The sequence below is a fragment of the Pecten maximus genome, chromosome 1 (genome assembly GCF_902652985.1).
Source record: "Pecten maximus chromosome 1, xPecMax1.1, whole genome shotgun sequence".
Lineage (NCBI taxonomy): Eukaryota > Metazoa > Mollusca > Bivalvia > Pectinida > Pectinidae > Pecten > Pecten maximus.
Genome location: NC_047015.1, coordinates 57,648,100 through 57,758,637, shown reverse-complemented (window position 1 = coordinate 57,758,637; position 110,538 = coordinate 57,648,100). Strand labels below are relative to the sequence as shown.

At 37.4% G+C, this 110,538-nt stretch overlaps 5 protein-coding genes and 2 non-coding genes across 12 annotated transcripts; 3 read left to right on the top strand and 4 right to left on the bottom strand.

Annotated features, from left to right (window-relative positions):
- Nucleotides 1–3,002: 3,002 nt before the first annotated feature.
- On the top strand, nt 3,003–18,753 carry LOC117339187 (splicing factor U2AF 50 kDa subunit-like). Of its 4 annotated transcripts, none has more exons than XM_033900637.1 (12): nt 3,045–3,134; nt 3,864–3,875; nt 5,861–5,996; nt 7,481–7,599; nt 8,377–8,630; nt 10,100–10,238; nt 10,677–10,756; nt 12,390–12,512; nt 14,537–14,623; nt 16,264–16,384; nt 17,042–17,145; nt 18,239–18,753. In XM_033900637.1, the coding sequence occupies exons 1-12, from the start codon at nt 3,083–3,085 to the stop codon at nt 18,368–18,370; spliced, it is 1,359 nt and encodes a 452-aa protein (XP_033756528.1). In that variant the 5' UTR covers nt 3,045–3,082; the 3' UTR covers nt 18,371–18,753. The 4 variants fall into 4 exon arrangements, with proteins under 4 accessions (XP_033756556.1, XP_033756547.1, XP_033756528.1 ...); XM_033900646.1 differs by having other exon boundaries at nt 7,481–7,593; nt 18,239–18,750; XM_033900665.1 differs by lacking the exon at nt 3,864–3,875 and having other exon boundaries at nt 3,003–3,134; nt 7,481–7,593; nt 18,239–18,750.
- A 10,229-nt stretch (nt 18,754–28,982) lies between these two features.
- LOC117339171 (peroxiredoxin-like 2A) lies at nt 28,983–54,039 on the top strand. Of its 3 annotated transcripts, XR_004535129.1 has the most exons (7): nt 34,065–34,568; nt 37,916–38,104; nt 39,677–39,751; nt 45,494–45,628; nt 47,357–47,492; nt 51,529–53,274; nt 53,416–54,039. XR_004535129.1 is itself a non-coding variant. In XM_033900628.1 (6 exons), exons 2-6 carry the CDS (start codon nt 37,940–37,942, stop codon nt 51,660–51,662), a joined length of 645 nt encoding a protein of 214 aa, XP_033756519.1. In that variant the 5' UTR covers nt 28,983–29,056; nt 37,916–37,939; the 3' UTR covers nt 51,663–51,800. The 3 variants fall into 3 exon arrangements, 2 of the variants coding, with proteins under 2 accessions (XP_033756519.1, XP_033756505.1); XM_033900628.1 differs by lacking the exons at nt 34,065–34,568; nt 53,416–54,039 and adding an exon at nt 28,983–29,056 and having other exon boundaries at nt 51,529–51,800; XM_033900614.1 differs by having other exon boundaries at nt 51,529–54,039.
- An 8,381-nt stretch (nt 54,040–62,420) lies between these two features.
- On the bottom strand, nt 62,421–76,487 carry LOC117339164 (sodium/hydrogen exchanger 9B2-like). Its single transcript, XM_033900603.1, is given in 11 exon segments — nt 62,421–63,331; nt 65,316–65,452; nt 66,679–66,787; nt 67,886–68,050; nt 68,475–68,581; nt 70,200–70,375; nt 71,300–71,482; nt 72,269–72,359; nt 73,806–73,821; nt 73,823–74,262; nt 76,401–76,487. Coding segments are annotated over 10 exon segments (1,608 nt in total). The 5' UTR covers nt 74,231–74,262; nt 76,401–76,487; the 3' UTR covers nt 62,421–63,115.
- Nucleotides 74,842–74,913, bottom strand: Trnat-agu. The gene has a single exon. It is a non-coding gene; the product is annotated as a tRNA-Thr (tRNA).
- Nucleotides 75,092–75,163, bottom strand: Trnat-ugu. The gene has a single exon. It is a non-coding gene; the product is annotated as a tRNA-Thr (tRNA).
- Nucleotides 76,488–76,578: 91 nt separating the features above from the next.
- LOC117339160 (AN1-type zinc finger protein 4-like) lies at nt 76,579–99,763 on the top strand. Its single transcript, XM_033900588.1, has 7 exons — nt 76,579–77,007; nt 85,079–85,222; nt 86,132–86,321; nt 88,690–88,831; nt 89,432–90,454; nt 95,388–95,539; nt 96,986–99,763. Exons 1-7 carry the CDS (start codon nt 76,905–76,907, stop codon nt 97,119–97,121), a joined length of 1,890 nt encoding a protein of 629 aa, XP_033756479.1. The 5' UTR covers nt 76,579–76,904; the 3' UTR covers nt 97,122–99,763.
- Nucleotides 99,764–106,222: 6,459 nt separating this feature from the next.
- LOC117321557 lies at nt 106,223–107,797 on the bottom strand. The gene has a single exon (XM_033876010.1). It carries the CDS (start codon nt 107,795–107,797, stop codon nt 106,223–106,225), a length of 1,575 nt encoding a protein of 524 aa, XP_033731901.1.
- Nucleotides 107,798–110,538: the final 2,741 nt, after the last annotated feature.

Here is a 110,538-nt window from a genome sequence, read left to right as displayed (position 1 = left end):
AGTAAACACTACACTCACTAGTAATACACAGTAAACCCTACACTCACTATCACTAGTAATACACAGTAAACCCTACACTCACTATCACTAGTAATACACAGTAAATCCTACACTCACTATCACTAGTAATACACAGTAAACCCTACACTCACTAGTAATACACAGTAACTTACACTCACTATCACTAGTAATACACAGTAAACCCTACACTCACTATCACTAGTAATACACAGTAACTTACACTCACTATCACTAGTAATACACAGTAAACCCTACACTCACTATCACTAGTAATACACAGTAAACCCTACACTCACTAGTAATACACAGTAAACCCTACACTCACTAGTAATACACAGTAAACCCTACACTCGCTAGTAATACACAGTAAACCCTACACTCACTATCACTAGTAATACACAGTAAACCCTACACTCACTATCACTAGTAATACACTGTAAACCCTACACTCACTATCACTAGTAATACACAGTAAACCCTACACTCACTATCACTAGTAATACACAGTAAACCCTACACTCACTAGTAATACACAGTAAACCCTACACTCACTAGTAATACACAGTAAACCCTACACTCACTATCACCAGTAATACACAGTAAACCCTACACTCACTATCACCAGTAATACACAGTAAACCCTACACTCACTAGTAATACACAGTAAACCTACACTCGCTATCACTAGTAATACACAGTAAACCCTACACTCACTATCACTAGTAATATACAGTAAACCCTACACTCACTAGTAATACACAGTAAACCCTACACTCACTATCACTAGTAATACACAGTAAACCCTACACTCACTATCACTAGTAATACACAGTAAACCCTACACTCACTATCACCAGTAATATACAGTAAACCCTACACTCACTATCACTAGTAATACACAGTAAACCTACACTCACTATCACTAGTAATACACAGTAAACCCTACACTCACTATCACCAGTAATACACAGTAAACCCTACACTCACTATCACTAGTAATACACAGTAAACCCTACACTCACTATCACTAGTAATACACAGTAAACCCTACACTTACTATGACACAGCAAAAATAACACTATCACCCGTTATAGACAGCAAAGACTATGAACATGTACTATCGTGATAAAAATTTACACATATCAAAGTTATATGAGTTAAAGGAACTGCGCAATCAGAATGATGAGGATGGCTTCCAAACACACCACTTCACCTATCTGCCATTCAACCGGAAACAATTTTTTTTCAATATTTCAATTCAATTAATTTATTACCTTAAACCTTACGGTTTATCAGTAAAAATGTATACAGCATGTACATGACAAATAATTACATACAATATAGAAAAAGGTAGCTTATAAACACACATAAATAAAAACATCATCATCATCATCATCATCATCATCATCATCATCGTCGTCGCCGTCGTCATCATCATCATCATCATCATCATCATCATCATCATCATCATCGTCGTCGTCGTCGTCGTCATCATCATCATCATCATCATCATTGGTGTCTAAACATTTTGCCTGCAAAAATATTTCACTTGCGATCACCGACCAATAATTGTTAGCTTGGGTAGACTGTACATAAGATTTTAAAGGATATGTGAACAAGTCTGACGATGATAGGGAGCGTGCTGGATATTTTAATGGTTCCGGCTGTGAATTAATAGTAGAAGGTATAAACCGGAGTTTGTAAGAGCAAGTCTAAGTTGAGGAAGTCTGTACTCGTAATTGTTTCACAATACGGAGGCCGCGGTGGTAGAGTGGTTAAGGTGTTCCAACACTTTATTACATGATACAAGTTTGCAATATGTATGATGGAAAACCTTTTAAAATACGACCAACTTCTCTTTGTGCCTTCTCGAATTTTCAGATTCAAATCGGTTGATTAATCAATAATTAGTTTTGTTATTGGTCCAAGCTGACGAATTTCGGACTCAATATTCGTGAGATTTTGCTCATTTTTTGGGTGCCTGAATAACACTGATATAGACCTTTTTCATCAATCTTAAAGTGATATTTTGGGTGCATAAATTACTTTGCTGCTTGAATTAAACGGATTTTTACGGTATTCTCAGAAGAGCGACTAAGAGAGAGTAGTAGTTTCCGTAAAACTTTTTGTTTGTTTGTTATAACCGAAATATTATAATAATATAAACTATAAAAACAAATAAATAAATAAATAAAAAAAGCATCAACATGAAAACCCATTTTTTTTAAGAACTTTACCCTTTGTGTTAAAATTAAGTTTTAGATATATACCCAGTTATATAATAATAATTATACAAACATAACCAACATCTGAAATAAGCTGATTATGCATATAACCAGCCCGATCCTGCAAACCATGTCTCAGTTCTACGTTAACCAGTTAAATATGTTGTTTTTTTATTTATCACTTTTTTTTTTAAATTTAAAGCATCATATTGTTTGAATATGTTACATTTAATACAGAAACAACATTACTTTCTGTATTTATTATTTCGAGTGCTCGACATGTTTTCTCCAACACTCGACATTTTATCTCGACAACTCGACATACAATAATTTGTATATAAATGTCAATACAATGTATATCTCCTTTCACTGATTACGTCAGTGAAAACAAAACCATGTAAATTCGTTTACCCTAGAAACTGGAGATATTGAAGATCCTATATATTTAAGAGGCGATCCATTTAGTAATTCCAAATTGTTACAACAAAACAGTCACAAGTTATCTTTCTTTTAGCACAAATTCATGACAAACACATATCTGTCTTCTTCTTTTTTTTAAATGGCGAGATCAAGACGATGAAATATATATTTCAGTTATGAAAAAAATGTTTTACGGAAATAAGCAATATGCCTATTTTCAATTAAAAAAAGATACATTATCGTCCTACAGCTGCTTGATTCTACTCCTATTCGCCCTGATCGTCAGTCGATCCTGTCCGATCCTGTCAATTGTCTTACCCCAAGCCAAAAAAAGAGGCAGCAATCCTAGCGGCAAGGGGAGATAATAATTATTAGTGCAAGACGCCATTTTGAGCCGGTGCGTGTATTCTGAAAAGATGGGCGACGAATTCGACGATTTCGAGCGTCAGCTTGCTGAAAACAAAAATGGTAACGTTGATTTTTGTTACTTTATTTCATAATTTCTTTCAATTCGTGCCATAAAACTATCTAATCCATCGTGGATCGTATATTAGAATCATTTTTTTGTTTGATTGATTGTTCTTCGACTCCTGTTTGTGTGTTACGGTAGCTACTGTCTGCATGTTGGCCAAAAAATGCTGAATATCACATGGACTGCACTAAAAGCAGACTTCGGAACTCTGATAGGAATATGATTATGAAATAATGTGAAATAATGCATTTGTGACCTCAAGTGTCGTGTTTCAAATTTACGATAATGCCGATCGATTCGGACCACAGGTAGCATTTGTATGTCTTCTGGACTGCAGTGCTTTGGTAATGAGTCTAATGACCACATATCGTAGTCTAACAAAATATGCCACAAATATCCAACTTTATATAACGGTATTTCTGGCTAATTTTATCATGTAAAACTAGACTTGTGCCTACGGAAATGAACCTGTATAGGCTTAGCCTGTTGTCCAATCCATTTTGATATCTAGATTTTATCTTTGTTATGAAATATTGTATGTAAATTAATTCAAATGTTTGATTGAATAAAATATTTTGGAATGAAATGTTCCTTTGGTCGGACACCCTAGGTCTGGTACTGTATGCACTGAAAATTAATTATCTTTAATTTTCCTTTTTTTTAAACTCCTGACCTACAAACACCGACTTCCATGGATGACACACTCCCTTCGTTGCCTCATAAAGCAGTCCAAACGCGTACGTCTACACTCCAAAAGCTGCACTAACCACCATCTCACACAAAAATACAAAACCATAAAAGCAGAAGTACAGAAACAAACACGCAACACATACCTAAACTACATAGAAAAAATGATCAAAGACATACCCATAAACGAACCAGACTCCCCACACTCCAACCGAAAATACAACCCCAACAAACTATTCTCTTACATCAAAACCACAAGAAAAGAAAAACACCGACATCACATCCCTTCGCAAAGACGGACATCTCACTACAGACCCAACCATAAAACATAAACAGCTCAAAGACCCCATATCGCCCATACTCACAAAAATCTTCAACGCTTCACTCAGCACAGGAACACTACCACACGACTGGAAACACGCAAATGTAAACCCAATATACAAGAAAGGAGACAAACACAGCCCCACTAACTACCGCCCAATCTCACTCACCTGCATCGCATGCAAAATCATGGAACACATCATCACAAGCGCCACAATGAAACATCTAGAGGACAATAACATACTCTACAACCTCCAACACGGCTTCCGCTCCTTTAGATCATGCGAAACACAACTCGCCACATTCATACACGACCTAACACTAAATAACAATACAAACAAACAGACAGACATTGTCATAATGGACTTTGACAAAGTCCCACACAAACGCCTCCAGTACAAACTCAAATACTACGGGATTACAGGGAACACACTTACATGGATTACAGACTTTCTAACACAGCACCCAAACAGTATTACTTGAAGGGAAACAATCGGACAAAGTCCAAGTCACTTCAGGAGTACCTCAAGGAACCTGTTTGGGCCCCATACTCTTCCTCATATACATTAACGACCTACCAGACTACATCAAACACAGCACTCTCAGACTCTTCGCCGACGATAGCATCATCTACAAGACAATCCACAACACAGACGACGCACACAAATTACAACAAGACATAAACGCAGCAGGACAGTGGGAACAAGACTGGCTCATGAAATTTCACCCAAACAAATGCAATATCATATCCACTTCAAACAAACGCACACAAAACAACATACAATTACAAACTGCACGACCACACACTGCAACAAGTCGTCGCCAGCAAATATCTAGGACTCACATTACAGAAAAATCTCAAATGGGACACACACATCAACAACATCACTGCAAACGCCAACAGATCACTAGGCTTCCTAAAATGCAACCTGAAAATAAACTCACAACATATAAAAGAACACGCATACAAAGCCCTAGTGAGATCCAAACTAGAATACTGCTCTTCCATTGGACCCGCACAACACAAACCAAATCAACCAGATAGAAAAAATACAACGCAGAGCAGCACGATACGTACAAAACAGATACCACAACACAAGTTCAGTACAAGACATGATGGATAAACTCAACTGGCCCACACTTCAAACACGCAGACTCAAGACCAAACTTATACTAATATACAAAATCATTCACCATCATGTCGCAATAGACCCACACGGCATCATGCACCCAGCAGACCCTAGGACAAGGCAAACACACCCAGACACCTATCTGCCACCAATGACACATACAAATACTCCTTTTACAATAACAATGGAACCTCCTCCCGGTGGCAGCAGTACAATGCACTACACTAGAGATCTTCAAGGCACATATACACAATGCAGCCCTTGATGATCTCAAGCATACACCGTAAACACACCCTCATGTTTTTATCTTATAGTTTCCACTAAAAAAAACTTAATAAAAAAAACCCTCTCACTGTAACTAAATTCCCTCACTTTTTTAACATCATCCAACCTACAAACTGACCGTAATAGTCATTTTTGACGGAGGTTGCACAAAGATGAAGAAGAATGGAAAATAATATTTTCCTATCAAGAATATATATAGTCAGATTTCAAACAAAGGGATATTTCCATTAATTTAATTAAATGTATTATTTTAATAAGCGTGTGAAAAGTAGACTTTAATTGTAATTATCACATTTCAGAATTTGAAAAGGAAAAGACAACTACAACCAATAGGAGACGCTCACGATCGGGTTCAAGGCCAAGGGCTAGCTCAAACAAAAAACCCAGTGACAGAAAAAGATCCAGATCCCGTGAGAGAAAGAAGCGATCTCGCAGGTATACCAAGACAGAAAAATTTAGTGTGATTTGTTTGCAGCAGTAATTTCAGTAGGATTTAAAACTGCATAATTACTCTCCTTCAGGGCATCAAGTTAAACACTTCAGAGTATGTTTTCGATACTCCAAAATCATATTTGAATCATGGGTTTAAAAGCACATGACTAAAGTCTATTCGACATGTTTCGACCCTTCATATTTCTGAGAAATATTGATTTGACTCCTGCAATTGCTAAATCTCCAGGCTTTTCGAGGACGTTGATGGGCCCCATTACCAATTGAAATTATTTCATATTTAAGCCAAATTCCCAAAATTTGCGGTTTACTCCTGAAAAAATCTTTCCCAATTCACCAATGTTCTTCCCAAAATGAGACAAAAAGGCTCTTTCCCAAACCAGTAAGAAAAAGTCCTGAATCTCAAGGGTCAATTGCATTGAATGCTCTGTCCTTGTCTTTTTTTTTTTAAATTTGCGCACGATCAAAAGTGTCAAAAATTTACAGCGTGTACTATGCCCCTCATTCTGACAAACTAAACCACAATCCAAACTTTTTTGATATCCAACACATTAACCGATTCAGAAAAAAAATGGGACAACAAAAAATAATTCCTAGATATGGAATCATGCTAAAGAGCGAATGTTATCCAAAGGTTTATACCATTAATTCAGCTTCCATGAGTAGTTGTCGATTCTGCTACAATTTTTTTTATGACCTGCCAGGTCATAAAAAAAATTGTAGCAGAATCGACTACCCAGGTCCTGGTCATTAGAGATATGCGAGAGTATATGAGCCCCCTCATCCACGTTTAGAACAAACCTGCTGTGGCATGTCCAGTGTAGGCAAAGCGTTGCCTAATCAGCTTCTTGTTTCCTCTGACCTTGGCACCATTTCTGGTGTATGGTCAGAGCACACTTCTATATGAAATCGTGGAATTCTCCGACACATTTGTTGTCGCTCAGATTTTGATGCAAAGACAATAAAATCAGGCGTGACATATCACATACTTGACATATATATATTACCCCAAAACACCTATTTAGTTCTACATCAATGTTCTATTCCATCCATATAGACCCTCGCTTTACGCTGGTCAAAATTTCACACTTCACGCTAAGATTGAAAATAGTTAATTGGACATACATAAACTTTGTAAAAAAAAAAGCATAACCTCTAAGAAAATATATTTAAAAGGGAATATGTAGAAAATTAGTATATGGTTCCATGCTAATGAGGCTTTTGGGAAACAGTAATGTTTATACAAATTTATCCTTAACACTCCAGACAGTAGGTTCTGTAAATTGTTTATCTGAGACAGATCCCTAATCAATGTTGATAATTTGTATCTTGATAATTCTTCATGAAGTAAAATTAAAATAGTACAATTGTACATAACGAAAGTGAAAATCAAGTTTCTTACTGAGATGTCAAGTATATGATTGACATGTGGTGCCAGTTGTCAGCAGTTTCTCTTTTTCTTTATACAGTCGCTCACCGAAGGAAAGGCCCATACGTCGGAGAAAGAAACCTTACAAGTATTGGGATGTTCCCCCTGCGGGATTTGAACACATGACCCCAATGCAGTACAAAAGCATGCAAGGTAGTAGTGCGTATCATATCAGGGATTTTTCTATTAATGTATTTGAAAGAGGCTGAAAGGTATGCAGTCTCTTTCTTTGTCAAATGTATGCCTTTTTTCCAAACTTTCTGCACATTTTCTTTACTTTTATTCACGTGCTTGCAATTCAAAATCAATATCAATAAGGAATTTCTATGTGATATAATTTTGATTTAAATGAATGATTTTCAAAGATTCTTTTAATCCCACCCATAATTTTGATTTAAATGAATGATTTTCAAAGATTCTTTTAATCCCACCTTGAACATGTTGGTTGACCTCCTTTCTGGAAGTTAAAATAAATCTCAAAAATAACAATAGAAAAGTCCCTGAAGGATGAATTTGTAGATTATTGAATTTTCCTTTTGATGTTAAAGAAAGGGAAACAAAATGCAGATTTCAGTTTGAAGAGAATATTGTCTGCAATATTGAATGATAAATTTTTCAACAAAAATATGTTAAGGTAGTATCTATATTAAAATAGAGAGAATTCTTGACTTTGATTTCCTATCAAAATGGCAAAAATAAATTCTTCAGAGTAGTCATACGGTTAATTGATTTTTTTTACCCAATTATAATGCATAACAAATTAAAGGAGTGAACCAATTGAAAAAGTCCAAAAACTTCCTGAAAATTTCATGTATCAAAGAATTGTCTTTTGATTTTGAATTTTGATATAACAGCATGTGCATGGTTCTGTTAAAAGTTTTGAAGTGAAGTAGGTCTTGTCCTCAGTAAATGTAGTTGATGTCATTCTCTTTGTAGGTAACGGACAGATTCCCCAGACGATCACCGTCCCAAATGTAGCACTCACTAATACCACAGTACCCTTTGCTGGAAGTGCAATCAGCCGTCAAGCCCGGCGTCTGTATGTTGGCAATATACCATTCGGTGTGACAGAGGAAGCCATGATGGACTTCTTTAATCACCAGATGAAGATGACAGGACTTGCACAGGCAGATGGCAGTCCAGTCATTGCAGTCCAAATTAATCTAGACAAGAATTTTGCGTTTTTGGAGGTAAAGATAATATATATGTATATTTTTTGCCCCCTGCTATGAAAAGGGGGGTGGGGGGGTATAGTGTTACCCATGTCCGTCTCGTCCCGTCCCGATGTAATGTAACAAGCTGATCAATTATGAGTATGCTTCTGACATGTTGTGTTTTGGGGTGTCATGTGGCAGCGGAGGCATGTCTTACAGACATTTTCTGGTTTTTTTTTATCATATTTCAATAGTCTTTTTGATTCCATGCATCTGTTTTACTTACAGTGGCATATCTTGTGTATATCAGTCAGGAATGGTTAAAACATAATTAAGATTTCTTCTGTAATCTATCCTTGCCCCAAAGTGAATATGATACATAGTCTGGCCAGCCAACCATGATACGTACACCGGCGACAACCCTTGTTGAAAACTTCATGTCTAAAGCCATGCCAATGTGTTAGATAAATTTGTATGCAATGCCTACCACTTGAATATGAAGTACAATTTAGTTGTGTACCTGTATGATTGCTACACCATGATCAAGATGATACCATGCTTCATCAAAGCAGTATGATTTGGAAGTGGAACTAGAAAGCAAAAAGTTTCGTATCTTATTTTGGACAAGGCACACTTAATGGTGGGGCTGTTTTTGCAGTGGACAATGACTTATAAAAATCAATCAAAAAGTCAATATCGGGTGTAATTGTAAAAGACCATGTTAATTTCTGGAATCTCACCAATATCAAACGATTCAGTGTTGAAAATAATGGTATTTGCTTTGTTATTAAGACTATTGTACATTGAAATTTATATCCCTTATCGAGCCCCATAAGCAAAGAATTAGCGACAGACTCTTTTAGGTGTGTCAGTGCCAATGACAACACAGTAAACTAATAGGTGAAAAGATGCACAGCATACCATGCAATTGCAATAAATATAACTTAAGTTAAAAATAACTTTTTTTTGATTCTGCATTCCATGTATTTATTAACTTCCATAATATACAAACTGTCATCTAGTCAGCCATGTCCAGATCCTGACTGGTCAAATATTTATCACTTTTCCAAACTGAACCCTCTCTAAACCGGCCAAATATTTATCACTTCTCCAACTGAACCCTCTCTAAACCGGCCAAATATTCATGTCCTGATCGGTTTAGAGAAGTTCCTTTATAAACATACCTATTAAATCATTATCGTGGTCATTCTATTCTGTGGGAGACTGAGAACAGGAGCCCAAAGTTTTCTGTAAAGTGACTCTTATATAAACCAAATCTGAAGTGAAATGTCCGACCAGGAAGTCTTGGTGAATTATTTTGTGTGACAGAACTGATATGGACCATCTTAGCCATTTGAGTAGCAACACTAAAATCTTTCCATTCTACAGGCATAATATATCGGGGTCTGACTATCCCATAATTTCATTGTTCTGACACCGGATTTGATATCTCTCGCCATTGTATACTATGTCTGAAATGGGGAATGTATTCTTGAATTTTTCAGTTCCGTTCAGTAGACGAGACAACACAAGCTATGGCGTTTGATGGAATAAATTTCCAAGGCCAATCATTAAAGATAAGGAGACCCCGGGATTATCAGCCCCTACCTGGCATGGCAGAAACGCCCACAGTAAATGTTCCAGGTAAAACACATTTCCTCAAAGTATTTACAGTTAGTCAGTGTGGTATATTCAGGGATTTTCCTGCAGCAGAATATGGGTCCGTTAGAAGGACCCATTCCCCTTAAGAAAACCTTGTGAAAATTCCCAAAATAAAGGTAATTTTTTCAAGATTAAATTTGTCTGATGTGAAAAGACCACAGGTAATTTTGAATAAATAACACAATGATGTAAATAGCAAATGAAATAAAAATAAAGGTAATGTCTATTGAAAAGAACCTGAATTTCACTTTCCTCTGTTTTCCCAATTTCACATTTTGATGCGAAAAAGTTCCTAACTCAGTGGACTCTGGACCCGGACGAAAATTTGTAGGAAAATCCCTGATATTGTCGGTATTGTATAATTTTAGAAGAAATCCAATGTGTTCATAGCGCTTAATAATGTGTCTCTTTTGTCCACAGGAGTGGTGTCAACGGTCGTGCAGGACTCCCCTCACAAGATCTTCATTGGTGGCCTACCAAATTACCTTAATGAAGACCAGGTATACAGTGATTTTAATAGACAGCAAGTCACAGTCATCAAAAGAAAAGAGAGAAATCATTGTTAGTCGTCAGGCCAGATGCTTGTGATTACAGGGTGTCTGTGTGGTACAGTGACCAGGCAGCATTGTCATTGCAGATCGCTGTGGGTTTTATCAGGCCAGAGTCTGAGGCAGATGTGCAGGCAACAATACCAGTGGTTGTCTCCCCTTCATATTATGGGGGACAAAGCCTTTTTTTGCATTTTACAGCTGTCAGAATGTTTTCCGAGTTTTTCTTTCTTGTTTTCGCCCATTCCCCCTCATTTCTTGATATTGAAAGTCATAAATTGTCACTTATTTTTCCAATTAGGATGTGTATTAATTCAAATCGATAGGTCTTTTCCAGATAGAAACCATTGATTCTAGTTGTAAAAATTTTTAAAGTTTTTTTTTTTCTAAACAAAAATAAAATGTAATGTCAAACTATTTCGGTATGTTCTGTTTTACAGGCGATTTTCTTACAGAGCCAAGATACAAATTGTGCAATTTTTTACAGGCTTCTTTTGCAGTTGTTTCTGTTTCAGCTATTTTTTATTCTGGTTTTAAAAATTGTAATGTTTGGTAATTTTTTGATTAGATAGATATGACTAAATGCTACATTTCAAAGTAAGATGTGTTTTGTTCACAAATCATTTAAAAGAAATAAAAAAAAAAAAAAAACGAAAAAAAAATACAGTCAATATGATAAAATCTCTAAAACTTCTGACAGTAGGCAATAATCACTGATGAATGCTTTGTTACCACAGTATCAACATTACTCATCTTTTTTCTTGTTTCTTCCCCCATTTGTTCCTCAGCATAGGGGAAGAGCTTGACCCCCCACGGTAATTGTTAAACTAGCATCCAAGCATCAAAAGGCAAGTCTACGATTCATTAGGTGAGAGTATCATCTCAGATTTCAGCCTCAGCCTTCAAACTCTCGCACTGTGAGAACTGTGTCATTAAATCGCCAATGTATTGATGATACAGTGTGGGTCAGTGTTGACTGGTGTATACATTGTTAAAAGGGACACTTGCATGACTAGTATCTCTTCTCTCGTGAAAACCGATAGATGTTCTTTCTTGGCTAGGTGGACCTAGCAAGATTCAGCTGCAGGGAAATTATGAACACAGAAAACTTTGAAAAAAAAATGAAATTAAAGTAATTTGGTTATGATGGTAAATATAGGTTACAGAAAAGCTCGCTGTTTATTTGTGTCCAGCCAATCGATCAGCTCTCATTTTTAGTCGGGAATCGGGGGTTCAGAATTAAAAATGTTTTAATGATTAGAAGTCTTGTCAATACTAAATTACCTAAATGTAAGTATTACATTTCGAAAATGACTTTTTTTCAGGTTTAAAAATTCAGTTGCATTACTGGTTTTGGTTTTTATTATAAATTTTCAAATTCCTTAATGAAAATGAAATTTCAATATTTTTTTTTTTTAATTTCCCAAGATTAAAAGCAAATAAAAGAAAGAACATGAAAAAAATAATGGTATTTGAAATTTTATACACTTTGTGTATATTTCTATATATTCATAATGCAACTGATTTTTTTTCAAAGGCACATAGGAAATCATGACTGATTGGGAATTTTGTTTCTTTTATCAAGGTCAAAGAACTACTCACATCATTTGGACCTCTCAAAGCTTTCAACTTGGTGAAGGATAGTGCTACCGGATTGTCCAAGGGCTACGCATTCTGTGAATATGTGGATGTCACCATCACAGACCAGGTAAAAAGCAATTTTGAGCTATCTAGGTATGAAGTGCCTGTAGCAAGGCTCGGGATGACCAGTAAATTTTTATCTATTGGCACATGTTTTGGCCGTCCATCATGCATTAACTTTGGATATTTTAAATTTCTCAAATTCTTATACAGTGCATTCCACTTAATCGGGTAACGCTTAATCGGGTATTTCGTTTAATTGGGTAAAATTTCAAAAACCAAAACCATTTTCTCTTAAATCATATTAAAAAAATTCGTTTAATTGGGTTGGAAAAGTCGTATTTTTCGGTTATTCGAATAGAACAATCGGGACAAAAAATTGAAATGCTCCGATTTTCACGAAAGTCATCGCATATTTCTTTAAGTTTTAGACTTTTATCAACAAATAGTGTAATTTTGATGGTTAAATTGTCAAAAAACGGTTAAATATTACCTTAAAAGGTAATGTTATGTCGGGGTTTTGTCATGTTCGGAACTGTGTTGTTGTTGATTCTGCCTCGTGTGGTTTTTCCCCAACAGGAAGTCGACTAAGAATTGTGGGTAAAATTAAATGTTATTTTTAGAGTCAGCAGCAGGCAAAACGTAATGGGGTTTTAAAAGCATAATTAAGCGAATAGACAATTAAACTTTTACGTCTGGGATGTAAAATCTTCGAAGCAGAAACCAAAAAAATAGGTTTTGACCTGGGTCTGATATTGCTACAGATCGATTGATATCACCGCTTACTGTATGTGGCGAATCCAAAGTGAGGGGTTCGCCACGGGGAAATGTGACGACACCGGTACACAGGTGAGTTAAAAATCAGTAGCGAGCAGTAAAAGTACAGACGCCCGACGTTAGCTCATATTTCCTATTCAGGTAAGGATTAGAACTGGTTAATAAAAAACATCACATTGGATTTCGTGTTGTTTTATCAGTGACTGCCAGTGTCAAGTTCGTATAAATTTATACCACAGGAAACGACCTAAATAAACTCGGTTTCTCCACTATATTATATAGGTCTCTGGTTTCTCCGATCTCTGTGCTTTGGTAATTGGAAATAATATGGAATATTTTAAACTTCAAAGCGAACATAAGAATGTCTCTATGATAAACATCAATGATTTTAGCTGTAATTGTCGGCGAGTCCTTAGATCGTATGTCAAATTAGGAACACATGGATGAAATAGGGATGTATGACCCCCTGATTTGAGGTGCTACGATTGTACTGTGCCGCGAATAAGAAAATCATTAAGGTTTTGTTATTTTAATACACACATTTTTATATAGTTAGTAATAGTAATCTGACAATTTGACATCAGTAAAAGCACAACAAAAACACCGTTTATTAACAATAATAATGCAAATATTTTCATCCAAAATCGACCCAAGTCTGACAACCATTACGGACCAAATCCAAAATGGCGACGTGCATTTCGGCTTATCGGGTAAGTCGGTTAATCGGGTAAAAAGCCCCCGCAAATAGGCAACCCGATTAAGCGGAATGCACTGTATTGGAATTAGGATATTTTAAATTTCTCAAATTCTTATATTGGAATTAAGATGAAAATTTGTCCTGAAATTATTCTGACCATGTGTAGTTATTTTTTGGGTTTTTCGGAAACCGTTATTGCACCATACTATAAGATATGTATCCCTAAGCGAAGAAAGTTTAATGTAACCTCTGTAATGTTTGATAGCATTTGTGAAGATAATCTGTGTTTTCGCATCTGGGATCACTTTCAACATCTTGGATGTGTATGTGATTTATATATATATATATATAAGTTAACTTTAATATCTTTGGCTTTCTCCGGATACTCCGGCTTTCCTCCACCTCCAAAACCTGGCATGTCCTTAAATGACCATGGCTGTTAGGACGTTAAGCAAAAAGCAAACAAAAATCTTTGGCTTAGATAACATCAGGACATTTATGTGAAAAATGCAATTCTTCTGGAATGAAATTTGATTTCAAGTTGGTTAAATGTTAATAGTCTGTTACAGTATTTATTCTTGCTATTCATTAACATTTTTACGTTGATTTTTCTGCAGGCATGTGCAGGGTTGAATGGTATGCAACTTGGAGACAAGAAACTTATTGTCCAGCGAGCTAGTGTTGGTGCCAAGAATGCTCAAGCTGTAAGTAGCTACATTTAAAGGTGTCCTGAGACAAGTCTCGGTTGACCTATTTATTCAAATCAGGGGCCGCGTTGGCCGAGTGGTTAGGGTGTCCCGACACTTTAACACTAGCCCTCCACCTCTAGGTGGCAAGTTCGAAACCCAAGTGGGGCAGTTGCCAGGTACTGACCGTAGGCCAGTGGTTTTTCTCTGGGTACTTCGGCTTTCCTCAACTTCCAAAACCTGACACGTCCTTAAATGACCATGGCTGTTAATAGGACGTTAAACAAAAACAAACAAACAATTATTCAAATCTCATTTTGTCTGTTCTCATCTGTTGGCATAATAAAAAAAAACCGCAATATTTTCAACTTCTCAGATCCCATTTCAATGAAATTGGCTGAAATCTTTCATGACAAAAGAGGCACAAAATTGGTGACTGAATTGTATGGCCTCTACCCCTGGGTATCTGAGGAACTGGGGCAAAGAGGTCGAATTGACTTTAATTTCAACAATCCTGTATTTTTAGGGCCAAGATATACTTTAAAAAGATTCAGGTGAATTAAAATTATGAATTTCATTACCCCTGTTTTTTCCAGGAAAGTGGTTTATATGTGGAAATGATATTTCTGGGTACTGTTTGTTCATTTTCAATTTGAAATAAATCAGACTTCATCCCTATGTTAACCCTGTGATAAAAGTCCTGTATTGTAAAACAAAGAGGCTGAGAGAGAGTTCAGGGAATTTGGAAACCTGAGAATTTTGGTTGGGAACAAAGTGGGTTAAATTAACAAAAGAATCCATTTTTCACGGCTAGATTCCTTTGACCTTAATGAAACATTCATGATAGTTTAAAAAAAGATATTAAAGTAGGCAGATCAGAGGCCAATTTATATCGTATCAAAAGGTAATGAAATTTTATCGAATAACCCCTCTGCCAAATGACCAATTGGCAATTTTTGCAATGTTGTCATTCACCGGATCATATCTGGCTATAATTCTTTGAGAATCTAACACCGCCTGCTTTTCTTGATGGATTAGGATGAAAGTTAGTAGAAAGACATTTAGAGGTAGATCTAAATGAAGGAAGAAATTTTACAGCCTGAAATATTTCTTAAGTGACCCTTTGTAGACTCAAATTTGATGTTGGCCAAACATTTTGTGTATTGCACAACTATTTTGAATATGGCAACCTGTCATTGATCATACTTTGACCCTTTGTGGTGACCCTGGGATCGAGTATGGATCCTATTATAACTCTAGCTTGTATAATGATATGTATTATAGGTAAAGTGTGGTATTTTCGGAATATTCGAGTCCTTTGTCTACATTCATTACAAAAAAAAACATATGTTTTGTCTGTTTCCCACAAAGCGTTCTTGAATTTAGATAATTTCGATTTGAAAAAACCCAAAAGGCAGCTTTATAAGCCTCTGGAACAGCCTTGTCAGCCATGCTGTTTACTACAAGGGAGATAACTACATATTTTCAAGTATCGTGATACAAATCAAGGATAGACGATACATCGATGCACCACACTGTGATTCAATACACCGATGCATCAGTGAATCGTTACACCACTAATTATAGTGTCAATATTCCAACGATACTGATATTGTGTTCATTGTTCTGTTCTCTCATGATTGGTTTTCTCATTACAGCCAGTACAGTTACAGATCCCTGGCCTGAATATGACCCAGGGATCGGGGCCAGCTACGGAGGTTTTGTGTCTCATGAACATGGTCGCACCAGAGGAGTTGGAAGACGAAGAGGAGTATGAAGGTAAAGACAGTTATCATTTGGAAACTGAACTTAAAATGTTAGGGCTATTTCAGTTAAACATCTATCCCACCCCAGGAGTCCAGGTTTAGTTAAGGGGTACCTCTCATAGAATTTAATTAATGAATTACATAGAAGTAATAGGATGGAAATCCAACCATGGATAGAAGTGATTTATTTTGGAGTCCTGGGGTCAGGTAGATATTTTAATGGAATAGCCCTTATATGTTTAGCTCAAAATGTCAAAAAGAAGAAATTGTTATTCATTCAAATCAAGGTTATTAGAATCTTACATGGGTCTGTCCTTTGGACAGCGATATCTAGACCTGAGTATAAGAGTTTGGCTGGTCAGATTTTGATCAATTGTTATAAGATCATTATTTCTTCTCCAATATTGATGAAAAAATAATCTATTTTCATATCTCAGGAAGAGTGATAACGATGTCATTTAGGTGAATTTTGAGAATTTGAATTTGTTTTGCCACATATATGTCACATGACTTATTTACGGAGTGCTTGCATGTCATTACTTTATTAACGTGAAAGTTTTGTGGAAAAATACAAAAAATTTATTTAAAGCATATTTAATATTAAAGGAAGAACAGGCAAGACATTTCGTGTAATTCTTGTTTATTTATGTTTTTGTTCTGAATTTGTCAGATATCTTGGAAGATGTAAAGGAGGAGTGTGGAAAGTATGGCATTGTGAGAAGTATAGAAATCCCCAGGCCTATCAAGGGCGTGGAAGTTCCAGGCTGTGGAAAGGTAACAATTACATTACTGTGTTGAAATTTCGATCATGAAAACTGTGATGTTCATTTATCAAGGGTCTTATCATAAGTTGGTGTAGAAGATAGGTATACCTTCCCAACAATCTGGATTCTTTTCTACTTATTTTTCACATTCTACACAATTTTGATGGAACGCTCTATGTCTATCCTTGCACCAACATTGTGAATCATATGGTCCCAGCCCAAAGGGGTCAAAAATGGCCAAGTTGGCTTAACTTAAATTCCACAATCTTCCTCTTCAGACCCTTATACAGTGGAAACTGAAAACTCTTCATAGATGGAAGGGTCTTGAGTTTTTTTTTTTATCAAAATTGTGAATTTTATTGCCCATGGCTCCCAAGTTTGCCCCTTGCTAGGGAGGGGTTAAAGTTTACTATAGGTCATGAAAGCCAGATTATGGTTTTTAAAGTTTTGCGTTCAGATCCATTGCTAAAGCTGTATCAGTCTATAATTAAACAAAATTGTGTAAAGTTTGTTCACATAGTAGACATCTATAAATATCCATCATATATATCGAAGTTGTGGTCCCCCAGTGACTCTCGAAATGAGGGAGTTTGGACTTTAAAAGATTATGTTTGGCTCAGTTTCTCAAAAAGTATCAAATTAATTTTAATCATCCTGGAGTTTAGTTAGTGTTACATTGCATTAAGTACATCTCAACACAAGGCAAGTCATGATCACCCAAATGTAGAATTTTTTTGGGATAAAATCCTTTCTGATAATAATATACTCTCTGTATTGCTTCCCCAAATTAACTCAGAGATAGGACAATTGCTGTTCATCAGATGTTCATACTTTTCAAGAAAGAGTGTTTTTTTGGCTATAAATGTCTAAGTAGATGAATGTGGAAGTGATTTTATAAAATTTGCTAATTCTCTAGAAGTGACTCAATATTTTGTTTACACATATCTATGACACAAACACAATGTTTTCATACCATCAATTTATAAATGATCTTGTTTGTTTGGATGTTTTATAACGAAATAGATTGGTATTTGAAAATGAAGCTGATCAAGTATTTCAATTTGCTTTGAAATTTATGAATATTTTGTTTTCTTTCGTTTCAGATATTTGTGGAGTTCAATTCTATCATCGACTGCCAGAAAGCGCAACAAGCTCTTACAGGGAGGAAGTTCTCTAATCGTGTGGTGGTCACTTCGTACTTTGACCCAGACCAATATCACCGAAGGGAATTCTGAATTTCATCCATTTAACATTCAATAATTAGTTACATGAACTCTAAAATGTCTGCCCATTTGTTTGAAGACGACTGAGGCAGTTATTGATTACTTCACACGAAATGTGTCGGACCTGTTAATATTGCAATTGTGTCATATGTGGCATACTAGGTATAGATTTAATATTGCATCACATTACACATTATCAATTCCATCTTTGTCATACTTATGTCCAATTTTTTCACTACAAAATACCAATGCCGATTTTCAGTTTTGAAAGGGCAAAGCTATCCTGTATTGAAATTAAAAGAAATTTTTGGTGAATATTATTAATGATGATACAAAGAAGTTTTTCTATTTTGTTTCTTAAAATCATCATGAATAAAATATCAATTTGAAACATATTTTTTAACGGTTGTGCGTTTTCTTTACTGTTCTGTACGTATACAAGCTCCATCTATGCACACGTCGCATAATAATTTTTCACACTTACATATCTAAATTTGTTGTCATTTAGTGTTTCTTGTATGGCAGATGTCTTGTCCAAGCCTAAATTTCTTCATTGCTTAAAATACATAAGGTTTAACCTAGACATATAGGCAAGGGGGAAATTTATGCTAAATATGCAAAGATCATTTGGTTACAGAAATTTCCTAGCACTTATTATTTTGTGACGTACATGTATACATATGTATGTATCTATGAACAGGTGCGAAAGAAAAAAATGTGGAAATTACCCCAGAGCATATAGTTTAGAACTCGCAAAGTTAAAGCCCTGCGGAAATACCCATGTTTACAGTATTGTAATACAAATTATGAAAGAAGACATCTGGAGTCATGGTCATTCCAGACCTTGTTGCTAACAGCAAAGCAATGTTGTTGGAATGATGGCTGTAACCCACTGATTCACTTGTCTTTTACAACAAAGATGAGAAAAATCCCCAATATACAAGTGTTTTAGTGACAAAGATTGCAGATTTATTTGCAAGTGTTTATGTTTCCAAGATGGAAAAGAAAGTCATATTGGTTGGATAACTTCCTTTAGTACCATATCGCCTTGATACTGTATTCACATTCAAATCAAATTCGGGTAGGAAATGGAAACACAGGCCATCCAACCAGTATAAAGAATATTCAAATTTTGATAAACAACACAATAGCATAAAGTAATGACCTTTGACATAACTTCACATTGTTAAAAATATATTTAAATTATGTTGAAGTTATCAAAATGAAATGTATATTAACTGGATAAGATTTGGTTAAGACTCGCCACTTTTGTCTTTCTTTACCCTCGCAAAAATACAGCTTATATTTTAAGACACTGACCATGTATTCTATTTATCCTGCAACAATAAAAATAATCATTTTGAAGTGAAACGGTGTCGAAAATGACAGAAATATATTCGTTGTTTCACTTTGAAGTAGGTCAATCGAATTGGTGCACGTGCTAAGATTCCAAAATACAGCTGTTTTCCGTCACTGCCGTATACAGCAAAAATATATACGGTGGGTGTATAGCGCCAATGCGGTGGCAGTTGCAGGATAAAAGATTTGATGACCGATTTGACTTTTGACAAAACTAAATATTGTAATAAGTATATTTCGTTGATAATATTTGGTGACTTATTTGACCTGTGACCTTTGACCTTTAGCATAACTTCACATTGTTATAAGATATTTACATGAAATATATATTACATGAATAAGAGTTGATGACCGATTTGACCTGTAGCCTTTATGATATATACAGCTGCATACCTATTTGGTTGCAAGATTTTTATTTCTTTGTATTAGCCACTGCTGGGTGTCAGAAGATATCAAGACTTATATTTTTACCAGACAGAATAGCAAGAATTAATTGACCCACAATCTTAGATAGATTTATGGTAATAATAACTACGTAAGTAATAGAAATCAGCAAGTTTTCGTTGGGAATAGTAAATCTACTGTTAAATATATAAATGCTGGTGTTCCACAAGGATCTGTATTAGGTCCCTTACGAGCATGGATTAACTAAGGAAAAATGCTAAGTTTCAAGGTCATAGTATCAAAAATGGCGTAGATATAGCACTCTGAAAAAATGTGATTTTGATCAATTTCCCACAAAAAGTCAAGTTTCTGCGCCTTTAATATTTCACATACAGGCTTCATTTTTCACTCGAATGTAGTATGGGATGACGGGTACAAAATAGATTGGTTTGGTTGACTTTGACCGACTTTCAATGTCACTGTGGAGTATCAAAACATTGTTGATTTTCCCGCCAAAAGTTAAAGCCCCATTCCGGGAAGCAATGTTCATAAATAAAAATTTCTGTGTGCATATAATGCTTATTTACATGTTGTTTCGTCGTATTTTTAGAGTTGCATACTAATTAATTAGTTAATTAATCGCGGGAAATTCCGAGCGTACATATCTATTTATAAACTCCCAAAATAGTATGGTAATGAAGAGAAATCGAAAACGAGGCTGTATGATACCCAAAACAAACGTGTGCAGCAAAACGTTTCAGTTCCTTTCATATTTCACACAGACTTGAAATTTCCTACGAATATAGCATGGTATAATGGCTACAGAAGTTATGCCTGGTCATTGACCTTGATTTTCATTCAAGGTCACACGCTTCACATAACTATGTTAAGGCATTAAAACAGCACTTTTCTCTATAACCAGAAAGCGCGGAAATTCCTTAAAGGGTCTATGGCATGTTATAAGGTCATAAGGTCAATGTTCTAATAAGTTCTGATGATTGGTTTCAATAAAACATGATTACATCACCAAATAAGGCCTGGTCACCATTTCCCGTGCCGTGATCTCCTCTTACGATACGAGGAGTACCACCACATCCTCTCACGGCTCCCAGAAAATATCCCCAAAATATCTGTGGATCATTACTTGTCTGATATACATTCAGCCATACCAACTTTCTAGAAAATCCCTCTATGTACCGTGAATACTCATTCCAAAACGGTTTAATTTTGTTATATCCATCAATATGCAAAATGAAATTAGGTCCATGTGCAATATATGCTCGGGAAACGAGACGACGGGAAATCCTCGTAGCCACTCCTACAGGGTCTGTTTCTTTTAGAATTAGCCCATTGTCCTTCTTTCTGATGCTCAAACCTTTCTCTTTGCACTTTTCATACATTATTCGATATCCATGAAGCTGGCCTGATTTTCGGACTTCCTCTTGAACGGTTGACATGACATCGGCCAAATTAGAATACAGAAATGTGTAGCCTTCGTCGCAAATTCATTGAAACCAGCCGTCTTTTCAAGTGCCTCTTACTAATATCAACATTATGTCTCTCAACATATTGGTAACCATATCCTTGTACATTAAAACCAACGTCAAAATAAAGTTTGATAAGGAAATCTCGATCAGTTAAGTCAACCATACCTTATGAAGTAGGAACATCAGCGAATTAGTATATTCGTGCGTAGATTGGAAATTCGTGCTCACAGACTACTAAAACGCGCACACGGGTTGACAATCCGTGCGCATAGATTACTAAACGAGCGCACATATTACTAAAACGACCGGACAGATTACTAAAACGTGCTCACGGATTACTAAAACGAGCGCACAGATTACTAAAACGACCGGGCAGATTACTAAAACGTGCGCACAGATTACGAAAACGTGCGCACAGATTACTAAAACGTGCGCACAAATTACTAAAACAATCGCACAGATTACTAAAACGTGCACAAAGATTAATAAAACGTGCGCACAGATTACTAAAACAATCGCACAGATTACTAAAACGTGCACAAAGATTAATAAAACGTGCGCACAGATTACTAAAACAATCGCACAGTTTGAGAAAACGTGCGAACAGAGTGATAATCCGTGCACACAAATTACTAAAACGAGCGCACGGATTAATAAAACGTGCGCACAGATTACTAAAACGAGCGCACTGATTACTAAAACGAGCACACAGATTACGAAAACGTGTGTACAGATTGGTAAATATATTATCATGTCCCTTCGGGGCTATTTTTGAAAGATATACTGTACATATGCACAATCGAAAGAAGTTGAATTGATACAGCTGAAAAACTGGGCGTGCCTTTTATTTGTTGTGATAAATGATAATGAATCTATTCTCAGAAATGAAGCTTCCTGAAATATGAGGCATGTCTATAGTTTTAAGTACTGAGGGCAAGTCTAAAAATAAGACGTGATCACTATAAATATAGAAAATCAAATACATGTAATCATCTTCAACTGCCGAGCTGTATCTCATCATTCTTTTTATTGCATGTTGATAAAGATAAAAGTTGAACAGCAAATGTTGAGAAAGAAATGTATGAAAAGTCCGTCTATCAGGGCTATAGAAGGCCCGTTGTCAGTATAATGTGACCGGGTGGGGTGTCCTACTGGGTGTCTTCGGCAGTATGCTTCAGTGAGGTAGCACTTTAAATCGGCAAAAGTTCCGGTCTATCACAAGGAGACTTAACACGAACATACCACAGCCTCCCAAAGCACACATACACGCATGCATGTCGCACGCACGGGAGGCCGTCCTTAAATGACCTTAGCTGTTAATAGGACGTTAAACAAAATAAACCAAACCAAACTGGTGGGAGATGGTGAAAAACAATGCAAATACTTTTCCAATCTAGAAAAGAAGCATTACATTAATTAAACTAACTAGAACAAGCATTCTGTGAATATTGCTAAACCAATACATGTCCCCTACCGGTGCCCTATAGTTAAAACTTTAGCCAAATTTGAGTAAAAAACAAATGGCCAAAACTGAAACATAATCATTTTATGAAAATAAGTTCATTCCAAACAATGTGTAAACTCAACTCTATTGTTTATATGTAAACGTTAACCTCAAGAATACAGAGAAAACAGTTAAGTCCATAATATGGAAAAAAAATTAACTGTACAAAAGTAATGCCACACACCCAAAAAAACTCTGTGCAAAGAATCAGCATACTTATACAATTATTAACTGAATGGTGTGCCATTATAAACCTTAAACCAAAACTTTAACCTGAAGAATACAGGGGGAAAAGTTAAGTTTATAATATGCCAAAAAATTCAAAAAATGAAAATAATGGTGTGCCATTTTAAAAATTTAACTGGACGGACGAACGCAGCTTATTTTATAAAAAAAAATATTTTGGTTATTGAGCAGAATCTATATCGGCAAATCTAATGGACCATATGATAATTCCATAAACAATTAACAAATAAAGTGGGATGGTAGTAAACTTTTCTATAAAGTTTTGAATTAATCTATTACAACTTATCACGGTACTCAAGCTAGGGGACAGATGAGTGTTGAATTACACAAGCTTTCACATCATCAGAGGATGGGAGAGAATGGCAGGAGTTGTTGGACAAGAAATAAAATCACTAACTCCAGAACAACAAGATGGATTGTGTTTAATGTAATTCATGTTGAAACATAAATGTATTTATCATATGACTACTGTTATATACGGTGTCATAAACCCATCACATAAATTTTCTTTATGACACTAGTGTAATAACACCTTTCGCTACGCTGATTGGCTGGTTCCGTGAGAACTGTATTGATACGCGTGGGAACGACCTACTTCTTTTTACTACGACTCGTAAAAATGGCGACTAGTGCTTGTAAACTTTGAAAAAAAATCAACTGAACGACAAATTGGTCTATTAACATAACATATTGTACAATCAAAGATAAAATCCAAGATGTAAACATCCTAAGTTTTTTAATTATATTTATACTATAAGATGTTAAATTAGGCCTGGCAAACATCTATTTTATGACCCCTAGTCTAGTAACATATTTCAACTCCGATAGAAAATTGCGGTTGCGTTGTCCGATGAGACATATCTAGTCTATATTCTTTTCAAATAAACAAATAATAACATTATTTAATAAAATCCTCATGAAAAACGGCAATGTAGTTTGTTACAACTTGCCTTCAACGGTTACTCAGAATAACATGCTGACACTGTCGTCGACAAACACGTGTAATGTCAAAACAAACAACACTGCCAACAAATCGGCATCCAAAGTCGCTTTTCACGGCAGTCTGAACACAATGTTCAGTGGGAATATTCACGGTGGAACATTTCACATCTCCATAAACTCCCGCGAGGACGAGGATAAACACAAAGCAGTGAAAAGGCGCCGTACAATGGTTCTGTACGACAGCGACAGCGAATAGACATTTGTACAACGAAGCCTCCATTATCGCGCCAAGTGACGTCACGGCTTCGTCACATCAAAAACAGTCGCTCATGAACTTTCAAACTAAAATATTTTCCTCATTGTTTCAAACACCAAGGACAATTTATCTATTATAGATTAAATGAAAAAATGCTGAAATTTTGTTTTGAGACGTGTATTTAATAAAATGAATCCTTTTCAAGAGTCAGTTGTGTTAGAACTATTTCTTCTCTCGTCGGTATAATTGACCTATTTCGAAGGTTCGGGTGATTTGGTTGAGATGTGACGATTCAAGGCAAAAGAGAAAATCAGTTTTTGATGGGGAACGATGAAAGAAAACGTCATATGATAAAAAGAATCTGTCATTCGTTTCCCTTCATATTAGATTTATGATACTCGTTTAGAATTTTTTATTTTTGCTCGCCAGAGGCTCGCAAAAATAAAAAAATTCAAAACTCGTATCATAAATCTAATATGAAGGGAAACTCATGACAGATCCTCTATACATGTTCAATGTACAAGGTATGAAGTCATCATTTTACAGTATTTGACGAGTAGTTTTTGAAATATGTGGAATATCGAAGTATACTAACAAGATTAATCTTTGATGTACCAGGTATTTTATATTATTTATTGCATTCCTCTAGTACTGTACAATGATTATTTATGGATTGAACAATTATATATGGAACAATCAATTGATTAGATGTTACTCTAAATAAATACAAGAGGCCCAATGGACCTGCAGCACTCCCCAGGTATATATTTCATTTTCTAAAAAAAATCAAAAAGTCGGTATAAAATTCAGATGAGCAAAATACAACATAAACTGACCTTAATGGAAATCGGAGATTAAAGAAAGCTATGTTACTGCTGAACATCATTTGATAGAAATAATTATTGAACATACCTGCCAAATATGCTTCTAGAAAATGTTTTACCAAATTTTGACATGTGACCTTGAATATAGGTCAAGGTCATTTCTTTCCAATTTTGTCTAGCTTTATCCTTTGACAAACCATCAAAAAATATCATGCCTGTAGGCCTTCTAGTTAATGGGAGTTGTTCAAAAATTTCAAACAAATTAATCCGTCCCCGGTGACCTTGAAAATACATCAAGGTCATTTTTTTGCAAACTTTATCAAGCTTTATCCTATGAGCATATATAACAGCCAAATTTCAGAAAATTTTGTCCATTGGTTATTGAGAATTTGTTTAAAGTAAAAATTTGCCGCCAGATGTGGACGACGTGCAAAGGCATAAGCTCTGAACGCTGATAAAGGAGATGGACATGTTCTTTGGACTAAAAAAAAAAAAACTTATAATTAAATTAATTACATTGGTAGAGTTATCAATGTAATGGTAATTTAATTAAGCAAAATCTGTGTGAAATTTTAATTAATTACATCACCCTGTGATTGCAGTATAGTAAAACAACAGTTATGACTAATTTCTTGTGTATAGGTAAAAAAGAAAACAGTGAAAAAACAAATTATCTTTAGATGCATCATATACCTGTATTGATGCATATAATTCGTGACAAGTTCAATTCAAAACAGATATTAGGACATATTTCATAGCCCAAAACAGATATTAGGACATATTTCATAGCCCAAAACAGATATTATTGAAACAAGCACATTCTTCGGATTTAAATAGCTATCCCCTTAGCTTCCGTTAGTTCATACTTGTCAATCTGATCTGATGACAAGATATTCTCTTCCTTTTCCTATATCATTGTGAAATCCACCATATCAATATGTACATTCAAGTTAATATTGATTGTGTATGATATGTAAGTTTAGCAAGTAATTGAGTTATCAGTAGCAAATCTTGGGGGTTAAAACGTAAACATACCACAAAAGGCTGGCAATTAGAAAAAAACCTCTTCAAAACTCTTCAAAAATGAGAATTTATGAACAGACGTGCATGCATAGGTGCGGTTGGCCGCGGGCCGAGTGATTAAGGTGTCCCGACACTTTAACACTAGCCCTCCCTACTGGGTTGCGAGTTCGAAACCTACGTAGGGCAGTTGCCAGGTACTGACCGTAGGCCGGTGGTTTTTTCCCGGGTACTCCGGAAATTAAAAAGTGGCACTATGGCCCTTTTACGTTCTGGGGCACATCAATGCGCATTAAACCCTTTAACTATTGCTAAAATTGTAAAAATTAAAGTATACCCATCTGCACTCTACGGATGTGAACTGTGGGTACTTTCAAATACTGAATTATTAATGCTAGAAAGAGCTCAACACTTTATTGTAAAGTCAATTCAAGGTTTTGGAAAAAAAACAAGAACTGATATGTGTACTTCCTTGATTGGATGGCTCTCTATAGAAGCGTACATTGATATTAAAACACTTTTGTATTTAGGTAGAATCTGCAGAATGAATAGAAATAATTTAATCTGCAGAGTATTCATTTCGAGATTTTTTATGTACATAGTGAACAACTGTAGTCAAAAAGGTTTTATACCCGATATCGTTAGAATACTTAAGAAGTATAACTTATATGAATATATTGTACTTTTTCTTGATGATGGTAGCTTTCCAAACAAAATACACTGGAAGTAATTGATTTATAAATCTGTATCAAATTATGAAACTAATGCTTGGTTGCATAGAATGTCTAATGACGCTGACTTCACAAGATTTTTCTTGCTGCATGACGATCTTAAACCTCATTATTTATGGCAATTAGCTTTGCGTCATCCAAATTGTCTTTATAATATTGGAAACATAATGAAATTGATTGTAACTGTTCGGGTAAGTAATGTTCAGCTTTTATGTCACCACTGTGGCCTTTTCTACACAGATTGTGTAACTCATGTTATTTTGGAGTGTTCTGTAACGGATAATATCCGTGATAATCTATGGTGTATTATAGCATCCATTTCAAGTATATAACTAAGTACATATCTGCATTCACTACCTGATTATTCATTAATACATATTTTACTAGGTGGTCCAATGAACCATCAGGTGAATAAATCTGATCATGAAGAATTTAGATTAGAGTCCATATATGCCATAAAACGAATGTTTGATCTGTACACATAATTAATACATGTAGTATCATATATTTTTTTTATGTACATGGAATATAAGACATAAATACTACTGAACTTATATCTATGATACTTAACTATTTAAGCATTGAACTGCTTTCAATTGGAAGTTATGGGCTGATGACAGCCCATAACTTCCAACTAAAAGCAGTTCAATGCTTATATTTACATTTGACAACGATTTTTAAAGACTATATCCAGGAATTTTGCTCCGACGATGAATGAACAAATTGTTATCGTCAAAGACGGAACAGCCTTTTCAACAGCCATCTTTCGTTATCGCCGACGTTACAATATGACGTCACTATAATAATGACGTCATAATAAAGATTTGGAAGTTATGGACTCATAACTTCCAAGTGAGCTTGGTAAAGTTATATAGTGCGGCTGCTGTGTAAATGTAAATATTTAAGCATTGAACTGCTTTCATTTGGAAGTTATGGGCTGATGAATGCCAACTGGACAAAGGCAAATTCAACATGAAGCGCGCATATGAATGCCAACTGGACAAAGGCAAATTTAATGAAGCATGTTGAATTTGCCTTTGTCCAGTTGGAATTCATCAGCCCATAACTTCCAACTAAAAGCAGTTCAATGCTTATATTTACATTTGACAACGATTTTTTAAAGACTATATCCAGGAATTTTGCTCCGACGATGAATGAACAAATTGTTATCGTCAAAGACGGACCAGCCTTTTCAACAGCCATCTTTCGTTATCGCCGACGTGACAATTATGACGTCACTATATTAATGACGTCATAATAAAGATTTGGAAGTTATGGACTCATAACTTCCAAGTGAGCTTAGTAAAGTTATATAGTGGGGCTGCAGTGTAAATGTAAATATTTAAGCATTGAACGGCTTTCAGTTGGCAGCGCGCTTCATGTTGAATTTGCCTCTGTCCAGTTGGCATTCATATTGACTATGAATGCCAACTGAAAGCCGTTCAATTCTTATATTTACCATCTGCGATTTTTTATTTGTCATGCGATTTTTGTTTTGAAATTTTCAAATTCAAATTTCCCGCGCTTACCAATAACAGAGATCACTTCCTGTTGGCAGTTCATAGGCTGGTGAACTCGCAACTGAATTGGTAGGGTTATATAGTGGCAGTGCCATACAATGGTAAATATAATACAATAATTCACTCGTCTAGATCTACATTATGTATATCGTAACAATTTGATTAATGTCCACAAGTATCCGTGCTATCAAGCAGTAGCTACATTTGTAGGCAGCTGCATCATTATATTAGAAAATAACTTCCGACATTTAAAATACACTAAAAGATAAATCCGTTCGTATGAATAAACATTTTGCATGCGACGTCCTTCGTCAGTTATCTCAGTTCCGGATCAATGATCACCGGCCTGTTTAATTTTAGAAGTCTGTCGGCGGCGTGACTTCGACACACAGGCTGGTTAGAGTTGACAGAATTCGACAAAAAAGGTGAGCTAATCTTTGTTTTGATACATGTCATTCGGTACTATAGTAGTAAAACTAACTAACATACTATATCCATATCGAAACATTCATGAAAATGACAAGATTGTAAGAGCCATGCAATATACTCGAACAACCTTCGAGTCGGCTGCATTGGACCACTGTAGGGGACCGTTGCGACACACGTCGAATTTCTACGAGCACTGCGTACGGCTATCACTGCCAAATTGTTACAATATATTTCTAATTTTCTGTTAGAACTCTATTTTCTAATTTTTCTTTTCCTATTTTTTTTTTAATTTCTCTTCCTTTTTCTCTACATTAACTCTAGGTTCTATTTTCTTTTCCTATTTTTACCTTTTTTTTAAATAATTTTTCTTCTCTTTTCTCTACATTTTTATGTTTAGACTATAAGCTCTACACTTGATTTATTTTCCATTTTTCTTATAAATTTGTTATTTTTTTTTATGTGTTTTATTTTCCAATAACTAAGTAGTTACGTTATCCTGCATTGTATCACAGGTGCTTGTGGACATAATTATGATGTTTTTAATTAAAATGTTACGTTATAGAAACGAGTAAATCATTATTGTATTATAATCGCAAGCTTAATATTTATAAAACCAAATGGTATATTTTTTAAGAATTAAGCAAGCGATCGTAATACAATAATTTACTCGTCTATAACATGACATTTTGATTAAAAACATCATAATCATGTTCTCAAGTACCTGTGCATTGTATATTGTACAATGTATGTGTCCAGCTCAATTCTTGTCACCTCTCTATCTAATCAGTAATCACATCATCTTTAAATGGATTTTAATAAAACTTTATATATTGGATAGATAGGAACAACTCCTTGTTTGAGGGTGCAAAGATGACATTGACAGTTACTACTTGTAGAAAAAGACTTTAATCATGGAATAAAAAAACAGAACTTTTTTACATGTGGTAATTTTTACTGTTCACCGGTTTGTTTTAATAAGGTTGTTATTTGGTGGAGGTTGGGGTGGGTTTTTTAGGTCGGTGTTTAAATGGGGTTGTTCTTTTGGTTTTTTTATTTGTTTTTTGTGTTTTGGTTGAGTTTGTTTTGTTTTTTTTTGTGTTTGTGTTGTTGTTTTTGTTTATTTTTTGTTGTTGTTTTTTTGTTTTTTCTGTTGATTTTTATCTTTTGTTTTTTTTGTATTTTTTTTTTTTGTTTTTTTTATTTGTTTTTTTTGGTTTTTTTTTGGTGGGGGGGGGGGGGGCTTGATGTAATTTTTGTTCATAAATTTGCTTTTGCTTTTTCTATCGAAAGTCATGATCAGATACACCATTGCTGCTCCAATGCTTCAGGGCATTTGAGGACAGAACGTCTGTGAGCTGGCATGACTTTAGTTTCAAACGGATTTTAATCAGACTTCAATTAGTGTTTCAAAGTGCAAAGGTCAAGGTCACAATTACTTTTTATAGAAAATCTTGTCATCTGATCTGTAGCAACTTCATTTTAAAACAAATTTTGATCAAACTTAACATATTGGATATATGAAATTGTTTTGTGATGTCATGCAGGTAGATTTTTATCATTTGTAATTACTAATTAGCCTTAGATATTTCAGTTTGACATGTTAAATTTGAAAGCTAAAGTTTAATGTACATTACATGCACAACTTCCAGAAGCCGATCCTTTTCAAAACTGATTACCTCTGGATACCAAATGAAATGGCAATGTACAGATTTGTTTCTCAATCTTTATCATAGTAATAAAAAAAAAACTTCCTAATACTGATTCTTCTGAACTCTTCAACAAATTATGTGGCAGGATTCGTTAAAACGATATACTATTTATTTCTTCTGTAAACGGGCATTACCTGCTGACCATAAAAGCAGCACTTGTGACAACAATTGTCGTAAACTTCGCGTCCGGAGCAGACACTTGTCATAGGTAAATTTGTACATGGTCCGAATTATTTCTGATGCTTTTACAACTTTTATATTGGTCTGGTGTCAATTTATGTTGTGAATTGACGCCAGAACGATATAAAAAAAAATGTGATGACATTTCACTAGAAATAATAATTTACCAAAATCATAATTAAGGTAATTACAGTTGTTGAACATGAGAGCATGCCTAATACCTGCTTCAATGAAGCCGTAAAAACAGGTAAAGCAAGGAAACCCGAAACTCTCTAATCTATGTTGGATGAGGCACTGAATGGGCTAGTTTTGAAGGAGAATATATATATGATTTGGAAACCAATATCAGGTGTAAACCGTGTTATATTTTTAAAAAGTTTACATGGGTTGTACTTTTGAGAAGGAAGTATACATAGTAACAGGCCAGATGCAGGTCAGTGTCGATGATAGCATTGAAGTATGATGTTTCATCATACCAATGACCTTGACCTATTGTCAAGGTCACAGGAGTTAGATTTTCCATTCTAGTTTCAGAGATTATAATCATGCCAGAAATATTACAGCTGTTTTTAACAACTGTGTAGATTTGTTACAAGTTTATTTGAGTTTTATGTATCATCATACCAATGACCTTGACCTATTTTCTAGGTCATAGGAGTCAAATCTTCCATTCAAGTTCCAGAGATAATCATTATTATAATTATGCCAGAAATACTTCAGCTGTGTTTATACTGATGTGTAGATTAGTTACAGGTTTATTTGAGCATGATGTCTATTCAAATAGGTGTATTTAGATAGATATAGCATTTACTTGTTGTACCAGTTTTTAGTTTTTTAACCTCATTATTGCAGGACCTTTAAATATGCAGTCGTTTTTATTGTATACATTTGTATGCGTTGAATGTCTTCAGACAATTTATTGAAGTGATTTGTTGGTGCATTGAGATCAATAACGGTTGGTAATGATCCATTACAAACATCTATAAGCAGAAATATTAAAGCGATATACAGTAAATTCTTGTGCTGCAAAGAAAAGGACAGATATCTTTCAGGCATTTTCCGATCACTAGCACTTTGAATGGGTTAGTTATGATGAACAATATATTCAATATCTTAAAGTTTAGATATATAGACGTTATATTGAAGTTTGAGATCTTGTAGGACAAACAAATCATTGGAAGAGGTAATTTTGATTGAAAATAAGTTTACGAAGTCAACAAGACAATATATGTTTGATGAAATTAATTTTTTGCTTATCTGTATAAATCTTCTGACCTCACCATCATACTTTAAATTGATATTTATACCATCTTAGTTCACTCGAGCAGTTCTTCATTAATTTTGATGACAAATTTACTGTATCATGTATAATGTATAAGTGTTTGACAAATAAATGTCATGGTCATTGCTTATACAATTTCACAACCACATGCACTCACCTAGCACCTCATTACCCCCCTCCCCCTCCTCCCCCTCCTCCCCCATCCCCTGCCCTGAAATTTAGGGGAAATGAAAGGCCCACATTGTCATGAATTATTCTTTAAATTTTAACATTTTACAGCTATTCTTTGCTATAATTCTTACATATTTCATCAAAATTTTGGGGATTTTCCCTTGTTTTGGTGAATTTTCCCCTGTTTTTTAACAGATTTTTTCTTGGTGGGGAATTTGTTTTTATTCAAAGGGGAAAACTCTATCAGTGGGAAATACTACCTCATTTCGGGTAGTAAAATCAGTCTAGATTAACCTTAGATAACAAACACTATCTGTAGGTTGTCAGTCGGTGGTTAATGACAAAGTCCATGTAAGTCCTTTATACTCTCATATACGACAAAGTACTATCAATGGTCTACACACCACACAAGGTGGCCGAGTGGTTAAGGTGTCACGACACTTTGTCACTAGCCCTCCACCTCTGGGTTGCGAGTTTGAAACCTACGTGGGGCAGTTGCCAGGTACTGACTGTAGGCCGATGGTTTTTCTCTGGATACTCCGGCTTTCCTCCACCTCCAAAACCTGGCACGTCCTTAAATGACCCTGGCTGTTAATAGGATGTAAAACAAAATAAACCCAACCAAACCACACGAGATATATGTTTCATTATTCACGTGATACTTATCAAAGTTATTTTCATTAATCGTATTGTTTGAAATGCCTTATTCTGTCTTAAGATCCACATTTATAAACAACAACTAGGTTTATAATTGCCCTGTGAGCAGCCAGTGTCATTTTGAGGCAGGTTCTCCTTGTAGTAGCTGGTGACTACCTCACTGAACAACATACAAGAGGCCCGTCACATGCCATTCATAGCAATTAGGGTAAAGTACCTTGCCCAAAGACATAACCACGACAGCAGACTGACCAGCTTGTGAAGTTCTAGAATTTACAGATATAAATTACAACTCTTGTAACCTAGATACATAATGTACAGTATAGAAGTTACATTTAATACATCCAAGGACTTTTTCTCACTGGTTTAGGAAGGGGCCTTTTTGTCTCATTTTGGGAAAACAATTGGTGAATTGGGAAAGTTTTTTTTCTGGAGTAAACTGCAAGTTTTGGGAATTTGGCTTAAATATGAAATAATTTCAATTGGGAATGGGGCCCATTAACGGCCCCCAAAAAGCCCTAAAAAAAACAACCCTGCATACAGTTGAAAATACAAAGTTTTGACTGAAAATTCACATATGGTATGTTACATTTTGCTTTGTAATTTGTAACATAATCACAATTAAGACAACTTAAATTTGGACTGACCATCCTTGAACTCCTTGAACAATTTATACAGCACCAAATTGCCTAATAAGAAATATGTATAAAGTAAATACACTATTTCATCATGAAAAAAGTATTTTTTGAGGTACACTGCTCTAGGTAGACAGATATTTTTGTCTCCAGGTTGTGTACTGAATATGTAAACATTTGCCAATATGTTTGATTTCTACTGTGACCCTGGTTGAGCAATGATGTCGTGCTGACTAAAGTATTGACACACTGTCCACAATATAAAACTCTGATGATAGACTTTACGAGATAGTGTTAGATCCCTGGCCATGAGTATGAACGGGTCATTTGTGGGGGTGGCACTTTACAAGGTGGTAACAGTGATAACAGATTGGCGAATATCATTCATTGATTTAAGCTGTTGTTGATCGGCAACATTTCCTGTGTTGTACGTGAGTCACCATTAAATCATCTAATAATTGTTTGTCATTCAACTCCAGAAAGATGTGTGGCAGGAAGATGTGTGGCTGTGTGACCAAGTAGGCGGCTATGTTGTAATCGTACGGGCTTGAGTGTGACAAGTGTTGGACTGGTACAGGGTTAATAATTATCAAGTGTATGGAGTGAACTAACTGTACATATCTCTGGTGTTACGTCAATCAAAGAACGAAAACATTTTCAACAGAATTAATTGACAAAGTATTTTTGTCTTTCAAAAATTGTTTATTGTATGGAAGTGTTTAAACATTTTCTATAAAAAACCAAGATTATATATCAATCCGATTGTGAAGATCGTTGATGCCTCATTATGGGGCTTTCGAGTGCAACAGTTACTTTGCTTGTGGCGTTGTCAGCAGGGCTGTACATTTACGGGCCTGACAGGATTCTAGAAATGGTAAGGTATCCAATTTACTTCAGATGAATTTTTGATATCTAAAACCACTGAAGCTGTTTAGAAACCGAAACATAGTTCGAAAAAAACTGAATCTGGAACGAACAGCATTTTCTAGGTATATAATATAGAGATTTAAAATCTGTGTCAATTACTAGTAGAGCATTATATATTATATGCTAACCTCGCACCCTAGGGACGATTTCGTAATAACTTATTGATTTTCGAAATAAGACGTGGGGTGTGACGTTGATTATATGCGTATAACTAGTGAATCTAATATGTTAGGTTGCAGTTACATGATGTTCATATTGGACCTTTAGAATCTAGCCGTTTATTGTTTGAAATGTGCGCCAAAATAAAAACAAAAATGCTACTGCAACAAATCATACACCACAAACAGGGGCTAATACAATATGTTTGAAGCCTGTTTAAAACATGTTTATGTTGCTTGTTGCTCGTAAATTTATGTAATATTATGAGGAAGGAATATCCTGCTGTGTTATATCTTTCCGACGGTTGAGTAATATATTTCGATTTCATTCTATTTTGGCGGTGGGGCAGAATTTCGGTAACTTTAAAAAAGAAATTCCACCTATGTAGTGTTTCTTAATTATTTTCTTAATAAAGATACATAATTATTTTGCTACATGATCCCATTTTTTTTTTGACCAAAAGTGGCCTATAAGGGGACTAAGCAAGGGTTACTGCAAAAAAAAAATTGTTCTTCAGATTTTTTTTACACAAATAAATGAGCACTATTTTACCCTTCCCTTCCTCTTTCTCTCTTTCTACCTCTTCTTCAATAACTTCTCTAGCATTTGATACCATCTGTGTATCTGTATCTTAAAAATGACCCTTACAATGACAGTTCCCTGGGTGCATTTAAAATTTTGGGACAGTACCTTTTAAAATGATTTGTGAAGTCACTAACTGAATGATCTGTTTGATAGTTATAAACCTGGAAGCAGCCTATGTCCCCTTTCCACCAATACCATATTTTGATAATTTCAGGTTTCAATTGGGCTCATGATGGGGGCATAACTTGGCCGATTTAACCATCGATTATGATGTCATATGTTAATGGACAATGGCGTTATATCATTAGTTAAAAATTGCAAGAAAGAATCATGCTGGTCTGTTTAATTTTCTCCTTTAAATTTATTTTTTAAAGTTTTTTAAAGTTTTAAAAATTTTTTAAAAACTTTTCTTTGAACAAGGTTCGTAAAAATGATAATTTCCGAAAATCATTTTCTTAAAATCTTGTTTGAAATCAAAATACATATATACATATATATATAGGGTCTAGTAAGTAAAAACGATGGTATAATCCAATATAGGTACTGGATCCTAACAAACAAATGTTATACATGTATATTACTAGAAATAGATAATTGTCAAGTAGTAATAACGACAGTACAGACAAGTAAATTGTCGAATAAATTAATATATAGCCTTCATGAAACAAGCTTACTGTATTATATCATTTATTGCTTCAATTACTAAAGTAAATGGCACTTTAAAGAAAATGAATAACACTTTTTTTTAGTAGAAATTCCTCCACTTGTTACTGTTAGGGGAAAACGGGATGAAAATCTATGATATCATACATATACATATTTGCATCATAATAACCTGTTGCTGTGGCGACGGTTGATATAACGAGAGAAACGAGGTGAAAATCTTTGATAAATGCTTTAACTGGTGCTCTGACGACGATGGTTGCTATGTCGTTATCGGAGAAAATTTCTCAAACAAGTGAAAATTACCCCATTCAATGATACAACACATGAACTGAGTCTAAATTACCTCTTTTACTTGTGTGGCTTGCCTAATAGCAAATCTCTGTAATCTCCAAACAAACACGAAGGTGGTTTGAAATTCCTAGAGTCTAGTTACCATTAGATAGCTGAATTTAATACAAGTCTGTGATTCTGAATTTTATAGCCTCGCCTAGCAGCTGATGCCTGGCACTGTTTGTCTGTAGACAATTCAGATTTTCAATTTCTTTGCAGAAACATCTCAACCATTTTCAATGAAATTCTTCAGAAACCATGCAACTTTGGCCAAAAAGTCAACCATGCATAGTTGTGAAAGATATGATTGATCCTCAGCCCAAAGGTCTGAGGGATCTCCCCAAGGGTCTGAGGGATCACCCCAAAGGTCTGAGGGATCTCCCCAAGGGTCTGAGGGATCACCCCAAGGGTCTGAGGGATCACCCCAAGGGTCTGACGGATCACCCCAAGGGCCTGAGGGATCACCCCAAGGGCCTGAGGGATCACCCCAAGGGTCTGAAGGATCACCCCAAGGGCCTGAGGGATCACCCCAAGGGTCTGAGGGATCACCTCAAGGGCCTAAGGGATCACCCCAAGGGTCTGAGGGATCACCCCAAGGGTCTGAGGGATCACCCCAAGGGTCTGAGGGATCACCTCAAGGGTCTGAGGGTTCACCCCAAGGGCCTGAGGGATCACCCCAAGGGTCTGAAGGATCACCCCAAGGGCCTGAGGGATCACCCCAAGGGTCTGAGGGATCACCTCAAGGGCCTAAGGGATCACCCCAAGGGTCTGAGGGATCACCCCAAGGGTCTGAAGGATCACCCCAAGGGTCTGAGGGATCACCCCAAGGGTCTGGGGGATCTCCCCAAGGGTCTGAAGGATCACCCCAAGGGTCTGAGGGATCACCCCAAGGGTCTGAGGGATCACGCCAAGGGTCTGGGGGAGTTGGCAAAAATGGGTCAAATTAACTCAAATTCTAAAAATAATTGAATATTTTGGAAGCTAGATCTAAGATTGCGAATTTCATGACCTCAGGTGTTGGGGAAGGCTTGTGTGGACTGGGTCCTGTCATTTTGATAGCAATGGAGTCAAACGCAATCAGAGTGAATTGAAATATATATGGTTTTGGGGTAAAGAGTGAATCGATATATACATGGTTTGGGGTAAACTTAACTGAAGTGTTTATATAGAGAGTTTACATTTTTCAGCATCATTTTTTAAAAATTTACTTTGAATTAATCTAAACTTGGTTAAAATTTGATGTATAGGATGACAAGTTTTGATCCATATTGGCCCTGACTGACTCCCCAGGGGCTTATAGTTGGGGCCAAAATTTATGGGATAGAATTCTACTACCTCTCCTGTGCCCTTTTCTCTGTTTAGTTGTATCACTTCCTCTCAAATTTATGCTTTATAGCTGTTCCAGGCATTGGATTTCCGCCCCATACATTTATCTAGTTGTTATTACATATGTACATGTACATCTTTTATGGCTGTTTCAGGCAGTGGATTCCTCCCCATAAGTCTGTTTCGTTGTTACTAATTGTATACATCTCTAACTTACCGTTGTTTCAGGTAGTAAACTTTCAGCCTACGCTGATGGGGGTGACGAAGGCCCTGCTTGGAATGGCAGGGGTGACGGCAATGGCCGCCACCCTCTGTAACGTTCCTGTGTCATGGTTCATGTCATCAGAGAGAGCCACGCTGAATTACTTAGAAAATGCCAGGGTACAAACTTTGGATTCTCAGCCGAAGAACATCACAGTAAGTTCTGTCTGTCCAGTTAGTAGTGATACATAATTCAGTCTTTGATATAAAATACCAGATATTTTTACAAGAAAATATTAAAAAAGAAGGAATGAAAGGTCTTTTCAGTTTGTTTCTAAATTATCCTGGTTACTTTTGGATTCCTAACATAAATATCCTGGTTTCCTTTGGATTCCCAACATAAATATCCTGGTTACTTTTGGATTCCCAACATAAACAGCCTGGTTTCCTTTGGATTCCCAACATAAATATCCTGGTTACTTTTGGATTCCCAATATAAATATCCTGGTTACTTTTGGATTCCCAATATAAATATCCTGGTTACCTTTGGATTCCCAACATAAATATCCTGGTTACCTTTGGATTCCCAACATAAATATCCTGGTTACTTTTGGATTCCCAATATAAATATCCTGGTTACTTTTGGATTCCAATATAAATATCCTGGTTACTTTTTGGATTCCCAACATAAACAGCCTGGTTTCCTTTGGATTCCCAACATAAATATCCTGGTTACTTTTGGATTCCCAACATAAATATCCTGGTTACTTTTGGATTCCCAAAATAAATATCCTTGTTACTTTTGGATTCCCAATATAAATATCCTGGTTACTTTTTGGATTCCCAACATAAACAGCCTGGTTACCTTTGGATTCCCAACATAAACAGCCTGGTTTCCTTTTGGATTCCAATATAAATATCCTGGTTACTTTTTGGATTCCCAACATAAATATCCTGGTTACTTTTGGATTCCCAACATAAATATCCTGGTTACTTTTGGATTCCCAATATAAATATCCTGGTTACTTTTTGGATTCCCAACATAAACAGCCTGGTTACCTTTGGATTCCCAATATAAACAGCCTGGTTTCCTTTTGGATTCCCAATATAAATATCCTGGTTACTTTTTGGATTCCCAACATAAATATCCTGGTTACTTTTGGATTCCCAATATAAATATCCTGGTTACTTTTGGATTCCCAACATAAACAGCCTGGTTACTTTTGGATTCCCAATATAAATATCCTGGTTACCTTTGGATTCCCAAAATAAATATCCTGGTTACTTTTGGATTCCCAACATAAATATCCTGGTTACTTTTTGAATTCCCAACATAAATATCCTGGTTATTTTTTGATTCCTATATTTTCCTGCCCAGTGTTTCCCTATGAATTAAGGCTAGGCAGATAATTGGTATTCTGTATCTCTAAGTTATTGTAACTATAAGCTATTATAGGGGATGAGAATGCCTGTATTTATATATATATACTTTTTGTTTTAAAGTTTGTGTTGGCATTCTGTATTTTGATTATATAATGCTATCATAGTTGGTTTTACTGAATATAAAAACAAAACATAATTTTTCATCTTTTTTTTTTTTTTGTTTCACAAAAATGGATTTTAATCATTGAAATCATAATTAACCTCTGTGGGTTCTTATTTTTGACAAACTTTATTGACCTGAACAGAGACTGGAGAAGAAGTGTTAGAATTCTGGCTTCGCATGGAGTGTTTCCCTTCAAACAGTTGTTAAGATACATGTTCACAATGTTTGATTTGTGTTTGTAGGCTTCAGAGTTATGGAAAAAGAACGGAGTGGTCATGATGGCGGTCAGACGGCCTGGATGATCCATGTGCAGGGAGGTAAGTCTTTGAAGGACCAAATTAATCTCCAAGGAAACTTACAGCTTCAATTCAGTGAATCCTGATAGTAACCCTAATGTCATTGTATAGGCAAGTTAGATAATATCAATGGTACAGGGCTTGTTACTGTATCAGATGGGTTTATTGGTGGGTAAACATATATATCTGTTACAGACAATGGTACAGGGCTTGTTACTGTATCAGACGGGCTTATTGGTGGGTAAATATATATATCTGTTACAGACAATGGTACAGGGCTTGTTACTGTATCAGACGGGCTTATTGGTGGGTAAACATCTATATCTGTTACAGAAAATGGTACAGGGCTTGTTACTGTATCAGACGGGCTTATTGGTGGGTAAACATCTATATCTGTTACAGACAATGGTACAGGGCTTGTTACAGTATCAGACAGGCTTGTTGGTGGGTATACATATATATCTGTTACAGACAATGGTACAGGGCTTGTTACTGTATCAGACCGACTTATTGGTGGGTAAACATATATATCTATTACAGACAATGGTACAGGGCTTGTTACTGTATCAGACGGGCTTATTGGTGGGTAAACATATATATCTGTTACAGACAATGGTACAGGGCTTGTTACTGTATCAGATGGGCTTATTGGTGGGTAAACATATATATCTGTTACAGACAATGGTACAGGGCTTGTTACTGTATCAGACCGACTTATTGGTGGGTAAACATATATATCTGTTACAGACAATGGTACAGGGCTTGTTACTGTATCAGACAGACTTATTGGTGGGTAAACATCTATATCTGTTACACTGACAATGGTACAGGGCTTGTTACTGTATCAGACCGACTTATTGGTGGGTAAACATTTATATCTGTTACAGACAATGGTACAGGGCTTGTTACTGTATCAGACAGGCTTATTGGTGGGTAAACATATATATCTGTTACAGACAATGATACAGGGCTTGTTACTGTATCAGACAGGCTTATTGGTGGGTAAACATATATATCTGTTACAGACAATGATACAGGGCTTGTTACTGTATCAGACGGGTGTATTGGTGGGTAAACATATATATCTGTTACAGACAATGGTACAGGGCTTGTTACTGTATCAGACGGGCTTATTGGTGGGTAAACATATATATCTGTTACAGACAATGGTACAGGGCTTGTTACTGTATCAGACCGACTTATTGATGGGTAAACATATATATCTGTTACAGACAATGGTACAGGGCTTGTTACTGTATCAGACAGGCTTATTGGTGGGTAAACATATATATCTGTTACTGACAATGGTACAGGGCTTGTTACTGTATCAGATGGGCTTATTGGTGGGTAAACATTTATATCTGTTACTGACAATGGTACAGGGCTTGTTACTGTATCAGATGGGCTCATTGGTGGGTAAACATCTATATCTGTTACTGACAATGGTACAGGGCTTGTTACTGTATCAGATGGGCTTATTGGTGGGTAAACATTTATATTTGTTACTGACAATGGTACAGGGCTTGTTACTGTATCAGATGGGCTCATTGGTGGGTAAACATCTATATCTGTTACTGACAATGGTACAGGGCTTGTTACTGTATCAGATGGGCTTATTGGTGGGTAAACATTTATATTTGTTACTGACAATGGTACAGGGCTTGTTACTGTATCAGATGGGCTCATTGGTGGGTAAACATCTATATCTGTTACAGACAATGGTACAGGGCTTGTTACTGTATCAGACGAGCTTATTGGTAGGTAAACATATATATCTGTTACAGACAATGATACAGGGCTTGTTACTGTATCAGACGGGCTTATTGGTGGGTAAACATATATATCTGTTACAGACAATGGTACAGGGCTTGTTACTGTATCAGACGGGCTTATTGGTGGGTAAACATCTATATCTGTTACAGACAATGATACAGGGCTTGTTACTGTATATATATCTGTTACAGACAATGGTACAGGGCTTGTTACTGTATCAGAATGGCTTATTGGTGGGTAAACATATATACCTGCTACAGACAATGGTACAGGGCTTGTTACTGTATCAGACTGGATTATTGGTGGGTAAACATATACATCTGTCACAGACAATGGTACAGGGCTTGTTACTGTATCAGACAGGCTTATTGGTAAACATATATATCTGTCACAGACAATGATACAGGGCTTGTTACTGTATCAGACGGGTGTATTGGTGGGTAAACATATATATCTGTTACAGACAATGGTACAGGGCTTGTTACTGTATCAGACCGACTTATTGGTGGGTAAACATCTATATCTGTTACAGACAATGGTACAGGGCTTGTTACTGTATCAGACCGACTTATTGGTGGGTAAACATCTATATCTGTTACAGACAATGGTACAGGGCTTGTTACTGTATCAGATGGGCTTATTGGTGGGTAAACATTTACATGTATATCTGTTACAGACAATGATACAGGGCTTGTTACTGTATCAGACAGGCTTATTGGTGGGTAAACATCTATATCTGTTACAGACAATGGTACAGGGCTTGTTACTGTATCAGACGGGCTTATTGGTAGGTAAATATATATCTGTTACAGACAATGGTACAGGGCTCAAAACTTAGACTTTGGCTTACTGAAAGATAGATATCATTGTATAGTCTACATGAATATCTGCTGTATATATTTATACAGACAATGGTTCAAGGCTCAAGACTTTTACCTGGGCTTATTGACAGATAAATATGTGGGTGTGTCTACAGTATATATCCGTACAGGTGTATCTACCTGGTTTCTCATTAAATCGTAGATTGGTTATCTGTGTCAATAAATGGTCGTCTAAATAGGTAATAAAGATTCTGTCAGAGATGTTCCCTGTCGTGAAAATCTTATAAATCGACAATTTTATTATTATTCTTATTATCTGTGTTACACTTTATTGCTCAAATAAACCCTGCCATAAATACCTAGTGTTTGCTCTGTATAAACATTGTTTGTAGTTAAATATTTCCTCTAGTTTTAAGTATATATGAGTTCAGACATTAGAATTTTAGGCTTGAAGAGACCTGAACATACTAATTGTTTCAATGTTTGCAAACTCAAATATTGTTTTCTATTTGATCTGAAAAGCAAAACACTTAGGATTGTTTGATAACCTACTTAGCACATTCTTCAGCTGTCAAAGGTTTACATATGATCGGCAAGATTTGAAAGTTTACATTCATTATGAAAGGGCAGCGGTGGCCCGAGTGGTTAAGGTGTCCCAACACTTTATCACTAGCCCTCCACCTCTGGGTCACGAGTTCGAAACCCACATGGGGCATTTGCCAGTTACTGACTGTAGGCCGGTGGTTACTCTGGCTTTCCTTCACCTCCAAAACCTGGCACGTCCTTAAATGACCCTAGCTGATAATAGGACATTAAACGAAATAAACCAAAATTTATGTTTGAAATACAATTGTTGTCATAATGCGGTAACCATGTATAGTATATCGCATAAAACACATATGTAATGGTGTTTTATCAAAATGTGTCTGATGTTATAGAGCCTATCTAAACAAAAATACAGACAGTTTCATATTATTATGGTTGTACATGTATAAGTGAACAATCCGCTGGGGACTATCACAAACCATTACTGTCAGCCATGAAATCTGTGTTACACAAAGAAATCATTGTTTGTTTGTAGAAAGGTTGAAGTTGACAAAATGTTATGTAATAAATTGATATGTGTAGATTGATGGCCTATAGCTGTTCTGTGTAGATTTTACAGATCGTCAGATGATGGGCTATTCAGTATAGATTTTACAGTTCATCAGGTGATGGGCTATTCAGTGTAGAGTTTACAGATCGGCAGATGATGGGCTATTTAGGGTAGATTTTACAGATCATCAGATGATGGGCTATTCAGTGTAGATTTTACAGATGATGGGCTATTCAATGTAGATTTACAGACGATGGGCTATTCAGTGTAGATTTTACAGATCATCAGATGATGGGCTATTCAGTGTAGATTTTACAGATCATCAGATGATGGGCTATTCAGTGAAGATTTTACAGATCATCAGATGATGGGCTATTTAGTGTAGATTTTACAGATCATCAGGTGATGTGCTATTCAGTGTAGATTTTACAGGTCGCCAGATGATGGGCTATTCAGTGTAGATTTTACAGATCATCAGATGATGGGCTAAATATTCGGTGTAGATTTTACAGATCGTCAGATGATGGGCTATTCAGTGTAGATTTTACAGATCGTCAGATGATGGGCTATTCAGTGTAGATTTTACAGATCGTCAGATGATGGGCTAAATATTCGGTGTAGATTTTACAGATCGTCAGATGATCTGCTATTCAGTGTAGATTTTACAGATCGTCAGATGATGGGCTATTCAGTGTAGATTTTACAGATCGTCAGATGATGGGCTAAATATTCGGTGTAGATTTTACAGATCGTCAGATGATGGGCTATTCAGTGTAGATTTTACAGATCGTCAGATGATGGGCTATTCAGTGTAGATTTTACAGATCGTCAGATGATGGGCTAAATATTCGGTGTAGATTTTACAGATCGTCAGATGATCTGCTATTTAGTGTAGATTTTACAGATCATCATGTGATGGGCTATTCAGTGTAGATTTTACAGATCATGAGATGATGGGCTATTCAGTATAGATTTTACAGATCGTCAGATGATGGGCTATTTAGTGTAGATTTTACAGATCATCAGATGATGGGCTATTTAGTGTAGATTTTACAGATCATCAGATGATGGGCTATTCAGTGTAGATTTTACAGATCATCAGATGATGGGCTATTTAGTGTAGATTTTACAGATGATGGGCTTTTCGATTCTCCTATGTCCTTGGTCTGTGGTCCATCCATAAACAATTCCTTAAGTTGTTATCGCCATTTGTTCACATGTAGGGTCCTCTTGATCCCCAGTTGTTTTCATTCATTTTGATTCTGATAGTAAAAATAAAATGGCCAACACAGATTTTGACAGTTGAAATTTGTGATTGATACATTTCAGAAAATTAATTTTAGATCTTTCTAAGACATCAAAATGTAGTAATCCTCGAGTCATCAAATGATTCAGGGAAAGAACGGAAAAATAGAGAAAACATCAGGCTTTCATACGATTAATAAAGATAATTGAATGGTGGGTGCCCAGATCCCTCTGAACATGATCTATTGTAGTAGTCGTGGGGTAATACAGCATGTGTCTGGCTTCCTCTGGGTAATCTTTTTTATAAATTAATTTATATTTTCAAAAGTTTTTTTTCAATACAGTGGCAATAATAGTTCATTCGTATTAAATACTAACCCTTCAGTTTTTGTCTTTCATATAGTGTATCTCTCATACCATATAAACCAGGGCTTTTTCTGGGGGCTTTCCATGGCCGTTAAGGGGCCCCATTCCCAATTGAAATTATTTCATATTTAAGCCAAATTTTCATTTAACTACTGAAAAAAATCTTTCCCAATTTACCAATTTTCTTCCCAAAATGAGACAAAAAGGCCCTTTCCCAAATCAGTGTAAAAAAAACCCTGTAAATTATACAAAAAAGATTCTTAATGACTGCATAAAGAAAGTTAATATTTCATTTGATATAATACTTTATTACTTTAAAGAGTAAAAAGGAGGATAAAAAGAAAGAACGAGAAGCTGATGATAGGACAGAAGTGAGAAAGAAGAGAAGGACAGATAAGGATAGCTAACAGAACCGGCGTATAGTCATTAATATTTCTTATAATTAAGATTTTATAATTGTAGGAAGCCCTCGGGCTGTCCTCCTTGCTGAATGACCTTGACACTCATGGAGTGAAGTTGTATGGTGTTGTACATCAAACTCTGGGTGTAGAGGATTTCCAGCCATTTTTCAAAGGCCAAATATTCTTAGATACGGAGGTAAGATATAACTCTATGTAATTTAGAAAAGAACTACTGTATACCTGGTAATTTTCGTCCCAGGTTATTTTCGCCCTTGAGCAACATAAAACATATTCAAACTGTTTTAAATACGCCCTAAATGGTTTCAAGAAATATCCTTTTCCTCGTTTGTAAAATCGAAAAGTGTTTTCTCTTGTTTACATGTACATACAGATGTACATGAATGGAAGCCACAATTAAGCGACGGGGAACTCATAAAATTAGTCTTTGCCATGGCTGAAATTTGATGCCACTCTGTATTTCATTTTGATCATGACCGACTACATAATTTAAGAAATAAAGACTTAATTTTTATATAACTTAGTATGTATCGTTTTTAATTGAAATTGCTAAGCCTAGTACGTGATTTTATAGTTGAAAAGTAGGAGGGTATGTTGGTGATGGCCCATTTACTATGGTTTATGAATCCTTCAAATCAGCTTGAAATTTTCGCCTTCATCTTAAATTCGTCCTATCTTCAAAGGGTGAAAATGGCGAAAACTAAAAGGGGGCGAAAATTACCGGGTATACAGTAGTTTAACTTCTGATGTTATATTGCTAATTACAGTAAGTCTTTAATAATTTCTTTGAGGTCTAGGATCTTGGTATTTGATATGTATGATGCAAGTATATTTGACAATCATTAATTATGGTAGCAGTGTACAGTAAAAATGCCAAATTCTGAAAAATATGGCACATGTTTTAGATATGTAAACATTGCCAGTTAACCTTACATATAACCTCTAATAAAGTATATATATTTGAAATCTGTACAACATTTGCAATTTTAATAGAGCTCTGAAGGATAAGTAAACTGATATTTTCTGTGATTTTTAGAGCTGTGAATACCATGGTAACAGCTTAAAAAATTCTCAAAAATTGCAAAATATTATGATATTTGACCCAAAATGGCACAATTCTCTACACAATTTTTTTTCTGAAACCTATTTAAAATTAAATATCTCTATCCCAAAGACAGAATTAATCTTGTTTGGACATATGTTGTAAATTAAGTTTTTCCGCTATCTTACCTTTTCTGTGGGCTTCCATTTTGCGCTGTAGGCAAAACTTAATTTCCTGTGTAAACACACGTTCGGAAAATCCGGATATTTAAAATCCGGAACCAATTTATTGATTTTTGTTTTAATAAATGTGAAGCCGGTATGTACTACTTCATACTGAATATACCAATTATAGTGTACATTTATTTTTTCATTTTTTATGCATATCATAATACAGGAGTTATTTGCTTAACAAAAAAATTGCCCATGGCCAGGCTGTCTTACTGTGGTGTGCTACCTATGTTGATCAACAAGGATCAAAAGAGTTAAAATCTTCCAATGATCTTATCAATAACCAAAAGACCTGGTGCCGTTACATGTATATAATGGACTGGTGACATAATTGAATTAATTACTACAAAGATTTGTCCATAGGAAGGACCTTGACCTACTTTCATGGTCACAGGGGTCAATCATGTTAATTGGTTAATTCCAGAACATATACTTTGCTGAATGTTATTCTTTTATTCAAACCATAAGGTTAAAAACTAGTCAAAATCATGCTTGGATAAGTGATATTATACAAGTTCTTACTTTTGAAAATATGATATCTAGGTAATTATAGGTTTAATGCTTGCCTGTCAAGCTATTAGCCAACAATTTCTTGTTTCATTCGATTTTATCAAATGCCTTTTCTTTGTTTCAGAAAATGTTTTACGGTCCAAAGCAAAGATGGATGCCGTTGTTTGGTTTATTTCGTGTGAATGTGATACAGAATATCATTCGAGTCTATAGAAAGAAAATTCCAGGGAACATGGAAGGCGAGGGACGATTAATGGGAGGTAAGTTGTAGTATTTCACTTTAATTATAACTACAGTTGAAATACTTGTTACAACCCCCTCTCCCTCCCCCCTCTCCCAAGCTGTATTTCAACAGGGACTCAGATTTACCAACTAACCACAGGTATTTCTAGTAATGGAGCTGTCAAATCAGGGGCTGACACTAACTTAATCCTTGACAGCCGAGCTGCCAGGTTTTGAAATGAGGCAGCCCGGCTGCCAACAGTGATGCCTCTCTTGGGGGATTTGGGGCCATTGTCCCTCCAGCCCCTTATCCCAACACTGAGAGGGAAAAAAAATGAATATTTTGGATGTAGTTTCCTACATTCTAGTATCAAAATTTTCGTTCTTACACCAAAGGGTTTCATAAAAAAAAATTTGAAAATAAAAATTTTGACGTAAATGAAGAAAACTTTAGCTGGACATCATACATTTGGCTGAAAATGTTGGCAGCCCACAGGGCTGCTGGTCTGGACATTCTGGCAGCCCGACCAGATTCTAGACAGCCCAGGGCTGCAGGGCTACTGTTAGTGTCGATCCCTGCAAATGATAGTAGTGATTTGCCAAGGATTGAAAACTAGTTGAAAAATTCAATAGAACTGCAAAATAAAAAAGCTTGCCTTATGAAAGTTGGAAACTAAATTGTCCTTTCATGAATTACAAACTTACAAGATGGTTTTCATAACTCGTTATATATAATCTATTTTCATTTAAAAATTTGACTTACTTGGGGCCCGCGATAGCTCAGTCGGTTAGAGTGCCGGCCACGTAACCTCAGGTGAAGGGCCCGTGATAGCTCAGTCGGTTAGAGTGCCGGCCACGTAACCTCAGGTGAAGGGCCTGTGATAGCTCAGTCGGTTAGAGTGCCGGCCACATCACCTCAGGTGAAGATCTGAGGTGGGTGGTTCAACACTCCCTACCTGTGTTGGTTTGGAAGCTGAGAAGTGGACTGGCCTGTGCCATCATGTGTGTGTCCTTGGGCAAGACATGTACGCTTATTGCTCTGGATGGCATGTGACAGGCCTCCATTACTACTACAAGGACACTCACCTCAAAATCACCCTGGCTGTTTACGGGGCGATAAACCCAGGAAAACAAGACAAAACAAGATTTACTGAAGAATTGAGAAGAGACTTTTTCAACCAGAATTGATTATACCTGCCTTTTTAAAAATCTTGTTATCACTGCAAGCTTCTTACGCATGTAACGTAAAGCTGTGTAAAGTCTACAGAGACATAATACTAAAGTTTAAAGCTATGCCAAGTTCAAGCTGGCTGCCATAACCCCCATCTTGAAAACAAAAAAGAAATACGGTATCTACTTAATTCTTGTCCAGAAAAGTTGATGAGTACTGCAGCTACAAAACTTCCTCTACTGCCAGTTTCCTGAATGGTGTTGTCATGGAAACTGGAGCTTTAGTATTGTTATGTCAATATTGAATAATTTTATAACGAACCCAAATTTTGATCTTTTGGACACATTTCTTTTGTGTTTACAGAAACTCCCTCATATAGTAACTGAAGATTTCGTTTAATTTGCAGATTGACACTAATGAAAGTTCAGCACTAGTAAACCATCAGTTTGATTAGAAAGTAAATTTACTTTATCTTGGTCACAGGTCAAGTTTGCTGGGTCAAAGGTCAGAGTGAAGTTTTAAATGTCCAACTCTAAGAGGAAAATTTTATAATTATCATTTCATTTTTTAGAGTGACTGCTTTACAATTATATTGTTACAGGTGTGATTGTGTGACCTCAGTTATATCGTTACAGGTGTGTTTGTGTGACCTCACAGTTATATCATTACAGGTGTGTTTGTGTGACCTCACAGTTATATCATTACAGGTGTGTTTGTGTGACTTCACAGTTATATCATTACAGGTGTGTTTGTGTGACCTCACAGTTATATCGTTACAGGTGTGTTTGTGTGACCTCACAGTTATATCATTACAGGTGTGCTTGTGTGACCTTACAGTTATCTTGTTACAGGTGTGTTTGTGTGAGCTCACAGTTATATCGTTACAGGTGTGTTTGTGTTACCTCACAGTTATATCGTTACAGGTGTGTTTGTGTGACCTCACTGTTATATCATTACAAGTGTGTTTGTGTGACCTCACAGTTATATCATTACAAGTGTGTTTGTGTGACCTCACAGTTATATCATTACAGGTGTGTTTGTGTGACCTCACAGTTATCTCGTTACAGGTGTGTTTGTGTGACCTCACAGTTATATCATTACAGGTGTGTTTGTTTGACCTCACTGTTATATCATTACAGGTATGTTTGTGTGACCTTACAGTTATCTCGTTACAGGTGTGTTTGTGTGACCTCACTGTTATATCGTTACAGGTGTGTTTGTGTGACCTCACAGTTATATCGTTACAGGTGTGTTTGTGTGACCTCACAGTTATATCGTTACAGGTGTGTTTGTGTGACCTCACAGTTATATCGTTACAGGTGTGTTTGTGTGACCTCACAGTTATATCGTTACAGGTGTGTTTGTGTGACCTCACAGTTATATCGTTACAGGTGTGTTTGTGTGACCTCACAGTTATATCGTTACAGGTGTGTTTGTGTGACCTCACAGTTATATCGTTACAGGTGTGTTTGTGTGACCTCACAGTTATATCATTACAGGTGTGTTTGTGTGACCTCACAGTTATATCGTTACAGGTGTGTTTGTGTGACCTCACAGTTATATCGTTACAGGTGTGTTTGTGTGACCTCACAGTTATATCGTTACAGGTGTGTTTGTGTGACCTCACAGTTATATCGTTACAGGTGTGTTTGTGTGACCTCACAGTTATATCGTTACAGGTGTGTTTGTGTTACCTCACAGTTATATCATTACAGGTGTGTTTGTGTTACCTCACAGTTATATCGTTACAGGTGTGTTTGTGTGACCTCACAGTTATATCATTACAGGTGTGTTTGTGGGACCTTACAGTTATATCATTACAGGTGTGTTTGTGTGACCTCACAGTAATATCGTTACAGGTGTGTTTGTGTCACATCACAGTTATATCGTTACAGGTGTGTTTGTGTGACCTCACAGTTATATCGTTACAGGTGTGTTTGTGTGACCTTATAATTATCTCGTTACAGGTGTGTTTGTGTGACCTCACTGTTATATCGTTACAGTTTTGTTTGTGTGACCTCACAGTTATATCATTACAGGTGTGTTTGTGTGACCTCACAGTTATATCGTTACAGGTGTGTTTGTGTGACCTCACAGTTATATCGTTACAGGTGTGTTTGTGTGACCTCACTGTTATATCGTTACAGGTGTGTTTGTGTTACCTTACAGTTATCTCGTTACAGGTGTGTTTGTGTGACCTCACAGTTATATCATTACAGGTGTGTTTGTGTGACCTCACAGTTATATCATTACAGGTGTGTTTGTGTGACCTCACAGTTATATCGTTACAGGTGTGTTTGTGTGACCTCACAGTTATATCGTTACAGGTGTGTTTGTGTGACCTCACAGTTATATCGTTACAGGTGTGTTTGTGTAACTTCACAGTTATATCATTACAGGTGTGTTTGTGTGACCTTACAGTTATCTCGTTACAGGTGTGTTTGTGTGACCTCACAGTTATATCATTACAGGTGTGTTTGTGTGACCTCACAGTTATATCATTACAGGTGTGTTTGTGTGACCTCACAGTTATAACATTACAGGTGTGTTTGTGTGACCTCACAGTTATATCATTACAGGTGTGTTTGTGTGACCTTACAGTTATAACATTACAGGTGTGTTTGTGTGACCTCACAGTTATATCATTACAGGTGTGTTTGTGTGACCTCACAGTTATAACATTACAGGTGTGTTTGTGTGACCTCACAGTTATATCATTACAGGTGTGTTTATGTGACCTCACAGTTATATCGTTATAGGTGTGTTTGTGTGACCTCACAGTTATATCAGTACAAGTGTGTTTGTGTGACCTCACAGTTATCTCGTTACAGGTGTGTTTATGTGACCTTACAATTATCTCGTTACAGGTGTGTTTATGTGACCTTACAATTATCTCGTTTCAGGTGTGTTTGTGATCGGGCCAGGTGACCAGGGCATCCTCTACCAGCATCAGGAGAAAGAGTTTGGAGATCATGCCAATCTTGAAGAGGTTTTATCGGCAGTCCGAAAGATCAAAGTCCCACAATCGAATCTATAGACTCCTTCAGAAATAACCTTAAATTTTGTATTGAGGTAGATTTATTATTTTACAAATTATATGTGATTCATCCAGCACAGGCCCCTAATGTGTTTCCATTATTTGTCATTTACATTTAGACTATTAATAGTGAAATATTTCTACCAACCGATCAAATACAAGAGAAAATACTGCCATTACTATTTACATTCACAGGGATTTGGACCGAATTTCCAACTCATGGTCTATATACACATGTATATGTAGGATATATTTGGACTGTAGGTTGGAAATTCATGCCAAGTTCCTGTGCCAGGGCAGGATTTGAAAGCTTTAATAGAGAACAAGGTAAAATCTGCCTAAAAAGAATACGAGAAAAAGAAATGAACCCTTAATTGGCTAGCAAAGATGCTGGGTTATCTACCAACACATTAAATATGTCTGGTTTTTGTGTGAGTTTTTCCGTTTTGTTGAGTTCGCTTGCTGCTTTACATTGATCATACGACTCATTCCTACACTGCCGGTTGTGTCCAACATGATATTATCTTTCCTGGTTTCATTCTATAGATTGTGTTTGGTACCAACTTTTTGTGCATACCCCATAAAACCAAATGATTGTCCAGATTTTTTGTAGCCATTTTCGTGGTTGTTTATACACCATAACTTTACATTATGTATATCATAAATCTGTCTAGACCAGATTCCCATTATGTAGTATTATGTAGTATCATAAATTGGTCTAGATCAGATCCACATTATGTAGTATTATGTATATTATAAATCGGTCTAGACCAGATTCCCATTATGTAGTATTATGTATATTATAAATCTGTCTAGACCAGATTCACATTATGTAGTATTATGTAGTATTAAGTATATTATAAATCTGTCTAGACCAAACCACGAATCATCTGAAAATATTTTTCTTAGAATGATATTCATCACTTTGGTATGAGTATGATTTGGAAAGATGTTTATCTTTAACAAAACAAACAATGAAAACTGTGTTCGTGGGCTTTAGAAAATGTTTGTTAGATCCTAGATCCTTCGTCAAGCAAAGAGTGCGATGAGAGTTGGTTTAACACCTGTTCACTATACAGTGATGGAATGAACCCAGTGTGAGTGATGTTAGAACAAGGGTCATCAACATAACATGTTTACGGTTTTAATTTATTTATATATATGTAAATTTTAGTCAACAAAGGAAGTTAAAGTGATAATTGTTTTGTTTAAGGTCCATCGTCAGCTGGTACAGCCAAACAAAAAATGCGACATGCTCTTGCATACGGAGATCCATCAAACAGTCGGATAAAATAACAAGTGTAAATTGTTGAATGAATTGGTTGTCAACTGGAGCAAGTTGTCTGTGAAAAAACTCTTACAATTCTGAACAGAATTTTCATTGATGTGACAGGGACCACAATAGCTCAGTCGGTTAAAGCACCAGTCACGTAACCTCAGGTGAAGATCCGAGGTGGGTGGTTCGACGCTCCCTATCCGTGTCAGTTTGTGTTTCATGGGAAGCTGAGAAACAGGTCAGTCTGTGTTGTTGTGGTTGTGTCCTTAGGCAAGACACTGTACTTTTCTTGCTCCGGATGGTATGCGACTGGCCTCCTGTATGTTGTTAATTGAGGTAGTCACCAACTACTACAAGAAGCTCCCCCCCCCCCCCCCCCCCCCCCCCCTCAAAATGACTCTGGCTGTTTACGGGGAGATAAACACAGCAAAAAAAAAAAAAAAAATCATTTATATGACATCTTAATTTAGCAGTGAGGTAGTCACCAACTACTACAAGAATCTCCTGCCTCCAAATGAATTTGGCTGTTCATGGGGAGATAAACCCAGCAAAAAAAATCATTTACATGTATATGACATCTTAATTTAAACCTGTTGAACATCCGTTCAGTTGTTAATGTACGTGATCACACCAAGGGAAAATCGTGCTGGTGAAAGATCTTTGTCACTGTTGATTTTAACAAATATAATCTTAATATGTCTCAATATTTAATGTCCCAAATAAGGATGAAATTTGTTACTTAAAATAGAATAGTTGTATCCGCTGTCTAAAACCAATTGGAGCATAAGTGTTGATATGTTTTCGTGAAATCCTATCATATTGCATTTGTATATACATGTAAACTTCCTTTACAATGTAATTGTGTAAGTCATTAAATGAAATATTTTCCTGCGTTGAACTAAACCGTCAGGCTTCATGAAATCTTACACTGAAATCTGATAGTGTTGGATGGAGAACCTCGCCTGATGTTTATCTCAATGCTTGAAAATATTCTTTTATTTTGAATTGAATGAAAAGGATTGTTGCTTGAAAGATAAAGAGAGGTTTGAATGCTTGTGATATTTATAAATGTAAAAAAAAATAAATAAAGATAGTCTTGTTGTTTTGTGTGTATCTCATTTTAGCCACCATATCTGTTTTCAAATCGTCTTCCATTTGTCAGTCTTATAAACAGTTTTTGTCGGTGCAATTTCTCGCAAACTACTGATGTGATGAGACTGTATAAACATGTTCCGCATGATCAAGTTCTATTTATATCTTTTGAATTGTTCTGGCAGCCTTCATCTGCTTGGTGCATGTAGGGATTTTGTAGCACGCAGGTTAATTTCTGTGGGTAGGTCAAGATTTGGGCGAGTTTTGTGATGTATATCTACCAGAGCATGCTCTGTATGACCTGTATGTCAAGTATGAGGACAAAACAGGTGAAGGCTTCCAGACAGTTCCGTGTTAGCTCTTCATGGGATACGTACAGGCACTGTCACATACAGGCACTGTCACATACATGCACTGTCACATACAGACACTGTCACATACAGGTACTGTCAAATACAGACACTGTCACATACAGGTACTGTCACATACAGACACCGTCACATACAGGTACTGTCACATACAGGCACTGTCACATACACTGTCACATACAGGTACTGTCAAATACAGACACTGTCACATACAGGTACTGTCACATACAGACACCGTCACATACAGGTACTGTCACATACAGGCACTGTCACATACACTGTCACATACAGGTACTGTCACATACACTGTCACATACAGACACTGTCACATACAGACACTGTCACATACAGACACTGTCACATACAGACACTGTCACATACAGACACTGCCACATACAGACACTGTCACTGCCACATACAGGTACTGTCACATACAGACACTGTCACATACACTGTCACATACAGACACTGTCACATACAGGTACTGTCACATACACTGTCATATACACTGTCACATACAGACACTGTCACATACAGACACTGTCACATACAGACACTGTCACATACAGACACTGTCACATACAGGCACTGTCACATACAGGTACTGTCACATACAGGTACTGTCACATACAGACACTGTCCCATACAGGTACTGTCACATACAGACACTGTCACATACAGGTACTGTCACATACAGACACTGTCACATACAGACACTGTCACATACAGGTACTGTCACATACAGACACTGCCACATACAGGTACTGTCACATACAGACACTGTCACATACAGACACTGTCACATACAGACACTGCCACATACAGGTACTGTCACATACAGACACTGTCACATACAGGTACTGTCACATAAAAGGTACTGTCACATACAGACACTGTCACATACAGACACCGTCACATACAGGTACTGTCACATACAGACACTGTCACATACAGACACCGTCACATACAGGTACTGTCACATACAGGTACTGTCACATACAGACACTGCCACATACAGGTACTGTCACATACAGGTACTGTCACATACAGGCACTGCCACATACAGGTACTGTCACATACAGACACTGCCACATACAGGTACTGTCACATACAGACACTGTCACATACAGACACTGCCACATACAGGTACTGTCACATACAGACACTGCCACATACAGGTACTGTCACATACAGGCACTGCCACATACAGGTACTGTCACATACAGACACTGCCACATACAGGTACTGTCACATACAGGCACTGCCACATACAGGTACTGTCACATACATTGTCACATACAGACACTGTCACATACAGGTACTGTCACATACACTGTCACATACAGGTACTGTCACATACAGACACTGTCACATACACTGTCACATACAGATACTGTCACATACAGACACTGTCACATACAGACACCGTCACATACAGACACCGTCACATACAGACACCGTCACATACAGACACTGTCACATACAGGTACTGTCACATACAGGTACTGTCACATACAGACACTGCCACATACAGGTACTGCCACATACAGGTACTGTCACATACAGACACTGTCACATACAGACACTGTCACATACAGGCACCGTCACATACAGACACCGTCACATACAGACACTGTCACATACAGGTACTGTCACATACAGGTACTGTCACATACAGACACTGTCACATACACTGTCACATACACTGTCACATACAGGTACTGTCACATACAGACACTGTCACATACAGACACTGTCACATACAGACACTGTCACATACAGACACTGTCACATACAGACACCGTCACATACAGGCACCGTCACATACAGACACCGTCACATACAGACACTGTCACATACAGACACTGTCACATACAGTCACTGTCACATACAGACACTGTCACATACAGGCACTGCCACATACAGGTACTGTCACATACAGGCACCGTCACATACAGGTACCGTCACATACAGGTACTGTCACATACAGGTACTGTCACATACAGGTACTGTCACATACAGACATACAGACACTGTCACATACAGGCACTGTCACATACAGACACCGTCACATACAGACACTGTCACATACAGGTACTGTCACATACAGGCACTGTCACATACAGACACTGTCACTGTCACATACAGGCACTGTCACATACAGGCACCGTCACATACAGGCACTGTCACATACAGGCACTGTCACATACAGACACTGTCACATACAGGTACTGTCACATACAGACACTGTCACATACAGGTACTGTCACATACAGACACTGTCACATACAGGCACTGTCACATACAGACACTGTCACATACAGGCACTGTCACATACAGGCACTGTCACATACAGACACTGTCACATACAGGCACTGTCACATACAGACACTGTCACATACAGACACTGTCACATACAGGTACTGTCACATACAGACACTGTCACATACAGGCACTGTCACATACAGACACTGTCACATACAGGCACTGTCACATACAGACACTCACATACAGACACTGTCACATACAGACACTGTCACATACAGACACTGTCACATACAGACACCGTCACATACAGACACCGTCACATACAGACACTGTCACATACAGACACTGCCACATACAGGTACTGTCACATACAGGCACTGTCACATACAGGCACTGTCACATACAGGCATTATTGTACCTTTTCGTTTTTTTCTCTATATAAAAGTAATGTGATAATTTGACTATCAGCCTCGAGGGGTTGCGCATGTGTTTCTAGGACTATCACACCGTGTGACAGTTCGAAAAAACTGTCACACGGCAAACTCTCACACCCCTGCTGTAACGTCGTCAGAACGTTTGAAAGACACTACGACATGCAAGCGCTTAATTGACACAGATTGTTTGTTGTTGCAGACGGTAGCTTAACATTTTGTTTTCTCTCACGAAACTGTCAAACATGGATCAACACACGCGTTTTCAAAACGCCACAGACGTAGAGATCGAGTCATTATTAACGGACAGAGATAGCAAACACACTACAAAAGCATTATACGAGATACCGACAACGGATTTCAACCTATATCTTAGAAAATTTTACGTAGATATCCGAAAGGCTCATGGTGAGTTTGATGCCAAGAAAAAACGTAAAGGTATAATAAAACAGTTATCAAATGGGGTAATTCGGGCAATAGTAATTATGTCAGCCCCTCATCAACAACGGTTGCCCTCGGGCTAAAGCCCTCGTGCAACAGTTGTTGCTTCGGGGCTGACAAAATTACTATCGCCCTCGTACCCATTTGATAACTGTATACTGTCACATACAGACATACAGACACTGCCACATACAGGCACTGTCACATACAGGTACTGTCACATACAGACACTGCCACATACAGGTACTGTCACATACAGGTACTGTCACATACAGGTACTGTCACATACAGGTACTGTCACATACAGGCACTGTCACATACAGGTACTGTCACATACAGACATACAGACACTCACATACAGACACTGTTACATACAGGTACTGCCACATACAGACACTATCACATACAGGTACTGTCACATACAGGCACTGTCACATACAGGCACCGTCACATACAGACACCGTCACATACAGACACTGTCACATACAGGTACTGTCACATACAGGTACTGTCACATACAGACACTGCCACATACAGGTACTGCCACAAACAGGTACTGTCACATACAGATACTGTCACATACAGACACTGTCACATACAGGTACTGTCACATACAGGTACTGTCACATACAGACACTGTCACATACACTGTCACATACACTGTCACATACAGGTACTGTCACATACAGACACTGTCACATACAGACACTGTCACATACAGACACTGTCACATACAGGCACCGTCACAAACAGACACCGTCACATACAGACACTGTCACATACAGGTACTGTCACATACAGGTACTGTCACATACAGACACTGTCACATACAGGCACTGCCACATACAGGTACTGTCACATACAGGCACCGTCACATACAGGTACTGTCACATACAGGTACTGTCACATACAGGTACTGTCACATACAGACATACAGACACTGTCACATACAGGCACTGTCACATACAGACACCGTCACATACAGACACTGTCACATACAGGTACTGTCACATACAGGCACTGTCACATACAGACACTGTCACTGTCACATACAGGCACTGTCACATACAGGCACCGTCACATACAGGCACTGTCACATACAGGCACTGTCACATACAGACACTGTCACATACAGGTACTGTCACATACAGACACTGTCACATACAGGTACTGTCACATACAGACACTGTCACATACAGGCACTGTCACATACAGGCACTGTCACATACAGGCACTGTCACATACAGGCACTGTCACATACAGACACTGTCACATACAGGCACTGTCACATACAGACACTGTCACATACAGACACTGTCACATACAGGTACTGTCACATACAGACACTGTCACATACAGGCACTGTCACATACAGACACTGTCACATACAGGCACTGTCACATACAGACACTGTCACATACAGACACTGTCACATACAGACACTGTCACATACAGACACCGTCACATACAGACACCGTCACATACAGACACTGTCACATACAGACACTGCCACATACAGGTACTGTCACATACAGGCACTGTCACATACAGGCACTGTCACATACAGGCATTATTGTACCTTTTCGTTTTTTTCTCTATATAAAAGTAATGTGATAATTTGACTATCAGCCTCGAGGGGTTGCGCATGTGTTTCTAGGACTATCACACCGTGTGACAGTTCGAAAAAACTGTCACACGGCAAACTCTCACACCCCTGCTGTAACGTCGTCAGAACGTTTGAAAGACACTACGACATGCAAGCGCTTAATTGACACAGATTGTTTGTTGTTGCAGACGGTAGCTTAACATTTTGTTTTCTCTCACGAAACTGTCAAACATGGATCAACACACGCGTTTTCAAAACGCCACAGACGTAGAGATCGAGTCATTATTAACGGACAGAGATAGCAAACACACTATAAAAGCATTATACGAGATACCGACAACGGATTTCAACCTATATCTTAGAAAATTTTACGTAGATATCCGAAAGGCTCATGGTGAGTTTGATGCCAAGAAAAAACGTAAAGGTATAATAAAACAGTTATCAAATGGGGTAATTCGGGCAATAGTAATTATGTCAGCCCCTCATCAACAACGGTTGCCCTCGGGCTAAAGCCCTCGTGCAACAGTTGTTGCTTCGGGGCTGACAAAATTACTATCGCCCTCGTACCCATTTGATAACTGTATACTGTCACATACAGACATACAGACACTGCCACATACAGGCACTGTCACATACAGGTACTGTCACATACAGACACTGCCACATACAGGTACTGTCACATACAGGTACTGTCACATACAGGTACTGTCACATACAGGCACTGTCACATACAGGTACTGTCACATACAGACATACAGACACTCACATACAGACACTGTTACATACAGGTACTGCCACATACAGACACTATCACATACAGGTACTGTCACATACAGACACTGTCACATACAGGTACTGTCACATACAGACACTGTCACATACAGGTACTGTCACATACAGGTACTGTCACATACAGGTACTGTCACATACAGACACTGTCACATACAGACACTGTCACATACAGGTACTGTCACATACAGGTACTGTCACATACAGACACCGTCACATACAGGCACTGTCACATACAGACACTGTCACATACAGGCACTGTCACATACAGGTACTGTCACATACAGACACTGTCACATACAGGCACTGTCACATACAGGTACTGTCACATACAGACACTGTCACATACAGGCACTGTCACATACAGGTACTGTCACATACAGGTACTGTCACATACAGACACTGTCACATACAGGCACTGTCACATACAGGTACTGTCACATACAGGTACTGTCACATACAGGTACTGTCACATACAGACACTGTCACATACAGGTACCGTCACATACAGACACTGTCACATACAGACACTGTCACATACAGACACTGTCACATACAGACACTCACATACAGACACGTCACATACAGACACTGTCACATACAGACACTGTCACATACAGACATTGTCACATACAGACACTGTCACATACAGACACTGTCACATACAGGTACTGTCACATACAGACACTGTCACATACAGGTACTGTCACATACAGGTACTGTCACATACAGGTACTGTCACATACAGACACTGTCACATACAGGTACTGTCACATACAGACACTGTCACTGTCACATACAGGTACTGTCACATACAGACACTGTCACATACAGACACTGTCACATACAGGTACTGTCACATACAGGTACCGTCACATACAGACACTGTCACATACAGACACTGTCACATACAGGTACTGTCACATACAGGTACTGTCACATACAGGTACTGTCACATACAGACACCGTCACATACAGGTACTATCACATACAGGTACTGTCACATACAGGTACTGTCACATACAGACACTGTCACATACACTGTCACATACAGACACTGTCACATACAGACACTGTCACATACAGACACTGTCACATACAGGTACTGTCACATACAGACACTGTCACATACAGACACCGTCACATACAGGCACCGTCACATACAGGCACCGTCACATACAGGCGCCGTCACATACAGGCGCCGTCACATACAGGCGCCGTCACATACAGGCACCGTCACATACAGGCACCGTCACATACAGACACTGTCACATACAGACACTGTCACATACAGACACTGCCACATACAGGCACTGTAGCATGTACAAGTATATAAAATACTGATTGGGAGAAGAGGTCCTCATATGAAGTTCTACACAAGACCGAGAAGTTCTACTTAACTGCACTCATGCCCATCCCTGGGACCTGTCCGGCCCTGTGGACATACAGGAAGGATATGACAAGTCTCACCTGAGGGTGATATAGACACTGGAGATTATGGACATGACCGGCCCCATCACGTGAAAAAAGTGAACAAAAATTCCCGTTAGAGGAAAAAGGATAAAAAATGTTTGACCTTGGCTGTGGGCATCTTTGACCTCTTGGATTCTTTTTACCAGCTTTTCTTCATAATGATACAAAATTTGACATTGACCTTTGACCTTGTGACCTTGACTGTTTTGGTAACTTGACTTGTTTAATTCTGGACAAATTTGCTTTATAATTTCATAACAGAATCTTCAATGAAGAGATTTAGATTTCCTGTGAAGGGGTGTACAAAATTTGACATTAGACCTTAAAATGATATTGACCTTTGACCTATATCTTTAATTACCTTGGTATGTATTTTGTGAACTGAACATCTTTACTCAACAAGTTCTAAAGTTATGAGCCAAGAACTAAATTTGCAGAATGACGAACTGTCGGACTGTAATTGCTAAAGGGCACCTGTATCTTCCGCTATACAGCTGAAGTGAAGTACTGTGACAGGGTTCTTACAGATTATAACAAAACAAATTCAAGACCAATCTACCCGTCATCCAAGTCATCTTGAGAGGGAACAAGAGAACAAAAAAGCAACTTATAACTATCCACTTGATCAAAATACAACTCGATATGGTGATTATTCTTATAAACATTTATTAAAACAGTAACGTTTTTAGGGAAGGTGTCATAGACAAAGTTGAATCCAAATGATTAGTGGCCAGGGTTTCACTTATCCTAATGAAACCTTAATATTCAAGGATTTTTCAAGGCTGTAGACAAATCTTCAAGGCTTTTTAAGGCTCACAATGAAATTCAAGGCTTTTCAAGGCCCACAGTGAAATTCAAGGCTTTCTCAAGGTCCGAGCTAACCCTGTGTGAGCCGCATGTCCTTGTCACCTGTTACAATATATGTTAACCTTCAGCTGAGCTGGTTTTGTCTAATACTGTCTACCTAGATCATGATATAAGGGATGTTACATCAAATCACAACAAGACAACAAAGTCCTTTGTTTTACTTTATTTGTAGTTATGTTTGATGTCTTTCAGTGAAGTATATAATTATGTATATTCACATTTAATCACAAATAATCATCTTATAATAAGAAAAATATAAAATATCCATCTTCTCCCCATAAAATACTTATCTACCCCTTAAACATAAAATGCATGCTTCCCATAAGGATATTCAATCTTCCCCTTAAAATATTCATCTGGCCTTCAAAATATATATACATGTATACACTTATCTAACCCCATAAAATATTCAAATACCCCTATAAAATGAATCAATATACATTCTATACTAAATTGTTAATACAAATCCTATCAGTTTACCCTGAGTGTCGGCAATGTATTCATTTGGATAATGACTAGATTTAATATTTCATCGTAGTTTAAGTTTGTGAAGAAAAGCTATTCTTGAATTTACCACATCACTGCATTCACAGTTTTGTCGGCAAATGCCACAAATTCTCAATGGCCCTATATATCCACAAAGTCTTCACTTTTCATGAACAAAATTAGTTGAGAAATGAATTCTTCTGCGTGTGGAAGTGAGAGGCACTTAATCAACTATTTCCGGATTTTACACTGATTCACTGCGTTCCCAAACTTCTCATCGCCATTTTAGTTGACAACAGACTTTGGTATCATCGCCAACATCGCTCATTATCGTTGTCATCAGCAACACGTCATAATCAGGATGCATCATCAACTTCATTGTCATTACAATCCTCATCTTCCTTTCGTTTCTCCAACCACAAAGGCCCAAATATGGCAATAAGGGCCGCCCCTATGGGCGCTGTGACAACGATTGACAGCACAGCAATGGTCAATACTGATGTACCCAATGCCATCAAATTGGCATCTCCTCGCTTTGTTGCCTCATCTAATGCGATTCCACCGATGGCCGCCTGTAACCAAGGAAACGTGGAATCAGACAAATTATCTTGGCAGATTTATTTTTCCATTTCAACAAATTATATTGACTTTTTAAACACAAGTTTGATAGAATATTAGACTAGGCGTATTTAACTGTTTTTCAAACTTGGTACACACAATATACACAAATTTACGATACACATTCCCGGAACTGTATAATAGGTAAAGGGAGATAACTTTGACTTTGACTGCTATGAAGTCTATGTTTAGTGTTTGATTACCTTGAGCCTTTCAGCCCATCCGACAAATGATCAACATCAGTGATTACTTGAGGCCATAATAGCTGAGTCTGTTAGAGCCACGTAACCTAAAATGAGGATCCGAGGTGCGTGATTGGACACTCCCTATGATACCCTTGTCGGTTTGTGTTTCTCGGAAACAACAAACAGCGATTACTATTGGTACTTTCGTACCACACCCACACAAACGTAACTTCTAACACTTTGAGTAGAGATTGACCTACTTAAACAAAGTATCCTCATAACATCAGGGTTCAATGTGGCACCTATTTTAGTGGCCATGGTGCCTTAAGTTAACCATTGGCCACCAGTCATTGACTTATAAGGCTCCTGCATGGCCACTAAAAGCCATGATAAAAACCAAAGGTTGCAGTCAATGCTAAAATGACAATCAACATTGTAAAAGTTACAGAGAGATGTTATACTGATCTAAAGAATTGAAAGTTTTTTAATTTGAGACTGCTAGGCCAGGCAACTTACTTTTCCAATTGGCACCTAGATTTTATGACTCAGTAGACAAATAGGCCACCTGGTAAAATTATCCACTTTGAGCCCTGAACATTATTAACAGTCATTGTTTACCTGTATTATGACCTTGTTACATTGTTTACCTATATTATGACCTTGTAACATTGTTTACCTGTATCATGACCTTGTATCATTGTTTACCTGTATCATGACCTTGTATCATTGTTTACCTATAATACGACCTTGTACCATTGTTTACCTGTACTGTGACCTTGTTACATTGTTTACCTATAATACGACCTTGTATCATTGTTTACCTGTATTATGACCTTGTATCATTGTTTACCTGTATTATGACCTTGTATCATTGTTTACCTGTATTATGACCTTGTATCATTGTTTACCTGTATTATAACCTTGTATCATTGTTTACCTGTATTATGACCTTGTATCATTGTTTACCTATAATACGACCTTGTATCATTGTTTACCTGTATTATGACCTTGTACCATTGTTTACCTGTATTATGACCTTGTACCATTGTTTACCTGTATTATGACCTTGTATCATTGTTTACCTGTATTATGACCTTGTACCACTGTTTACCTGTATTATGACCTTGTAACATTGTTTACCTATATTATGACCTTGTACCATTGTTTACCTGTATTATGACCTTGTTACATTGTTTACCTGTACTGTGACCTTGTTACATTGTTTACCTATATTATGACCTTGTATTATTGTTTACCTATATTATGACCTTGTAACATTGCTTACCTGTATTATGACCTTGTATCAGTGTTTACCTGTATTATGACCTTGTATCATTGTTTACCTGTATTATGACCTTGAAACACTGTTTACCTCTATTATGACCTTGTAACATTGTTTACCTGTATTATGACCTTGTATCATTGTTTACCTGTATTACGACCTTGTTACATTGTTTACCTGTATTATGACCTTGTATCATTGTTTACCTGTATTATGACCTTGTAACATTGTTTACCTGGTTTTATGACCTTGTATCATTGTTTACCTGTAACATTGTTTACCTGTATTATGACCTTGTATCATTGTTTACCTGTAACATTGTTTACCTATATTATGACCTTGTTATATTGTTTACCTGTATTGTGCCCTTGTAACATTGTTTACCTGTATTATGACCTTGTACCATTGTTTACCTGTATTACGACCTTGTATCATTGTTTACCTGTATTACGACCTTGTATCATTGTTTACCTGTACTGTGGCCTTAGGAAGCCAGGCTATAGGAATGAAGAGCATTTCCTTGGTGCTGAGCCCGGAGAACAAAACGGCTCCAAATGAGGCACACAACCTGATGAATAAACCAATGGCCAAGGTTCCCATGGCTAGACCTGAAACAAAGTCAATTAAAACTCAATCACACAGGAATTAATTTCAAATGTCTCGGAGTAGAAAGAAGTAAACTGTAGACAGTTATCCAGTCGGGATTGTGTCTTTCATAACTATGATTACCGTACTTTGGGATATTTTGGATGTGGTTATATTTTGGTTTATTTGGCGCCTGGGGTGAATGCGCCAAAATTAAACACACCAATATCTCATGAACAAAATTGTCAGAACAATATCCAGATTATAGGAACCGTGTTTCCGTTCATTGACTATATACCCATTACTAGCTTTCGCGACCTGTGTTGATGTGTGTTGGAATATTGTTTTTTTATAAAAACACATCAATAAAGGTATGTTTTCATCTAAATGTGTCATAAATTTTATTCACGTTTTCATATTGATTGTTGTATTAGCTGTGTTCAAGGACAAGTCACGTCTCGATCGATCGATTAACTTGTGTAACTTACAAAGCCAAGACTGTTTTCCTGTGCAACCAGATGAGACAAAATACAAAAATATGTAGACTTTCGTAGCATAATGAACAAACATATCAATAACATAACTACAGGTAAGTGCCAAAATTTAGCACACATGATTGTAAACGCCAAAATTTGAAACACCAATATTTAATCACCCTATTTTGAGCAAAAAACGCAAATTTTTAGCGACGCCAAAACATCCCAAGTACAGGTACTGCCGAGTACATTGTCCAATGTCACATCAGCTAAATCTGCCAATCAGACAGACTGACTGTTGTTGAGGCAATACACATCCTCTCCTTGTCACTCGGGCTATTTATAAAGATGGTGTCCATTGGCGTTAAGTTTTAAGATATAAAGGCTATGATTGCGTTATGACTGACTTTAATGTAACAAGCATGCTGGGTATTGCTAAAGCTGTTCCCTACCGGCCCCTGATAAAAATAGTAACAGTGACCTTGACCTAAAAACCCTGAAACTTGAACTTGATCTATAGCTATTTATACTTAAGTTACATACCAACTTTCACCAATATACCTTAATTAATTGAAGCATGGCTGAGAAGAGTGCGAAAAACTGAGTGGACAGATGGGCAGACGGGTAAACAAACGGGCGGACAGACAGACGAATGGGCAAACGGACGGGCGGACAGGAAGGATACACAGACGGACAGACAGAACTATTATTCTTCCTCCCCCAGTTTCACCTTGAAGTCCTAGCTAATATTGACGAAGTGACCTGTTACCTACCTACAGTGCTGCCATCTATGGCGTTAACGTCGACAGCGGCACCAATCAGACCAAACAACAAAGGCTGGAAAATCATCCACAGAAGGCCGACCATGTCGTTGATTCCATTCTGTAATATAATCACCGAGTTATACACTGAAATGCATCAATCACATGTTAACATGTTGTTTACCTAGTTTATTGTCATTTTCCTACAGCTTATTGCAGTTACAGTGCAATTTTCGAAAACCAAACCTAAAAACCTAAAAACCTCTGAATACCGAACGAATTGTCATTGTACAGAATTGGTCCTTCTTTATTATTGTATTAAAAAACTTCCAAAAACCGATCCCTCTGAATTCCGAACACCGGACCAATTTTGTGTCCGGTTCCTGTTAAAATATACCAAAAAAGACTTCTGAAAACTGGCCTTACCTGAGCAATTATGACACAAGGTCAGGCCAGTCAACCATGAAACAACACCTGTGACAGGGTATTGTGTGAAGCCTAATTGTCTCAGGACCTACATATACATGTAGGTGATTTGTACAGGTATCCAATATATACCCAAAGGGGTCATTATGACGGTAGGCCTAGTGTATAATCAACACGACAATTATGAAACAATGCCACACTTCATTGAAGCGTGGTGGTTCGTTTATCTTCTCAATGCAAGTAGAGCTAGATCATTTTTCAATCAACTTCTCCAAACCGAACAAATAGTCATGTCCCATGCATGTTCGGTTTATAGAGGTTCCACTGTATCTACATATTATTGTTGTTTACCTACAGCTAATTGTCATTCACTGAGAGAACAGCATTTTTCATAGGATGATGAAGGAGAATGGGTAATTTCTTAAACATGTAGCCCAGTATATGATGTATATGAAGTTTCGTGGAGTTGTGATATTACTTTTGTGCTTTCTGTTTTTCTGATTTTAGCGAAAATGTTAAAACTGAGAATACCGTATCTCTGTACTACAAGGCAATGCTAGGCTACAATGCCAGGGATCATATGAAAAGCAAGTTATCTTAAACAATTTCTCGTAATATACTCTATAACCAACAAAATCAGTGTATGAAAGTATGGCTTTCTGTTTGGTAACAAATAAAATACCACAACAGAAGTCCCATCACTAGATCAGTAAGTTGATATGCATCCATAACATATGCTCCAGAAACATTATGAACTAACAGATGGGCCCAATATTTGGGCGGGGATACTTACGTCGCCTTCCTTTTCAGCTTCTTTCCTCCAGCGAAGTGCTGCTATGAAGGCGAGAGTGAGACAGCCGAGAGGACCAGCACCAGACAGGTGTACCACTGAACTACCAAAGGTGGCCAACATTCCCGCTCCTAACAGCAACAGGGACCGGTAAAGTGCTGGGTTATTCTGAAAAAAATAAAAAAAAAAAAAAAAAAAAAATTGGTAATATTTGCTCACTTAATGTTAAGTAGCAATTATTAATTAGTAAATTATTTTATACAATATGTATAAAAAATGTATATTTCCAAATGTCTTGTGACAGAATAGAAGTTACACACAGAAATACAAAAACACAAGCACAAACATGACAACACAAGAGGCACAAAGTGCCTGTATCATTCATTTGCCATATTTCAGCAATAACTGTTGAGTGTGTTGTGCATATCAACATTACAGATATTTTAGCATTTTTATGTGTATGAAAGGAGTAGATTTTAAAAGAGATTAGTTTCTGATATTGCTTGATGCTATATACTACATTATCTTACTGATTAAATCATCATCATCATTATCATCATCATCATCATCATCGCCTGGATGTTTTACTCACTGTATCTTTTGATGGCAGATACCACATTATAACTCCAACGATTATTCCATATACAACTCCTAACAGGGCCTCCAGCGGTCCCTTCACTATAGTCAGGGCTATGTCACCTGTAACACAAACATCAAACTTCATTAGCTGGGGGCCGCGGTGGCCGAGTGGTTAAGGTGTCCAAACACTTAATCACTAGCCCTCCTTCTCTGGGTTACGAGTTCGAAACCTACGTGGGACAGTTGCCTGGTACTGACCGTAGGCCGGTGGTTTTTCTCCAGGTACTCCGGCTTTCCTCCACCTCCAAAACTAGGCACCTCCTTAAATGACCCTGGCTGTTAATAGGACATTAAACCAAATAAACCAAACCAAATTCATTTGATGCTCTACCTGTAGAAACAGGACATTCTAGTTGATATGGAGGGAAATATCGGCAGTGTTTATTTTTCCTGGTTCCGAAATCAAGACACCATTCCAAATTGATTTATGTATGGTGTTTATTTGCCATAAAAATTCCCGAAATTTTATATCGGGGGAGAAAGGGAACAATAGCTCACTTGTTAGGAGCGCCGGCCATGTAGCCTCAGGTGAAGATCTGAGGTGCACAATTCAACGCTCCCTACCCGTGTCGGTTTGTGTTTCTCAAAAAGCTGAGAAACAGTTCGGACTGTTTGTGTTTCTCAAAAAGCTGAGAAACAGTTTGGACTGTTCTGTCATGGTTGTGACCTTGGACAAGATCATTTTCCCTAATTGTTCTAGATGGCATGTGACGGGCCTCTTGTTTGTTGTTCAGTGAGGTAGTCACCAACTACTACAAGGTGACCTACCTCAAAATGACCCTAGCTGTTCATTGGGTGATAAACCCAGCAAGTAAACTATATCTGGTATATATCTTATACATAGACAAGAAATCCATCAACGTACCTGGCCATTTCTCTCCTTATTTTACCTTTGAACCAAAACTCCCAATTTCTACCAGGTAGCAATTTCCCAAAATGAGGAGGTTACTGAGGCTGTGAGTGTTTGGAGTCTGATAGTCTTTCAGGGAGTGAAAGAGAATCATCAAGGCTAGTTTTGAACTTTTGATTTTTAAAACTGATAATGCTGAAAGTTATTATCAAAAGTTCAAAGCCATCGTACATAACCTGACTAGATTATTGAATGTCCTACCTTTCCTTTATAATAAATAGCCATCACAACATACATACACCTTGAAACGCAATTGAAACATCATGGGACTTGTCGTTAAATTTTGGTTTTATGTGATGGCATGTGTTTCTCTTAATCTGGACAGGGATATCCACAGTTTTACCGGGGTGAGATTTTCTTATCTCACCCTAGGGAAAAGACAGCTACACATGTTCTTTTCACGTTCTCGACAATTGTATTTCATCACGTCAACAATACCATGACATAACAGCAACAGTACAATGACGTCGAAAATTCAATCACGTCAACATTTCCTCGCATTGATGTAACGTCAATATTAGATACATAAGAGGGTAAACAGGGTAAGAGAAAAATAATCATTCACCCCCATGGAAGTGAGACAGGGGAATCTCAACCCTCGAGGTAAGATAATTAAGCTGCCAAACAACCGGCAAGCCTCGTGTTTGGCAATTTAAGAATCTTCCCCTCGGGTTGAGATTCCCCTGTCTCACCCCCAAGGGGGTGAAAGATTATATTAATCTCAAACCCATGTGTACAAAGCTTGCTACTTTGTTTTCTCTATCTTACCTTTGGAGAAGGCTATACCGAGGACCACTCCGAAGCCAGTGATAGCCAACACATCATCAACGCTGGCCGCGGCGATGACTAATGTAGGGATACCCTTATCCAGGCCAAAGCCACGGTCTGATAGACTGAGGAGTGACGGAACAACGACGGCCGGGGACACTGCAGCAAGTACGAACCTGTGGACAAAGGTCACATGACAGGAGAAAGTCAACACCACAGTCAGTACAAACCTGTGGACAAAGGTCACATGACAGGAGAAAGTGGACATCAGTCAGTACGAACCTGTGGACAAAGGTCACATGACAGGAGAAAGTCAACACCAGTCAGTACGAACCTGTGGACAAAGGTCACATGACAGGAGAAAGTGGACATCAGTCAGTACGAACCTGTGGAGAAAGGTCACATGGCAGGAGAAAGTCAACACCAGTCAGTACGAACCTGTGGACAAAGGTCACATGACAGGAGAAAGTCAACACCAGTCGGTACGAACCTGTGGACAAAGGTCACATGACAGGAGAAAGTCAACACCACAGTCAGTACGAATCTGTGGACAAAGGTCACATGACAGGAGAAAGTTAACACCAGTCAGTACGAATCTGTGGACAAAGGTCACATGACAGGAGAAAGTCAACACCAGTCGGTACGAACCTGTGGACAAAGGTCACATGACAGGAGAAAGTCAACACTACAGTCAGTACGAATCTGTGGAAAAAGGTCACATGACAGGAGAAAGTCAACACCAGTCAGTACGAACCTGTACACGTGGACAAAGTTCACATGACAGGAGAATTTTAGTCATGTACAATGGAACGAAACAGTTGTCATCCTATTCCTGTCAGAGGTTACAAATATAGGAAGTATTACCATGGTAACTGTGTGTCAGTCTACCAAAGTCTAAGGACATCAGGTGACACAGTGTGAGCCTTCTGCACCAAGAGTTATCTCCCTTGATCCACGAGTTAATATCACAACATATTTGAGGGTTTAATACATGTAATGCATGTAGTCTGTGGCTGACATCTTGTAATGGTTGTAAGTACTTAATAAAGTGTAATTGTAGGTTACCAACAGAAAAAAAGAAACTGATTTTTTGTACTCACCCAAGCATAAATCCCCATTCCCATGGGAACCCAAGCAGGAAGTGGGCTGCAACTGCCTCCGCACAACATTCAGCGAGGCAAGGAATAAAAGCGAGTCGCAGCACCGTGAATGAGAGCTTCCGTAATGCCTGAGGGTCAAGGCCAAGCCCGGCTCTAATGAGGATGACAGTCAAAGCTGTTTGTCTGTAAACACAGTATACATTCAAGTGTAGATCAAATCCTAATTTTTCTTTCAAACACATTAATGTTCACTTATAAGTGTCTTTTTTTTATTTGAAAATTGAACAAGTAAAATTAATTTAATGCTTTATGGATTGTGAGATACCCAATCAGTTATTTTAGGTTTGTTATTTAGCATAAAATAATTATTTAATTATCACTAATTCATTCAATATTGAACAGATAAGTGAGTTATCTCCCTTCATTCATCCCAAAATGACAAGACGACTTTTGTATTGTTTTGATGTGGTTTTGATCACTAATAATTGTAAATGAAGCTTAATCAAGCATGATAAAGCATATTTTTCAAGAGTGTTTTTTTTAACCCCTTATAGGTAGCAGCGTACAGTAAAGTGTCCCGTTTGGAGAAATAGGGCACATGTTTTAGATATGTAAACATAACCAGCTGCAGTTAAACCTACATATTACCAATACAAAGTATATATATCATGGTATAAATATTTATAGCTGTACAACATTTGCGATTGTATTGCAATGTAATGCTGTAGTGAAGGATTAAAAAACGGACTTTTTCTCAGCTGGACCTATGAAAACCATGGTAACCATATGCATGCACATCAAAAACCTTCAAAATTATAAAATATCATCATTTCTGGTCCAAAATGACACAATTTCCTAACACATTTTTTTTTTCTGAAACTTATTTGAAATTCAACATCTCTCCAAACCAATGACAGAATAAATCTTTACTCAACAATGTATTACAATCATCAGAAAAAAACTGCCTACCTGAGAGCAGACGACCATGGCATGGAAATGCTCTCGCCAACAATCTTCACCACCGGAATGTTTCTTAATGCAGCACCAACGATCAACATTCCTATAGGGACCGATCAAATAAGATATTAAATTAGAAATAGTCACTTAAAACACCTAATAAACAAACTATCCAACCCAACCTCCCTTCAACATCCTACCCTGACCCACCAACCCAAAAACCTCCCTCAACCCCTATACTCACCTCAAACCCCCCATCCACCCACCTCCATTCCACTCAAAAACATCCCCCTCCCCCAAATCTCCCTCAACCCAACCCACACACACTTAACTCAAAAGCATCCCCCTTCCCCCAAATCTCCCTCAATCCCCCACACAACTCCACTCAACTCCAAAACATCCCACTGAGTCCCCCAAATCTCCCTCAACACCCCAACCACCTACACTCAACTCAAAACCATCCCTCTCCCCACAAATCTCCCTCAACCCCAACCACCTCTACTCAACTCAAAAACATCCCCCTCCCCCAAACCTCCCTCAACCCCTACCCACCTGCACTCAACTGAAAAACACAAACACTCCCCCCCCCCCCCCCCCCCCCCCCAAATCTCCCTCAACCCCTACTCACCTGCACTCCACTGAAAAACACACCCCTCTCACCTAATTTCAACAAATTTTATAGCACAAATGGTACAAAATGATTAGTCAAATGCAGATAAGTCTTTTCCTATGAATCCAATGAATATATATTAAATTTGATGAATTTTGGAACATGATGCACAAATACAAACTGATATAAGTTACACACGTTTACACACACTAATTAACTCTTTCCGTACTTTGGCGTTCTTTCTGGATTCAATACCAGAAGTAGTTATTAGGCTCGCCCCCAAAAGTTTAAACAAAATGGCAGACTACTGTGCATTTTTGGTGTGTTGTTTTTTTCATATAGAAACACAAAGATTATAGTGTTTTATTTGGACATTATTGAGAAATAATGAATAAAATTAGATCTAGATGTCACATTGAAGACTATGAAACGTCCTAGACACTGATATCTAAAATGAAAATGTAGCAAGCCGCCATATCTAAAATGAAAATGTAGCAAGCCGCCATATTGTTTACATTAACAACCTATTGAGAAATTATCACCTATCACTCTAGTAAAAAAAACATAACCTGAACGAAATAAACACAAAATCAACCAAACATTTTTTTTTTCAAAAGTCTTTAACACCTTTTATATATGTCATTTTTTTGGATATTTGCATGTGTCGGATGCTGTTTTTTTACAAATCAACGTTTAAATAACGTCAGCTTAGCCTAAGTCGACAGTGGGGAAGAGGGAGCTTGAAATTATGCCGACTATATATTGTTGACAACGGGGAAGACAGAGCACATTTTTATGTTGACTATATAGTGGACGACGGTACTAAAAGGATTAATTTTTACATACAGTATATATACTTACAAATACTCGCACATTCATTAAAATTAACACTCATTCCCACATTCTTGCACCCAGCGAAAAAAAAAAAAAAAATCTCACCTAATAGAGGCGGCAGTCTTAAAGAAGGAAATGAAGTAACCACCAACAATAGCTCCGTAAAACAGCACAAACAACGAGAAGAAATTTCCCCCTGGGAGGGCCTCCGAATGTGTCAACGATACAAGAACTGTCCATGTTATGCCCACTAGAATTAGAAACTGCATGTACCAGGCGAGGTTCCCATGGGGGGGACATAGAAAGGAATATTTTAGTCTTTGGCAAATGCTTGGATTTTCCGGTAACGGATGGGATTTTGTAAGTAGTGGTTTTGAAATCTTCTGACAACATATATGCAGTCCCACACATCGTTTTGGTGTCTCTATCTCCGTCTCACTGGACTGTCGAATTCGGCTATCATTTTGCAGTGAAGTTGATTCACAGACACCCTCCAGTTCTATATTAGTATCCTGGTAGACATTAGACATGGTTGAATCTTTTTGTTATGGTTAACACGATTCTGTGGAAAAATCAAACATTGATAATTGTGAGAATATGGACAATTCAAATGTGACCATATATTATATTAAATAAATAAATTACTTACTGTGTTTTGTTTTTGTCATCAAATATCATATAAAGGACAAGAATATTGTAATATTTATTTTAGAGCAACAGCAGAAAATTATAGCACATGTGGAACAAAAACATCAAAGAGGTAGAACCATCCATGCGCACATGGAACCAACAATAACATTTGTCCGTTTCTTAAAATACATAGATACCATATAAAGATGACCGAATATACAATATTATATAGTAATACTCAATATCTATATTGCCGACAACAGCAGGTGTAGTCTACGATCACACAAGTATATGGGTGATAGGGCAGAACTGATGCTGTTTTATAGTTCTACCTCACTGAAGCAAACTGTTGAAGACACCCAGCAGGACACTCCACCAAGTCACTTAATACTGACAACGGGCAAACCAGTTGTCCCAAAATGCTGAGCACTAGGGAGGAAGGTCTAGACCTGTGGTCAAGTGGCAAATATGATATTTACTCATATGATTGTAATAGGAGTGGAAAAATGCACGGCCAGACCGGGGTTTGAACCCGGGACCTCCGAACACTAGCCGGATGCTCTACCGACTGAGCTACCTGGTCGCCGATGATCGACCCGGTCCAGTTCCGCAACACTCTTCCCTCCTATTTTTTTAAGTCTTCGACCCCGAAGACTCCACAACTCACAACCCAGGTTCGGGTATCCCCTTGTCAAGTATCCACCTCACTTGAAACAAGGTTTGGTCACAGGCACCAAATGTAATAGGAGTGGAAAAATGCATGGCCAGACCGGGGTTCGAACCCGGGACCTCCGAACACAAGCCGGATGCTCTACCGATTGAGCTAACTGGTCGCTGATGATCGACCCGGTCCAGTTCCGCTACATGATGAATTAAGTATACAATCAGGTTGCTGTATCATGAAGGTTAGGTGATCGTTGCATCTAAATTTAAAAAAACTTTTTTCAGCACTTATTGCAACTTGTTAGAATTTTATATTACAAAAAGACAGGATATCCTCTCTTTAAGTTTTACTCATATTATGGTTGTATTTGGTACAAAAACGAATGGTGAAGTTTCAAAGGTGTGATGTGGATAATATACAAGACATAGTAAAAGGTATAATAGCACAGATCTAGACTTTGAGGCTATCCTATGGATTTTCCCACAGAGGCTCGGTTTCGGGATTCTGAGTAAACGTATGACATCAGTAGACAACAACACTATAAATTAAGTATTCATATACATTCTAAAACTTTTTTTTAAAAAATCAGGGTTATTTAAATATGTTCCCTTTGAGGCATGATAACTCCTTAATTATTGTAATTGTTCAACTTGTTGAATTGTTGAAGTTGTAAATTAAAAGAAAATATTACAGGTCAATTTCAGATATTTGCATTTATATATAATTAAATTTTAACAATTCTATGTTAACTAATAATGCATATAACTTTTGCATTCTATGTTAACTAATAATGCATATAACTTTTGCAAGTAAATCAAAAGATTGTCAAGTTTCTTTCTTGTAAATCTAAATTATCAGGGACATATAATAAGATCTATTATACGTACGTCCCTGAATATACATACTACTGGTTTGAACCTGCATTACATCTAGGCATCAGAAAGATACGATCGCGTGCGCTAAAATCGAATGTAGGCCTAGACCTATTTATATCTACACAACATAAATATATACACCAAGTGACAGGTATACTTATCCGCAGGTGTGGGAAAGCTTTAAAGTGAATGCATGTAATTACTAGATAGTTTACATGCGGTTATGATAGGTAAAATCTTCAGAATGTCGAAGGCGGTCATTTAGTAAACTGACTGGACTCCCTGGGCATGCACTGACCCCACCCCGCTGGGCCCTCGATAGTTAGCTTGCAAACTGCATTGGAACCCTGCCGTTCTGAGTCGTTATCTCGTCAACGTTCCGGTGTTGCTACATAACCACAAACGCAATGATTTGCAGACTAAAAGCATACAAACGGCTGCACAAAGTGGGAAAACAAGTACAAATTGGACAGTAAGTTAGGAATGCTATATGTTATAACCGCAACATTGACGCACGTGTTCAATATTTACCTGAGTTAATTGACCCTTAAGTCATCCTTCAATGTCCGTGTTTGGATGGTACAATCCCGGTAAGTCCGAAATGATTTTAACACAAACGTCACGGGTTTCTGTGTATTTATATACACAGTTCCATTCGGAAGATCACGTGCTAATTTTGTTGTCAGTAACTACAACATACGGGTACTTTTGTGCCCTCGAATTCCTATCGTGAAAATTGGAGCCACCATCTTTGTGTATTTTGTTCAATGGAGTGTTAGATGTCATACGAAAGCATCGCGATTTCCGTCCAGGAAGGACGTTTATAGCTGCGACATCTGTGCAGTGAAAATGTGCAGATATTCAAGAACTGGATTATATAACCAAATATGGCGATAACTTAGTGGATTTTGGAAAATATGCTTTTCTCCGGTACTGGAGAGGCAAATGATGTCTTTGAGGCGTTGCAATGAATCCGTAAACTTGTAAGGTGTTCTGTAGTAAGTCGTCGTCATTGACGTCGAGGACTTTTCCACGATGGAGCTGTATATTGAAACGCTAACGGGCACTTTCTTCGAGCTGAGAGTATCGCCTTTCGAGACGATTATGTCTGTAAAGGCAAAAATTCAACGGCTCGAAGGTAAGGATTAGACATGAATAGCCCATCACGTAACTTCATTTCGTTGTTTTGAAATCGAGTCCTGGAACTCGAGCAAGTAGATGAACATTTTTGGGAGACTGTTCAGCCAAATCTCCCTACATGCAATGTATAGTAGGATTATCGTATGTACATGTAAACAAATGAGTCATTTTGCTGGAGTAGACCCTACAAAGGCTACATATTTACAAACCCCATCGATTGTTATCAAATTTAGGCCTACTAATAATTCCTGGTAGCTTGGCTAAATTTCACCTTAGATTTTAATTAATACATATTATCCAAATTGCCCTACATGTATAGGGAAAATGAACCAAAGCCAGGTCAGACTTTTTGGCCGATTAATATCTCGCATATTGGCCATGGCCACTGGTCCATATGATATAAGTCGAGCTATCATGTGACAATAGATCTAGACCAGTACCTGTGAACTAGTTTCTTTAAAACTGACAATTAGCGCAAATATCGCCATGCTGATTTCTTCACAGGTACAAATTTAGATAAATCTATTATCTAAAGTAATAGATAGTATAATTATTGTCTGCAAATAAATTTAAGCCGCCTTTGGGTTCATTTTTGCAGAATAAAGTAGGCCACAAGTAATAAGTCCTCCCCAAACTTCAAAATGTCCCGAGTGAGTTTTATTATTGGTTACTCATTGTTATGGGAGGGGCTGCGGTGGCCGAGTGGTTTAGGTGTTCCGTAACGTTATCACTAGCCTTTCACCTCTAGGTTGCGAGTTCGATACCTACGTGGGGCAGTTTGCCAGGTACTGACCATAGGCTGGTAGTTTTACTCCGGCTTTCCTCGACCTTTCAAACCTGGCACATCATTAAATGACCCTGGCTGTTAATAGGACATTAACAAAACAAACCACACCAAATGTGAAGAAATTATATGAAAATCTTATAATTTTCGAGATATGCACGATTTGGTGGAATGTACATCACCCTAGATAGTGACCTACACTAGCTATCAAGCTGTGACATCACATTAATAATGTATGTAAGCAAATCAGACATCGGGTGGCACAGTGGTAACACACTTTCCTTTCACTTAGGCAGTTGGGGCTCGATTCCCCGATCGGACATGAAAAGGTATGGGCTCACCTGCCCAATGACATGGGTTTTCCCTGAGTAGTCCGGATTCCTCCCGTAGTAAGAGACCTCAGACGTTTCCCGATTCCCGGCCAACAAGCGTGATTAATATAAGTTGGTATATATCAACTTATTTCGCAATTGTTGTAAAAATAAAAAAAAAAAATAAAATAGAATTTATATAATTACATGTTGCACAAAAATTGTTGAAAATATCCAAAATAGATATATTTGTACTTAGACCCTGAGTTAACAGGAAACAACATCAATTACCAGTATTTATACTGAAACAACAGAAATGTTAATGTAAGTGGGGCTAGGCCTATAATTCTCCCTATATTGGCCCAAACGACTCTCACACTTGTGATGTCACAGCTCTGGATCTTTATATGTTCAATGTTCAATATATGTACTGACTAGCTATATAGTGACTATACAGAAATATCTTTAAAAAAGATAAACAGCATAGTTTTGATGCTCGTTGTTATAATGCAAAACTGCCGGTGAAATAAATTAACGAACTAATGCGTTCCAGCACGGATAACAAAATTATCAGTTTGAATCATTTTTGGTGATAATAAGACTGCATTTGAATCAGGAATATGATTTTATTAATGTGTCATTTGAATAGATACATCCACTTACTCAGCTTGCATTCAATCTTAATTTGGTTCGTCTTTAACTGCATATCTGCATTTTGCATTTACCACTACATTGACCAATCACATACTTTATCTTGACCAGTAACGCCACCTGTCGCGTCATATCAGGAGCCAAAAGAAAATTATACGGCTATGCCGAAAAACCCTGCTATAACTGCCTCTATGCTGATTGGCTATTGATCATGACAGGCAGGTGAAAATAGCCAGTTTTGACGGCTGATATCTCTGGACAGAGAAGAAGGTTATAAATGATGCATGCAGTTTTTGATAACTTAAAATGTTTAGTACACTTACATGATAAACTTTTACACAGGGAGAGGGACGCATTTTTAGTTGTAATATTTATTTTACTCTTAAACCGATTATAGAAAGTTAATGTTATCCTTACAAATCAATTATCAATTAAGATTTTCAACTTATTATCCATCACTACATCAGGGTTTGCACTAAAGGAAGTCGTCTCGTCCCTCTAGACTGCATGTAAAAATATTACCATGAAAATAAAAAAAAATTGGGGTTGATGGCTGAAATGGACTACATTCAGTGATTAATCTACAATTTCTTTTAATGAGATCTTTTCAAAACAATTTCTAAGGGCAATGAGTCCCCACAGTTCAATGTTAAATTAAGTATTTCCAGGAAATTCCCAAATTCTTTTTAGTACAGAACTCGAGACTTCCATGTAGATTTATCACTGCCCATTGACAAAGTTCTGGGTGCAAACCCTGTGAAAGGTAAGGGTTTGTAAAGGCCTTGGAAATGCCTTCAAAGGCCCATGATTTAACATTAAACGTATCAAAATGAGCTCTGAGCCCTGAATACAGTTTTCCAAGTTCTGACTTCAGGCCTTTTTTTCACCGATTTATACACCTATTTTAGTGGCCATGGCGCCGTAAATTCACCATTGGCGACCAGTTATTGACCTATAAGGCGTCTGCATGGTCACTAAAAAATTGTGTAAATATGTGATTTGGTTAATCTTTCAAATGTTGGAGTTGCAGTCAATGCTAAAATGATGTTCACAATTGAAAATGTTACAGAGAGAATTAAAAGATTTTCTTTTTTCAATTGTAAGACAACTTGGCCGGGCAACCAACTTTTCCAATTGGCACCTAGATTGCATGAATTGTATGATTTGGTAGCCAAATAGGCCACCTGGTAAAAATATCCACTTTGAGCCCTGATTGGGAAAGAAATTTTCATAATTAAACTACAAATTTTGGGAATTTGGTTAAAATATGAAATAATTTCAATTGGGAACGGGGTCCTTTATCGGCCCTTAAAATTAAAGCCCTCAGAAAAAGCCCTGGACATGCGCTTAGCCTTTCCATGGGAGTTATCACCCCTGAAAATCAGCCCCTTTTTTAGTGCGCCAATGCGGGAGGAAGGGCTAGAATCGGAAGGCAAGCTGTACATGTATGTTGTCTCATTGTTATGATGTTGGTACATTTCTGTTGTTTCGGCTAGTAGCAATACAGCAACGAGAAATCTTAAGAAATTACTATAATATCCATGGATGGATAGAACATGTAAAATATCTTTTTGCTGCCAAACAGGAAATGATAAATATTCTGAGAAAATGGACCTTTCTGATCATGACTGGCCCCTGAACAAAATTTGGCAAATTGTTTTTTGGCATTTTGTAGACGGGCAACACACCCGAGATAGGTCTGTAGTCCCATCCCAACATTGTTGCTGTATACAGAGCAACCCGCTTATTTGCATAGCCCTTTTTCCATGACAAAATATGCAAATAACCGGAGTATTTGCAGTAATTTTTTTTGGCCAGATCTACAGCCGACTTTAGGCTGTTTCCCCTTGCCAAAAAAAAATTGTATTTTCCCAATTTTGAAACATCATTTTTCCCAATTTAAAAAAAAAAAAAAATTGTATTGAATTTCTATCTGGTTATCTGTATTGTTAAGTTGGCCTCAATTGGTCGTATCAACGGTATAAAGGAGGTAACTCGAATCCTGATCACTGTTGCGCTTTCCACAAATGACATGCAGGCAAGCATTTCAGAGAGTCCGTAGACAAACACCAAGATCGATGAAAACAAGAAAACTTCCTTTGTTTTGTAGTCTAAGTAATAACCCAGGATGCTTGCTACTGACTCTTCATATCATGAGGCAGACTAGAAAAGCCAATAAATGAAGTGTTTTGACTTATTTAAGTATTTTGTCAATATTTGCTATTTTTCCCAAATTTACCAAACACCGCAATTATTTTCCCAATTGAAAAGGCATAGGCTGTTGAAAAAATTACCTGAAAAAAACACTGATTCGTATAGGCGGAGTTGGGTTTTGGCCCCTCTTATATACACATGTACTATGATGTAGATCGTCGGGTAGGTACTCAAAATGGGCGCTATATGATTGTTTACGTTATTTGCATTTAACAATTTAAAAAAAAAAAAAACATCATTTAAAATATAAGAGTAAATACGAAATACATGGGTTGTTATTCTTTGTAAATGTACAAATAAAAATATTTGCATACACTTCATTGTTTACTAAAGTTACTCTGACTTTGGGTCCGATATCGGTCATACATGTGTGTATATATATGCCGTCCTTTAGGAAGGTTTCATGTTTGCTCATTATTAGTGTTTATGTACCAGGTGGCCGAGTAGTTAAGGTGTCCCGACACTTTAACGCTAGCCTTCCACCACTGGGTTGCAAGTTCGAAACCTACGTGGGGCAGTTGCCAGGTACTGACCGTAGGCCGGTGGTTTTTCCCCGGGTACTCCAGCTTTCCTCCACCTCCAAAACCTGGCACGTCCTTAAATGACCCTGGCTGTTAATATATAATAGGACGTTAAACAAAAACAAACCAAACCAAAGTTTTCAAGATAGATATTCTTAAATATAAGTTGTCTGTATTATACATTTCAAGTAAAATTGTGATATGTAATTAGTCAAATCTGAAACACATCTGACAAGCAAATATTTTTATTTTAATCCATGCATGCATCATAAATTTTCACAGTATAATTACATTATGTATAGGTCAAAGAAATAATATATATTAACAATAATAATAAATCCGGGTAACACTGGAGCCTTGCAAGGGTTTAATTTGTCTGCATCATACAAATTACTTGAAATGTTGATATGGGGGCGGGCATAGAAGTAATTCTAACTGTCGTGTGGACATGAAAATTGAGGCAGTTCACCCCTTTGTCAAGACAGTTTAAGACACAGATCTAATACAAATGCAATCACATGATATATAATTAATAAACAATACTAGAAAGTACAATAAGATATATACAATAAGACTAGTATTTTTGGTAGTAGTTGAAATAACAACCATGAACCCTTCGGCTGGCGTGGGCTGAAGGCGTCGGTTAGCGTGACATGTACAAAGCTGTGATGGAATGCTATGTGACCAACGGCCAAGACATTTGAAAATATCCCGCGAGTGCAAATGCCGAAGTGTTAATGGACATTTTGTCCCAAAATGATATTGCCCTCCGAATCGAAGCAGCCTGTCGGAATGTAATTGATTTCCTAACTCAGAAATTGCATATTGGTTGTATTTTAATTTTGACAGTTTTGTATTTTTATTCTAAAAAAAATTTAATTTCTTCTGCTGTTACAGTGGAAAAAAATGAGAAAATGTTGTTGGTTCAATGATAGGAACAGCCATATAGTTCCAACAGCCATAGATTGAATAATGAATAATCTAGTGAAAAAATCAAACCAAGATGTGTACATCGACATTTGTGTATTATAAGTCTGTACTAGACCTTTGTATAGACGGATATTAAATTATAAGTCTGCAATATACCTTAACACCGACGGTTATATATTTTAAGTCTGTACTAGAGTGATCGAGGTACACTTATATCTTGGTCTACCTGGATTCGTACCCCCAGTTGGGTCCGGTTATAATCACCTGTTACACACAGTTATTGAATTTCCATTAGAACCCCAGTAGACTTAGTAAATTTCACTGTGAAGGACTTGGCATACTCCCAAAGATAACCGAGTCAATAGAATCGGTGATTGTTCCATATTGATCGTCACACAAGGTGTGTAAGAACTAGACTGGTCAATACCCAGGCAAATTATATGTGTACAGTTGAATTTAATCCAAGGTTATTAGAAGTGTAAGAATTATACTGTCATACAACTTAATCTCAAATTGATCACTATATTCTTAATTAAATGAGTTGTAAATGTTTGTGGTATTACATGTACAGCATAGACATAGATATTGTAAACTTGTACATGTAATATTCCAGAAATTGAATTTTATAATTCCCATGTAGCATTTGGAGCGTATAGAGTAATTAAAAAAAAAAAAAAAAATAGGAGACCCGAGTTGTTTGTTTTAATTGTATTTAAATTGAAGGATATGCCTATAGGATGTCAATCTAAAAAGAACCCTGTTTAAAGTACTAATACAACCCTCAACAATGATATATATCCTGTTAATTATTATCTGGTACAAAGGATATGTACACCAGTGGGTATCACGGGGGTGGCCTGATGGAAATAATATGGAAATAAAATGGTAGATCACATTACACAGTAATACTATCACAATGAACTACAAAAATTAATATATTGTTTTATTAGTAATTACTTATTACGTTTAAAGCTTTTTTGTGTTATTTCCGTTTTACCTTAATTTGCAAATTTAAATACCATGTCCACAATGTAGAAGAGATGCAAATATATGCAAATAATAACAGTGGTCAGATCTAGAATAAGCTTGAATTTAATATAACTTTAAAAAAGTTCCTGCATCAATGACTCCTACTTTTGCAGCTAGTGGTTGCTCCAGTCCGCCTCCACACATGTTAAGGATGCTGAATTAAACCTATGGTACCAATGCTTCAGTTACTGGTTTAATCATTTTGTCAGTTTAGTTTGAATCATTTGTCTGAATAAATATTTATGTGACCTTGATTACTCTTAGAGCTACAAATTAGTTAGTTTTTTGTTCGGTTGTTATGAATATGGAAATAAATGGTAGATCGCATTATCCCAGTTATATATTTTTTCTTTTTTTCTTTTTCGAATGAATATGAATATGAAAAATAAACCAAATGTTGACTCATCACATTTCGGGTATAAATTTACTATCTGTCCTGTTCCCACAAGCCTGCAGCAAAGAGGATTTTCATATCCGGAATAATACTTTTATTGGCCGTGAATCAGCTGGTTTTCTCTGATTTTGAAGTTTCTCGAGTGGTCTCCTGACATGTGATAGTTACCTAAGTAAACATGTGATTGTCATGGTCTTCCCCGATTGTGATCGGTGAGTGGTCTCCCCTGATTGTGATCTGTGAGTGGTCTCTCCTGATTGTGATCGGTGAGTGGTCTCCCCCCTGACTGTGACATTGAGTGGTCTCCCCTGATTGTGATCAGTGAGTGGTCTCCCCTGATTGTGATTGGTGAGTGGTCTCCCCTGATTGTGATCGGTGAGTGGTCTCCCCTGATTGTGATCGGTGAGTGGTCTCCCCTGATTGTGATCGGTGAGTGGTCTCCCCTGATTGTGATCGGTGAGTGGTCTCCCCTGATTGTGATCGGTGAGTGGTCTCCCCTGATTGTGATCGGTGAGTGGTCTCCCCTGATTGTGATCAGTGAGTGGTCTCCCCTGATTGTGATCGGTGAGTAGTCTCCCCTGATTGTGATCAGGGAGTGGTCTCCCCTGATTGGGATCAGTGAGTGGTCTCCCCTGATTGTGATCGGTGAGTGGTCTCCCCTGATTGTGATCGGTGAGTAGTCTCCCCTGATTGGGATCGGTGAGTGGTCTCCCCTGATTGGGATCAGTGAGTGGTCTCCCCTGATTGAGATCGATGAGTAGTCTCCCCTGATTGTGATAGATGAGTGGTCTCCCTTGATTGTGACCAGTGAGTGATCTCCCCTGATTGTGATAGGTGAGTGGTCTCCCCTGATTGTGATCGGTGAGTGGTCTCCCCTGATTGTGATCGGTGAGTGGTCTCCCCTGATTGGGATCAGTGAGTGGTCTCCCCCCTGACTGACATAGAGTGATCTCTTCTGATTTTGATCAGTGAGTGGTCTCCCCTGATTGTGATCGGTGAGTGGGTCTCCCACGATTGTTATCAGTGAGTGGTCTCCCCTTATTGTGATCGGTGAGTGGTCTCCCACGATTGTTATCAGTGAGTGGTCTCCCCTGATTGTGATCGGTGAGTGGTCTCCCCTGATTTTGATCGGTGAGTGATCTCCCACGATTGTGATCGGTGAGTGGTCTCCCCTGATTGTGATCAAGATCGTAAATATGATTCATGATAGTCACCTGACTCGTCTTCTTTGACAGGAATCCCGATAGCACAGCAGCATCTCATCTGGCAGTCCATGGAGTTGGAAGATGAATACAGTCTCCACGACTACAGTATCCACGACGGTGCCACACTGAAACTGGTGCTGGCTATGAGGGGCGGACCCATTAATACTCGCAGGAGTAAGTATATAACTAGTGCGGCCGGGCAATCTGATTAAAATCAGGTCATCAATCATTATACACTTCGTGGTCCGTGGTGGTTGATCAGTGGTTAAGGTGTTTCGACACTTTATCACTGGCCCTCCACCTCTGGGTTGCGAGTTCGAAACCTACGTGGGGCAGTTGCCAGGTACTGGCCATAGGCCGGTGGTTTTTCTCCGGGTAATCCGACTTTCCTCCATCTGTAAAACCTGGCACGTCCTTAAATGACCCTGGCTGTAATAGGACGTTAAAGGATCCATAAGGATCATATTCAGATGACCTCAATACTGAACATATATATATATATATATGCAACAGGAATTTTTTCAGCCATTCAAAATCTCTCTAGTTTATTTCTGTTCAGCAATATACAGATATTGTGCAGAATAAATAAAAAGGATGTAGCATGGAATGGGCAATCAAAAAACATTTTTGAAAGAAAATGAAACCTCTTATCTTTCTTTTTCTTTTATTTCATCTCCTTGGGTTGTTTCCATTATATTAAAGCAAAATCAACAGTCTGAGTCTCTGTGGACACATTCATACTTGGTATACAGCCTTATGTTATCAATAAGATCTCGGATGAGTTCACAAATTCATTTGTAACTTATTTTACAGAGTTATGGCCCTTTGGAATTTCATTGGACCTTGCGAGTATAACTTGAGTAAATTCATATGAATGCATTCTGACAAAATTTCACATCCTGTGAGCTTTAATTATGTCAACAAAATTTGGAATAATTTCCACATTGGGACAGATCTGATCATAATAGTTAAGGACCTATGTGTCAAATATGTTAAATCTTGTATTATGTATGGGCCTCTGTACATTAACCCTATTCACCCATCCCGTCTCGGATTCTAATATAGGTAATTCATGTGTTCCAGTTCCTATGGAGGATCCGACACTCAGGGAAATGGCGGAGTATGTGGAAGCAAATCGTGACGAGATCTGGGAGAAAGTTCCAGGAAATCGTCAAGTGACCCTGCTCGTGTTCCGTGAGGGTGACCAGCTCAATTTTTTTCGTGTGGTGGACCGAGGCGACGGGACCCTCACCCCGTTGTCCGAGTCTCTGAGGTGGGTATGAAAGGCTGTGGTATCATACCATAGGAGTGAACAGGAAAGATTTCCTAGGAAATTAAGGTTTAGTGATTTAAACTAATTTGGTATGGGAAAATTCCTTAACGAGGGTGGACAATAAAAGTACTAATTTAGCATCATAGAAAGTATGCAGGCCTTTCTGTTTCATTTTAGGAAGAAAATTGGTGAATTGGGAAAGATTTTTTCAGGAGGTAAATTAGGAATTCTAGGGAAACAGTGATGAAATCACTTCAGGTTTATTTCGCTGCTTTGATTGTTAAAGGTGAAACAGTTGCATGCTCCGTCTGTGAAGGTCAAGTTTGCACACAATATACAGTAGTAAGCAGAGGTGTTTAATCCTCTTATACAAAATCACTTGATCATGTCTGTCTTTACAGTTGATACAGGTGTGGCCTGGAATTCCTAATCAATCACACCACAACATTGTCTTACTATAACAGTCCACTGTCAGAACCCCGTATTGTCTTACTGTTACAGTCCACTGTCAGAACCCCACATTGTCTTACTGTCAGAACCCCAAGTTGTCTTACTGTCAGAACCCCACACTGTCTTACTGTTACAGTCCACTGTCAGAACCCCACATTGTCTTACTGTTACAGTCCACTGTCAGAACACCACATTGTCTTACTGTTACAGTCCACTGTCAGAACACCACATTGTCTTACTGTTACAGTCCACTGTCAGAACACCACATTGTCTTACTGTTACAGTCCACTGTCAGAACACCACATTGTCTTACTGTTACAGTCCACTGTCAGAACACCACATTGTCTTACTGTTACAGTCCACTGTCAGAACCCCACATTGTCTTACTGTCAGAACCCCACATTGTCTTACTGTTACAGTCCACTGTCAGAACCCCACATTGTCTTACTGTTACAGTCCACTGTCAGAACACCACATTGTCTTACTGTTACAGTCCACTGTCAGAACCCCACATTGTCTTACTGTTACAGTCCACTGTCAGAACCCCACATTGTCTTAGTGTTACAGTCCACTGTCAGAACCCCAAGTTGTCTTACTGTCAGAACCCCACATTGTCTTACTGTTACAGTCCACTGTCAGAACCCCACATTGTCGTACTGTCAGAACCCCAAGTTGTCTTACTGTCAGAACCCCACATTGTCTTACTGTTACAGTCCACTGTCAGAACCCCACATTGTCTTACTGTTACAATCCACTGTCAGAACCCCACATTGTCTTACTGTCAGAACCCCACACTGTCTTACTGTTACAGTCCACTGTCAGAACCCCACATTGTCTTACTGTTACAATCCACTGTCAGAACCCCACATTGTCTTACTGTCAGAACACCACATTGTCTTACTGTTACAGTCCACTGTCAGAACCCCACATTGTCTTACTGTCAGAACCCCACATTGTCTTACTGTTACAGTCCACTGTCAGAACCCCACATTGTCTTACTGTTACAATCCACTGTCAGAACCCCACATTGTCTTACTGTCAGAACCCCACATTGTCTTACTGTTACAGTCCACTGTCAGAACCCCACATTGTCTTACTGTTACAGTCCACTGTCAGAACCCCACATTGTCTTACTGTCAGAACCCCACATTGTCTTACTATTACAGTCCACTGTCAGAACCCCACATTGTCTTACTGTTACAGTCCACTGTCAGAACCCCACATTGCCTTACTGTTACAGTCCACTGTCAGAACCCCACATTGTCTTACTGTTACAGTCCACTGTCAGAACCCCACATTGTCTTACTGTTACAGTCCACTGTCAGAACCCCACATTGTCTTACTGTCAGAACCCCACATTGTCTTACTGTTACAGTCCGCTGTCAGAACCCCACATTGTCTTACTGTTACAGTCCACTGTCAGAACCCCACATTGTCTTACTGTTACAGTCCACTGTCAGAACTCCACATTGTCTTACTGTCAGAACCCCACATTGTCTTACTGTCAGAACCCCACATTGTCTTACTGTTACAGTCCACTGTCAGAACCCCACATTGTCTTACTGTTACAGTCCACTGTCAGAACCCCACATTGTCTTACTGTCAGAACCCCACATTGTCTTACTGTTACAGTCCACTGTCAGAACCCCACATTGTCTTACTGTTACAGTCCACTGTCAGAACCCCACATTGTCTTACTGTTACAGTCCACTGTCAGAACCCCACATTGTCTTACTGTCAGAACCCCACACTGTCTTACTGTCAGAACCCCACACTGTCTTACTGTTAATGTCCGTTGGCAAAACCAGAAAGATTTTATTAATCATATGGACAGTGAACATGTGTTTTGATATATGCATCATTTTCCAAATAAAAATGGTATGATGACCAGTTACCATGGATACGTTTTTTTAAACAGTGGTGCGTCCATGTACAATTTTAATGATGAAGAGGAAGAGGATGACGTTCCTCCAAAGGAGAAACTCGAAGAGAATGAACAACTGAAGGAAAAAATGAAACAGCTTCGTGGCAAGATGGAAAAGCTTACTCTAACAAAAAAGGTACAAAACGCAAAGAATGAAATATACACTACAGGGGGTAGTCTGTATAGTAATGGGAAATAGCAGTGGTTATTGATCATTTTACATTGACAGCTAAGCTTTGTTTACTACAGGGTTTATTGTTTTGTAAAATAGAATATATTTTATGAAACAAATAAATGAACAAATAGATAACAAATCTTAAATGCCAGAAAAAATAACACAATATACTGTTCATTTTGCACAAAGGTGAAAGTGAAATTTACCCTAAATACGTGAAGGTCATTCAATCACAAAATTTTACCCGTGAATATTGTTTTCTGATGTGGGTCATATTAATGGAACGTCATGTGCAAAAAGGGGGGAACGGTACATCGATTGTTGAAATAAATCCTACGCTTATAGTTTACCTATCGAAATCCCACGTAAATAAACCACATTTATAGTATGTAAAAGGATTCATAACTTAAATAATTACTGCAACACTAAATCCTTATTGTGGAACAATGTTACATTGTTCAAATGTTTCACATTTTCAAGTTATCGTGCAAGATATTTCACAACAAGACCCATGTTTAAAAAAGATTTCGTTAAATTTTTTATTTTTTTTTTTTTTCACAGCCAAGAAAGAAACCACATCCTCCAACATCTGGACACTCTAATGGACGAGGAGCCACACGATATCGACAGCTTCCAAGTTCTGGAAGAAACCTGCCCGTAGGTCATCACCTGAACCGAAAGTCGTGCCTTCCCCCAGTGGGACACACATTAGCCTCACCTTTTTCCCCAGACGAGCGTCTCAGCCTCACTTCAATGGCTGGCAAGGATAGCTTTGCCTCCATCAAGTCGTCCGACAATGATACATCTACCGTGGATCTTGGTGGTGCCATCTCAAAGTCGCCACACAGCATGAGACACTTGGAGAGTGCTGAGGGCGGGACCAAGCTTAGCCGGACATTAGAAAGTGTTAAAGAGGATATTGGTACAAATAGTGAAAATAACACCGCAAGGAAAATTAAAGTTGACTCGCCCGAGGCAGTAAAGTGCGACGACCGATCGCTTTCTTCTGGAAAGGAAAGTAGTCCGAAACTCTCTGACATAGTAGCCTCTAGTTCGATATCACATGAAAGTCAAAAGATTGATTACTTAGGGGCTGAGTCCAAGGAACTTCAGCGTCAAATACAGGACTCACGGCCAATCACAAGCAGCAAAATGAAGGACCTTGCATTGGAAAGTTTCAAGGATAGCCTTAGGCCACCAACATCCTCTAAAAACAAACAGAAACTAAAAGGAAGTGATCTCACGATAGAAAGTCTTAAGGAAGTGCTAGGTCGACCAACTACGTCCTCAAGAGATGTGACACTCGAGAGTTTACAAGAGACATTTGGTCGACCCACCACATCATCCCGGTACAAGGGGCTTGAAAGACGGAAAGAAATAACATTAGAAAGTTTGAGTACGAGTGAGGCGCGTGCCATGTCCGGACTTTTAAGACAAGCATCGCTAGAAAAAATTGGCTCGTCACGTATAGGAAATATTGGTAACTTTGTACCGAGTGGTAGTAAGTCCCGTCTTTCTAATTACACATTTGGAAGTCCTGCGTTACCTGACGGAAGGATGACCACGCCCGAGGGGCGACTTGTGGTAAGTTCTTTACGTGAGCGCCCAAGTGAGATGGCATATATACCCATTTTCCTCAATCAGTCATTACCAATTGAGATTTTTTCTAAAATGATCTTTAAAACTAGTACAAGACCTAAAGTCATGATGGTATTTGCATTGACTGCAGCAAATTGCTGGGTACAGCTGTGAGCCATGAGACTTTTTATACTCCCGAGATAGTGAAACATTAAAGTTTCAGAGCTCTATGTCAACTGTACATTAAATACCAATTTCTTGTGACCTCAACTACTTCTCCTGCAGTTTTCAACCAAATTTTTTGAGATTTTATTTGTACATGAGTTTTCAGCCAAATCTTTCATCATTTCATCTTTCAGGAAGACTGGAACAGTTAAAATCACTGTATGGCCTATAGTTATATAATTACAAGCATATATAATTGTGTCCTTGTGGAAGAAAATATATTGAAAATAGTGAAAACTGACAAAAAAACACAAATTAATGTTTTCGCTCCATCATACATATATACCTGGGAGCTCTAGATCTTCATTTTGAACATTTATATGACATCATATAACAACAATGACTTCATAATACGTGTACTTGTTGGATGTCATTCCCTGTTTTATGACGTCATGCTGACTGATATCATATAAATTAATGTTCTAAATAAACTGTTTTGAGTCCCCTTGATTGAGCGAATGGGCTAATTTGTGTCTGATGTCAGTTTTTGCTCTTTTTAATACTGTACATAAAATATATAAATATATGATATGAACGCCGATGTGGCACAGCGATATAAGCTGCAGGTATTTCTGGCTAGGAAATTGGTGCCGTAGATCGTGAGTTCGAGGCCCGGTCAGGGCATGAGTCAAAAAGTTGTCTTCCTTCGTCATTTGTGTTGCTAAGTTATTAGGTCACCTGAGACAAAGTCTCAAGTGACCTATTCTTATCGCCTTTTGTCCGTCGTCGTCCGTCGTCCGTCGTCCGTCCGTAAACAATTTACATTTTCAACTTCTTCTCCAAAACCACTGAACCAAATTCAATGAAATTTGACAGGGAGCTTCTATGGCTAAAGTTCAACTAAAATTGTGAATTATATGGTCCCCATCCCCCAGGGGCCTGAGAGGCGGGGCCAAAAAGGGTCAAATTGACTAAAACTTCAAAAATCTTCTTCTCTACTCTCAGATAAGGTGGAATCAAACACTCTTCATAGATGAAAGGGTCTTAAGGTGCTTTACCAAAATTGTGAATTTCATGACCCTGGGGTCTCGCGTTTTCGCCTGGGGAGGGGGTAAACTTTACTATAGTTTATATAGGGAAATCACATTTTTGACTATTATTTGTTGAATTTGTATTGGAATTCATTCTAACTTGTATCAAATTATCAACATGGGATGACACTTTGATGCTATGTACATGTTGGCCCTAGTTGACCCCCAGGGGCTGGTGGGCGGGGCCAAAAAGGGTCAAATTGACTAAAATTTCAAAAATCTTCTTCTCTACTCTCAGATATGGTAGAATCAAATACTCTTCATAGATAGAAGGGCCTAAAGGTGCTTTACCAAAATTGTGAATTTCATGACCCTGGGGTCTCACGTTTGCCCCTGGGGAGGGGGTAAACTTTACTATAGTTTATATAGGGAAGTCACATTTTTGACTATCATTTGTTGGATTTATATTGGAATTCATTCTAACTTGTATCAAATTATCAGCATGGGATGACACTTTGATGGTATGTACATGTTGGCCCTAGTTGACCCCCAGGGGCTGGTGGGCGGGGCCAAAAAGGGTCAAATTGACTAAAATTTCAAAAATCTTCTTCTCTACTCTCAGATATGGTAGAATCAAATACTCTTCATAGATAGAAGGGCCTAAAGGTGCTTTACCAAAATTGTGAATTTCATGACCCTGGGGTCTCACGTTTGCCCCTGGGGAGGGGGTAAACTTTACTATAGTTTATATAGGGAAATCACATTTTTGACTATCATTTGTTGGATTTATATTGGAATTCATTCTAACTTGTATCAAATTATCAGCATGGGATGACACTTTGATGGTATATATGTACATGTTGGCCCTAGTTGACCCCCAGGGGCTGGTGGGTGGGGCCAAAAAGGGTCAAATTGACTGAAATTTCAAAAACCTTAATTCTTCTCTACTCTCAGATATGGAAGAATCAAATACTCTTCATAGATGGAAGAGTCTTAATGTGCTTTAGCAAAATAGTGAATTTCATGACCCTGGGGTCTCACGTTTGCCCCTGGGGAGGGGGTAAACTTTACTATAGTTTATATAGGGAAATCACATTTTTGACTATTATTTGTTGAATTTTTATTGGAATTCATTCTAACTTCGTTAACGTTATCAGCTTGGGATGGCAGTTTGATGGTATGTACATGTTGGTCCTGACTGACCCCCAGGGGCTGATGGGCGGGGCCAAAAAGGGTCAAATTAACTGAAATTTTAAAAATCTTCTTCTTACAACCCAAATAAGGTAGAATTAAATACTCTTCACAGATCGAAGGGTCTTAAGGTGCTTTACCATAATTGTGAATTTCCTAGCCCTGGGGTCTCGCGTTTGCCCCATGGGAGGGGATAAACTTTACTATAGTTATAGGGAAATCACATTTTTGACTATCATTTGTTTTATTTGTTTTGAAATTCATTCTTTCATTCAAATTTACTGAAATATTTCAAAAATCAGGTGACCGTTAAGGCCCATGGGCCTCTTGTATATATATATACTTATATGGCCTAATCTGTTACATTGGTGTTACCCACGAATCTGCTTGGTTCAAAGTCTTTCATTACAGATTTTCAGTTGATATGTTAGATATGGTTGAATTTTTGGTCAGTTTGGATTTAAGTGGCATTGATGAGTTCGTAATGCTAAAGAATGTTTTAATGAGGTAATGACTTGGTTAAGTATATCCCCGATAAAAAGAAATGAACAAATGACAAAATTAATCATGAATTTAATTCAACAGCTGGAGGTAGAAAAACTGTTATAGAAGCCAGCTATATAGCTGTCTAGTATGAAGTTGTACTGGTAACCTACACCAGATCGTTATAGACCCACCTGTTGTGTCACGGTTCAGTGGTGTTGTGGGTGCCGTTTGGCTTGTTCCATATTTTGTCATTGGGTAATTATATCAACATTTGGAAACATTCCAGGATAGCTTCACCTGGGCCATGAGATTGCAGAAAAAAGGCATTGAATAGAGTCAGTGGATTAGATCCGATCTCAAGAGCTGATAAGACTTATATATAATAGTGAACTCAAACTTCTGTTATATACATTAATTAAGTCATTTAATTTGATCAAGACTGGTTTGCTATCTGTAAACTTTTTCCCTTGAAACACTACTTTTCCTGAATGTCTCGACAGATTTCAACCAAATATGCTGAACTAAATACACTTCTTTGGTTTAAAGGGTCAGTAGAAAAAATGCTCAAATCCCACTCATCCTATAATTAAGGGATTGCATGTACATGTATATTATAACTATTTTTTTTCAATGGGGCAATACAAATTTAGTTTTTGTGACCCCTGGTAATCATCAACCATTGAGATGGTTTTGCTTTAAAGCCTACTCCTCCAGATCTTCTGCATGGATTTCAACGAAATTTGGCCTGGTTTATCACACGAAGAGAACAAGTGGTTTTTATGTTTAAAATGAATTTGCTGTAATCTCAGGGGCTGGAAGGGGCCAGAGGGAGCCTGATAAGGGAAATTAAATTGAGATCCAAGTCCTCAAGTTATAGTCTGATGAACACGTCTGCCTTAGCCAGTGGGTATAACAGAGATTATACACTACTTTGTAGAGCTTTATATATATATGCCCCATGTCGTATGTGTTACACTTTGCTTTCCGTCCACCAACAAATTTGATCTTCCTATTAATATATACCTCTTTCATAAAAGTTCTTTTTGGAATCAAATTCCATTACTGTGCAGTCAGATTAGAAATTAATGTTTTGTTTTCTGACTTAGTAATGACAGGTTTTGTAGTTGTGACAGGTTTTGAACTAAGGTGAATTGTTGCAGTAGGTGATTAGAAGATTTTTTGTTATTTTGCCAGTTGTTTATTGTCAAGTGTTTAGGAATAAGGATGCTGACAGTTTTCAAGAAATTTCCTTTGAGCTTCAATGCTTTTCTTCGAGATCAGAAAATTGATTTAAGCGCATACACATTCCCTGAAGGAAATATTCATCTACTTGAAAATTAAAAAAAAAACAAATTACAGAAATACCAGAATTATACATATATTACAGGTGTTGCACAAGGTAGAATATTGATACGAACTTTCTTAATTAATGAAATATTCAGTATTCTCTGGGTAGCATTGCAGCTTAGATTTATTATTCCCCTACCAGTGAAACCAGGAACCTATGAGTTTCCTATCCGTCCATCTTGTTTTGTACGTGGGGCCTCGATGGCCGAGTGGTTAAGGTGTCCCGACACTTTATCACTAGCCCTCTACCTCTGGGCTTACGAGTTTAAAACCTACGTAAGGCAGTTACCTGGTATTGACTGTAGGTCGGTGGTTTTACTCCGGGTACTCCGGCTTTCCTCCACCTCCAAAACCTGGCACGTCCAATTAAAACCCTGGCTGTTAATACGACGTTAAACAAAATAAACCAAACCAAGTACGTACATGTTTATGTATAACACCAAAGTTTGTCAGTACTCTAGTCGCTTCATTCCTTTATGGATTTTGATCGAATTTCACACAGTGATAAAAGACCATAATAGCTCGGATAAGATTGAGTTTTGGGGTTTTTTTTGGTCAAGGCCAAGGTCATTGTTTCTATTTTTAGCAGTCCTCTAGTTTGTGGTTTCAAGAGACAACAACTAGTAAATCGGTAGCCTGTGGTTAGTTGGTATTGTATATATTATGAAGTTTCCCAACAGGAATCGGTCGTGTAATGTATCCTGTAATTTGTTTTCCAGTCGGCCCGACTGCAGCGAGTGACCAATAGTCGCGATGGTCGTCTTCTGTCCCCATCACACCGCCTTCCACCTGTCAAACCAAAGAAGAAGGTCACCAAGCGATGCTTTGTGTGCGGCAAAAAAACAGGTCTAGCCACAAGCTACATTTGTAGGTAAGTATGACACAATGACAGATTGATACCGACTTAAGTAATAAATCAGTTTCATGATGAATTTCCACATTATGTTTCAAAATATTAGTTTCGGCTGCAGGTAGGTGATGGTTTAAATGCAAGATTCAGAGACTATTTTTTTTGGCTTGTTAGTTCCCAATTACTGAAAACGAGGGATTTTAAGTTCCCTCCACTTCTGTCTGTCTGTCTGTCTGTCTGTGTCTGTCTGTCTGTCTGTCTGTCAGACTGTCCACTCAGTTTTCTCAACCATGGTTCAATGTGGGTTGTTAAAAGCTGGTATGAAACTTCAGTATGAGTAGCAACAGATCAAGGTTGAGTTTCAGGGGTTTTGGGGTCAAGGTCAAGGTCACAGTTACTATTCTAAGCAGGGGCAAGTAGGGGGATATATAATGCTTTAGCAATACCCAGTATGCTTGCTTCACTTCATAAGGGCCAAAATCTGCAGGAAAAATTATTTTAGAACCCTCAGACCCATTTATCTGGAGGGTCATAGTTCATCAGCGTGAAGTAATTTGTACTAATCATAACTAGGTGACAATCTATACTAGTGCTATTCTGGGTGATGTGAGCTTATGGTGGCTCATTGGATATGGTGTTCTGAGGATTTATCACTAGCCCTCCACCTCAGTGTCGTAGGTTTGAAACCCATATTGGGCAGTTGCCTGGTATTGACTATAGGCCAGTGTTTTTTCTCGTTTTTTCTCCGGGTTGGGGCTGCGGTGGCTGAGTGGTCAATTAATAAGGTGTCCCGACACTTTATCACTAGCCCTCCACCTCTGGGTCACAAGTTCGAAACCCATGTGGGGTAGTTGTTACTAACCATAGGACGGTGGTTTTTCTCCGGATACTCCGGATTTCCTCCACCTCCAAATCCTGGCACGTCCTTATATGACCCTGGCTATTCATGGGATGTAAAGCAAAATAAACCAAACCAACAGGATAATGTCGATTGTAGAAGCTCTTTATATCCAGTTGGGTGGCTTGATGTATTCTTGGGATCAGCTAATCTTTGACAGTCCATCATGGGGAAATGATATGAATCCGGTCATAAAATTGATTAAAGTTCTTTAAATTGTTTAAATTGTTTAGATATAAGGAGAGGAATCAATATAAGTGTTCAATCTAATTAAAATTAGGCTTGTAATTTCCACTCCTCTACGATACTCGTTAGATCTTGTATTGAAGTGTATCGTAATAAAGTATTGTAGAAGAGCGGAAATTACAAGTATAATTTTAATTAGATTGTATCAGTGTTTAGCTTGTTTTCCAATCCTACTGATAGATGTAATTGTATTGTGATTTAGTGTTTTAGCGTATTTGAATAAAATATTGTTTAAACTAAACTAGATATCAAGATGAGCTAAACAGGCTTTTTGAATTGGACTCGTTCAAACACCTATTTTTGATTATGTCATTTACCTTCAGGTGTGGAAACAACTTCTGTGCAACACATCGGTATGCCGAGTCCCATGAATGTACGTTCGACTACAAGACAGAAGGCCGCAAGTTACTGGAGCAGAGCAACCCGGTGGTCAGTGCCCCGAAGCTTCCGAAAATATAACTCAGGATCTATACCACCTTCTATATATCACATCCTCAGTCAGTTTCTCTCTTCTACCTGAACTCAGAATGTTAGCGCCGTTTCGTATCTAACAAACATTCTTGTGTTCATTAGATACAGTTGGTATTTTTAATACGGTCGAGAAAACATGATACCCGTACTACCAAGGTAATTTTTTATTTGAATTGTTACTCTCCGTGTGGAAGGGCTGGACTTTTCCGTCTTTCCTGTATTACGATTTTGTCAGGATGTTTACAAACACTCAACGTCTGGTAACATACAGGTAATTCCACATGAGTTCATTGTTCAGAGAGGAGAATTGTACTGGGAAAGTAAAACTCCGAGTCAGTTGGAGCAATGGAGATGTTCTGTGTTGTGTTCTAGCTAACAGGTTTCAGATAATTTTGATAATTTTGGAATGTTCTGAAGAGATGATTGTGATAAGCTTACATTTTTTATCAGTCTTTCATGTTTTCCCAATACTATATAGGGAATTGTTTAAGTGTATGAATCATTATTTTGCTACTTTAATATAAATATTTCATTTTCCACTTTTTATTATTTTTTTTTTTTAGATTTATGACAGGCGTAGGTAACATAATTATCTACCTAGTACAGAGACCATATATATCTTCAGTAAAAACTCCATATCTCATTTGTTAGATGTTTTTTCCATTCCAAAGTTGTGTTTGGATAAAATATATTGTTCAAAATATGAAGGATTTGTCTAAAAGATGGAAAATTCTTTCAACTTAAGAGTTGCATGGTGTTTTCACTGTAGGTTACGAAAATTAGAAGCCAACTCAATGATTTTAGTCTTGATGATATTGTATATTACAATAAGAAAGTGCTTTTTAATATTAATGACGTCACATATTGTTATCTGTAGCTAAAGCTGTGTTTGGTTTGTAGTACACAATTTTTTATTTTATTGTGAAGGTCCAAAGTCATGATCACTTGTAATAAAGAAATTTGGCATTACCCAAAATTGTTTCTTACCAGAAAATATATAAAGACAATAATGACTAGTGTTTTCAAGAAAAAGTGGGAGCCAAAATGTTAATATTGATTTCATATTCTTGGTTATGAACTTTTGTTGAATCAAGATAATCAAACTAAGACATGAAAACGGAATATAGCTAAGTTTGTTTGTTTGTTTTGTTGTTTTGTTTATTTTTTATGGAATATGTGGCTTAATTTTGATATATAGAGCCTTTATTCAAAGACATTTATTTTGTCACACTTGTATACCTGTTTCAGTTCAACGGGGATGTTCGCTGCGTTATACTTCGGTAAATGTTACCAGTATTGGCAGCCCAGCCTGGTTCGTCAGTAAACCTCCACTAATCTGATTCACACCCGAATGAAAATCAAAACTGTAGAAATATAGAAAATAACGATGTAGTAATAACGATGTAGAGTGAACATTTTCAAAATTCATTTTTTTTTTTTTTTTTTTTCAAAAATCTTTTATTTACAATTTTAATTTTAATATTGTATCTAAACCATCCTTATAATCAAAGTTGTAGCTTATTGGAAACTCAACCGCTGTAACGTTAGAATTGTTAGTAGCAATATAGCTGTTGTATCCTTGATTATTATCCAAAGTAACCCAGAGAAAACGATGACTTGAACATTTGGAAACACATACATCATGACTGGTAAACTTTGCTATTTCCCCAAGCCATATAATTGATTTTCTGACTGCAAAAAAATAATAATACAAAAATCAAGAAGGTTTTAAATTTTATTTACTCTAAATTTGTTCCGTTGATCATTTGGGCAAGTAAACTTGGCGCAAACACCATGTTGAAGAAAAAATCCTGATCGGAGTTTATTTACAGAAATGCAAATTAGCTTACTGTAATACAGTATCTAGTTACAAGTAATAGTCGAAAATCATTCCATTTGAAAGTCTAAGGACATTGCTTGAATGATTTGTTGATGTTAATGTTTTTTTAAGATGAAATCTTTGAAATCATGATGAATGATGGATACATTTCAGTTTTACGAAATGTGTGATGTTTTTGAAATTAAAATATATACTCATAATTCCCTTCAAGACATATATATTGTCTATTATGAAGAAGTTAATATGCTTGCTTGTTATTTTAAGCAGTGCCAAAGATGAAATCGTTTTCTTTGATCTATTCACTAAAACCATGATACATTTACTGAATTATACAAAACTTGTGACAGAATTTACGAAAATGTGAAATGAAATTTAGATTATAAGCATAGATATTAGTAAAATATTAAATAAACGAATGTCAAATCTCGACAACTCAAATGTTTGATGTGAGGGTGTCGGATCGCTCAGGGGACCTGTTGTTGGTTCAGTACGACCGGAGAATAAAAAAGCTGTTTTGTGCCTGAAACTGAAAGCATTTTAAGTACAATGTATGTTATGTTTGAGGAAATCATGATTAAAAAAAAAAGAAATATTTTTCGTTTTCTGTTACTTAGTGACTGTTAGAGGATGTTAGCAATAACTGATTTTAAATGCGTCTTACTCCCCAAGGGGAACTAACTCTCCTAGTTAAACTTCTTATTTTACGTGTTTATGTAAGGTGCATACCTTGTATGCATTGGGTGTAACTTGTGAACAGATAATTGAGTGTGAATAAACAAGTTGACTATAAGTATATGTTTTGTTATATGTGTAGTCGAATGGACTTGGTCGATCATCGCCGACCAGGTATCGCAATTGGTCGAGCTTCTGGCAAGTGATCGGAGGTCCCGGGTTCGAACCCGGTGTGGCATTTCCCCACTCCTTTTACATATGTATCGGTACTGGATAGGGTTGGCTCGGAAACCTAGACAACAATACTCCTATTTATGACTCTTGATGGAATGAATATAATATTTGTACGGAATATCCACAAAACTGCTGCTGTGTGTCTACTGGAATATATTGAGCCACATCTCCTCTACTTCAGTTAGATATTACCTGACGCCACAGACAACCATATACGGATCACAGCATAGCGAGTGACGGAGCTGTATCGTTTTTGTTGTGATGACAAACCCCAATTATATCCAGTTTTGCCTTAATTACTTATGTTATTTGCTCGTCTCTTCAAAGAAGAGTGAGAGCTTATGTTGTCACTCCGGCGTCGGCGTTGGTTTTTCAAATGTTAAGTTTTTAGTGCAAGTGTTGAAAGGCATAGTCATTTATGGTAATATGGTCCCTGTGGGGGTTAAACTATCCCCTGCCGGAGTTAACCTTTTTTGGGGAAAAACAATTTTTTTTAAAATTTTTGTGGAAATGTTGAAAGCTATTAACACATCACTTTATGATTGTACTAGGGTGCTGATATTTGGTAAAAAAAAGTCCCTATGGAGTTACACTATCCCTTCTTGGGGTGAAACTGAAAATAAAACTGTGAAATGCTCACATTAGACAATTTATACCGGTGTAGTATGGTATTTTGACCCCGATGGTAAATTGACCCAGGGGTCAAAATACCATTATGGTAAAATGACCCCCCCCCCCCCCCCATGGTAAATGGGCGCGACGAATTACCCAAATCCACCCAAAACTACCTTAATCTACTATGTAAATCAAACAAAATCATACTTACAGCTGATAATTTTGGAACGTGAACTTGTTAAATCAATTTTAGTGCATCATTGTCGCGTAAAGCACCATGAATCAATATAATGTACACATACAATCTATCTTCAGTAGCGGTTATCTCCCTTTATGCATATAATGTCGAGGAACAACAAAGACCTGGTTAATTTAAAGACAATTTATTACGTTGAATATTGATTACATATATATAACAAGCAATTCGTGAAGTCGATGTATAAAAATACTACGTAATAATTATTAGACAAAAGTCTTCTTTAATTCTAAGCAAAGCCTACATGTAAATATAAACGTCTGTTAAATGTTAAAAAATGTTAAAATCCAATTGTTACATACACATAATTTTTTACATACATTCATAAAATTACTATGTATTTAATCGGTACATTTCAATAATTTCGAATATTTTTATGAACAATACTGGTTGACCACATTGAATACATTTAAAAGAAACTTTCATACGTTTAGGTACACTGAGGAAACTGAAATATGTTCTGTTCTTGATAGAAACTCTCTACAGACTCTATATATATCTTTCATTAGAATATGCTGATATTGTTTTGGATGCACTACCACAATACGTTATAGACAAAATAGAGCAAGTTCAAATTGAAGCTGGCAGGATAGTGACAGGTGCTACGAAAATTGTTAACATAGAACTGTTATATAAAGACTTATGTTGGGAAAAATTATCAGATCGAAGAAAAAGAAAATTTTTTTCTCAAAATCGTTCACAATAAAACACCCTTGTACCTTCCTTACACTCAGATCTTCATGATTATAGAACCAGACAAGCTGATCAGCTCTTATCAGTTCAGACAAAAGCAAACTATTATAAAGCATCTTTTTTGTTTGCCATCAGCTGTAAAATTATGGAGCTCGGTACCTCCAGAATTTAGAAGTATTGACAAACTTAAAAAAAAGTCCTTAATATAAATCTTACGCGTCCTCATTCATAAAAAACTATGGAAAGCGTAAATTGTAAATTGTACACATGAGGCTTCGCTTACATTGCAGTATATTAAAAAAAACACTTGTTCAATCGAAACTTAATTGACAGCCGTATTGAGTGATACAAACTTTAAGCTTGTTTCCAGATCCTTTTGCAAATTATGCGTTATTTTGTATATTTGTCTCTGAGTTAATTAAAATACTGTTTAAACTAATTTCGAATATTGTTAAAATATGTCGAACAACAATATACTTATAAAAAAAAATCTCATAATCTATTCCACTTATATAAAAACCATGTTAGATACAAATACAATGCATATATATATATAAAAAAAACACGCACGCTCTAAAATGTACAAATACAATACTGTCATATTGACTAGTACAGTAGACATAGAGAGATATATGCTGGCTCTCTGGAGGATTTTTCTCTCCCAGAATGCCTCATTCAAGATGGCTGTCAAACATGACAAAATCAGGACAAAACATGACAAAAATGACAAGAGCAGGACAAAAATGACAAAATCAGGACAAAATTAGGACAAAAATGACAAAATCAGGACAAAATTGACAAAATCAGGACAAAATTAAGACAAAAATGACAAAATCAGGACAAAATGACAAAATTAGGACAAAAATGACAAAATCAGGACAAATCAGGACAAAATCAGGACAAAAATGACAAAATTAGGACAAAAATGACAATCTGGGAGAGGAAAATTCTCCAGAGAGCCAGCATATCTCTCGACATATTTCAGTTCTCACTTTACGCAAAGTGCACCTGACGAGGTGACGAGTCTGAAATTGACTACTGTAACGAGGTGTATTTACCACTAAAATGAAAAAATGCAAAATTTATAAATAATTAAAATGTGTATCAAAAAGTCAATGTCAAGTCAATATACTGAACTAACCCATGAAGAAAATGGTCTGGTTTCAACAGTTTCTCTATGTCCTGGTTTTTGATGATTTCACGCGTTTGCGTTGACATGGCTTTTTGCCGCAAGATTGTTTTGGTCAGTCCTTTTGGATATTGTTAGCAATAAAATTGTTTTAAATTCAATACTTATCTATTGCTTTAAATTCGAAATAAATCTATTCTCAATTGTTCTTTTCTTTTCTTTATCAGAAACTAATATTATTCGATATAATAAACTTTACAAAATCAAAAATATGCAATTGTACGTTCAATAATTCCGAATAATAAATAACAAGAAATATCTTTAAAAAAGATAAACGGCATAGATCTAGTTTTAATGCTGGTGGTTATAATGTAAAACTACTGGTGAAATAAATTAACGAACTACGATGTAATTAATAAATGCGCAGTTTCAGCACGGATAACAAAATTATATCAGTTTGAATCATTTTTGGTGATAATAAGACTGCAAATGTGTCATTTGAATAGATGCATCCATTTATTCAGCTTGCATTCAATTTAAAAGGGACATCACGGTAAAAACGTTGCAATTTTCACTGAATGTACGCGTTTTGCTCCTTTCCAGTTATGTTTCTGTGCTGTTCCAATGTTCACAGTCAATCCCTATGTCCAGCTTGACCACTCGATTTAGTTGGGAATCCCCCTCTAAATTTAGCGCGGAAATTATTTTTAGATCATAGCTATCACATACTGCTGTACTGTAGTAGTTTATAGCTATCACATACTGCAGTGCTGTAGTAGTTTATGGCTAATACTGCTGTACTGTAGTAGTTTATAGCTATCACATACTGCTGTACTGTAGTAGTTTATGGCTAATACTGCTGTACTGTGGTAGTTTATAGCTATCACATACTGCTGTACTGTAGTAGTTTATAGCTATCACATACTGCTGAACTGTAGTAGTTTATAGCTATCACATACTGCTGTACTGTAGTAGTTTATAACTATCACATACCGCTGTACTGTAGTAGTTGTATTATAGCTATCACATACTGCTGTACTGTAGTAGTTTTATTATAGCTATCACATACTGCTGTACTGTAGTAGTTTATAGCTATCACACACTGCTGTACTGTAGTAGTTTATAGCCATCACACACTGCTGTACTGTAGTAGTTTATAGCTATCACACACTGCTGTACTGTAGTAGTTTATAGCTATCACAGTATGCTGTACTGTAGTAGTGTATAGCTATCACATACTGCTGTACTGTAGAAGTTTTATTATAGCTATTACATACTGCTGTACTGTAGTAGTTTATAGCTATCACATACTGCTGTACTGTAGTAGTTTATAGCTATCGTGTGATATCTGATTGCAAAAGTTATGGTCGAGAGAAGCGATTAAGGGGAGGCTACTGCGCCAATCTTTGAGTCATTTCGACTTGAGTAGCGTGAGGCTGTTCTGAAGTTATTTAATGAAGACATGGAGGAGTGTAATACAATTGGCGTTGTCATGTTAAAAACTAGTTTTGTCTTTTGCTTTTGGTAGTTTCAGGTTATGTTGATAAGGAATGAGTATTTGATATTGTTTTAAGCAGAATTTGAAAAAGGTTGTTTTTAGTCAAGCCAGAAATCAATTCATTAAAAAGTCAAGCCATTTGAATGTTATCAAAATAAATCCACAGTAGACAGCTTTTAATAGCAATTTTACCTTACAACGTGTATTCCTGATGTGTATCGTAAACATATTTCGACATTACGACTTTCATCACATAAGTTTTATATAGAAGGAGGCCGATATCGTAATATCACAAGGGCGAATAGGATATATCGTTATCAGATTAAAACCAAGTGGAAGACGAATTTTATTTTGTTCTTATTTGTCCAATACAAGTTATTAAATGGCTCATTTAAAATTATTACAGCCTATATCTGAGCTCTAAAATAAATATTACTGGAATCATCTTTCTTCATTCAAACTCATTCAGCTGTAAACTGAACGTAATAAAAAAGAGCTAAATAATCTTGGAAATAGTTGCTAGTAAATAATGTTAAGATTCCGACCTTTGGTATAGATCAATATCATACAGTATATGTAAGTTATACCTAATATTTGAATTATTTGGTCAATCCAGTGCGTACACATGACAATTGTTTTCATTTTTCTCCAAGTTGAACGAGGAGGGTTTTTTTTATGTGGTGACTAGTACCAAACTTTCGTCACACGTTTTGCCGTTTTTATGATATCACTTCAGATCGTTTTCAAAACAAATATCTGACTGCATTGGAGTCAATTTCAGTTTAAGATATTGTTAGTCTACAAAATGTTTTAAGACTATTTTATCAATAAAATATGGATGTGACAAATTACGTTCCCAATCATCTTAACACTTAGAAATTAACTTAGGTTAACATTGGTTTGTTTGGTTTGTTTTTGTTTAAGGTCCTATTAACAGCCAGGGTCATTTAAGGTCGTTCCAGGTTTGGAGGTGGAGGAAAGCCGGAGTACCTGGAGAAAAACCACCGGCCTACGGTCAGTACCTGGCATCTGCCCCACGTAGGTTTCGAACTCGCAACCCAGAGGTGGAGGGCTAGTGATAAATTGTCGGGATACCTTAACCACTCGGCCATCGCTTACGTTAACAATAACTGCCATACGTGCAGGGCACTCTTATTCGATTTGAAAATAAATTTGATAAAAATGTATATAACAAACCGAATGTATGCGAAATAAATTACCCATCTTTTTATTTTTGTATTTTTATTTTTCTACAGAAACAACTGTGACGTCATAGATATATTATCAATTCAATCATTCTCTAAATTTCATCCTCGATGTATTTTTCTCTGAGACCTAGTGGTAAGTGCTCCAAAATATACATAATGAAAAAAAGTGTTCAACACTAGGGAACAAATGCGTTTCTTTAGTGTTGAAAAAAAGTTAACATCTTTAGAATTATACAAAATCGAATGATACTCTATTGGCGGTAAGATGTTTGGATCAAGGCTTAAGGGCAAGTGAACTTATGCCATGGCGCGGGGTTTGTCGTCCGGCCGGCGCCAACTTTTCCATTCAAGCAACTTCTTCTCAATAACCAAAAGGCCCAGAGACCTAATATTTGGCCTGTAGCATGCTGGGGTGAAGAGCTACTAAGTTTGTTCAAATGAATAACATTGACTTTCATTCAAGGTCACAGGAGTCAAAAAGGCTAAAATCTTAAAACGACTTCTTCTCAATAACCAAGAGACCCAGAGACCTAATGTTTGGCCTGTAGCATGCTGGGGTGAATGGCTCCCAAGTTTGTTCAAATAAATGACCTTGACCTTCATTCAAGGTCACACGAGTCAAAAAGGCTAACAATTTTAAACGACTTCTCAATAAACAATAGTCCTAGAGACCTAATATTTGGCCTGTAGCATGCTGGGGTTTAGTGCTCCCAAGTTTGTTCAAATGAATGACCTTGACCTTCATTCAAGGTCACAGGAGTCAAAAAGGCTAAAATCTTTAAACGACTTTCTTTTCAAAAACCAACAGTCCCAGTGAGTTCATATTGGGTCTGTATTATGCTGGGGTGAACGGCTACCAAGTTTGTTCAAATGAATGACCCTGACTCACATTCAAGGTTATAGCTATCACATACTGCTGTACTGCGGTAGTTTTATTACATCTATCACATACTTCTGTACTGTAGTAGTTTTACATTTTTACCACCAAACACTGCCCACAGGACATCCTTCATGTCTACACCTACATCCAATGTCCAGTCTGTGTCTGTGTGTATGATCTTGAGGAGCTCACCGCCTCCACTGAGGAGAAGGACCCTGTAGTTACGGACCCCTATGATGAGGTTCCCTACACTATCATACACCACACTATGGGGGTTAAATGGTTCACCTCCTGTTTGTGGTGTTTTATATGGTCTGGGGATGTCACCTTTGTATACAAACAGTTTCAATAAATTAGTATCCATGGCAACAACATGTTTGATTTCATCCCCACCATGTCTTTTATCACTGAAATCAATCACTGCGACATTGCGAGTGACAGGACACTCCGTAATCCTCACTGGTGTACACACTAATGGTTTCCCAGTCCCTACAGCTATTGTAGTGAGCACCATCTGACCTTGTATGGTAAATTTAGAGATGTGTTTGGCCATGCCTACAATGACATGGTTACTGGCTGTAACACATAAACACTCAGGTTCCTCCTTGGTTCTGAATTTGTGTGTTAGTTGTCCTGATTCCAGCTCTAGGATGTTGTGTTCTGTGTCACAGACCCACAGTCTGTTTGTTGTTGGTGACAGACTGATGTCCATGATCTCAGCCTTATGTGTGACCCCCTGTATTGCTGTACCCTTCCTGTCCAGGAGACTTAATGTTTTACTGTAGTCACTGGTCCAGGCCTGGTCATCAGTGGTGGGACATATAGAACTAATGTTACGTGGAGACTTCCACTTCTCCATCACCTTGGTCTCTGACAGTAGTTTATACCTTGTCACTGTTTTCTTCCCTTTATCGCCTGACTGTTGCTGTGTAGAGGACTGTCCCTGACCATCTGATGTTGAGACTGACCAATCCTGGTCAGTTGATGTTTGACCTTGATCTGAGATGATAACTTTCCCTAAAGCAAGCTTTAGGTGACCTTGAGGATTTTTGTTTGGAGTGAAGCTGACATTACCCAGGACAGGTTTTACAGGGAAATGTATTTGGGAATCCATTTCACATCTTGTATCGTAAATGTTTAAGTCAGAACCCTGCTGAAGTGCTGTCTTACATTCCTGTATTTGTTGTTTGAGTTGTTTGTCGTACATCTCCAGGTCCTGTTTGTATTTCTGTATCAGCTTTGAATTGTCCTCTTTCATTTTCTGATAAAGAGAGAGTGTCTCTGCTGTGAGCATGTCAAGGTCTTGTTTTAATGTGTTTGTTTGCATCCGCAACTGATGTGACAGTTTCTCAAATGTGCTGTCATTGTTGTGGAGGAGTGTATCAGTAGAGGTGATGTATTTACCAATTTGTACCAGGTCATTTTGTTCAGTTCTGTAAATGAAGTTTTTAATATCTTGTTTCTTCTGAGGAGTGATTTCACTGAGCTCACACATACTGTGACTTTGATGAACAGAGGAAAGGCATTTTAGACATGTCAGTTCTTGACATTTTTCACAATACAATTCCAGTTGTCTCCCTTTGTGATGAACACAAGTTGTCTGACCTTTTGTACGGATAGGTATATTTGCTGTTGCCATTTCGATGAAAATTGTAATATCTGTTGTTAACAACACTGGAATGTTTTCAAACCAATAAGACTTTTGTTTGATGTCAGAGAAGGAAATCGTGGTAATACTGTCTCGTCCAGTATATGGTAATGTTAAACAATTATCAGTTACCGGTGGGTATGTAAAAACACAATATAACAACTACCTCATGATGTCACAGGGTTACTGTGGTGATCCAAGTTGTCCATCCACAGTATCAGAATGTTAATTTACACTGTCCATATTTCTCTACCTTCAGAATTCACAGCCACAATAATTTACACTGTCCATTTTCTCTACCTTCAGAATTCACAGTCACACTAATTAACATTGTCCATATTTCTCTACCTTAAGAATTCACAGCCACACTAATTTACACTGTCCATATTTCTCTACCTTCAGAATTCACAGCCACACTGATAAACTTCCTTCTTGATAAAACTGTGACTTTATGACTAAATATTTCAAACAAATGTTGGATCTCGGGATGAACGCCCACAGGAATGTGTAGATCTACCTATTCTGGTGTTATTTTATCTATTTTCTGGTTGTGTGAGGTAGCCGACAGGCATACAACTGTATAGAAATAAAGGTAGTAGGCCATTGTGGGTCACGTTTATCAACGGTTCACCTGGGATGTATTGTCTCTTACTTATAATAATAATAATAATATCTTTTATTTAACCAGGGTAACATATTTAGACAATGTCTAGTTTACAACATGGCCCTGCATCAAATATATTTACACAAGCATGGCATAATTTAAAATAACGATATAATATAACAATGTAATAAATATATAATTATCATCACAGCTTAAATATGATTTATAAATGAACGCTTGTATATCACACAAGTGTTGCTGAAGGACATTATTAAAGCACAAGGAGTCGAATATACATACAATGCTAATATAGCAAAAGGTAAAAATTGACAGAATATACACTAATATAGTGTGAATTAAAATGGTACAATGAAGTAGGTGATCTAAAATTAAATTTAGAAGATTGAATATTACTATACTAAAATATCAGTGTAAGGGATGAATCACAGATATAACTATATATTCTATTAATAATCACAAAAGAAATATTTAGAAATTAAAACTAGACTAGTTGACTAAAGTATTATGATGACTGTGCAAAAATACTAGGGTAAGTTTTACATGGATACTTTTGACGTTCAGGCCAGAAAGAGTTTAGTGAATTTTTCAGACCTATAAAAAAGTATGTTTTGAATTGTCCAACCTATCAGGATTTAGTGAGTTGGTAACATCTTCCGACTTAGAAAAAATAGATATTTTAAAGGCATAGAAAGTGAGTTATTGAGGAATTCTTTTCCTTGAATTCCTTGTTTTAGCAGAATAGAGGAAGGCAATTTCAAAGTTGCGAAATTCTCCACCTCAAGCTGCAGCTCCAGGAATCTTGGATTTCTGCAATTGTTGGGTAATATTTCTGGCTTTTTTTCCAAAATAGCATACAATGATTACCTTTTGTTGAGGTGTACACTAAGGTTTTGTGTTTAGCTCATGCGTATTAGGCTGTTTCCGACAAACTTGGGTTATAGGTGTGTCATGCGTTGTATAGCTAATTCTGGTTTGTTTGGTTTGTTTTTGTTTAACGTCCTATTAACAGCCAGGGTCATTTAAAGATGTGCCAGGTTTTTGAGGGGCGGAAAGCCGGAGTACCCGGAGAAAAACCACTGACCTATGGTCAGTACCTGGCAACTCGCAACCCAGAGGTGGAGGGCTAGTGTTAAAGTGTTGGGACACCTTAACCACTCGGCCACCGCGGCCTCTTGTATAGCTGAATGCAGTACACTATTTACCAGCATTTCTACCATTTTTGTATTTTTGGGTAAAAAAAAAGAGTATCTGAACTTAAAAGAAAATCAATTAATTTCTTTTGTTTCCTCAAATATATCCTTGAGTACCCATGTAAAAAGCTTAATATATTGACAAAGAAGGACAGGCAATATATAATAACGCGTAATTCTTATTTTCCAATAATTGATGGACTAGTAGATTTCTCATTTAGGCGAGTACTAAAAGTATATCCTTTTTTATGTCGGACTACTAGTCATGGTCTGGGCTAGTGATTGAAAAGAAGTGTGCATCGTCATGATTTCATCATTTGTGCATTTTTAGGTCATCTGACCCGAAGGGTCAGGATGACCTATAGTCATCATGCTTCGTCCGTCGTCGTGCGCCGTGCGCCGTCCGCCGTCCGCCGTGCGCCGTCCGCCGTCCGCCGTGCGTAAACTTTTCACATTTCAATCTTCTTCTCAAGTTCCACCAGTGGGATTAAGTTGAAACTTGCCTGAAATGATCCTGAGATGGTCCTGACCAAGTGTTGTTATTTTTCGGGTCAGTCCGAAATCCAAGATGGCCGCCATAGCCGCCATTTTGAAAACACATTTTAAACTTCTTCTCAAGTTCCACCAGTGCTGTTGGGCTGAAACTTGCCTGAAATGATCCTGAGATGATCCCGACCAAGTGTTGTTATTTTTCGGGTCGGTCCGAAATCCAAGATGGCCGCCATAGCCGCCATCTTGAAAAACACATTTTAAACTTCTTCTCAAGTTCCACTGGTGCCATTGAGCTGAAACTTGCCTGAAATGATCCTGAGATGATCCCGACCAAGTGTTGTTATTTTTCGGGTCGGTCCGAAATCCAAGATGGCCGCCATAGCCGCCATCTTGAAAAACACATTTTAAACTTCTTCTCAAGTTCC

What these genes read in the sequence shown, in the direction of transcription:
- LOC117339187 (XM_033900637.1), top strand. Translation starts at nt 3,083, where the DNA reads ATGGGCGACGAATTCGACGATTTCGAGCGTCAGCTTGCTGAAAACAAA. An exon ending in AGAAAGAAGCGATCTCGCAG is followed by an intron (nt 5,997 to 7,480) that starts GTATACCAAGAC and finishes TTCTTTATACAG; the next exon opens with TCGCTCACCGAAGGAAAGGC. An exon ending in GCCCACAGTAAATGTTCCAG is followed by an intron (nt 10,239 to 10,676) that starts GTAAAACACATT and finishes TTTTGTCCACAG; the next exon opens with GAGTGGTGTCAACGGTCGTG.
- LOC117339160 (XM_033900588.1), top strand. Translation starts at nt 76,905, where the DNA reads ATGGAGCTGTATATTGAAACGCTAACGGGCACTTTCTTCGAGCTGAGA. An exon ending in ACCCATTAATACTCGCAGGA is followed by an intron (nt 85,223 to 86,131) that starts GTAAGTATATAA and finishes CATGTGTTCCAG; the next exon opens with TTCCTATGGAGGATCCGACA. An exon ending in AGCTTACTCTAACAAAAAAG is followed by an intron (nt 88,832 to 89,431) that starts GTACAAAACGCA and finishes TTTTTTTCACAG; the next exon opens with CCAAGAAAGAAACCACATCC.
- LOC117321557 (XM_033876010.1), bottom strand. Translation starts at nt 107,797, where the DNA reads ATGGCAACAGCAAATATACCTATCCGTACAAAAGGTCAGACAACTTGT.